This window comes from Neolamprologus brichardi, chromosome 19 (assembly GCF_056152115.1).
Source record: "Neolamprologus brichardi isolate AB-2024 chromosome 19, ASM5615211v1, whole genome shotgun sequence".
NCBI lineage: Eukaryota > Metazoa > Chordata > Actinopteri > Cichliformes > Cichlidae > Neolamprologus > Neolamprologus brichardi.
In genome coordinates, this window is record NC_142122.1 from 2,550,950 (window position 1) to 2,695,128 (window position 144,179).

The 144,179-nt window shown below is 42.2% G+C and overlaps 4 protein-coding genes and 1 long non-coding RNA gene across 21 annotated transcripts in view; 4 read left to right on the plus strand and 1 right to left on the minus strand.

Moving 5' to 3' along the window:
* The window catches only part of nkx2.2a (NK2 homeobox 2a), a 14,679-nt gene extending 6,521 nt beyond the window's left edge, over positions 1-8,158 (plus strand). For 3 of the 4 annotated variants that reach the window (XM_087833104.1, XM_035911958.2, XM_035911957.2), the window contains one exon: positions 1-3,729. This exon is cut by the window's left edge. In XM_087833104.1, the coding sequence (XP_087689230.1) occupies positions 1-150 (150 nt within the window). In that variant the 3' untranslated portion in view covers positions 151-3,729. Of the gene's footprint in view, positions 3,730-7,656 lie in introns of those variants that run through there. The other variant, XM_087833105.1, reaches the window with a different exon arrangement.
* An 11,340-nt stretch (positions 8,159-19,498) lies between these two features.
* On the plus strand, positions 19,499-21,901 carry nkx2.4a (NK2 homeobox 4a). Of its 2 annotated transcripts, none has more exons than XM_006800630.3 (2): positions 19,499-20,007; positions 20,515-21,901. In XM_006800630.3, exons 1-2 carry the CDS (start codon positions 19,638-19,640, stop codon positions 21,195-21,197), a joined length of 1,053 nt encoding a protein of 350 aa, XP_006800693.1. In that variant the 5' UTR covers positions 19,499-19,637; the 3' UTR covers positions 21,198-21,901. The 2 variants fall into 2 exon arrangements, with proteins under 2 accessions (XP_006800693.1, XP_006800694.1); XM_006800631.3 differs by having other exon boundaries at positions 20,542-21,901.
* A 14,736-nt stretch (positions 21,902-36,637) lies between these two features.
* LOC148097121 (uncharacterized) lies at positions 36,638-119,429 on the plus strand. 2 transcript variants are annotated; one of them, XR_015716975.1, is made up of 3 exons: positions 36,638-36,816; positions 37,506-37,710; positions 119,196-119,429. It is a non-coding gene; the product is annotated as an uncharacterized LOC148097121 (long non-coding RNA). The 2 variants fall into 2 exon arrangements; XR_015716974.1 differs by lacking the exon at positions 119,196-119,429 and adding an exon at positions 103,653-103,840.
* kiz (kizuna centrosomal protein) lies at positions 51,431-75,574 on the minus strand. Of its 3 annotated transcripts, XM_006800632.2 has the most exons (15): positions 75,402-75,574; positions 74,959-75,021; positions 74,392-74,554; positions 73,162-73,230; positions 71,328-71,943; positions 70,998-71,247; positions 68,143-68,262; positions 67,389-67,553; positions 66,128-66,278; positions 64,044-64,200; positions 63,572-63,634; positions 62,149-62,235; positions 61,684-61,753; positions 53,583-53,629; positions 51,431-51,738 (listed from the first exon to the last, which is right to left on the minus strand). In XM_006800632.2, the coding sequence occupies exons 1-15, from the start codon at positions 75,572-75,574 to the stop codon at positions 51,641-51,643; spliced, it is 2,292 nt and encodes a 763-aa protein (XP_006800695.2). In that variant the 3' UTR covers positions 51,431-51,640. The 3 variants fall into 3 exon arrangements, 2 of the variants coding, with proteins under 2 accessions (XP_006800695.2, XP_087688959.1); XM_087832833.1 differs by lacking the exons at positions 51,431-51,738; positions 53,583-53,629; positions 61,684-61,753 and adding an exon at positions 61,860-62,011 and having other exon boundaries at positions 62,046-62,235; XR_015716957.1 differs by lacking the exons at positions 51,431-51,738; positions 53,583-53,629; positions 61,684-61,753 and having other exon boundaries at positions 62,168-62,235; positions 64,027-64,200; positions 75,402-75,557.
* Positions 119,430-141,068: 21,639 nt separating the features above from the next.
* Positions 141,069-144,179, plus strand: part of ralgapa2 (Ral GTPase activating protein catalytic subunit alpha 2) — a 104,270-nt gene continuing 101,159 nt past the window's right edge. For all 10 annotated transcript variants that reach the window (XR_015716973.1, XM_087833123.1, XM_087833114.1 and 7 more), the window contains exon 1: positions 141,069-141,309. Coding sequence is in view for 9 of the 10 variants with exons in the window: in XM_087833123.1 (XP_087689249.1) it covers positions 141,204-141,309 (106 nt within the window). In the remaining variant the exon portion in view is untranslated. The remainder of the gene's footprint in view (positions 141,310-144,179) is intronic.

The following is a 144,179-nucleotide window of genomic DNA, read 5'->3' on the forward strand; positions in this document are numbered from 1 at the left end:
GCGGCCACTTTTCAGGCCGGGATCCCCTTTTCGGCATATAGTGCCCAGTCACTCCAACACATGCAGTATAACGCGCAGTACAGCGCCGCGGCCACGCCACAATTCCCCACAGCACATCACTTGGTGCAAACGCAACAGTGGACTTGGTGAGAGAAATTATAGAGACTTGGCTTGGAGGCGCGGTAGGGAGTTTCACCACAAAGCAAAGAAAAAATAAAACACACAAACAAAAGACTTTTCATTTTTGCAGCTTGACTCATATATATACTACCATTTTTATTCGGGGCTCAAGTGTGCGCCGTGTTTACATGTTTTCGTTAAGAGAACTGGGTCCAAACCTCTCCCATATAGATTTTATTAAGAATGTCAATGCTCTTCTTGTGATTTTTTATTTTTTATTTTATTTTTTTGTAAGTATGTTGTGTGTTGGTTGTAGAGATGTTTCCTCTTTTTTTTTTCTTTGTCCCTTCGTGTTATTATCAGCACGTACGAACCACTTTATAATTATAGAAATTTTAATTTCTTGCTTCTTTTATGGACCGAAAAAAATATTTATGGCCATGAATAAACACTGGCAAGTTTTCAGCTTTTTCCCTTTGGTTTTTATTTCTTGTAAATAATTTTGTGGCAGGTGTTTGCAACGCAGAGCAGTTGCGGGAGTGTGGCGATGAAGAGGGTTGTGTAGCCTACATTTCTGAATCTTTTAATTAAAAAAAATAAAATAAGGGGACTGCCGTGTAAATAAAAACTGTAGCCTCGCGGCGACGGTTAAATAACCGATTTTGTTTTTTTTAAATAAAAATAATAATTTAAATAAAATGCGTTGTTTCTGACACCAGGGTTTGGTTTATAGCCGCCACTGTGAAATTTCTATTTTATTTTAAAAGACTCCGGTAAACGTGGTGATAAAAGGCGATGATGAAAACACTTTATTGTGGCACAGAATGGAAGTGAGCACGGGAACGAAAAAAAAAAAATCTCCAGCGCACTTCAGTTCTTTCTCTTTCAGGCAAATTTAATCCCGAAAATATTTTTTCTCAATCCGAACACCTCGCTAATAAAGAGCCGAAAGTCACTTGTGAAATGGGACTAAAATCCACTCACTTACTATAAGTGGGCTTCTCAACATAAGAAGCTTTTGAGTGAAAAGCTCTCCTTTTTGTCAGCATCCCCAACCACCCCCGGCCTTGGTTGTAAAGTGGTAGACTGCGAGGAAAAACATCGTTTAATGCAATAAATGTTTTGTTATCTTGTTAAGCGCTAAACTGCAAACAGAGCAGGACGGATCAATGACTCACCAGCCTTCTTTGTTTAATCACGGCAGCGTTCAGCTAAAATTCACGTGGCTTACAGAGACTTGAAGGGACTAATAAAGACATTTTTTACACGATCATATAACATGTTGGCAATCATAGCCCGCATTACAATATACTTTACGCTATTAGGCACGGCGTTCTTTACCGTGGGACCAAAACGAGCACAAATGGCTCCCCAGTGATCCGCAGAGCGCATTGCGGATTATCAGACTCCAGTCAATATCTTGAGTAAATATGATAACCTAGGTGAAAAAAAATCTATGCATTTTGTTTGTCCCGGGCCAAAAAATCTCACAGCAGATGTTAGAGTCGCCCCTATCATCACCGAACAAACAGCTAAATTGGGCAGATTTGCTAATTATTTACAGAATTGAGTCTCAGGGGGCTACTGCTTTTGTGGATGACACAGACTCAATTTGTAGCTGACAGAAAGGTTTTGTGTTTCGAGCTTCCAGGTCAAATAAATCAAACTTTATTTTTTTATTTCTTTGTCTTAAAACCCCCAGAAACGTGTGTGTGCGTGTGTTAAATAAGCAGCCGCAGTTATTATAGAAACCCGCCACATGCGAAGAGAAAAATGACGTGAGTACCAGTGCGTGTTATGAGAATTATAAAGAGAACCGATAAGAGTCGATGATAAATGATTGCCTGTCTGTGATTGGATTTTAGTGAACTCTGACTGGTTTCTTTCAAATCAAACTCCAACTGAACAAGTCCCGGAACAATAACGCAATTTAAAAACTCATAAGTGAAAGAATGACGCTGACATTTGTGTCAGTTTTTGTCCAACAGAGAAGGCAGCTCTGCGACTCTATCACTGCGCAACGCGAGTGCACGAGGCAATAAAAAAAATTAAAATAAAAAACAAAAGCCCAGGCCTGGTTTCTGTGGATGTTAGAGGCGTGCATGCTAACGAGCAGCAGGAGTGGAGATGCAGACAGTGTAGATAGACAGAGTTTCTTGGTGCTGTTCAGAGTCAGGGAGATGTATCCTTGGGCTTTTTGTCCTGCCTGTCACTTGGTGCCATTGTGATCCTTGCTGCACACGTTGTGTCCCATATGGGCAGCTGGGCTCGGAAAAGGAGAAAAGGATCTCTTACAAGCCCCAAATTGTATCAAGCTTTCAAATAAAGCATTGTTGTCTCTCAAAGAAAAACGAATTAAAAATTCGTGCTATATCTATTCTGGTCAAAAAAAGAAGCCCCATTCACACATAACAGGGAGTCCTTCTTCCTTGATAGAGCTATGCCAACAACAGCCTTCTCATTTCTCTTTTCCCTCTATCCTCCCATTCTCCAACGTGAAAGGCCGATTATTGTCTGTCCAAAAAAGTGGCTCGTCAAGGCGCAAAAACTATTTTTAATTCTAGACAGTGTTCCTCCTTGTTTGCTGTGCGTGGGCCTGTTTCTAAAATGAACACATGGAAAAATATTTGACACTGTTTGGCCCCCCGTCCTTTTTTAAGGACTTCCGTATCGAGAGTAAACTTGAGCTACTATTAATTAACAATTTACGGTTAGATTTCACAGCAGCTCTCCTGACGTTAAAGCCAGTGCCGTGCTGCTGCGCAATATACGGATGCAGAACAAATAATACACCTGACTAATAAGTAAATGCTGAAGCTGCCATTTGCACTTTTATTTTGCTTTGAATGGAAAATGCAGATGTTTTTCCGTGAGGACAAAAACTGGGTTTGTTGGCAGGTGTGTTGTGGACTTTTACGCATGAAAGACCGGAACTGATCCCATTCAAGTGGTTTCTTTATTCATAAATTGCCTTTACATTTTCATATTTAACAATATGATATTTAACACTTTTTTCCGGATCCATACAAATCTGCTTTCAGAAATTATGCTCACTTGCAAATATAAAGTGATTTAAACCAGCTGGAAGCTCCCTGCGCGTTCAGTCAGGCTCTGTCGTGTTTTCCACAAAACTGAAGTAAAACCTCAATAGTGTCTTCGTGGAAGCCTTTACGATAAACTTTTATGACGAACAGCATTCTCTTTGCACCCCCGTATTGCCATTAACGCACCAGAAAATTACACTACACCTCTATCCGCTCAGCAACAGGGTCAGATTTATCGGAAATTGCTTTTGGCTGCTTGAAGGGATAAAGCAGTACGATATTAAAACAAGCATCTTGGCGTGCAGCATAGTTCAACCTGCGTGGATAACTCTATTATATACCTTGGAATACAATACTTGAGGAAATATGCACTTGGGACACCGTGAATCTTCGTCATCCTGCCCATTTGAACCTCGACATGAATCATTTTTCTATCACGCACATCGCCAAATAAACGAGGATTTCAAAGCTATAATAAGCGGTGCTTTTCATTTAAAGGAAGCGATCTGGGTTTTATTGCCTTAAAGGAGATCCAGATTAGATTCGCCACAGTGCCGATATTAAAGGGAGAGGGGAGTGTTGGAGGGAGAGGGGGGGGAGGCGGAGGAGGAGAAAAATCGTTGCGCCAGGTTGCCACAAGATGGAAGCAGAGGTCTTCAGTTGGCGCCATGCAGCTCTTACCTGCAAATGTCGCCTTACTGCATCTAATTCCATCACTACAAATGACTGCAGCTAAATCATATTCCAACTGCTGAAATAATGCGCCTTTTTTTCTCTTTAATGAACCAGCAAACTTGACTGTCTTTTAAGTGCATGATTGCGGTTTATGACATTGTTATGGATCTTGAGAGCATAATCATATCGCTCTTCAAAACAAACTAGGCTCGACGTAAACAGTCCACGGGCAATTAGCACAGTTTCCATTTCACAGTCAGAGAAGAGGGAGCTGGCGGAGAAATAGTCTGCGCATCTCCACGGTGTGGCGCAATTGGATAGGGGGACGAACGGGGCGCAGCAGCTCGCAGATTAATTCACTCCAGTGAAAGTGAACAATGGGGGTGAAGTAAGGTTTACCAAAGAAAGTCTGAATCAATCATCGCCTTTTACAACAAAGAAGGCTGTGAGTCATAGCTGGTCACGCGTGTGAAAATCTAAATCTACACCGCTGTTACGTTTTGTGCCAGAAACGCAAAGGAGAGGTGTGTGTTTTTGTTTTTTAAAAATAAAATCAAACAAAATAATAACTATCTACTTGGAGCATCAAATAAACTCAGAGAGGGCTGGATCTGTTTCCTTACAATCGAAGGAAAATAATGAAAATTAAGCACCATTTTCATTATTATCAAGAATCAAATCGTTAGCATTTGGGTTTTTTACATGTGCATCACGTCCTGCAGTCACATAGACTTACTTTCCAAGCTGCAAAATGCCTGAACACATCCCTCCATGCAGAGAACTATGCAAAGCACTGCAAAATGGGTCAAATGACGTCAAAGTAAAAGCTACCATCTTTATGCACCTGCTCAGTTCAGCGTCAGTGAGCTTGCAACTGTAGGGGGCCTCATTGGGTTAGAAACGTTTCGCAGCAGGGGGTGCGGAGATGCTGAACACGGTGAAGGAGGGTTGAGGGGAGAGGAGATAAATTCTTAATCTGCTTGCATTGTGACCAGTTTTGACTTTGGAATAAAAACAGCGGTTTGAAACAAACACAAACAGCGCTGAGAGCAGAAACATATCAAGACATCAACACTAGGGCTTCTTCTGTTTGCTGTTTTGGTGTCAGCCGGTGGGCATGTGAAAGTAACACGGTCATATTCGAATCCACGAGCTGCATTCAAATTGGTGCTGTGTGTATTAGTGTAGGCGGCAGGCTGCTGTGTGAAGCAGACAAAAGCCCACATGACACATATACAAGTTGACTCAGCGAGCGTCTGCAGAGTACTGTTCACATCAGCAGCCCATCTGCGTGAGAAGAGCCTGGAGAGGTGCGAGCTGCCTAACACAAACACCAGCATCTATGACTTACGCAAGGAAGAAACCGGAGAGCTGACGTTTTCTGTGGAGCTCAAAGGGGAATCCTTCCATCGTCTCCGAACAGCTCCAGCTTCTGTCACACTGTTTATCTATAAGATTAAATAAAACAGGATTGTCTTTGTCCACTTTAATTTGAACTGTACCCATTTAACAGTCAAGAGTAGTGCTTTTCTATGACGCACTAAAAGCAAGGATACGCCTGCAGCGCTCTGTAACAAATCTATTTGATTCACAGCCGATGATAAGCTAAATTCATAAAAGGCTTGTCATTGTTCTCACTGAATGAAGTCACTATTTGTAGATGACTTATCTAATGTGTCTAATTAAAGGAATAATTGTGAAAAAGCATTTTAAGTTGCGCACAGTTTATTTTCTGGTATGAAAGATTTCTTGGTGTTAAATTGGCACTCGTGTTTGAACTCCATTATTGGGGGGATATATGCTAAATATGAACACAGCTTGTGTTATTGCAATGACAAACTATATGCTTCTACCGTGAGCACATTAGGAGGGGTGTAACATATGCTTACCATTACTTGTTTAGCTCATTATCATGTTCACGTAAACATCATGGCATCCATTGGTTTAACAAGTGGACACCAGCTCTCCTGCAGCTTCTTCTGCAGCGCTTTGACTTGTTATTGCTTTTCCTTTCTTCCCCCCTGACTGCAGTTCTGTTGCACTATAAAATCTATTCGCTTGAGTTTTGTCATCCATGTAAGCCCACGGTCACGACCTTCACTTTACTTCTATAACAGTTTTTTTTTCTTTCATATTTGTCTGCATTAGAGGTATGAAATGCCAAGACAGGAAATGTAAACACAGTGACGTTTTTCGGAAATTTAATGATTTTAAGGAAAATTCAGTCATTGGATACGATCTCTAAATAAACACTGGAAGACATCCGCACGTATTCAGTTTTCATTCTTGCCTCCACACGCAAGAGAAAACACGCCACGGTGTTTTTGCCGTGGGAGACGCTGATCGTGCAGTTCTTTAAAAGTGGCAGGTCTGAGTTTAAAGTGCTGCAGATGACCAGCAGCCAGCTCAGAGTCGTCTCACGGAAAAGGGCCGAGCGTCAAGGTTCTTGACTTTGCTGAATGTTGAGTTTAAGAAAACAGCAAAGAGATGAGGAGAGTGACAGGGTGAGTAGAGTGCTCAGAGACTAAAGTTTGGATTTTTCTTCTCAGATAATTTACTCAATCTAATCTACTCCACGAACCGATGTAAAATCCTATAATGTGTATGATGAATTAAATAAAGGACTGCAAAAAAAAAAAATCACGTTGTTTTGTTAATTTTTGGTATTTTCTGACGAGTGTGCTTAGGATCATAATGAAATGATGATAAGTGGGATACAAATTTAATTTACCTACCACGACATGGGAATGAAACGCAGTATGTCATAATTTTTCTTAAAATGTTCCAAAGTATGGATCATTAAGTCACACTGTAGCAGCCAAAGCCTCTGCTTCCATGAGAGACAATTACAACAAAAAAAGGTTGTTGAGTGCCATTAACAACTAAATGTGTCTCAAGCAGCAATGTTTAATTCAGCCTCACTGATGGGCAAGCTCTGATACATTACTGAAAAAATAGATATAAAATCATTCATCCATCATTTTTAGCTGGTGTAAAGTGTAAGGGCAAAGGTCAGGGAATAGTTTTCTACAATGACCTGCGAGATCAACTGAGATTCTTGAGCCTGCCGTTTTAAATATGTAATCACACCATCTTATTCTAATGGAAAAGATGTTTAACAGTCGAGCGCTGGAGCAAATATTTCTTCATCTTTTATCAGCTTAACTTTTTAAATCGACCTAGTAGCTCTGATGCTGTGGTGTTAATGCACTGTACAAGTGAAGGGGCGTTAAGCCCTTTGCAGAAGAAGCAGGAAAAGTAGATGATTCAGGTTTCAGTGTTTATAGTATGACTGGACTGTTCATGCTCCCCTTTGGTTTGCCAACAGTGTCTTTTTTTCTTTTCTTTTCTTAAAAACAAACAAAAACAAGACTTAATTTCACACCAGGTGACTTTTTCTCCACATTATATCCAAATGATCCAGAGTCCTTAATTTGTAAATTAAGGCAACATCATTCACAGTCTGTGTACCTGTGCAATGCCTGTGGGACGATGCAAATATGACACGTTACCTTTTTGTTTCAGATATGCTGTAATTAATGATTAATTAGATGAGCTGATCCACATGCCCAAATAAATATGCAATAAAAATGTGATAAAGATAAACACTCTTATTTGGACTTGAAACCGTTTCATAGCATCTGCAGGTAAATTTCAAGCCACGGTGAATGATAATGTTCAGAGCCGACTAAGCTCAAAGTCGACTCTCTCTTGCATCTCTGAGTTCTATTAAAAGTTGTGCTGCTGTGTTATGATATGCAAATCACCATATGGTCTTATTTCCCTTTGTCTTCTCTTTCTCAATGTTCCACCTCAGGACTTGAATTGTCTTGTATAAAACCCACAGTCCGCTGCAGTCAGGTGGGCTGGATGGGGGACAGCGCCAACAATCAGGTTCCCAGAGTTGAGTGTTTATGCCTTTCACTTAATGGATTGTCTCACCTTCTTCAGAGGATGAACATGAGGTGCTTGAGATGCCAGCACTGCAAATGGATCCTGGGCCTTTGAGGCTGATAACGACCGGCCGTCATCTGTTTCAGACATGCTTCAATCAGCAGGCGTGATGATCAAAGAGCAGCAATGTAGCAGCAGTGTGTTTTACCAATTCAAATCGTCCAATTAACTTCCTGTTTAAAGAGGATGTAAAATATGTGTAGCAGGATGTGCCTATCATGTGTTTGTGCACTTGTGCTCTGTGGTGAATTTTTAATGTGTTTCATGGCTCTCTGCAATAGATGGAAAATAAAAGTTTCTCTATGATATTTCCTTTTGCATTGCCTGACTTCATTATATGACGTGTCACATCGCGTGCTCTTTGAAATGTATGAGAATGAAGCAATAACCTTCAACGTATTCATCTGTTGTAGTCACTAATGCATAGATCCTCCTGCCAAACAGCATGGGTGCCACAAACGTCACAAGCATGGCCACAAACTGCTGAGGAACTCTAACACTAGCATGGTGATGCAGAAAAATCCCTCTATACAAGCTCATCAAATATGTAATTATTTACACCTCGGGGGACAAATTCATTATTATGAATTTGCATTTTTTAAATTTATGCATAAAACTCTTTTTTTTTTTTTTTTACTCGTAATGTGGTCCAAATCCAACTGCAAAAGTTTAATTTGTTCGATTTTTTTGTTTTGTTTTCGGCTCCATTCACGCTCCGTTTCTAAACCACATCAGCACCCTCAGCCCTGCAGGTTCCTCAGATCCTCTGCAGTCCATTGTCCTTTTTCCTTTACTCAGAGGAAAAGAAAAGAGGCAGCTACATTTAACTTTCAGGTCAAGTGCTCCATTTCTTTTTGAAACCAACACTGTACATATGAAATGTTATTTATTATGTATTTGTATCTGTTCTTCCCATCAACGTTTGCTTTAAATGTGACCTGTACATACAATTACCCAAAATTTATTTAAATAAATGTTATTATTGCATTTGTTTTGATATTTGAATTTTATTGGTTTTACTAAATGACAAACTTGTGCCTCATTTGTTCATCATTCATATTGATTTAGAAGAAAAAAATTACCAAATATTTGATGTCATGCAGCACAACAGTAAATCACATACTACATATCTGTAAACAATATATTTATGTATCTATATATTTTACTAATTTTATGTTTGTATATGTTGCATTTCATTTCATGGGGAAATAGCATCCTGTTTTGCAGTGCACACAGAGAAAGAGAGAGACAGGCTATTGTGTAGACTCTTATATAACTGAAGCAGTGGATGTGTTCAGGGTGAAACTTTAAGGAAGGCTGTACGTTCAGTTTAACACACTTTTTAAATGCTTCAGTTACAAGAGTTAATAGTTTCACAGATATGTTTACTCTTAGTGTTCAAGTGTTTAGAAAAGTAAATAATAATAATCTATTTCTGGTGCTGATGCATTATTTTTGCCTTATATTGGCTAAAGTCTTATGTATAAAGTGTATAAAATCTCCACTAATAAATGAAAGGCACAGTCATAGTGCTGATTTTTGTGCCTTCTACAGAAGCAGAGTTCTGGTTCGTGATGACAACTCTCATGTTTATTAATCTTCTGTTATCTGAGATGCAAAACAGTTTAAAACAAACAGAGGTAGGTTTAATACTTTAGTGTAATTTGATTGGATGACGAATATGATGAATAGTGGTAAATGTGGCAGAAGGATGAACTGAAGGACACGTGAAGCGCACACATGGAAAAGGTGAAAACATCAAAGCACATTTATTTTATTGTAAGGTGCACACAATGAGTCAGGAACACTTAAGAAACAATGTAACCACGCCCTCAGCATTTTAGACTGAGGTACTCTTGAGCAAGACAAGCGCAGAACTCTGAGGCATGATCTGTTAGCTCTCGATTATCATCCAGGTAACTGCAGAAATGTTGCTGCGTGATTCTTTTTAAAGTTGTGTCGGAGTGAGTGCAGCGTTTTAATAACGTTTATTCACTTTCACTCAATTCACAAAAGCTTAGAAGAACTTTTGCATTTTTACAAAAAGGTACGTTTATTAAAAGTCCAAAATGAGACGACGTGCGTGTTGTCAAACACTTTCATCTATGAGTGTGTGTGATATTATTAACCCTGCTAACTTAAACAATACTTTCATAATACAATTTTTAAAAAGTGTATGAACTGAATCCAGCAGAGAGGTTCTGTTTGCAGTGGTCAGTCTTATTGATCAGTTAAAAATCTCTTCTTAGTTTCTGTAACTGGGAAAAATCCACCACCTGCAGAGTTTATATGATGTTTCATCTGTGAGCAGACGGATGCTAGAAATAGTTTCTTTAACATGGTTCACTTTGCATTTGATGGGTGCTCCTGTATTATTAAATTAGCTTCACATGCAGAGCACTGAACTGCATCCAGAGACACTTTTTTTAAAGAGAAAGCTTTCAAGGTCTGTCTTTGGAGCTCAGGAATGTTTGTTCATCAGTATCAGTGATGACTGGAGCAACAATTTATTGGATAACCAAAGAGACATTTTACAGTTACTTAAAAACGCAGAACAGTTTTTGGCAGTTCACTTTTTGACTTGCCATCACGACGCTCATCTGTTCCTGTTTAGATTCATAACGGTGGCCACAGAGCAGCAGCGTGGGAGTTTAAGAAAGGAGTATTTGAATGCAGTCAGTAACAGCATGTGTCCTTTCTTCATGTGAGTTACTGAACTTTTTTACAGCAAGAAGGCCTGATGCATTTTTATAGCAATAATGCCGATGCAGCGACTCCACATGCAGACTGAGGCTCTTGTTTACCTCAAAATATGAAACACTGAGAATCAATTTTACTTCCAATTTATTTGCAGATCAGAAAGCTGACATATCACAAGTCTTCACATTCCTTGGGATTATTTAAAAAGGCATATTAAACATATATAATCTCATTCCATCATTAAATATGTTGCTGACAGGATGTTAGCAACATAATAGTAATTTATTAAAAATTAGTTTTACTCCTAATGGCCGTGCGTGATATCTCAAGGCCTGCTTTTAAACAAGTGGTCACATCCATGTAATTTACATGCAGTGTTCTGCATCTCTGCAGTGTAGTGAACGTCAGTAAATCAAGTAAAAGCTGCGAGAGGTGAGCTGTGGCAGGCGGCTGAAGGGTGTTTTGTGTGTTTTCCTGTCGAGTGAGCAGCAGCAGTAGTCATCTGAGCTGAGGAATCTTTTTATGACTCCTGCACTCATGGCTGGAGGGAAGAGAGAGGACGAACCGTCTGCAGCGTTTTAGCACACAATTTCCTGATGGTTTCAGAGAAGAGGCCAGCCAAGCATTTCAAGTGGCGGAGCAGCGAGAGGGCAGTATTGTAGAGGAGAGCAGGTAGTGTAATGATCAGGTAGACAAGATGACATCGAGCGTCCTCAGAGACGGTCAGACACACTGAGTTCACATCCTTCCAGGCAAAAAGAACCACTGAAACAGGACGAGACAAAACCAACAAACAAGAGAGCCGTTAACCACGAGGAGACTTGTTATTACTGTACAGCAGCACAAAGTCAGCGCAGTCTCTGTGCAACACATACAGGAGCACAAACACCGAATACACATGAGCTGTTGGCAATAATAAACTGGTATTTGCAGCATGTGTGTAATAGCATGCATTTCTGAGTAGTCGCCAACAAAATGGACAAACAACTTCACAATAAAATAAACCATCTTTACAAAGTGCACGTGTGCACAACTCATAAAATAGTTATTGCAATCTCTGTCTGCATCTCCTGGGATGAGATCTGATAATAAATGCCAAAGCATAATAATATCTGCACATGTATGTGACTATAAGTTTCTGATTAATTATTTTAGAGTTGTTTTTTTTTAACTGCATCCCAATAAATCACAGTTTATGGTGCAAATTCTTGCAGGGTTCATATTGTGTGGCAAGCCTTGTTTCACAGTTTGTGATGATCTGCTGTTGATTGATAAAAATCTGTCAGACGTAACAGGTAACTTAACAACTTCTAAATGATTCTCATGCATTGACAACATGATTAAATCCAGTAAACAGTTTTGCCGTCACTAACTTCAGCTCTAAACAAACTGTCCAAACTTTAATGAATCGACTAAGGAAAAAGGGTCAAAGGTGCACTTTAACTCACAGGTATGCAAATTTTTAAAAGCTATATTCTTTTATATTACACTTCTCATTAAACACGTTTAATTTAAAAATAAATGTTATTCACAGAATAAGGCTGATTTTAAAAGTGTCAACACTCGAACACTCTTTGGTCATTTTCTGCGTTTTAATATCTTTTAAGCAACCAGCCGAGTTTGCTACAGATCACAGCCGGACACAGTGCTGAGATAATAAACCAGCATCTTAATCTGAATCTGAATTAGCTGAAGTGGCAGTTTGGTTAAATAAAAACTGTCCTTAACATGTGGACAATCTGACATTTTCTTTCTGCAGTTCCTCAGAAGAGCACTAAAGAATTATAGAGAGACTGAAAGAGATTTCACTGTTGGATGTTGTTGTTATAGACGGGTGTATTTTGGCCTGAATTTGATCATTTTGCACAGGTTTTACTCTCTTGCTATGATTCAAGCTGAAACCCATGTCACACTTTTTACATTTATCTCAGAGGTACTTTTTATAGTAACGTTCCTCTGGTTTCTTTAAAGTTTCTTTAAAGTTCACTTCCTCCTTCTAAAATAACTGCCTGGTGATTGGTAGAGCACTCCTCGATTCACTTGATTTGCTGCACAAAGTCAATATGGGAAAATATCAACCATTATAAAAGACGCACAACACACAAAATGTGTAATGATATAACAGATGTACTGTGTGAATAATGGTTTAAGACATTTAAAAAGGATAATCCATTTATAAATAACCCATATAAATGAAAAAATCACTTTGTTTTTTGTAAACGATGCAGGACAGAAAATGACTGGTTATTAATTCAAAAAGCTACTCACTATGAATAAATATTTTTAAGGGGAATGAGGATATTGTTTTTTCTTTTGGACAAATTCAAACCACACAAAGCAAAATTTAACTGAAATAAACCCGTAAAAATAGATTTTATTTCCAAAAACAAAAATTTATTCTTTGTAAAGAATAAATTTCTAAAAGTGTGCTGGATACAGATACAAACACTGCAGCTGTACATTTGTAGTAGTGTAAAAGTATATAGTAGTATATTCCTTATTTGTATATGTTATATATAATTTGTTATGCATTTTTCTATAAGATACAAATAGCTATATTTTTATTTATTTTTTACGATGCCATTTTTAAAAAAATAAAAATTCTGCATACAGTCTTCTACCTTTACAGGATTACAGCTACCTGGCATTCCCGTCCAGCATACAGTGTTTTATTCCGACAGTGCTCAGTAAAAAACGAATAGAAATTCGAGTTTTAATCCTTTGACACTTTGCAGGAAAACTGGACTTTGACTTCATATTTTAAATTGCAGCACATGGTGCATTCTTGTAACTGTCAGGATCAATACATTCACAATTTGAAGTAGTTTTGCGACGTGTTTATGTGGATTCATCTAAATAATGGTAGGCTGTCAGGTGGCCTACTGGATAAAAGCATCCCAGAGTGGGGACAAACAGACAGGTAAAAACGCCACATTGATATGCAGTTTCTGCTCACATTTCCATTGTTGAGTTGTGAGGCCATTTAAAAAGTTTCCGTCTCCACGTTCAGCTCTCAAAGTGTTTTCAAACTTTTGATTAGAAGATACATCTCTTGACTGTTAATGTGAAAATAAGCCGAATAAATGAATTCCTGGCATAAATGGACATCAGAAAACACTTGATGCAAATTGCAGCTATTTGCATGCATTTCAGGTGTAAAACCATGTTTGATCATTATTATTGTTATTATTATTTATTTTACGGCACTTTTTTTATCCACAGGTAAAATATATTTATATATCTAACTTTATACTGTTTCTACATTAACAAAGCTTTCTTTTGGGGGGGAAAAAGAAGTGCACTTAAATGTTTGAACAATGTTGTGAAGCTTCTTCCAAAATCCAAAAATTATCTAAATTATTTTATTATTTTAACTTTATTCAGCCTGTAATGACTAAAGCAGACAGGATTGTAAATCTGAACAGCGTCTTGATTTATTAAGAACAAAAAATGCAAATTTGGCTCAAGAAAATGAAAAAAGAAAAGTCAAAGCAGAACATTGCAAACACTTACATGTCACTGGAAAATGCCAAAAATCCAAAAATTATCTTCTACCTTATAATTCTAAGAATCCTCAGTGCTTGAACTATGTCTCCTTCAGTAAAATTACCTAAATATTGTTATGTAAAACACGTAAATCAGGGATCCACTTCAAATTAAACTACAAAATTACATTTCAGGACATCAAACAGATTTCATCTTATCACAATAATTGAATGCAGGGGCAACCAGATACAGGAGGACTGGCAGATCCATTTTGCCATATGAGTAACTGGGTGACAAAGCCAGAGTGAGCCATGGTTGAGTCACAACTATACTCTCTAACAGCTTTGTTTACCTGCCCTTACTGCTGCCACAATTAATGCAGCAGAGAAGTGGACGAACCAGGTACCCTTGGAACCAAGCACCCAGTCCAAGTACACTATCTGCTTTGTTCTGCCATGCATTTGGTAGTCTGCACTGATCTGCTGCTGTGGTTTTTAATTGTTGCTACAAAAGAGAGCAGCTATGCTAAAATATTGCCACTCAAAACAGTGCAGAGGACAGTGGCACTCACAGAACTCGGAGGGCCTAAAATTTCAGGGAGCTAAATCAGTTTCAAACATGGAAGGGCACAATTTGTTGTCTCTTTCTCCTTTGTTGTTCTTGTTATTGTTGTTTTATTTTTCAAATCTCAAATAAAGTGACTGGTCATAGTTACAGTTACAGGATTTATTCAGTCATGTGTGTATAAATTATATGCATAAAAATATGATCTATAAAGTTATAGATCTTTAAAACTCATCGTGACATAATTAATGGATCACTGACAGCCTGTCCACGCTTTGCAGCACCACTGTAGCTTAACGAACCTTCATTAAGGTTGTTATATGCCTTGTTACTCTTCAGCTTCAGTTTGAAAACTGAACAATCACTTGTTGTCATAAATGTGTACTACAAGGTACAATTTTTATACTATTTTTAATTTCCTATCTGATTAGTTTAGCATATGGTTCAATAATTTTAAAAAAAATGTGCCAACAACATCTCACTGATGTGAAGGGAAATTCTTTGCAATGAGTGTTCTTGAGTGAAATGGTGTGCTCAACACATCTTTGACTTAACTTTCCACTCACATTGATGATTTCATTACATTGATGTGATATTAGAAGAGTTTAACATTTTTGTAAAAAAAAACAGAAACTGTTTGGGTTTTTTTGTTTGGGGGGAGGGAGGGGGTCCTCTTTCAGGCAACATAGAAAAGAATTTAACACAATTCAGCATTTTAATTAATTTGCTTCCAAAAACAAGAAGGAAAATTCAATTTTCTACCACCAGCATAGCTACTTATCCCACATGCTGTCTCCCCTGCAGCACAGATTCCAGTCTGATTGGCCTTTACTGCAACTTTATCAACTTAACGAAAAGCTGTATTGTAATACTTTAAGAATAACTTCTAAACGTTAATCCTATTAAACTATGTTAAATTCTTCTTTCCTCCGTTTTCCACAGCTGTCAGATTATGGTCTGTGCCCATTAAAGCCCATATTCTGTTTTTGGCACCCTATTAGCATCATTTCGTCCATCAAGCGACATTAATTGTGAATGAATGCAAACTCCTGCAGAAGAATACGGTCTTCAAGAGGTCTGTCACATACTTTCTCCACTTGGGAGGACCTTTAACCTACTTAGCTGAGGAACCGCACCGTTTCAAGTAGTGCAGCTGAAAGATATGCACCTGCCCGCTTTTTACTCTCACACTGCTCTGCGATTTAAGAGGAGAGAAAGTATTTGATCTAAATGGTACTACACTGACTGCAGGTGTGGAATTTCCTCCACAAATCTCAGCAAAAATTCACCCTCTGGGCCGGGCAGTACAGAGATGCGCTTTACATGAAGAAAAACTGATTAGAGTTGTTGTAAGACTGGTGCGTTTAATACCAGTATTTGTGTTTATTTTGCGCCATGCTCTAATATACGAGCCTTTTTGATTCCATGCGCAAGAATATCCAAATAAAAATATCAGTAATCTGGAAGAAAAGCTGTGCATAACATCCCCCACCTCCCTCCAGTATCCTTCAATTTAGAGATGTAATAAATATCGTGGTGTTGTTTGACTGTTAAAGAATACTTGCTGCTTTCTTCTTTTTCTTTTCGTTGACAAACCCTGACATGAATTTATAAATCCCTGGCTTCTTTTCCGATAAAATCTAATCATGTTTGAACTTAAATTTAAAAATAAGGATCCCAGTCTACAAATTTCGGTGTGTATTTTCAGGTTTTCTTTCTTCTTCTTTTTCTTCTTTGTAAACTCGCCACACCAAAATGCGTCGTTTTACAAATCCACCTTTTTCTTAACATACCCAGGAAGCTCTGTTTTCTTTTAACTAGAGGCTGGTGTACTCACAACGAAATCTAAACGAAAACACTAGAAATCTAAGGAAGATGCCCCAGACAATCGAAAGAGAGATTCACGGTTCGCGCGTAAATTACGCACAGAAAAATTTACCCAGATAAATGATTCCCGTAGCTTAGATAACATTACGATAACGGCACACGTTTATTTCCACTTTTCAAAAATCACCCAAACAAAGAAGAAGATGAGAAGTAAGAGAAGCTGGAAACCACTTTTAGTGTGATTAATTTCACTCGTATTATTTTACAGATAGAAGTGGGAAATGTGAGGGGTTGTAGGAGCTGCAAGACGAAATCGTTTTCGTGTTTTCTGCACTTTGTGCTCGGCCGGTGCGTGGTTGAGGTGACAGGTCAGGACCCTGGCCCTCCTGCCATCTCTCCACATCTCTCAGGGTATTGAACTAGCATCGAAGAGATGGAGAAAAGCACTTCAGTAACCAGGCGCTTGAATCCATCTGCTGTGCTGAGCTGATGGAGGCGAAGGTATTGAGCAAAAGGCTATCTGTAGGATACAAACTACATAAATGGGTTGTTATTAGGTTCTCGTTAACAACACTTAAATGTTCCGATAAAAGCTTAGATATAGAGAGAAAATTGGTTAGAATGTTGTTATAGAAAGTCGCCGCTGTTTATCTGAACACCGCGGTTTGCGCCAGTAATCTCTATCATTAATGAACACAATTTAAGACATCTTTTAGTCCCTGGTGGCAAGCACGCTGATGTCTATAGAATATTATGTAACATACTTCTGTTTGTCTCCAGGAATAAAGTCACAGAAGCATGTGAACTGATTTGCTCTGTGACTTAGTGAGAAAGCTTAACGTCTTCTTTAAGGAAAAATGTATTCCATAGACACTAACTAGCTTCCCATTTGGAATTTTGGGAATAAAAAAACAGTAATCTTCGCCATAGTGCCACCAATTTATTGATTGTATTTCTTGTGATGGAAAGAATCAATGTGGGCTAATTTATATGAATAATTCCCCGATATTTTCCAGAACGCATCGTACCCGGTTGCTTGACTAAGCAGGCAAGCGAAACTAAGCACGAGACAAAAATTATTTCTAAACATAGTTTGAAAAGTGGAGAATATTTTAAATCGTTTTCTCTTTGTTCGTCTTAGATTTGTGAACCAACCTTGGGTGGGCCTTCTTCACGAGTCCTGGCGCGTTCCTTTATATGGCTCCGGTTGCATTTTCCGCATCATCTCCACAGGATGTAAAAGTTAACTAGGACTGAAAACTATATAAATATGAACTATAAGCGCCTATAAGAGTTGCATGCAGCCAACCAGCTCCACATTTTTATGGGATCCTAATGTGGAGGGTTTGTGGACCGGGGTCCTGCTCTCTGACTCAGTAATCCACAAGGTTGAGAGGTTTGCCTCATTTACATAATGTTAGAGGTCTGGGCCGAGGCCTACTTTTCTTTTCTACTTGAAAAGACACCATGCTGCCGTTCCCAAAAGCGTGGAAAAGGCTCACAGACGTCTGGACAAGCATAGGTGTATTTTCAGGTAGGAAATATTACTCTAAAAAAGGCTAATTTACCCTAATTTATGTTCTAATAGAAATAGCTTTTCGGGAGATTCTTTATTGTACACAGGTTACACCGCTTTCTTTTCAAACGCCTTTTTTTTTTCTTTTTGTCTTCAGTGTCTTTCTGACAACTCCAGCTGACTTTGGAAAAAGCACGCACTGTTTTGTTTTCCTGAAGAACAATAAAGCCAAGCCACTTCACATTAAATCCGCCGCGGAGTGCGGGCATCTGGGGGGAAAGAAAAATAAGAAATCCGGCTTCTGAAATATGCATAGGAAAAAATGAATGATTACAATCAGCCTATCAACTTAACCGGAGATTGCTGTTCTTGATATTTCTCTATAATTGATGGCTGACCATGTCACATCTTCATTTACTCAATTAGGGTAGGTAGCTACTTGCTGCCATGCCATGGCAAATTACATTAGTGGCTTCATGCAGACGAGTGGTTCCTTCCTACAATAATGAAGACAGCGACACATTTCACGTCTGGAAAATAACCTCCGAGCAGAGCACCTGTTCCCATTGTTGTCTGCAGTATTATGGTGATGATAAAGTTTAAAAAAAAATTCAGAGGAAACATTATCATTGTTATGAGAACATATTTTCCAAGAGGAATTGTAGCGGCAAGTCTTTATTACTGAGTAGTTATCAGATATAAGCGTCATGAATCAGTTTAGAAATAAATGACAAATTGAGAAGTTTTTATTAACCACTGTTCGCCGTTTCTAGCGGCTCTTTTCTCATTTGACCCTCTTGTTTTGTTCCTCTTCCTCTTATTCTTCCCCTGGCGCCAGTCAGTTTGCTCAGAGATTACAATGCCAGGTCAAGACTGCAAAGTGTCGTTAATGCATGTTGACCAGACTCGAGGGTTTGAGGCTTAAAATAGTGCACCAAGTCTAATATAATTGTAGATGCCTAAGAAGTATAGGTAATTTCCTGCCTTTTGATCCTAAATTAGGTTATATGGAGTCGGATGCTGTATGATTAGTTTCGGAAAAATATAATTTACAAATTCAGTACATTTATGTCTTTTGCAGTGTGAGTGTTGTGTAATGGCAAAGAGTTTTGGACCCATACTGTCGTTCCTTTTTCAACATATTTTTCTTTCTTTTCTTTTTTTCTTTTTGAGCTTATTTGGACTTGTTCCTCTCCGCTGGGGTAAAATGATGCTCAAGAAGCATAAACGAGCTGGTCATACAACTTCATTGTGACTCTTTGATGATACTCGGTGGCCCTTATGTCTGTTCAAAGTGCTCTCAAAGTTTCTAGAAAGAGTGGAATTCCCTACTGACGCAAAATAGTCATATGTGGTCAGATCAGCTGATGTGCGGAACATAATGGGATATTCTCACCTGTATGTAGCTGCTGCAAACACAGAATCGTGAGTATGTGTCGTAGTTTTATTCGCGTATACAAGTTAATACAAAGCAAAGTGTGTTTTCATGAATTATTTCCCTAAAATGTCAATGACTATTGTTTGCTGGTTTAGGAGTTTTGCTCCGCCCCCTGTGTTTGTCGTAAACCTGGCTCCTGGCTCCAATAAACCCGGGCTAAGAGCGCCCTGGGCTCGCCTCCTTCTCCAAGGCGATCAATAGGATCTCAGGCGCACTACAAGCACTCTCTTACGTAGACATCCACCAAGGAGAGAGCCGATACAACAACACGGTTGATCTGCTCAAACACAAAAATCTACCTGCTTTCTGAATCATGTCGTTGAGCCCAAAGCACACAACGCCTTTTTCAGTGACAGATATTTTGAGTCCAATCGAGGAGACCTACAAGAAGTTTAGTGGCATGGACGGCGCAGGGAACCTAACCTCTCCACTGGGAGCCTACCGACAGCCTCAGGTGTCTCAGACCGGCATGCAACAGCACTCCATGGGCCATAACGCCACGGTGGCCACCACTTACCACATGCCGCACAGCGTCTCCCAGTTCTCCCACAGCGCAATGGGAGGATACTGCAATGGAAGCATTGGTAACATGGGAGATCTTCCGTCGTACCAGGAAAGCATGCGGAATAGTGCAGCAGCAACAGGGTGGTACAGCGCCAACCCTGATCCAAGATACTCCACAAGTAAGTTCGATTCTCCTTTTATCAACACTTTTCACACTTTTTTTAATCTTCGTAAAACCACAAATGAATTTTGAGAGTGACCGTTAAAAACGCACACGACTAACCTGTAGTTTCTTTTTGTTTGTTTTTTATATGTTAATTTTAAAATGATATATATTGTCCGCTATTTTACAAAATATCTTATTTTAAATGACTGTTTATGCTGATGAAAACCGAAAAGGAGATCATTCTTTGGCTCAGTCTGACTCGACTTTTTTAAAATTTTGGAATAAGAAACAATTTTAAAGCAATAATTTGATAATTTATTATTATTATTATTATTATTATTATTATTATTATTATTATTATTATTATTATTATTATTATTATTATTATTATTATTATTATATGTTTTTGTTTGTTTATATTTTCCAACTTCAGCCAATAATCAATAAAGACTACTTCAGGCGAAATAGTGTTCTCCTCTTCTGTTTATTGAACGCATGTATATGTATGTATATTTTTAAGTTTCTAGATTCATGGGACCTTCCACAGGTATGAACATGACCGGCATGGGGAGTCTCACAGGAATGGCGGACGCCACCAAAGCCATGCCGGCTCTCCACGCTGCGCCCAGGAGGAAACGGCGCGTCCTGTTCTCACAGGCTCAGGTCTACGAGCTCGAGAGGAGGTTTAAGCAACAGAAATACCTGTCTGCGCCTGAAAGGGAGCACCTGGCCAGTATGATACACCTGACGCCGACTCAGGTGAAGATCTGGTTTCAGAACCACCGGTACAAGATGAAGCGCCAGGCCAAGGACAAGGCAGCGCAACAGATGCAGCAACAGGACGGTTCTCTGTGCCAACAGCAGGCGCAGTCCCCCAGGCGCGTAGCGGTGCCTGTTCTGGTGAAGGACGGTAAACCGTGCCAGAACGGCTCAAATACGCCAACGCCGAACCAGCAGCAGGTACAACAGAACCAACAGCAAAGCCAACAACAGAGCGGAGCTGGAGTCGTGCTCGCATCCTCCACCAACAGCCTCACCCAGCATCAAAGCCAGCAGCAGGTGAACACTTTGGAGCTGGAAGAGATGTCGCCCAGCCCTCCCTCACTGCACAGCCAGCTGAACATGGCACAGATAGACACATCTGCTGTAGATTACACCAGTAACATGGTCAGCTCAAACCTCCTGTACGGCAGAACGTGGTAGGACCTAATACAGTACTGTCACTTTCCACTTTTTCTATGTGAACCTGCGGATGAGCCCATGCAAAACAATACACTGCAATACATATATATATATATATACACATATATATATATGTATATATATATATATATATTCTCGCTGAGGGCTTAAAATGGGGCCCTTTGGCTTTGGAGAGTGTTGAAGTGGGCAAGGGGCGCACAGAGGCGCACCAGCTGATCAGGGCACATTTTCTTGACATCTCTGACAGGGGAGTCTATTTTTGAACTTTGCAGAAATGGCCGCCCTTCAAAGCAATTATGTCGTTTCTGGACCTTTTGTAATCCATGTTTTGGACCTTCCTCATGATGTTTTAAACGTAGTCTATGTTGGTGAAACAAAAAGGAATGCTGCTTCACTTGAGTTCGGACTGGGGGAGAGGTGGGATCAGGTTCGAAGTACACTAAGCCACCACTCCTTATTTGCGGTGATAACCTGGTATTTTATCATATTAATATTGTAAACTAATGTATTCATTTAGACTTATTGAATAAAGTAGGGACTTGTATATTTGGCTAACACACAAGAATGCGTTTAACTGTATAATAATCGTTATTGCGTCCACTTTTATGTTTTCTTTATTCTTTTGTAAGTTAAAAAGGAACAAATGCGTGATGGCTGCTGTATATGTTTCAAAACCAATTGAACGTTAACAATAAATAACTTGAAGTGTGAGAGCTATTCCTGAACAAGTAATTTTTTAAAAGGCATCTGTTTTGGAGTGCATTTTCATTATGTTGTGATTGAGACCAAATTGAGCTGGAAAGCAAGGTCGATGAGGGAGCCAGCATTGTTCAGGTGACATTTTGGAGGGCTGCCTTTCATGGGAAATGTCTGCAAGAGTCTAAGACCGGGAAATCACCCTTTTTTTTAAAAAAAGCAAAACAAAAAAAACACTATCACTTTTTAGCAGCCTCGATATTGGGATTAATTCATGCTTCACTACATTAATGGATATTTTTTTCTTTCCTTTAAATCAACTAAACAATTCAATCATATGGATCTTAATCTTTTTAATAGGCCCAGACGTTGGTTTTGCGCTGTGCAATTGGCCAATTTTACTGTGAATGCATGCGTCTGTGGAATGCACAATGATCACCAATTATTGGAAATGGGAATCTTATAAATAGTCGGTATAGTATGTAAAAGAACGAGATGCATGCTCCACATTATTATTATGGGACCTCAGAGTTAATGACACTAATCACAGAACAGCTATTATTATTATTATTATTATTATTATTATTATTATTATTATTATTATTATTATTATTATTATTATTATTATCACAATAAACATTTGTATCATCGTTGTAAAATCAAATAGGAACAATTATATTATTAATTTTGTCATATTTTATATTTTTTTAATGAATTAATGTTGTTTTTTAAATTATTCAAAACTGAAAAAAGAAGTTTAAATTATGTTTTATTAGTAAATGTAATTTAATTATAAATGGGGGGCTGTGTTGTAATCCGTAAAGTTTTAGGAATCATTTTGACGACTCACAGAAAGTATGACGAGGATGTTTCTCTATTAGCTAAATTATTGATCGTTATTATTTAGAGTTAAATGTCCTTTATTTGCAATTGATTTTCTTTTATAAATCCACCCTTTCTCTGTAAAGCACAGGACCAGAAAGGTAACGTGAATCTAAATATAGATACAGAGCTAATACAGACACTGGGTCTTGCTCTGTATTTACTTTTACTTGATTAATGAAATAACACTGATATCTCCACTTATTTATTTCCAAAGCGCTGAACGACACTGTAATCATATTCAGTACTTAGTGTTATTCACACACACACTCACGTTTGCACGGACTGGCCCTGTTCTGTTTAATCTCTGTCGAAGGTGAATAATTTGTGCAAACAAATTCCAAAGTTTTTAAGGTCATCACTTAGCGTCGTTGTCGGTTCCCCTTTGCTTCTGTCCTCCAAAAGCTTTTTCCACACCAGCGGCGGCTGATAATAGAAAGTAACATTTCATTTCCTGTGGTCATTTAAACACGTTCAGAAATTACTTCTCAATCCCCTTGCTGATGACACCCTGCGATGATGATGATGATGATGATGGCTATCAGTGTGTATCAGTGGAGACCTTGGAGAGCCTCCATTTTCAACCCCTTCACATACCTGGCAGCTGTATGTATATGTGCTATCATCCCTACACTTGAAGGAAGCGCCAGAGCCAATATGCACCTGACATTTGGAATTGAGCGTGGCAACTCCATCAGAAAGGAGTTTGATAAGAGCATTAAAAAGAGAAATGCATTCCACGATATACACTGTGATGCTGCAAGATGCTTCTGATAGATTTTGTCTCTAAATTGAGGGTATGAATGAGCTGTCAACAGAGCTTTTGATGGTGGACCACATGAAATGAAAGTGGAGGTGAAGCCATTCTTTTCTCCTTTCAATAGCCATAGTTATGGCGCACTAATAGGCTATGCTTGGTAATCACTGGCTATTGTGCCTGTTGCTTCTCTCAGTTTATTGGGGGGGTACCTCTCTTTGTAAGGATATATGAGACAGGCTGGGCACTGTAATTGGTGCTGGCATCATCATTTCTATGTGGAAACTTTCTGGAACGGCAGTTGCTGCAGTGCACTCTTACCTCTGTGTGCATAGTTGCAGAACCAGCTTTAAGTCAGACCGTGCTAACAACGTCCACACCCACACACATTTGCACGCGCACACAGTTCCCATTTACATACACAAACAAAGCAACTGAATAAGTTAGACATTGTGTAAATTTGCCTCTGTTGCAAAAAGCAGATATTTCCATCATGGCTGGAGGGGGTCCATCACTACTTCAATGTCATGTTAGCACAAAGCACGGAGCGGAGCATATTCCATTGCATGGATGCAAAGAAATTTTTATTTATTTTTTTTCAGGTAATTGCAGGTTGCACTGCATAATGTGAACGTAGAAGGAGTCTAAGCTTCTGTCTCTGTAACCCCCCCCCCCCCCCTCAACCTCCCCCTGCCCAACTCCCTTCCTCCCCATTATTCTACTTAATATGTCAGAAGGTCTGATCGCAGAGAAACCTTTTCAAGTCCTATTGATGTGTTCCTCAATTGACCATGGCGACCTAGCAACCTAGAGAGCGCTAATTGGCAAAGGCTTAACGTGATTGGCTGCATAGTTTACACAGAAACACAGGCCTAACATATAACCATCATCATGCACAAGAGAGTGCTTTTTGTCTTGTTTGTTTTGTTTAGAGTTTTTTCTTTCAAATATATATATATGATGGCAAATTGTTTCATTTTGTTAGTCTCAACTAAAAAGCAATATTTTGACCTGGATAACTTTAAAATTTTCCTGAAACGCACGCATGTTTTTGGGGAAGAATAAATGTAAACAAATGCTTCATAGAAATGTGTTATTCGTTATGATGATCATGATATTGATTCAGTAGGAATGTGGGCTTATGGTAGCAAGTTTAACCTCCGCTTCTATTCCTCTTTCCTAGAAATAGTCCTCAAATCTTGCCCCTTATGTGAAATGATTAGGAGAGGCGAGGTCCGCTTTTTCATTTCACTGAAAGAATGAATGCATTGAATTGGCAGGTTCTGAGACGCACAGAGCAAGATTTTAATTAGTGTATTGCCCTCTTATTCTGCCAAGGAGAGACAGTCTTTTTCTTCTCCACGACAAACCTGTGCCTGCGTGATTTGTTTGGTTTCGACAGAATGAGTCACTGAAGGCTGGATGTCTTTGCCCCAGAAAGCAAAAAGTTCTCTAATTCCAGCCTTTTTCAAATGGGAAAAAAAAAAAATCATCTTCCTACAGAGTGGGAAAAACAACATTTCAAGCAGGTCATAGGACTCTGAAAGCATTTCTCACTCTAATAGATTTTCATGAAATTAAATACATGAAACCATATTTTTAACATTGCTTTTGGTTTGACAATAACATCAAACTCCACATTCACACACGTGGTTATTTTTATTCCTGGGCTTCCACTGGCTAATTCCACTGGTTACTATGAATACCATTTTAGCAATATTAGGTACCTCAGGACCAAAGCAGAGGCTATTCACAACTGTCTCTAAGAGAGTGGGGGCAGAGGTTGAAGAACCTGGTTTGGAGTGTGTGTGCATGTGCGTGTGTTTATGTGTGTGTGCATGTGCACAAGGGGGGGGCATCCCTTATTAGAAAACCATGTCACATTCTCTCTCTGTGCTGACCAGACCCGCTACACTGCCAGTAATCCCCCCTCCAAGTCCCACTATGCATGTTATTCAATTCTCTCATAAGTATTTAGAGAAACTGTTTTCAGTTGCTACTAATAGCTACTGACCTCCAGTGACACAGACCAACAATAGGTTTGTCAGGCCTGAAACGCACAACTAAAGAAGCTGATTAGAAACTCAAGAGGTTTGAAGCAAGAATCAATGGCTGCTCTGTCCTACCACAGTGCTTCCAGCATGGCGCTGATGATTGTGGGACCTCCATTAGTTATGCCTCATTAAGTCCCACAAACTCTTCTTTAAGAAAATTGGTTTAGCCAGTTCTGAAATCTATTACGGTTGTGAATCTCACACTGATTCTGTTTAGACAGCAGTTTGAAGGAAGACCTTGTTTAGTCTGCAATAACTTTTTGAGAAACGTTTGAAAGCCTTTGACCTTCAGTCAGTTTTTGTGTCCTTTACCTCCTTTTAATAGACATAAATTTTAGGTCAAAATTAAACATTCCCTCATTTATATATATATATTTTTTAAATCCTCATCTAATTCTTTAATTTTATATTTAGGCGACATGCTTTAATTACAACCGGGCCTCTGTGTAGTTTCAGGGTATTATACACCATACCAGTGTAATTTAAATGTAGCAGAGCCTCTTTTAGCCACAGCTAAGAAATTTTACTTATCTTTATTAAGGTCATGTTGGGTTTCCAAACCTCAACATGACCTTGGTCTTTTATATAAAATATTTGTCGCCATAAAAGTGAAAGGAGAGAAAAAATGAATCTGTCAAAAGGCGTCTTCAATCCAAGAGTGCTGAAAGTTTAATTAACGCTTCTGTTTATTTAGGGTTTTTTTTCTCTGGTCGGGGGGCGCCCCACCCACCCACCAGCACCATTTCTTTCTCCTTTACCTTGTTACACCACTGCATCACTTTTTCTGTTAAAGGCTTTGTGTTTTCTTGTTGTCCGGTGCAATCTCGTGTGCTTCTGTTTTCTCGAGTTGTTTAAGGAGCCTCCAGCTTTCAATGAGCGGATGCGAGAGGACAATACAGACCATCTGAATTTTGTTCCATTTTTCGTCTTTTTTTAAACATGTAGCATCTGGGTTTTGTGTTTATCTGTATGCATGAGAAAAAATGGCTAAATAAAGTACTTTTGAAAACAGTAGGCGAGAGACTACAGCTTTAAAATCTGAGAGATTTGTAAGCCGGCCTTTATGCCTCCTTTGACTACACATAATATAATTTTACTCCATCCTTGGAATGGGTTTCAATCTATACAAAACAAGAAAAAAGGAAATTATACAAGCATGCCTAGAAGATATTTAATCATCTCCACATATGCAAAGAGATGTTTTTTTTATATTCAGAAATATGAAAAAGACACATTCACAGGACAAAAGAGTTCACCTCCGTCCTTCGCAACACTCCTCTTTACTTTTGAACCAGCAAGCACTTTTCTCCCAGCTCACCGTTGCCACGGCAATGGCCAGCTGCCAGTCGAAGGATTACTGGTTAATAGGGCCAGGGCTGAAGAGCAGTTCAATGAAGGTAAGCAATGGATAAGATCAGTGTGTGCTGGTTACGAGAAAGTCGTTTGTATGTCCGTAAGGTCGTTTTATTTGCTTCATTTCTTTTTATTGTTTCATTTCTTCTTATAGACACAGTTTATATTTATATTTTCAAAGCGTTTTTGGATATGAGGTCAGGAAATCGGCTGAGCGGGGGCAGCGGTTCAACAGTAAACCTGCACAGCAAACACGCAAATTAACACAAATGACAAAAGACAACAGAAACAGCTATCACTCGAGATATGTCTGTCAAATTAAGCCCTGAAGGATGTAATCATTTCTTCAAATATAACATTCGGTAATCTGCCCCCTCCAAAACACACAGGAGTCTCAATATAACTGTCCCAGAGGGCCACAGAGGCCAAGCAGGACCACCCACTTTCTTTTCAATTATCATCTTGCAGCAACCTGTCTCCTCTCCAGCATTCAGCAAGAGACACTGACTGCTCTCCAGAGGGAATTACAATTAAACCACCGGTTGTTCCTCGAATAAACTTCCAGACTGTAGCTGACAATCCCAACTCTGAGCATGTGACCCCAAGGACAAACAGGATTACGCCCCAAATCTCTTGTTGCTTTACTCTCTCCTCTTAAGTTGCTGTGGTCTGGAGGTCTCAGGGTGGAGACGGGGAAGGAGAATGTGTGGACGGAGATGAATTCCATTTGAATTCTGCTTTTTAGAGAAATTATTAGGCTTTTTTTTTTTATCCCAATGATCTTTTGTATGTTGAGGGTGGATAAAGGTTACACAGAAGAAGAAAAAACACATTGGTGTGGTTTGAATGAAGTTTAAGAAAAAATGCCCGCAAAAGGCCATGAGATAAATTTATGGTATGACCACAAGGACAAGGCAGAGTTACAAAACAGAATCAGAATACTTTATTAATCCCTAAGGAAATTATGTGTAATATATAACTCAAGTATAAAACTATAAAAATGTGTTAAAAAGTTATCATTTAAATATCAATTTTAGGGGACGTGAGCATGTTGGGAAGCCATTAAGCTTGAGGTCAACCTGAAAAGGTCTTTTTTACATTGCAGACTAATATGTGTCATTTCAAGTCACAGAAATGTCTGATGATGTCGTTACACTAGTTACAAAGGCATGACATTGAGCTCAATGCTATTTCATAGAGCAAATCTATAATTAAAAAATATATTTTTATTTTCTTATAATTTTTAGTTTGGGGATGATACACTGAGCGTTTGCAATATTCTAAACATCCCCTACTTGCAGAGTAGTCTATTATTTACTTGCAGCTTGCATCTTCTGTGTATTATCTGTCCATTAAAAGCTCATCAGTGCTAATAACCATCACACTGAGAATTTCTCTCAGGGATACCAATTAGGGAACAATCCACATGGGACAAACAGCCCTGTCTCAGATGGCAGTCACACTGGCCGGTGGGCCTGGAGTGTTTATTTGCCCTGCTGCAGCCAGCTGGTCATACGAAGGCACAGAAAGGGTACATTGACTCCACCCTGCAGGGGGTAGTGGCACAGCAAAAGGGAAATGGGACTCTTTTTCAACTACCCACTCCACAGTGCAGCACACCCAATCAAAGAGCCCCCAGACGCTTTTGTGGGGGTGGTGAGTGGACAGGCGAAGGAGGGAGGGACAGCGAGGGGGTGAGTTTTGGGCTGCCAACCCCTCCTCCCACCGCTGTCCTGTCTGTGCAGCCAGCCACACTTCACATCTAATTAGCGGTCAGATCCACTGGCCCCTAATCAGCAGGACATGTTAAAACTGCCCTAATCAGGCCTAATCCTGGCTTTGTGTCACACACACACACCCCTGTTCTGGCTACTTACTCTGTCTGCAGTATTGATTGATGCATCATTTGGGGATTTGGTGGTCAATACACTGCAATCTGCAATGAGCTATGGGTTTGAGCTTCGTATGATGTCATCTAATGACACTTTAAAAAAAGGCCTAACCAGTAAAAGTAAAGCTGGCATGCATGGTGTCAATCACCGTAGCGACGCTTTCTTTATATACAAGTAACAGATAAAAACAACTACATTAAACTGTGCTGTTATGTTAGTTAATGACTTTACTTTACAGCACAATGAAGAAAAGTCATATTTCTATTAATAACTATAATGTAAGGTTGCCGAGGTCTGGATGTGTCTTTTGACTCTGAGCTTTATAGGATGTCTACTTTATTCTGAAGCTCTTTGAGTTAACACAGATTACCCTCAGATGCCTTCATGTATTCTCTGCTCCAGTGACATAATTAAAAACTTCATCTTCAAAGGTTAAACTCCTTTAATAATCCCTCTGAATAAAAATGATTTATTAACTTTGTGTGGACTGAAGTTCCAACAAACACAGAGTTTACACTGTGCAAATCTGCACAGATAATAATAAAAAAAATGAGTGAGCAGAACAATCGATTTCACTTAACTACATTATTATTAATCAGCTTTCATGCCTTGTGCTAAAACATCTTCTACTGCCTTACTCGTCTGATTAAACTGAAGACAAATGTATCATCTTTTTTTTTTTTTTTTTGCACAAATTGCTTAAAAAACATGTTTCCAAATGCTACCACTTATTATTCAAATTGTTGAGCTGGTAATTTTGTTGCAAAGAATGCAGTAATTTATCACTTATTGCAGTCTTTTAGTCATTAACTGGACCATCGTGTTAATTAGACTCTAATGCAAAGACACTCAAAGATAGGTATGAATAATCATGTTTTGAAGTGAAGATATTTTTCTTTCTTATGCAGATTATTCGGTGATAAATTATGAGTACCGAGTAGCGGTTCCTAAAGGAGACAGGAGGTAAAGAAAAAAACATTTTAACAACTGTATCCTAGCGTTTCCTGTGTATTTGGTCTTTACTTTTGATTTTTTTTTCACGCTATCACACTGACATCAGTGTCGTTCATCTGCATCTAAATGGAGTCGGCCCTATTTGCTTGATTCAGTCAATTCAGAGACTACTTAAGAAACTTTAGGAGGAAAAATGAGGTCGTCAACAGTAACAGTATGGATCCAAGTGCTGAGCTGTGGAGAATGGATTAGGTAATTACCATACTTTCCAGTGATATAAGGCCATAAATTAAAATCTCCAACAACTTCTCAAGTGACAACTCATCTAATCAGGGGGACAATCAAAGAGAGGCCATGCTGTTTACTGATTGCTCTAATCAAAAATGGCTTCTTCAAACACAGCTAATTGGTCAGTTTACTCACGGAACGGGAAGGCAAATGCAGAGGGGCTACTGTCGTGATTTGAAGGACCCAAATATCTCCTATTTGCATTGAGTGCCACAGGAATACACTTGACTCCCACAAGTTATCAGCAAACCAGACAATTATTCATCAGGCACAAATTGGCACATCAAAGTCAAATCAGAGAATTACCGTCAGGAAGACCCCAAAGCAAGAGCTGAGAGAGGGAAGGTGGCCTTTGATTGACCGCGTTGCCCTTCGTCCAATCTGTCAGCCTAAACTGTCGAGCTCACTCGTTGACAGAAGGCTTCTCGTTGCTCTAAAATCACATAACAGTTAAAGTTGAAAATAAGCGCAGGAGAAAACAGGAAATCAAGGTATAGTCGTATAACATTAAAGTATTTGCTTCTTTTGTCAGCATGTATGTCAGAGTCAGAATTTAAACTTTTATTGCCCTCAGGGACAGAATTAAAACTTATCCCGATAATCAGAGGAGCAACGAGGTGCCAGTCCATCAGAAATTCCCTTACAGCCAATTTAAAATTATTAACCTGTGTCTTTGGACATTTGGGAGGAGCCAGAAGAAACCCACAGAGCTACAGGAAAGTCACACAGAAAGGAACAAGCCAGGAGGGAGGTCCAAACTGGAAAACTTGAAAGCTAAAAGCAGCATGATGCCTGCACCACATTTATCATTATGGATTTTATGTGAGAACACACTGAACTTGACTTTTACTTACACTGCTGAATTTCTAATTATATCATGTGCATGAATTCTGTCTTTAGATTTAACTTAATTATCCAGAAGATGCACTGAGGATAGAATCATTAATAGGCTAGGTACATGTTGAAGCCCACTCGTCTGCTCGTGGTTCCCAAGAGTTTCTCCTGAATTTGTTTAGCGGTTTTTATTTGTTAGCTAAATACTTAAGTTTGGGTTTCTGTTCCAAGTTCCAAGGATTTGTTATTATGGTCATATTGGTGAATCTTTAAGTCTCGTTTTACACTTTATGGTGATCATAAACAAATACCATTTGAGTGTCTGTGTTTTGGTTCCCATTTATTTAATCTGTAGTTCCCTGTTTCCTGCCCTCCTTGTTTTGTCTTGTCCTTTTGTGTTTCCCTTCATTCATGTTCAGGGTTTGCTTGTCGTGCTTTATGTCTCCTTGTTTCAGTTGTTTGCTCATTTCCTGTTTTACTTTGATAGTTGGTTTTCTCTTGTGTCTCGCTTCCTGACCGTGTTAAGTACCGTGTGTCTTATTCCCCACCTGTGATTTGTCAGCCGTTTGTGTATGTACAGTCGTGTGTTCCTCTTTGTTGCATTGCCTGGATTAGTTCCCTTATGTGTTGCTTTGATTCATTTCTTTACCTTTTTTGAAGGTCTGCAGATTTCAGTTTCATCCTTTGGACTTTACTGAAAGCTCACTTGTTGTTCAGTCTCCAGGATCATGCAGCATCCTTTGAGTCATGATGGGGTTAACAAACAGGGCACAGAAGCTAATCACTCATATCACTCACTCATAGCAATTTTCCAACCAGGCATTTTACCAAGCAGGCTCAGATCTTTAGGCTCCCTTTACTCTAGACTTAGACAGGACTTCACTAATCTATAATACTTTACTTGTTGCTGAACTCACAATAGACATTTTAGAAAACCTTGCACTACTTTTCCTGTTTTTCCTGCTGGCCATGCTAAGCAGGTGGGTCTCGTGTAAAGCTTGGCTCAATTTTGACAAATGGACTATTCACTAATAGCCAGCTCACTGTTGTCCGGGTTGGTGGATGGTTGGTGGTTCAACCCCTGGCAAGACACTGAACCCTGAGATGCTCCTGATGCATTCATCAGAGTGTGAATGTGTCTGAATGTTAGGTAGAAAGCATAGACGTAGAAAAGCATTATAAAAAACCAGTCTATTTACCATTTGTCAATCTGTGGTCAGTAATGCATTCTGGGAGTTTGTCTTTGCACTTGCCTATGATTGAGGGGCCAATTTGCCCCTCTCCATCGTTCTGAGCCAAACCATATGTGGATGATAGAGCCAAGATACATTAAATTACCAAAAATATTCTCTCACCAATCCAAAACATTAGATTCAGGTCTTCCAATCACTTCCATGTCCACAGGTGTATAAAATGAAGCACTTAGGCAAGCAACCTGTGTCTACAAACATTTGTGAAAGATGGAGCTCAGTGAAGTTCAGTGTAGTACTGTGACCGGTGTAACCAGTCCAGTTGTGAAATTTCCAAATATGGTAGCGAGGAAACCTTGTGGAAAGCCTTTCCCAGACAGATGAAGCTGTTATAGCAGCAAAAGGTGGGTCAATGTCATATTAAATGTATTGATTTAACACGAGATGTCACTCTAGTTCATATGGATGTAACAGCAGATGAACTAATACTTAGTATACTTTTGTTAGTGAAGTCTCATCATGAAGCTCCAAGCTGAGCATTTTGCAGATCTTAGTGTTTGGAAATTGCTCCTGAAGAGGAAGAGCTGGAAGGATACCCCACGCTCAGCCTGTGATTGACAAGTCCTTAACATATGACCACATTCTCTAAGGCCCTGCTTTCTGACTCTAATAAAGACAATCATTTAGAAAATGAACTTATTATTTTAGGCAATATGATATGAAACTAGCAGCTGAACGAATAAAGCAATTAGGAAAGTGTGTACTGAGGTAACAGAGCAGGAGCTGAGGGCTGTTTTCCCATAAACTTCTATAAAATCAGTCTTTTTGCAGCCAGAGGCATCAGCTGCTGACCATGACAGTGAAAGCAGGTTTAATGCACTAGTACCAGATACTAGAAGATGTACAAATAGTAGAATTCACTCACTAAAACCAGTGCACAGCCTCTTTGGAAAAGTACAATTAACAGCATAGCAGGAAATATTATTTGTTATATAAATGCCCAAAAAAAAGGCAAAAAGGTGAAAGTATACTGTAGAAAGTAAAACTTCTCTGTATCAAACTGTATATTTTAGTCATAAAGGTGGCCGTGGGAGTCCACAGGGATTGACTCAATTTTGGATTCAGCCTCAAGTGGCCACTTGAGGAAGTGAGGTTTTTGGCACTTTCTCACTGCATTCATATTTCAGCCCTGGAGGCTGCTGCTTGGGTTCACCGTTGCTCTCATTAAGGCTTACACTGAGTTGCAGATTATTCTCATAACAAAGAATCTAAACAGTTTAGACCCTGAGTTATTTTCATAAGTAATTTCCATGCAAAAAGTGCATATTCAGGCTACCCTCGTGTAAAACACTGACTTATCTAAATAGAAGTGTTAAGCACCTGCTGCTGCTCGCCCAACCTTCTCACAGAAATAAGAAGTCTGGCACTTTGACTGTGCTTTTTCTGTTTTGGGGGTACAGAATAATCCAGCTTTCTTTTTTTATTATGGGTTTTTTTCTGTCTTGCCTGCAATGATTGCAGTTTCCCTCTTTGTTTTGGAACATTTGATGCCAATGTAGCCAAAAAGTGGGCAGGGGTGTGTAGGTTTGAAGAAACAATGTTGTGACTAATGAGTCGCACAAATTAAAGATTTATCAACGGCCTCAGTAGACGTTAAAAGTGGGAAACAAGGACTGTGGAAAGTGTTGTTGTAAAGCTTTGGGATGTATACTGCCATAACTACCAGGTCATGGTTTTCTTGTTCTCACTGTGTAGTCTTCCTTTTACCACGGAATTATAAAATAGTTACATTTTTTATCATGTTTGGAATTTTTTTCACTGTCACTGTATTAACTTATTCATCCACTTATTACATACTTCTAAAAAGCATATTGCATTTCAGGTCCATTACCAACATTTTTAATAACTGCATGATGATTTAGCGTGTACAGTAGTATTTATATAACAGGGGGAAAGGTGCAGAATGCACAGGAAAACATGCCCAAAAACACATTAAAATAATACACTGTAGGCATTAATTGAAAGTACACTTCTTCCTTATTTCTATGCCAGATCTGTTGGCACATTATATTAAACTAGACTATCAACTGACTGCATATGGTGGCTCTGGTCATCATGTTCCTTACATTGCTGCTTTAGCTTTGTCATAACAGTTTGTATTTCAAATTGTAGGTTAGAAAAAAATACATCCACAGGTAGTAAAAAAAAAATCCAATATTCAAATTGGCCTAAAATAAAATATATTTTGCATATTGTCTGTACTGTCTCTACATAATAAGGCCACGACACTCTTTTTGCATTTGCATTTGTAATGAGATTTGTCTGTGTGGAAATAAATCAGAGTGCAATTTCATTTTGCATCATTTCAGCTGCAGCTATATCACTGCGCACCACAAGTGGTTTCATCCGGAGCCTCAAAGGACGACATCAAAAGGAGGCCAAAAACTGTCTTGGAAGACTGATTAGTTTTGTATTATTGTAAAATAATAGTTTTAGGTTTCCTGAACATAATTACATTACAATAACTGGCTATATATATATATATTGCATATTCAGTAGCGCAAATTATGTGTCAAACATCTTTAGGCATGCAATTCATATAAAGATTTTAAAATGGAAATTTCAAATGATCTTTTTGATTAGATTTCAAAAAGACTGATGTCACTGTACCAGTTATCTACAGCGGGAAACATCGACTTTGAAGAGTAATGTTCCTGACTTTTTTCATATTGATTTACTCTTCTGCTGCTCTGTGATCAATTTGCCACAAATGAGTAATAACGTAATTAATATTTAATACAGTTATTATTAACTTTAACTTGAACTTAACCCTTTAAATCAGTTCCCATTAAAATTATTTGTCAAATTATCAGTAAGTCTCATATAAATGACCAGGAACTGCTCATGAAGAGTTTTTCTATGAAAAACAATCTGTTTGGAACAAAGACAACGGAAATGAAATTCTCACTTCCTACTAAGGTTCAGATTTCTCAGTCCTGAGATGGGATCAGTGATAATTGCATTAGTACTATATTCTGGTATTTAATGGGTTAATGTCTTGAATAAATAATTCACATGATTCAGATTTACCCCTCTGTTTGAAGCAAAGTCAGTAATAGATCGTTTATTTTGTTTCTGATGTTCTTAGAATATCAATATTGTTCCCACTAAGTAATCGTGCCTGCTAACTACCCTGCAGAACCTCCACCCATCCACCTATTCAGTAGATGAATGGATGGGCAGGTGTGTGATGGATGGGTGGATTTTATTTTTCCTAAGTAGCGCAGGTCAAGCAAGGTAGGCCTGAGGACACGCCTCAAGTTCTGGTTCTAAGGTCTCCACTTGGCATGGAAAACCTCCAACGGAAGGATCCCAGGGGGCATAATTCATCTGTGAAGGAGCACAGGCTCTACACGAGTACATGTATATGTCCAAGTTTCTCATATGATCGCTAAGGCTGGGCTCAGCCAGCCCATGAAGGAAACTTATTTTAGCTGCATATTGATGATCTCATTCTTTTGGTCACTACCTGTAGCTCATTAAAACAGATAAGAGTTGGAACTTTGCCTTCTGGGTCAGTGTCTTCCTCACTGCAATGGTGTAGAACAATGCCTGCATCACTGCAGACACTTGTAGCCCAGTGGAGTTGAGCTTCCACGCTTATTCGTTTTCCTTTTCTGCCTAATCAATTTTTTTATGATTCACTACAGTTTGTTTGCTCCGTTTTGCCAAACATATTCTCTATTTGTCATGTCTCGTTTATAATATCCTGACAAAACCTTGAACCTGGTATTCAATACTTACTGAACAATCCACTTTGTATTGTCTCTGTCTTGTCTTTGTCTATCGTACAGTTAGTATTGTATAGTTATCATTATAGTATTGTATAGTTAGTAATTAGTACCCTTGTATCCCTTAATTTTTACCGAAATTTAGCACGTTATTTATTTGTAATTTCTAGTTTTACATCTCTTGGAGATATATCTTTTATATACTTATAAATGAACTTGGGGGCTTGGGGTGAAACACAATTCCGGTACACTGTATACTGTGTATATTGCTGTATTGACAATAAAGCTCTTGAATCTTGAATCTATTGGCTCAATTGTATGTCTATCAAGTTTATTTCACCTTATTGTCTTAAACCAGAGGTCTCCAACCTTTTTTGCGCCACGGACCGGTTTATGCCCGACAATATTTTCATGGACCGGCCTTTAAGGTGTCGTGGATAAATACAACAAAATAAAACTAGTACCGGTACCGAAAAAAAGAAAATTTATTCATAACACACGTGAAAAGACCCAGGAAAACTGAGTTAACGATAAAAACGATAACAAAATAACGCTGAAAACCGATAAAAACCCTGAAAACTATACATTTCACACCTGAGCCTCAACTCTCGCGGCCCGGTACCAAACGACTCACGGACCGGTACCGGTCCGAGGCCCGGGGGTTGGGGACCGCTGTCTTAAACCATACATGCTTGCATGTGATTGGTTAAGAGAAGTAGATCCCGCCTCCTCATGCTGACTGAGCTACAGTGCATAGGGTGAAATGCTAGAACAAGCAATCCCTGATTAGTGAGGAAAAATACTTTCTGCAGTGGAAAAAATAACAGCCTGTAATCGGGATTTGATTCAGGAGGAGCAGAACGGAATCACCAAGAAGACCGGAGGTTGTTTCTACGGGAATTGTAGTACTTCCGTTCCAACCGTCTTGGTGAGTGTTAGTTAGCATTGCTAGCATGGTACCCGCTTTCCAAGTTTATCGGTGTGTGGGTGTGTCGGGTACGCGCTGATGACGTTTTCACGACAGTGTTTGGAGGATTCAGTTGTTCCTACTGATATTGTAAGAATATGTTTTATGTACAAGTTAATCATGTGATAGTCTTGTCTGAGCCAGCTTTATTCCAGCTTTATTCCAGCTTTATTCCAGCTTTATTCCACTGTTATTCCTTTTTATTCCTTTTTATTCACCTGCGAAGGTTACTGCTGCTGCGGCAATGTGTAAAATGCGAAAAGTATCCCGTAGCTGGATTAAGAGTATTACACAAATCATTACAATTGTTCCAGAGGTTGATTTAAAAAGATGAAAATGTGGTTTTGTACATGAAAAAATTATTTTAATGATAAATGCTGACTAAAACTTATTGTGAAGTGAGTTCAAGTTGTTTCAGAAAAACTTTCTGGTTAAAGATGATCAGACTTTGTAAACAACGGTTAAAACTTAATCAATTCTTCTGTTATGTGTTTTTCAGTGCAGACGTGATCAGTTCAATAGTGTATTTGCATTTTGCATAAGGATTGAAATAATGCAATGTTCATATGTTAAACATACTTGAATACATAAGTGTTTGTGTGAGCTGAATTCCAAAGCTTTATGCATTACGGGTTTTTATTGTCATGCAGGCTGGGTTTTGGTTTCCTTCCGTCCCATTGGTGGTTACTCATGGACTTTTGATGTTGGAACTGTCCTCTGTGAGGAGATGGTGAGCAATCCCAGACCCTAGAATTCGTCTGCCACAAGGATCGTCCTTCGTCCTTTGAAGATTCACGGTTTGGTAGGACCCCCCCAGACCAAATAACAGCGCTGACAGTACAAAAAGAACTTAAGGTGCACCCACTAAGACTTCTTTTCTAATTTTTTCCTCTTGTCTTCTTCTCCAAGAAGAAGTGAGCTTGAGTTGACACTTGATACAGACTATATATGTGTGATTGTTTAGGTTGTAAGTCGTTTTGCTGGCTATAGTTGTGTCTATGTTGCAGTGTGATCATCTGTGTGATAATAGTGTTCTCCTCAACTCACCTGTCTCCTGCAAATCATTCTCCCTTTAACGCTACCTGACGAACCTAGAACTGCCCCACCGCAGGGTACTTAGAAGCTCTGATTGCACACTGCATCAATCTACCCGCCTCTCTCACGTTCTGCTTTACAGTGACTCATGGGCCAGATCCAGAGATACTTTGCTCAAGATACTTCTTTGCTTGGAGAAGCCGAGATATGAGATTTGATTTGAATCCCATATCCCGATATAAGACATTTATCGTCCCGACAACGATATAAATCACAAAAATGTTACATTTTCTGTAATTTCTCTAAATTTTGTGAATCTCGTGCAACTTGACTTGCGTGGACTGTTTTCAGCTGGGCGATGCATGAAACTACACATTCTTAGACAGAAGTTGCAACAGCTGCCATTTTCTTTGTGAGTATTTATTAGACGGCGTGCTGCTGGGAAAAGTCTGTTTTAACGTTTAAGTCTAAGGTTTATTTTGAGAACCTGACGGCTACTTTTTGCTTGTCATCCGTAAACTCTCTCCATACTCTTTTACGTGACTCTTGAGTAGGTGGTAGAAGAGGTTTGAGTCTGAGTTGGGGACTGGTCTCCTGCATAATTTTCATAGTACAGTTTTCTGGTCCGTGTCAGACTTTTCATAACCAAACCATGTCTATGCTACAGAGGTAGCCCCCTCGTTTAGAAATAAGGTTTGTTTTGACTGGTCCTTCTGTTTGTCATCATTTCAGTTTATTTTGAAAAATCTCAACAGGATCTTCAGCTTTATTGTGAAAGGTTTATGTGGAAAATAAATAAGCGAACAGAGGGGCCACACGCTGGGTTTACCGTCGTCGTTGCAAATGACGACGTGTAAAAACAGTCGCTTATCCGTCCGTAGTGTGGTTATTTTAAATATAAGAGAAAGAGAGAACTTTAATTAATAAAGCCACTACAGTGACCATCAAAACGATGAATAAATATTGCCGTAAACAGTTTATTTTGCGACACCACAAAACAAACGATAGCGTAAAATGAAACTATAGATGTTTTCATATTGTCATCCGATATATATCGTTATATCAGTCCTACCTGAGACCTGAAAATTCATCCCGGTAGCTTTACACTCAGCTGAAAACGGTCCCGGTGAACACTGAAAGTCATCTTCTAATGAAGCCAAAAGGATCATGTCATCTGCAAAAAAGATCCGAGGTTCCCAAACTGAACTCTCTCCACCGTCCCTCTTGTCCATTATTATCATGAACACAGTAAGAGACAAATAACCTACCCTCCAGTGCCTCTTTTTGAAAATGGGAAACCCACTCCAGTCTGCCACTTCACAGTCCTCCACCAGAGCCTCCAGCACCTCAGAGTGAAGCTCATCCATTCCCAGTGTCTTGCTGCCGGGGAGCTTCCTGACAGCACCTCTGAGCTACAGGTTGTTTTCATTCAGCAGCTTCTCCAGAATGACGTTTTTACTGGGATGGTGCCAAAGTAATTGACATTAAAAGAAATGTAGATCAATTACATTTTATTTACTCTGCAACTGCAACTGAACTGTCTTCATACCAAGGTATAAATCCTATCGTATTAGAGACAAGACTTCCTATGAGCGAGTACTGGGTAATAGCAGGGAGGAAGAGCCTCGTCTTCACTGAAGGAGACCTCTGACAGTACGAGGATTAGAGAGGATCGAGTTTATCTGAGTCAATCAGGTGGCGTTAGGGGAAAGAAAAGTCAGAAAAGACACGCACGGAGAGATGATGAACAGCAAAAGCAGCGATATAGAAATGAAAGGAGGGGAAAGTGTTCAGTGCATAATGGGAAGTCCTCATCCGCCTGGGCCCATGACAGGGAAGCGACAGTTCAATGTCATCTACTCAGAACGAGTCAGAGCATCAACATGTTGTCACTGAATGCTTTTCAGTGCTCACTTTACTGAATTAAGGGAAAACGCGTTTTTTATACATGTGTCAGTATCGACTACGTGCATGACTTTTTCATCTTTACATCGAGGTGCCCTGGGCAGAATTGTTAAATTGCATAGATTTCCAAGCTATCTGGCCTTACTCTGACCTTGTTCCGTGCTAATTCCACGGTGATGAAGAAAACTCTAACACCATACTGCCAAAGACAGAAAATCCGCATTGCTCTGATTAACATAAGGTATATGATTGCTGTGACTAACGAGAGGATTCGCTTTCTGATTGAAGGATGAATATTCTATTTATATGGCACCTTATTAGAGGTTATCTGATGTGAAGGTATTTAAAATAGATCTTTAGGAATACTATAATGCCGCACATTATCAACCAACCAGTTGAAATCTTCCGTTGCACTGGACAGAAGAGCTACAGGGCATTGTATCAGAAATACCCAAAGCAGTAAAATTGGGGGAAATTATATAAACCTCACATTTTGTGAAGCATTAGCAGCATCACAGGCTGTATTACATCTCTGCGGTGGCATGTCGCTTCTGAATCTTTAAACTTTGTTTCTTACATCCTTTCTAAAACAAGTCTGAATAGTCTTCTTGATCAGAGCGTCTGGACCACTTTTGGACTGAATGATAAACTAACAGACAAAAACACATTGGCCCATAGAAACTTATTTTTTGAAGGGCATTTTTCCCCATGCAATACTGAGCAAACACCTATCAAAGCGGGGCGACTAATGAATAGGTCTACGGCTTGGCCTTCCTTGGCAGAGTATGGAGTGTTTGAAAAGAGAACTAACTGAATGGCATGCGTTCACGTCAGTGTTTGCATACAAAGAGCTACACTTGTTTTCCTGTGGCTGACTGATGTGTGACAGACCCAGAAAATAAATAAATAAAAGCTAGATTCTTCATTTAGATGTTGGCACAAAAGATGTTTGAGAGTGAGTCCCTCAGCATGGGATCTAAACATCAGCTGAACAGATCTGTGAATCTGCTGCCATCCCGGTTTCATGAAAAAGGGACAAAACGTGTATGCATATCTACATTTCTGCTCAAATAGTTTTGTCAATAATGAATAATTATTGTCTTTAAATAATATTTATGGTTTTTTACACTGTTTAGTTTTTATTCATCGTTTCTGTGAATTTCCATATTATGTGAGTTTCTGTATTTCATACTAATTAAATCTACTTACAATAACATAACTGCTATTCTGTATTGTAGATTCCCATTGATACATTTTTTTTGTGATATTTGCTTTTGTTTCTGTAACCGAGTTCGCTGCTGGGTCAAGGCTGCTTAGTCTGCTCTTTGACTGCTATTCTGCTGTTGTTCAACTCAGCTACACTCAGCCTTTGTGCTTTTGTGTCTGCATGTTGGAAGTAAACATCATTTAGATATCTGGCTGAAACACTGAAGCATTATCTTTGATTTTGGACTGTCTACATTTGTAGCTGTTTATTATCGTTTTAATACATAAAGCTTGCGGAACAACTCGAGTTAGGCTCATATGTTTAGACTTGTGCATATCTTTCTGTCCATTTGCTCCCCTTCTTGATAAAGTTGGGATAATTATTGCAAATACCTGGCTCCCCTCCCACCTGTCGCACAGATGATGTGATTAGTAATAAATCCCTTCCAGCTGAATGATGACATGCTCCTGAAACATATCCATGTAATCGTAGCAAAAGATCTATTAGGATTCTGGTCTGATAGTAAAATATTGTCACTTACCAGAGAAAATAAGCTACCCTCAGAGTGGGACACGTGTGTATTGTGTAACAAATATTGATAGCACTCATGTTTTGATGCTGAGGGAACCAAATTCATAGGGCTAATTGTCAAAATACCTCTTCCCACTCAAGCACTGCAAGACTTGAGGGTACTTGTTTGCCTCTTCTGCTCTGATGATACAATAACTCCAAACAAGTTTGCAGCCTCAGGAGTGATGCCTCTCACGCAGTACGTGTGTGTTCCTGGTTGCTTCTTTTTCTCGCTGCGAGAGCAGAAAGCGCGTATAAAGCTCTTAGCAACGTTACCGCGATCTAATAGTGCATTTTCACCTTTATGCCTCACTCGCAGCTTGTTACATTTGTTGCTTTATGTTGAAATGTGTCACATGAAAGGGCAGGTGGTATGTTATGATTGAGCCACACATGTATTTCACAGAGTTTGCGCCTCGTAACAAAAGGCGACTCCTCCGTTGTGCTGTAGGTGACCTTGTGTACCCCAAAGCAACTACTGGTAAAGCAAAGCAGAGCTGCAGTTCACCTGTTTATGTCACAGGTAAATAATGCCTTTGAAACCCCAGCAGTAAATAAATGATGGCAGCCAGTCAGGGGTCTGTTGATTCAAGTTGAGCATTAGCATTTCTACTCTCTGTTAATGGCTGACCCGGTTTTCCCCTAGTGAGGACTAGCGAGCGTGCCGGCTCGTAGATAACAACCTGTGTTAATGACAGGGAGTCCAGCCAATCCCCCCACTGTGTCTTGGGCTAATCTGCTTTGATTACCTTTGCTACCATCTCTATTATCAACAGATTTCAGTCATCAACAAGGAATTACATTAATGCCACTTCCTGTGACCCAGCTGCACGGAGCATGAGCGTGTGTGTGCGGGTATGTTTGTTAACATGCGTATCCCCTCGGGTGAAAGGTTTGGAGCCAAAGGTTGTGAGAGTGAAGATGTTTAAATGAAGTAACACCCACCGGCCTGACATTAGGTATTTTCTTCTCTGCAGAGAATCGTACGCCGAGCGCAGGCGACTCGCTCAGCCGGAGATCAGCTGCTCCCAGAATACACGGGAATATAAGACACCGCTACAGCTCTCTCAGATCATTTAGTATTATTTGTGCATTTGAGGAAAGATGCAGAGCAGGAAATCTGTGGATGTGTGGCAGGCGGGCACAGACACGTCTCTAGTGGCTATGGGAGAGCGTACCATGAATAAATTTAGCTCTGTCCCCAGGAGATTGCCTTCAATCACGAAGCATAAGGTGTCAATGCGGCGCCCTGTGTGCATGCACCAAATTACCTTCCACCAGATTGCTGAGCTGGGTCTAATAGGAATAGGGGAACAGACTGAAGAGGATGGACTGCTAATTAATCTGGCCAAAGTCAGAGCCCATGTCCTGGGGCTGCTGTCAACTGGTCAAGTTGAGGCCAGGGATGGCTGCACATGCTGTCCAATAAGCAGAAGTATTTACTAGGAGGGCTTTCTAAAACAAACGCACACAAAATCTGCAATCTGTGTTCAAAAAGCAAAAAAAATGTAATGACGAGGTTGACGTAATCGAATGTTTATGGAGTGCCAAACCCCAGAAGCCCCGTAATGCAGACTATAATCACCAATGTGTTTGTGTAGCATAACAGCAATGAATGTTTCCAGTAAATTCTATGGTGTACGAACCATAACATTAAAGGCCATATCCAGTGTTCAGCACAAGCTGAAATATTAACATGTCAATTTACATACAAATTTTCAGGCATCTAAAAGCGAAAAAACTCTTTCCCAAGCCATTTTCCCATTTTGAATAATAGGTGGCTTTCTCAGATCCAGTTGATTGACTAAACAAAGACATGACTAGTGCATTAAAGCAATTGTTTATTGCCAGTGAATCATGGCATATGTATAATTTTGCTGTAAATGGTTATTAACCGATACAGAAACCATGGATTTGTGTAATAGCTGGTAATCATTCTACCTCAGGATGTGTTTTCTACCTCATACGCAGGGTTAAAGAATTAGAGTGTAGTCAATTACATTTAGCAGGTCACAGAAATTGATTTACTGCCTAAGGAATTTTTTTTTCCAGTTGGGCTCTGGCTCTGTGGTGGCATTCTGCTCACATAATCAAGGATGAGCGTTGCCTGTCTACCCAATCTACTACTTGGTCCCACAGGGAAAAATGACTTGCAGCAGGAAAACCTGCATGAATACTAATTCGCCTACTTGGCTTTAACAGCTTTTGCAAGCCAGTCTCATAGGAATTTGTAGAATATGATGCCTTTCCATCTTTCCATATTAATTACCCCAATTGAAAACACGGAGAGCAAAAGATGGGCATGGAGGACGAGAGTGACAGAGGAAGAGTTACATGGAAAGAGAGAGATGGAATCATGGGAATAGCTCTAAGCAGGGACTCTGCTCTTCATTCTAAATGCGGTTAATTATAATGTGATTTGAAGCATCTCGGGCAGAAATCTGGCAATCTAGATTTGGAGCTCTCTGACCAGAGCCCCGGTTTGGGTCTCTTCATTAAAGCTCAACATAGCGGCCCTTCTCGTGTTCCCAGCTTAAGGATCACAGAAATGGGATTGAGGCTGGAATAAAGCTAGATCACAGGAGTTTGTTCAAATGTGCGACACATGAACTCGTAGTCCTGTAGTGCCTTTTCAAATAACTTTAGCCAATAACGTCACTTGCCAAGGTGTGTTTAAAAGTCAAATCTTGCAGTTGAATTAAACAGAAAAACGTATTATTTTAATAAAAACTAAATATATATAAAAATAATTATAGGATTTGCTGTACAGCTGATAGATCTTCATGTTTGTGCAGAGGTCATTGGGATAGCCAGAAGCAGTCGGAGTCAAAACGTCTTTGTAATTCATTTAAATATGCTTTTCTTAGTGGCGCCTACACGAGTGGTAACAAGGTCAGTGCAGTTAAATATGTCTTAGTGGTACACGTTTTATATCAGTCCTTTCTTCTGTTTGAAAATGATTTGCTCTTTATGATTGTGAGAGTAAATTTTCCTTGATCAGATGCATACAGCGCATCCTTTTCATATAATGAAAAGTAATAGTTTTCCTATTCCACTGCTATAAACATCAGTGGGATTCATCAACATTTGCAGCGTTGTCACGGCAGATGGCCCCGCCCCTCCCTGAGCCTGTTCTGCCAGACGTTCCTTCCTGACAAAAGGGAGTTTTTCCTTCTCACTGTCACCAATTGCTCACAGGAGGTCATCAGAAGGTTTGGTGTTATTGAACTGTCTCTACCTTACAATAAAGTGCCTCGAGTTACTGCTAGGGCTGTGCGATATGACCAAAATCTCATATCCCGATATAACAATTCTATCGCCCGATAACGATATAAATCACAAAAATGTAACATTTTCTGTAAATTCAGTGAATCTCGGGCAGCTCGACTTGCAGGAAGTGTTTCCAGCTGCGCGTCATGTAGCTGGAGTCGAGTGTTTTAACCGATGCATGAAACGATGCAGTTTTAGACATAAGTTGTAACGGCCGCCGTTTTCTTTGTGAGTATTTATTACACGGGGTGCTGCGGGGAAAAGCCTGTCCTAACGTTTCAGTCTAAGGTCTATTTTTTAGCACCTGGCGGCTCTTTTTTACTTCTCATCCGTAAATAATCTGCTCTTTCACGTGATTCGGTTTATTTTGAAAAGTCTAAACAGGATCTTGAGCTTTATTGTGAAAGGTTTATGTGGAACATAAACAAGCGGACACGCGATTGTTTTACCATCATTGTTGCTAACGACAACGCATAAAAACAGGCGCTTGTCCGTCTGTAGTGTGGTTATATTAAATATAAGAGAAAGAGAGAACTTTAAGAAATTAATATAGCCACTGCAGTGACCATGAAAATAATGAAAAAATATTGCCATAAGTTTATTTTGCGACACCACGAAACAAACGACAGCGTAAAATGAAACGATAGACGTTTTTATATCGTCATCTGATATATATCGTTATATCGAAAAGCCCTAGTTACTGCTATATAAATAAAATTAAATCGAATTGAGAAAGAACTCGACATTACTCTCCTGCAGTAGTAATTTGCTAGTGTTCAGGCAGTGGTAGAAAAGCTATTGTACAATCAGCAGCATCTTTCCTGTTAAGACTCCTTAGATGTTCAGTGATGAACACATCGACTGCAGGATCATGTGGTTACACGAAACAGATGGAAACAGAATTGTTTGGATGTTTAGTGGATTTCTGCAGCAACACTGCAGTCAAATATTCTGAAACTGATGGTTATTGACTGAAGTAAAAGAGCAGTTACCTAAAACTTGCACATTATTGTACAAGCAGACACTTTGATTTTAGACTTAAACATTTAGACTTATTTGAAAATGCCACAAAGATAACATAAAAGGTTCCATATGTGAAATTGCAAATTATTTGTGGATTTTTGTCCTCAGTGATGATATCATAAAAACGTTCAGAGAACAGTCATGACCTTAATAGTGTGAGGTTGCATTTCATTAACTTTAATACAGTTTATTGGTAAAAGCACAGGGCACCACCACTACAGGACTTGGGCACCTTCCAGTCACTGAATCAACCACAAACTCCTGTGCATACTAAAGTATCCTAGAGTCAGATGTGAGAAAATCGGTCCGACAAGTAAAGCTTAGACCAAATTGTGAAATGCAGCAGGACAATGACCTCAAGCACGGCAGCAAATCTCCCCAGTCAGAGTCCAGACCTGACTGAGAAGCTGTGGTGGGGCTTTAAGAGAGCTGTGCATAAATGAATGCCTTAATGAACTGAAGCAACATTTTAAAGAGTGGTCAGAAGCTCCTTCACAACGATGTGAAACACTGATACTCATGCAAAAATAAATCCCTTCCCCCTGCTGCTAAAGATGCTACAGCAAGCTACAGAATCATGCAGTGCACTTACCTTTTACACACACGGCTTCTGCATTTTAAATTTTAGTTAAATAAATAATTGCATGATGTAAAAGGTCACGCGTTGCTGTTCATATGAAGTTCTAACCCCGATAGGTGTCAGATGGCTTTTATTACATCCTGTTACATGAAACCTTGGACGCATAAACAGTTTATCATATTTAACTCTAAACTCACAAATATAATGTCTTTGTTATTTCCAACAACAAATGATAATTTTTCGCATGAGGAAGCCAACATGTTGTGTTGTGTTAGTGCAAGGGACCTTTGTTTTTTTTGACACGCCCAGATATGCAGACTGTGATATGTATTCTATGATGCTGTAGTGAAAAAAAAAAAATTCTTGTAATGAAAGATCAAAGTCCCATGGACATGTAACATCCTTCCATAAAGACGGTATCCAGCTGTAGATGGGAGCAACTCAGCTTTTATATATGCCCACTGAAATCCTCCCTAAAGCATCATCATAATAAGGGTTTTAGGCGTCCAAGCTGAACAGATTTTCACTTGGCCCTTTGTGTCAGAGAATCTCACCTGGCCTTTGGAGTGGGGGCAGAGGGGAGCAAACCTTCCTGCCCTGACTATGGAGAGACAGCCTTCCTCTGTAACCCACTCTCATTCACAGACATCATTCATGTGCAAATCATTCTTGGACCTATTGTTCACCCACTGCGCTCTCAGATACTTGCTGAATCAAGTGATAAATGTAATGGCAGGGCTGGAGATATGTTTCATATTGTGAAAAGGTATAATAAGACTTATCGGAGGACTCGCATTTGTTGAAAGAGCGAGAACCAACTTCATGCAACTAGCTGGAACAATAACCAACTTCAATTTCTGAAGAATAATATCTTTTTTGTTGTTCTATTTGACACTACAATCGAACACATATATTTAGCCTTCAGTGAAGGCACTACAACTGTAGCGCTGTCGTTGCAGTTGTCCAAACTTTTGCCCTCAAAAGGCTACAAATGATCCATTTTAGTATGAAGGATGGCAGTAACATAAAGCTCCTAGATAAAAACTGTTTTTACAAACATCTATCAGTCACATTACAATTTAGGCGCTACATTTTGCTAATCAAGGACTGTTTAAAATACCACTTTATTCTACTTTAATATTAGCTGCACTGTTAGAAGAAATTTGGGGACGCCCTACAGACAACACTGAAGGTAATGTGACAAAATTCCCCATGATGAAATCAGACATTGAAAAAACATAAACAAACATGCCGAACAGAGGACATGTTGGTGTCACGGCAGTGATGAAATTGATTACATTAAACAACAGCAATCGGTTTTGGTGAGCTACCTCCGGGGTCCTGCTACACAAGCTAATGTGTAAATGAAATTGAGCATAAAATCAGTTTTTCCTTTTATGAGAAATCACAATGTCTGTTGTGAAAAATCTAACGTCTGTAACCCTCATAAGTTAAAGCAATAAATGATCATTTGCAGAAGGAATATTATGCTGCGAGTTTAGGAAAAAGAGTCCGTCAGTAGTTTGTCTTCCTCTCAGCCTGTGTCTATGTCCCACAAAGCCACCTGAGTAATTTCTCAAGGTGTTGATTCCACAGACTGCCATCCCTATACACGTACAGTGCTAACTGTGGTGTAGAAACGGGCAGTAAATAACAGCTTTTTCAAACTGCATCAACAAAGGCCGATTAGAAGTTGTACTTGCGTTATATTCCCCTGAACAGAAACAACCGATGTAGCTACAGATAAACTGCAGAATTCAAGGTGCAGGTAGCAGCAGGGCATTAATCGTGTAACAAAAGTCCCCGAGACGCAGGTCTATCAAGCCTTCCTAACAAAATGAACTGTTTTTGTTTCAGCGTTCAAGGGCAAAATCACTAATCCCAGCCAAAGTAAACAGTTTACCAAAAACTGTTGATCGGTGGAAGATTGTTTAACGCAACATAATGGCGCCGGATCTCTTTGAAAGAGCTGAAGCCTGTGTAATCAAAAGCAAAGCCTTTTGTCTCTTTAACACACATACCAAAGAAGCTGCCGAAGAGGCCACATCAGAATGAATGAATATTTAATTGAGGCCTATTGAGGCAGAAGATCAAAATGACCTTGCTTTAAATGATTATTCACTGATAAAAATAAACGTAGGGTAGGACAGAATGGAAGCTGTACACTCAAGAGCCTTTTTCCAACACTGTTCAACAATTGAACATGGAGATCTAGCGCACGAGACAATTTCTCTTATAATGGTGGACAATGACCATATGCAGCCATGAGGTACTGTAGGTTGTGTGTTGAAGTGCAATTACATGATGGTGTCTCCGTTTTTTCTCTTTGTGCACTAGGTTAGTTTGGTTTCTGATAAAGATGAATGTACTGGCACCGCTCTCGCTCCCCTTTTTACCAACCGCTGTTGTGTAGCTGGGCTACAGGGATGGAGCTATGGGGATGCGTAAAGCGTGAGTCACAGTACTCTATATAAAAATATAACGTGTCCACACGTTGCAAATAGATGTTGTTGTGCATGTTATTGTTGCGCTTGCTTATTTTGTTAATCCGCATTACAAACGGTAAGAAGTATTTCTTTGGAAATGAGCTACTACTGATCTTTTGCATTACTACAAATTACTGTTTCACTTTTCAAGCCATTATTGGGGGAAAAAAAGAGCTTTCGCCTTTAGCCTATGCAGCCGTGGAGCTTTTCCACAATGAAAAAAACTCAAGGAAAGAGAAAATTGAAGCGTCCTATAAGTCTGACATTGCTTCACACAGATGTTCTGTTTAGGGTTCCTTGCTTTGACAATTGTGCTTTTTTATTTCCATCTGAAAGGAAATGTGCTCGCAGTCAAGCAGTCTATCTGCCCTTTGGTTTCACATTGAACCAGTGGGAGTAGTTTGATTGCTTATACTTTAGCTGCCGTGCTATTACTGTGATCAAGGACAGCTGAGTCTACATTTGATAACTTCACATTTGATAAAGAGACAAAACCTTGAGTTCCTCATTTTATAGAAACACAGAAGGAAACTGAAGAGTCTAGTCCCACCCATATAGTTTTTCATCAATTCCAATGTCAGTCATGTCAACTCGCACAAGAATCCACGGCTCACAATCGTACTATGAAAACACAACCGAACGCAGCCACGAGAGAGCATGAACGCCTCTCAGGACTGTTTTAAAATGTCATATATACAAATAACCATCAATACTGCGCTTAACATGCAATTACAAAACATCGTTATTGTATTTGTAAGGATTTTAAGGATTGTATGGATTCAGGGACCTCAAAGGAAGATGTTTTTACATGAATGCTCTCAGTATCCATGTACCATTGCACTTTGAACCTTGTGCATTATGCGGGGCTCGAGTTTAGCAACTGAATCGCTCAAGGTGAAAAATGTGTATTTATGTATCTATTCATAGTTTTCATAACAGGAATTTTAGGAATGCTAAAAGTACGCCTTTCTCCCACTGTCCGCCGGCTATTTTTACTGGGTTTGTTTAGCCAAAATGGTGGATGGCTGTTAAAGTTGATGGGGCCAAATGGCGCAATCCCTCCTTCTCCATGACAACCCATGTTATCAATGGCGAGTCGTACTGAAAATAAGTGATGATTAGAAGATATGTTATTGTTTTAGCGTTGTCTCTACTGCCCCACAACACTGAATACAGCACAATTACCCTGAAACTATAATTACTGGAGCATTGGTACAGCACTTTGGAATTTCTTGCCCTTCAACTCCCAAATGATAGTATTATTGACCAATCGCATCTCAAATAAAAGCAAGCATCTGCATTTTTGTTCACATTCAGCCTGTAAAGAAAGGGATTCCCCCACAAAAGACTTTAAGTAACTAAGACAAACATTTTCCATCTTTATGCATCATTGAAATAATCTCCATCAGGACCAACACAACACATAAAACCACTGCAGCTCCATTTAATGCCTGAATGTGATCGGGTGTGAAAAAATCTTAAGTGCAAGATAAAAACATCACCCTTCCTCCCATAGCGGTGTGAGAACGCGGGCGCTTTAGAAAGAACGAGCTGAATATTATCACCATCGCCTCGGTGTCACGCACTCGCAGAAGTTCTTTATATATTTAAAAAAATAATGTTTCTGTGTTAGTACACATTAGTACAATATAACTCCACTTTCACCGTGAGCTATCCGTCGCACACAAGTATCTGTTGACATGCTCCTTAACATGGATATTATGTTGGGGAGCCTTTTTAGCCAACTCCAAATTATTCTGCCAGTCCCTTTCCTGTGGTGGGTCAGGGCTGTCTGAAGCCATTATTGGTAATGAATGTGGAGTCCTACTTTAAAAGGTTCAGGCATGTAAAGTCACCTAAAGCTGACTAATGGAATCCTGCTGACACTGAATGCCAGGGGCTTTTACCACCAACCCAGAATGGTGGTTTTGGAAATTTACACCACAGACATAATGAACTATAAATGTAAACCTTGGAATGTAGCCTCCCACGCAGTAGCTTTGAGATATTAATAGATACAGACATGCAATATGCTGGAAAATCATAAATTGTAGCTCCATTGTGTGCTTTCGGCATAAATTCTGCTACTTGTGGCTTATTTACAGAGAAATGTAAACACGTCTTTGCACTTCTGAGGCTTAAGGAAAATTATTAAAGAAGCGGCTGCGAAAATATGTGCAGAGCGTTTATTAGAGGCTGAAAATATTCCGAGTTTGTTAGTGCTGCAACACTTTGTGCCCTGGGAGATGGGCCTCTTCAGCGGGTTCACAGGTCGCGCAGAAGCGTGCAGAGTGGCCATTGTGCTTTGTCATTTCACAGGTGACTCACATCACTACACTCGAGCATGCTGGAGGTAGAGCACTCGGAGATGCTCGCGGCATTCAAAATGCATGATTTTCAGCCTAGTGCAAACAAATCGCTTTAAAAGATCAGTTTAATCTATTTCGAGCTGTTATTATGAGCTGGGAGAGTTGTTCAGATAAAGAGACTGAAGCAGGGTTAACATCAGCGTGTTGGACAACTCTTCACATACTTTACCCAGCGTGAGAGCTGTCAACTTTATTATTTGTTTTTATGATACAGTGCGCATACGATTTACAACGCAGACCACTAAAATAATGGTCAGCAGGTGAACTACCACGAGTCAATCCGCCGCAGATTTTGCAGTGATATAATATAGTGCATTAAAAAAATATCTCGGTGGAAATATCACTCGTAGAAGTCATAAATGCCATCGCTGTTGAAAGGTTGAGGACGCAAGGCTGCTTCAATCTCAGAGTTGCTGTCATCCGATTGACCCCAGAAATCTATACAGAGAGGCACAAAGAACAACACAGGATTACATTATTGTGGCAGAATGCTCACTCCAAGCTTCAAATGGACCGTTACTGTGGACATCTTGAGAATAAGTATTTAATTTCTATACTCTCTTTGCAAGCATTCCAGTAAGCTCACCTTGACAATCTTAACATTCTTGCTTTTACACAGTTTATATACCAATTAGCCCTAACGTTAAAACTGCTGCCAGGTGAGCGTGTCTTTACAACTTCTTCTAGAAAAGCTTCATTGCTGACATTCACGTCGATGTTTTTATACTTAAAACTTTACAGACTGAACGTGGCTCCGCGGCAAAGCGCTCCCCGACAGCAGCAGCCTCTCCCGATGCAATAACGCGCTCCGCCAAAACTGCTTTGAGGAAACCGCGCCGAGCACCGATGGGACAAAGGTGTTATGGTGACAGAAGGGGGTCTGAACGTAATTATAGTCAGGTGGTTTTAATGCTGCAGCTCATCGGTGTGTGTGTTTAATGTAGGATGATCTGATATCGTCGTGTTGGTGTTGTTCCCAGATCATCATGAAAATGTTGTTCCAGGTTCAACATTGCAAGTGACCAATCACATTATTGTGACGTTATTCTTTTGCGCACCAACCCATTCGTGCATTTATGAAATTCCAATGTTGCAAGGACAATATCAATTCTTCTTAGCGTTTATTAAAGGGTTAGGGTCAGGGTCAGGGTCCGTTGATCGGCGGACAAAGGCGGTTTCTCGCAGCTTAAGTACAGTTTTTTGTTTTACGCCGGTTTTTCCCGAAGTCGCAAAAGTATGACATCACAACATTCTGATTGGTCACTTGCAATGTTGATCCTGGAACAACCTTTAGTATGATGATCTGGGAACAACACCAACATGAGGATATCAGATCGTGCGTTTAATGTAGGTCTTTTGTGCTTGGAGAATTTTGGGTCTGATCACAGCTGTACATGTACAAACAAAATCAACCAATAACTAATTAATAAAAAAAATTCTGAGCTTAGCCAATAAGAATCCAAACTGTAGTTCAATTCAAATTAGGACAATTTCCCCTTCATGATCATCTCCTTATGCATCTTTGGACCTAGAGCTGTGCACTGTGAATTCCCTAGGATCAGTTTGTCAGTGTAGAGTCCCATCCTGAGACAACTCAGGAACATTTAACCGAAACCTGCACTGTGATACCTTTGTTTCCAAGCATCTAATGCACTGAAAATAGGGAGGTCTCCTTTGCTCCACTGACACAATTCTCTCAAGTCATTTGCAGATTTGCCTCCCTGCAATTTGTTTAATTCTCCAAATTTGAAAATCAAGTTAAAGCACTGCCGATTTAACACAGTGGAGAAGATTCAATTCAATGAAATCAAATGTAGCAGCACTGATTAAGGTGGCCTGGTGGTCCATGGGAACTCTCTGATTGCAGCTCATAACATTGTAGAGTCAGCAATGTTCTCTCTGCTTATTATTTAGAGCAGTACCTTAAACGCCTCAAAGTTCAGGGCTTTTGTTTAAGTTGACAAAGACACAGCATGTCCCCTAAAATAAAAGCATTTTAGCTTTTTTTTTATTAATCGAGTTGGTAGCGCTTGCTTCAAATTAATCTTTTAGGAACCTGACTTGGCTTCACGGTCACATTTTATACAGACATCCTCAAAAAGGTACAGCTGCATTTAGAGAGAGATTTAATCAAATAGATGGTATTTTTATGAAGCTTAAATTTCTGAATAATTTCACAGGTGTAAACACATGGATTCTCTATGGTGATCCGTTTGGTGTCATTAACCTCTTTTTGACACTGTGTGTTTTCACTCAAATAAAATAATTTAGTGTACACTCACCTTCTGACTGTAGCGTAGAATGAGCCTTTGAGCTCGCCTTCTCTCTCCTGGAAACACAAAGATAGTTAATAGCCTTGTGAAGTTGTCACCGCAGGCTCTCTTTGAGAGAGATTTACTTTTTCACTGCTGAAGAAAATGAAGAGAAAACTTTAACATGACTTTAAAACCAAATGCTGCAAGTGAAATACGTCAATTCAGATATCAGTCTTTGTAATCAGGTTACGGACTACACACAAACTAACCAAAGCAGTACATTTTGTGTATGAAGTCACAAAGGTAAAAGAAATCTTGTCTGAGTATAATAAAACACACAGACAAATAAATCAGTCCAACTGGCATACGTACAACAACCAAAACAGACTTGCGCGAAGACGCCTAATTAATTCCAAAAGATGATATTTAATGGCTAGAACCATCGTGGTGAAGGGAACTTCCTTGACTCCTGTGTAATTGTGCCAAAGGACTTCCACAAGGCCCTCTTTATTCAAAAATAGTCCAAAGACAGGGTTGCCAGGTTCCCATAGCTCTGGTGATATCGCTATGTAAATGTGTGACCTCCGAAAAGGCTTTGATCTGCCTCGATGCATATGCAATAAGGCCCCCTGTTCCACTTTTAAAGGCGTCCTCTTTAATTTACATCATCACAGAGCCTATTCAAAAGCCCACAATGTATCCTCCTCATCGCCCAGGTTAGCATACACATCCATACTGCTTATTTGTTGGCTCTCCTATATTTGATTCTTTCTTATAAAAAAAAACAAACGATGCAGAGTTTCAAACAGATGAAAAATCTCGTCCGCTTTTCCATCTGCATCAATTCAAACCCGTGACCTCTTTGATTGTCACCCTCTCAATCACCCTCATCTCCTCATCACTCCCTCTTGGCACATGTGACTGTACATTGAGTATAAGGACCAAATTACTCTGGCTGCGTTCCAGTTGCTATTTTCTAAACTTAGGACCGAATGAGAGAACAAAGACGCACCTCCCATTCCTAACTGTGAGCAGATTGCTCTGTGCTACAAGCTATATACCGCAGAGCCGGTCTAATTACTAGCATATAACCTTTACATTCATATGCTGATAGGACTTCCTACAGGACGTTTGGACGACTCGTGCATCTGTTCAGAGAGAAGACTGAACCTCTGGCACTTAAAACGCAATAAAATCAAAGCAGGGAAGCAGTAAGGAAAGCAGTGGGGGGAGAAAACAAAAGCTATGGCCCGAGAGCACATAATCAGCCTGCCTGCAAGCTGATGGTGAACTGTGGATTTCCAAAATGTGCTTATTCGTGTAGAAATATCTCGCTAAATACACACATTTATGTAAATAAAGATCAGTGCAGATTGTTTTAATTGTGGCTTAAATCTAAAGTGCTATTTTTGATTTTTAACATATCCTCAAACAGTATTTAACCAGTGATGATACTGTGTTATGTACTGGTTTGTCTGACCATGCTAATAGAGGAACTGCATCGATAAATTAATTTGTGTTAATGTGTGTTTAACACATTAACACCTTCTGTCTGTATGGTGCATGAAATGAATTACCTGCGTTATTTGGAGAGAACAGGATTTATTTTCCTTTGTTTGCACTACAGCGCAAAAATCACGATGGACACAATGAGGAAATCCAAGTGTTACCACGACTCAGCTTTCTAAACCGAATAAAGTAAAAACATTAAACTACGGCGAATAGTGTATCCATTTACAACGGTTAGGCAACAGATCCCAGCCAGACCCTGCGGCAGCAAAAATACAGCAATAATCTATACCATTACTTCCTCTCCTTTGCCACAATAATAGCTGTTACAGCGAGTAAATTGGGCTTTTCTTTTCTCGAACTTCCCCTCGGGATGGGAATGGCCTATCAGCTGTTCCACTTCAGTGAGGGACAGGACTGATTTCAAGACGGGTCTATTACCATAGAGAGCCCAGCCTGGATCTGACCTCACCAATCTAATATTCAGTTTCCATAAACATTTATGCCAGTTCATCTTCTGCTGAGTTTCCCTTAATTGAGGCAATGATCTGAATATGTAAGACTGAGCTGGCCAGTGTTTTACAAGCTCTGCCACACAGAGGTGAATGTAATGTGTAAAATGATGCAAATTACAGCTATTGTAATGTTCTTTTTCAACCCCGCACTCATTCGCTTTTCGTGGCCTTTGCAGTTGTTTCATATTGTTGTTTATGTCGTGTTTTAACAGTTTTTTTGTCTACTCTGCATTAGAGTTCAACATAAGCTTTAAAATGTATGAGCTTTATATATATTTGACACACATAAGTATTTCTCTCAATTTTTATTTAGTTTTTTTGTTAAGTAAAACACTTGTTTTTCAACGTATGATAAATTTACACGTGTGTGGGTGTATTTTTACATTATTATAGTTTGCGTTATGACAATACATTGTCTGTCATTACAATACAAAGGTAATGACAATGTGTGAAATATAAAATCTGATAAATATAAAATTTAATATCATGTTATGACACATTGTAAGAACAGAAGTTGGTATGATCAGCTAGAAACGACACACTTCTTTAAAATTAACACAATCTGTCCATGGCAGAGGCTTCAAAGACTATTCTTCACATTTTGCTCTTCGTGCCATTTTACTGCTTTACTGCTGTGTGCTGTATTAGCCTGTGGTAGTAGTTCAGCAAGTAAGTATCTAGTCTTCTAAAACACACATACAAAAAAGCTACTGCTTTAGCTCTTGGCACAAAAACCATGTTCATGCTTTAGAGCTAAAGGAGCGCAGAAATGAACAAAAGCTACAGTCGCACAATAACTCAAGTAGGTTGACTATAGTATGCACTTTATAATAACAAAACCTTTATTATAGTTAGATGGCAATACATCAGTTCCTCAAGTATAAGGATACAAACCATCCTCACATAGACTGTAGTAGTTTTTAAAGAAGTCTTTTTGAAGCTGTATTTCACTCAACAGTCACATTAGGGAACGTGAGGACTATTGGAAGAAATTATGCTTAGCAAGAATTTAATACTGCTGCTGATGGCTAGAAAATTGCCTTTATTTACCCCGTCTTTTTTAAGCTTGCCACCCACACACACACACACACACACATCGTAATAACACAATAGCACTTTTGTGCAAGGACAATCATGTTACCACATATTTTACATGCAGAAACTGGATTAGTCAAATTGAATAATGAAAAAAAAATTGGCACACTTCTTGTGGATTAACACAGTGATTCACTTATGTGAGAGTACCTGGGATTTCTGCAACTGTGTTTTAAATAATTCTCTGCTTTTTGTAAAAACCCTACGTTTGACTCTGTGAGCACCATCTCGCTCCAGTTTTATGGAATATTTCTCATTTTCTTTTGAAACAAATAAAAACTACTAATACAGTTTTTTAACACAGTTAAGTTGCAAGTTAAATATGACCTATTATAGTAAAACGTGTTCATGTGCAACAGTTAAATCTGGACTGAACAGAAAAAAAAAGCAAAATCTCACATTTTAACTTGACAGTGTGTCAAATTTACAATTTAAGCTCACGTTCATGCTCGAGTCATGACACTAAATCCATGTTCTTGGACATATTTAAGATTTTTTTCATGCATTGTCCTGCAGTTACATTAGGGGAAATGAATACTGTAAGAGGAAATAATGCTTACCAAGCATTTAGCACAGCCTTGCCAGCAGCTAGAAAACTGCTTTTATTTACCCTGCCTTTTTTTTTTTATAAGCTTCTGCCACCCACACACAAATGCTAATAGCACAATAGCACTTTTGCGCGGCTGTGCTTGTCTAAAGGTAAAGGGAGACCCATCACCTCATCATTCCCATCAACTCCTACTCCCATCCCAGCTATGACCCTGCAGAAACATTGTTTAGGCTCCGTTTAGATGTACTCTAACAGGCCTGAATGGTAGCAGGATATAGCCCTCAGTGGGGGCAAACAGTGAGAGGCAACTGTGAGTGCACTGTGAGTGGGCGCTCTCTAACATGTGAGTGCTCTCTGCTGGCAATGAGTAAGTACTGCAACTCAGAGAAAGAGGCACTGGGCCAATGATTTCAACACGGCGGGCTCTCGTCCTGACTGGTGGCAGTCTAGTGGAGACAGCCAGTGTGAGGGATGGATGAAGGACAGATCAGGTTACACTTTTTTAACGCCCCATCTAAGCGAGGGTGGACTGAAATTTGCAGGCTGTCCGACACAAAAATTACAATAATGTAGAGAAAACAGGAAAATAAAGCACCGGAAACATCTGAGTAAATGAATCTAAGCTGCTTTGAACAATAACAACACGGGTCACAGTGAGGAAAACACATGTGCTGTCTTTGGCTTTAAAGTTTTGCGTCAACCTAAACGAATCCCAAAGTTAAATAAAGTGATCGCAAATAAAATGTGAAAACACAGAAACAGAAAATGCCTGAAAGACGGCTTCTTTTATAAAAGAGCAATCAGGCATTCATCAGTTTCAGAGCGCCAGAGCAGCACAGTGACCTCCTCTGGCTGGAGTCTCTAAATGCTGCCTTTATCTATTCATGGTTGTTTGTGGTAGTGGAGTGGTGGGGGTGGGGTGGGTGCAGCTAACATACTGTCAAATGTTTACGCACAGAAAAACAACTTTGTTGCCTGACGTTATAACCATAAAAACATTTAGAAGAACAGATGCATTATGGGTAAAAGGCAGCTCGGTCTCACATGGCCAACTATTCTGCTGTCTTTGTGCTCCTTGTGTCGTTTCTGGATTCTGGATTTGCGATTTTCCACCTATTAATACTTCTTTGTCCGTTACCGTCTCTTTCTCCCCCTCCATGTCCTGCTTTCTCTTTTACGTGTCCTCCCCCCTTCTCAGCTCTGGTCCCTCTCACCCCTCCATCTCTCCTCCCAGTGAATTGTGACATGTTCACATAGCCTGCACATATGTGTGTGTGTGTGCAGGAAAGACACACACACGCACGCACGCAGCTTCTGATTTTGACACACTGAATGATCTGAGGTCGAATGCTTGAGCACATCCTGTTGTCCAAAGCAAAGCTGTAAACCACTAATTGTTGAGTCAAGGTTTTTGTCAAGCAGGCACTAGGCACAACAATCATCACCCCATCTGATGGCTGCAGATTTTGTTTTGTGCGTCTGTGCACATGTGCTCGAGCATTCCCCCCCCTCCCCACGTCTCTGGATCAAAAATGGGGATACGCGATGGAGCGGGGAGGGCATAAAAAAGGTATTAAAACCCCCAAAATAAAAACAAGAAAGGAGTGCCATCTGAAATGCCTACAGTAGAAAGGAGCACAATGTTTCTTTGCACGAGAGGAAGCAGTGGCATGCACTCGCATACAAAGGGGAACAAGTGGTCTTTACATGGAGTGCAGCTGCTTATTAAGACTCACTCCTTCGTGCATTATTCCTTTCATCCCCACTCAACCACAAAGTGATTTTACTTTGCTACTCACAAAGACAGCAAAAGATTTCTAATGGACAAATCCTTCATAAATGTTGCAGATCAGTCGCTTCCCCGCGAGTTATAATACAATAAACAGAACATTCCATAAAAGTGTCTAACTGAAAAACACTGTGTGGGAGAGAGCGAGGAAAAGAGAGACACTGGAAAGCAAAAGAATATGAAAGAGCCCAATTCTCTCCAACTTCATAATAGTGAAATGAGCACATATAAATGTGTTAAGAGTATCTCTTTGCATCTTGTATAGACTGCATGTATTTAATCTGTAAAGCTTATTAAGACCCCAGTCATTGCTATGCAAAGCAGCACCCAGTGCTTTTCTCTCGCTTTTCAGCTGAGTGCAGTGTTTGGCCAATAGCACTGGCCCCCCGCCTCTCATTCTGCATTCATAACATGCAACATTTGCACAATGTATCTCTCAAAGGCCCTGAATAGAAGGCCTTAATACTCATGTAAACAACTGCAAACCAATTACTTAATGAATCAGGCCCACACATAATGAGAAGCCTCACAAAGGGCTATAAATGCATTTTTTGCACCAAAGCCTCTGCTTTAAACTACAATCCCTCTGCTGTAGTCTAGGCTTAACTGGCAAATCATAATTATTGTCTAAGACAACAGAGAGGAAGCCATTTTTTTTATTTCGAGTCCAGCTCCATCCTCCTTTTGAAGTCAGTCATCAGCTCGCTGACAAAATAAAGCAAATAATTAACACAGACAGGGGAGAGGAAAACACAGGAAGACGGCGAGGAAGAGGGGCAAACAGATAGAAAAAGGGTAAGAGAGAGAGCGAGACGCAAAGAGAAAGAAGGAGGAAAATGGGGCGATGTTACGCCTCTGCTTAAGCACGGGGCTTCCAGACCACTTGTGGAAGCAATAAAGAGCAAGAAGTGACTGTTGTAAGTGGAATGCTTACATCTGAGCGTTGAGGGAGAAATGGAGCGATTGCTGTATCGGAGCGGCAGCAGGTAAAAACAAGTTACGATAAAGTCCTTCAAAATACTGCTTTAAATTACATTTAGGATGAAACCTGTTCTGGAAATGCACGACGAAAAGCAAAATCACAATCCTTCCAAACAAAGAGATTGGTGTTGGGTCAAAATGAACATTAAAATGAAACAAATTGTATTTGTGATCTAAAGGAAATCCAACTGTCCCAACAGCTGTCATTTACTTCATTAAGTTTATTTGTGACTAAACCCTCTCCATATCCAACCAGCCATCTCCTCCAGCATCCTCTGCATTGTATTGCCTCCCTCCCCCACTGTGTCTAAGCATCAGGGATTTATTTTTAAGAACTAGAGAAGACAATATAAACTTATCAGTCTACTAATACGAGACATATTGTTCAAAACTGCCTGAAAGGGTTATTAAAAATATATATATGTTGTAAGTGGACTGAGCAGGGCAAATGTTATGATGTAATATCATTTTACTTTACATTATTTACTTAATATGGACTAATTACAGCATCATCTGTGCACGAGCTGTTTTAACTCAGACTCTGATCTCTTACCTGGATCCTTACATAGAGGAGTCCAATATCACTTCTTTTATCAGTAAATGTCTGTAAATGTCTATTCAGGGCGCACGGCCACTCCGAGTATGACCAAAGACGTGCTCGGTGCTTCCTTCCGCACTCCAGTTGGAATAAAGTGTTGGCCATGCATAACTACCCGTTTTTCCAATTTCTCTTGTGTACACAACTTGTGTCTCGTAACTCCACGTGGCATTTTGTTTTGCAGTCTAATTTCTGTTCTGCAAATTTTGTTTAATCACAGATATTGCGGACTTCCCATGCACATTAATGACAGGGAGATGGGCACCATCTGAGAGGGTCTGGGCCCAAAATTGGCTCATGTTTATTAAAGAGGTTGGTCACCCGGGCTGGTAGTGGCAGACATCAGCAGCTATGAGGACCACAATAGAGCCAGGCCATTAGACCCTTCCCTGGGCTAATAGGCAGACTGGGAGCGCCTGCTTGCCAGGCCAGGGAGATGCAGACTTCGGCCCTTGTGTCAGCATGGTGCCCAGTAATCACATGAAATCAGAGAAGATTATTCCTCATAACGTTTACCCAGCCATTACTAGAGCCCAAATGGTTTGCAGTGAAGAGGTGCTCTGAGGACCTGACATGCAATTGCAGATTTGATGAAGTCGTGTTGATATTCAAATGTAACCGTGGCGGTGTTAGTTTCCACTGAGCTATTTATCATTAGATGTTCTTTTCTTAACCACTTAGAGCTCTGATTTGACCAGCCTAAAAATGTTTCAAGGGTGAAAAATGAAAGGACATTTGTCCTTGTCAACACTCGAGCCGGCTTCTTCCAAAAGCGTCGTCCCCGATTCTCTTCTTGACGTGATACGTTGGCGTTTTGACAACAACCCTGAAGACGGTTTAGGGCTCCGATTTATTTTTGTGGTAGCCGATCTGCTTTTGAATTCTAAAACCTGGTTGAACCCAGCAAACGGTGAGTAAGAGGGGGGCTTTAGGGACCTTTTGTCTTTGTAAGCGAGTTAATGGGTGGGACCCCCTTGATCTTATGGAAATGAACAGGGAATTATGAGAGCAGCCATGCAAATGTACATCAACCACTTTGGTGTCTGGTGGCCCATTTCGTGTGGCCCGTTGAATAATAACAATGTTCTTACCGAGGGTAAGGGTCTTGATGTGAGGAGCTTTTGGCCCTCCGCAGGTCCTCTTCATGGCCACAATTTATTCCTTAAAAGAGCAAACAGGGCTGGATGAAACCATTTGATTTCTTGATTGATCTCATCACAAGCTAATTTACCTTGTATTCTTATATAGAAACATGTAAGGCTAATAGCAGTGCTATGCTATGAGTAAGTGAATTCGTATTCAAAGTATGTTTTTTAATAATCCATTTGAAAGTTCTTGCATCCACCCTGAATATGGCGCCTATCACATATTATGTGATAACTAAAATCTATGATATGTTTTGTGGAGTTAAAATGGGATTTGTTGAAACTTCACTGAGCAGAAATGTGAGCGTAGAAGAGAACTGTTGCTTCTCGTGTCCACGTATTTCCATGGTAACCAATGATTAGGCTCCAGTTGTTCCCTACTTGACTGGAAGAGTGGACCACATCCCTTACCTGAGAGGCTATCCTCCTCCTCCTCTTCAGAACTCTGCCGCCTTTCCATCATGGCTGATTGTTTAAGTAACTGATATGCTTTTGTCTCTATTTAGGGACACACGTGGACGCACACAGGCACAAACACACACACACAAAGTCACGGTCAAATATTTGCTTGTAACCCAGGTTTCCAACTTTCACAGGACTCTGTGTTTGATGAGACAACACGCTTCAGTGGCTCCATTTTTTTTTTTTTTTTTGGTTTCATCACTTAACAGAGTGGGTGAGAAACACTCTGCTCATTCAGCTAAACTGTTGATTCAAGCCTACAGTATGCAGCGACAGTTTCCATGAGACGGCAATCAGCATCTCACATTATCTCAGCATCCCCTACCAGGAAGGGAATGATTGATTTTGCGTTTAAAAAAAAATAAAAGAAACACTTGTAATTACTTTCCGTGACACGAAAAGCGGTATCATATTTGAGTGGAGGAGAGACACGGAGCTGGCAAAAGTACATAATAAATGGGCTGTTATCTCATTGATGTTACAAAAAGTACACATTCAAAGAAAGAATATGAAAGGCAAAGCAAAATTGTGATCTTCTGTGTCCAAGTCCTAACAGTTTCAACCGGGATTCACAATAAAAACACAGGTTTTAATCATTGTTGAAAGCCACGCCATGTTTACAGTGCATTCCAATCTCCACTTCATACAGCCACTGCTTTTACACGTAGTCTCAAAAACCCCAGCAGGTCTACAGCCGTGCATGTTTTGGCAATTACTATCAGTTCCAAGGTCACCGTTTTTGATTGTGACATTGATGTCGCTCAGCACAGCAAAATCCTTTCCTTGCAAAATCTTTAGTCAAGTTTTTTTTTTAAGCTGGTTATGTCTCTTTTGATTAAGTGTAGCGATTGGAAACTGGACTCATTTTGCTGGCTGTGCACCTTAGGGATGCGGACACATGAAAAACCCAGTAGGAAATCTGATAGCCGAGGGTAATATAGGATTGCTTTACATTTCAGAGGTGCAGCTGAGGGACGGGCGCGCCGACTGCTTCCAGGATGCCGTCACATCTAGTATTTTAAGTCCAGCCTTGCCGGAGCATTGTTTAGAAGATAATGAGAACCGACGACAGATCTTTTGCGCTTCCCACCCTGGCGCCCTGACAATTAAAGCGGCCGCATTATGCCGGGGCAGTGAATTATCAATTTTGCTAGAATGCCTCAGACCGCGCTGAAAACACAGCTAGTGTTTTCTCGGAGATAATTAGAGAGAACTAGCGCAGCTCTTCAGGTGGGACTTTGACCCTGGATTCACCTTGATCATCCTGCCTCAGCCATTGTGTAAAAGAGCCCATTATTCACTGCAGTGGGAAGAAAACAAACCACAACATAAGGACAGTGTGAATGCTGGGGCACCGGCAATGCCTTTTTACCTCTAATAGGACCACTTTCCACAGGGCTTTCGTCCTGGCTGTCCTCTTCAGCACTTTGTAGTTCTGTAAGAAAGGGAAGCGCATAGTGAGAAGCAATGGCAGGGAAGAAGGGAGTCTAGGGATAGAAATGGGAATGGGGGGGTCTTTCTTTAGCTCTGAAAGGATGGCTGGATGAAAACTGCGCTGTGAGGGATTTATAAAAAAAAAAAAAAGCTCTATGGTGAAATTGATTTCTTTCATGAAAGGGAAGTTTTAGTCTCTGCAGAGTTGGTCTCCAGAAAAAAAAGTCCATATTTCCTCCAATTAATGGTCTTGTTACATATGACATATGACACAATGACTTATCACAGCGTGGAATCACAAGAATGAATGTTTTGTTAAAACCCAAACCCATATTAACGTTTCATTAGCATCCTTTTCATAATTAGAAATGATCACGCCTGGTGATATTATACCAATCATCGTCAGTGACCTTGGATCCGTTGCTTCCGTACGGGCCTGGCAGGCTTCGCATCCCCGTCAGCCAGCAGAGAAGGAGGACCACATAAAGAAGATAAGTCACTCTCGTCCTCTGCTGAGGGGCACTCCTCACTGGACCGGGACAGAAGTGTCCTCAGCAGCACTTTGGCCTGCGAGCAGCACAAATTAAAACCACACTCTTAATTGTTCTCATTTTGTGAAGGAAGTGTCAAATTGAACTCTCGCCGATTAGGCAAGTCATTTACTTTGGCCACGGCTGCTCGCACAGAGGTGCAGCTGTAATGTGTGTTCAAACGGCAAGAGAAAATAACTTGAAATTGTCTCACTCGTTTAACTCAAAAAAAAGATGATTTCGCACACTTTCGCTCCCGCTCTCCCTCTCAATCACACTTTTTTCCTCTCACTCTCTCTTTTCATCCATGAGATTAGAGAACTGCCTAAAGAATGCAATCGCCCCGGTGTTAATGTGCAACACGTCCCAGATATCTTCCCTCTTGGCTGAGAGGATTGAGACAAACTACTCTCTTCCTCCCACTCTGCTCATTTTTATCTCTGTGGAGAAGAGGATACACAATTAAGAGGAGCTGTTCCAGGAGATGGGGAGCAGCGAGATGCCACACGCCGATTTCCTTTCTCTCCTTCTTCCCTCCCCCGTATCAAATCCTGCCATCGCCGTTTCTCTTTTGTGATCAAAGACTGCCTCTCAGCCTCAGATGGCCATTTGCAACTTTTAATGAGCGCTAATATGGAGCGGATGATCAGGAGGATTTTGACGGTGACAAACTTTAAGTGCATTGTAAGTTGTTATTAGTAGGTCACAGTTACGACCGACGATGTTCACGCTTTCATTTGCAGAGAGCAGAAGAGACGCAAACACGGGAAAATCTGAGTTTGCCACTTGGTATTTGATGCTGCTGCACAATAAAAACTGTCTTGATCCTTGTCCCCGATATCCCTCTTTGTTCCTTTTTTTTAGATTTAGTCAAATGTACCGTGGGTTGAGGGCTCTCGCAGACCCACTGCATTTTAAATATCAATGAATGCAACTGTTAGCACTTGAATATTCAAAGGGCCTCTTTGAGTGTGTGCATGCGAGCTGCATGCTCCCATTTGTCAGAGTAGCCAGGCTGTGTGGCAAGACGTGAATGGAAATTTCTGTTTTCTCTTGTGTGTGTGGAGAGTAAGCTGTTGTGTGAGAGGACAGAGAGACGGAGAAATGGGAGGACGAGACGGAGAAATAGATGGAGATGGAGTGAGGACGCTGAAGAGAAAGAAAGATTTCCACTCAGGCTTTTCCTCGTGTGCTTGGATACAATGATTTGGATGGCAGCACCCCTCTTCCTTTTGTCAGTGCATACTTTTAAGAGGCTGCACAGTCTCCCTCTTTGCTTCTCTCACTGCGTCAGCAATACTACAGCCACAGGAACCCACATAACATGAATCCACAAAAATTAATAAGACAAAAACCTGCATGTGTAGATAATCACTCCGGCAGCCAGATAGTGGGTTTGCTGACATGTCTCTTGACATCATCGTTGAGCTCTGAGTGGGAATATTCTTTGTCATTTCTTTCTTTGTTTAATTGAGCATGATCCGCAAGGTCAATGAGTGGGAAATTTAAAATAATCCCATTGAGTAGAAGGTCCAAATGGCTCCCTCGTTCAATCAGACCCAACTGATGGCTATACTTTTGGCTAATACTAAATTAAAAGCAAGTGTTTCTCAGATGAATACACCACATGAGATGAAAGAAGCCAAGCTGAGGCTGTAATTTGCGATTACGACATGGGTCAGGGTTTCCCTTCTGTCTAGGTCAATGTGTGGAGCAATCTGATGAGCAGGAGGCCAGGGCTTAGTTTCCAGCACGAGACACAAAGAGGGCATTTAGCAGTAACTGCACTCCTCTTCAAAAACACGCGCAAAGGAACAAGCAGAGAAACAAAAACACTCGCTCGTTTGGAAAGAAGAGGGGAAAAAAGGGGGCCATATTTCCGTGCGGATATCGGTGCGCAAGTGTGTGACCTCCTGTTTGTGTTTGCGTGCGTGTCGCTGGAGTGGATGTGCCTTCGACGCTACCTGGTGGCTGTAGGTGGCATGACGGCTGAGCAGCAGCGGTGTGAACAGTTGGACCAAGCGCTCAGCGCTGAGGACGCGGCGCTCCTTGAGCACAAGGGCGTGCTTGAACCAGCGATCCCACAGCCGAGCAGCATTAGGAGGGAGGCTGGTGCTGCGGCGAGGACGGGGGTGGGATTAGACGGAGAGAAATAGCGGCTTTGTCATTGAGCACGCAGCAGGAAATATGAACATAAATCACAATTATACCCGCACAAAGTCAAAGATAATTAGATAATCAAGAAAAGCGAAGAAGCTGAAAAGTTTGGAACACCTCCAGTATAAAACATTTCTCAGAGCTCTTCTTTTAAGCAGCCTTTTTAGATCCTAAAACAACTCAGAGGTGATGGATTATTAATGAATTCCAGTTAACACTGAATAGACACAGACAGCAAAATTGATTCAGGTTGGAAAAACTGAATAAAAAGGTCGAGGTCAGCCAGCAGGGATCTCCAGAGGAAAGAGGGGGGACACTGCTAGATGTGCTCCTTTGAATTGACTATATAGCAGGAAAGGTCTCAGTGAAATCAATAGAGTAGTGAAGCAGAGCATGGATTTAGCTCAGAGTATAACTACTCATTATCCAAAGGACTGGAAGTCGCAGATAGGGCATTTTAATTTACTCATGACATTCACCCACGCAGTGTTACTGTGTGAGGTGACACCGAAGATGACCTTTTACATTTGTGGACAAGGGAGACTGTATCAAATAGTAGCATGAAATCTCTCTGACTGCTGTAAGTGCATGACCCTCCCCACAGTCTAGTGAAGGGAAAAAAATAATAATAATAGTAACATAAAATCAAATGCACACACAGCTATCCACGCGTACTGTAAGGTGGCTCACTTTCCTCAAGAAAAGAAGACAAATATCTATTGAACTCTGCAGCTTTTACAGCACTGATATTTGTGCTCTGAACGACTCCATTGTGAGGTGGTGCAAGTAGATAATCACGCCCAAAATATCACCTAATTTTATCATACATCTATATATAAACAGCAACAATGCATACACTTACATAACATGTACATAGGCATAATTTTTACATCATCACAATTCAAAAGTAAATGAAAATATAACGCTAAACAAAAACTGCAATTGCACACAAATAAGCCAGCCTGTGGTTTTGTTTTGTTTTTGCAACATGAATGCATAATATAAAAAACATGCACAGGCTGGTGTCAGTTTCTGGCGCAGGATTCGCAGACAAACCAGGAGCCTTACCTTATTTCATTAGGCTCAGTGCAGGCCTGATGAGCACACACCAGATCCTGTGGTAGCAGGCAGCCCTTTTCTGTGCTCCATGACAACCTCTGAAGCTCACGAAGGACGACTGCTCCACACGCTCCAAGGTCCTCGTCATTCAAGCCCGCTCCATCGTCACAAAGGCTTCCCAATATATAGAGAGCAGTCAGCTATTGCCATGGAGCTCTGGGCTCTGCCAGCAGGTCAGGAGTACACGGCGTACATCGAACAACTGCTAATACTTCACACACAATGTGAGTATAATCATACACATCGAGGCGCGTGCACTCCAGCTCACATAATATCACAGCATGGCTAAACGCTCTACCAAGGGTTGTGACACAGAATGGCCCAAGATGTTGTCGACATCATTCACAAATGTGACGTTTGTACAGACGGAGAGCTTCGCCTTTGTTAATCAGTATTTCACTACTGCTGTAAATGAATCGTGACCTATAAATCTTCTATCTTCTACAAAAACCAACCTTTATCTAATAGATCATGTGCACAATGCTCTCTCTGAGCGGTTACTATAACAATCCCACGTGTCTGAAAACCCCTCGGAAATAAAGATGCACGCATGGCGGTAATGACACTTCATCTACTGTGAGAGCCCTCGGCAGAAGGATAATATGTTTTCCTCATCTGCACAAACTGCCCCATTAAATAAATATGTGTAGCATTTCATTCAGACAAGTTTTAAAAAGTTTGAAGAAAGACACTAAGGGTGTACCTGATAATTCTACTGAGCTCGAGTCCGTCGACAGAAGAATCGCCGTACACACCGGCCTGTTCGCTGCGAAGTCGTCCTTCAATGCTGTCTAGCAGATTAAAGAGTCCTTCCTGGGAGAGACTTAAAATAAATTACCTATTAGTGTGGTGAATGAACAAAAAATGATCGATAGGTCTGCTATTTTTTAAATGAAAAAAAAACTATGATAACATTTTTTCCTTGAGGTACTCAAGGCCTGCTGGAGAATGTGATCATGCCACAATACAGCATTTCAACAGTTCACCGTGTTCCTTGATTTTGCCACGTGTAATAACAGGTTGCAAGCGAAGAGCTCGACAATACCAGCATTCAGATCCGGAGCTTGTTTGCTGCCGAATTAATGCGGTATCGAGCAGAGTTGGTTATATTGCGAAATAATATGACGTTACAGTTAAACTCCATCACCGGTTGTAGCTCGTGCATAAAAGTGTACGCAAAAAGAGGGGCCTCTGGATGATTTCTTTTGGTGAGAGATTTACACTTTAATCTGGTCCTGTGTGCGGCTACAAAATGAGAAATGGATGCCTAATGCATGTGGATATTGAGAATCCATCTCTTTCTTGAGCATTAAGCTCTGGGTGGCCCTCATTGAATTCTCCCAGAAACCCCAAGCCGAGAGATCCTGAGCCCCCTTACATAAAAAGAGGCCAAAAAGAATTTATGACAATCTGTAATGGGCTCTTGGGTTAGGGGTCAGCAAACAATTGCTCCCTCTTTTTTGCAGGTTGTTTCCTGGTAACATCCTGATTAAGCTGGCAGCTTGAATTATATCCATGACATTCTGTAGTGTGCAATACATCTGTGCCAAGTCCTCTTCAGTGTGGCTGAAGTAGAATAGGCAAAAGCTCTGTCTTTTTTTTCCCTTTCCCTTATTGCCAGCGTGGGCCTTGAAATAGTCATCTTTCTCTTTCCACTTTATTTATCAACGCTCTTCAAAATGAGACCTTTAGAGAGTGAGAAAGTGAATTAGTTGTGTTTTCCTGCAAACCCCTCTCTCTACTGTATTGTTGCCAGCTTTCATGTCAAGGTCTCTAACCTCACTTTAGATGCTACTATTGTCCGTGTGTCCACATCATCAGGAGTGTATTGTTAGCCAGGAAGAAGAGGTCAGCCTCTCTGCAGCAGCATTGCTCTACAGCGTCGAGTTGTGGCTCTGGGGTTATTTATCACATGGAATGGCCTCACCATTGAGTGACTGGTGTCAGGCGGATCTCACCATCCAGGCACAAATAGCAAGTGTAACACACAAGAGGACACGGAAAATATAACCACAAGTAATAACGGCACACACTAAGTGCAGTTACACCTGCCTAAATCGGGGATAGGCCCCAGCACGCTGTCAGAATTCAGAAAATACAGAGTGAAAATTTGCGAGACCTTTGCTAAACTAGAATTTAAGCCACAGGAAAAAAAAATACCTGAGCAATGCCCTAATGACACTGCAATTACAATTTTTTCAAAATCCTTTACGCTTTAAGCTCCATCTGTGGGATTAACTGGGATTTTTAAGAAGCCAGTGTTAACTGCATCACATGCTGTCACCAATCAATCAAACCCATGCAGCACTTCAGACAACACATTTGAGAGCAAAGCACGTTGAGGGCATTGTGATGGTGTTAAAAATTAAACTATACGATATTTGAGTCTGTAGGAGAAAAAGGTTGTTTTTCCCCGACTGTGGGGGCGATATAAACTTTAACCTTAAGAGAAATACACGCAGCATAGAGACTGGATGCTCTGCGAGCTTTACATCAAAGCCTCTGGTTTTCTCCTCGTACAAAGAAGCTCTCGGTGTTAACAATGAAAGCTGCAGCCAACTGCATTGTCTACCCAGCACAGCCTGACTGAGGCTCCTCTTGGGGTCATGCTATAAAAAGTATAGTCGACCACACATAAACACAGTCGGGCACAAACAAACATGCAGCACTCTCAGAGAGAAAACGTAATCCTCCACAATATTTTTGATGCTCACAGAGAGCACACCAATTAAAAAATAAAGCCTTTCATACCAATAATGCTCAGAAATTACTATTTATTTTTGTAATTACAGAAAAAGAAGTAATATTTAAGAATATAGTCCATAATGTGACCCGAGAACAGAGAGAAGGCAAACATTAAACAGTGTTTTCTTTTCCTTGAGAGTGCAGCGAAGAAAAAAGTGCACACAAAATGAAGGTTTTTTTAAGAGCATAAGAGGTGCTGTTCATAAAAGACCTCGTACTGTAGCGAAAATGCAAAGGCTCTCCGTGCAAACATTCACATAGGATTTTCTGTGGCTCTAACCCCATCCAAAATGATCCTTCAACTCAGAGGCCATCATCACGCTAAGGATTTGTGGCTGTAAGTGCTGTCCACATGCCCACCCCTCCACAGCACTCTATGGTGCCACAAATTTCCTCCTCCACTGGGGACTTCCTGAGGTCTCTCAAGCAGAAAATTGCTCTGTTACAGCATTATCTTGGATTATGGCAATATTGTTGGTGACAGGTCCCCAGCTCTCCCTATAAGATGCATCGCTGCCACCGCAGCTGCTGCTGAACTACAGAGAGGACGGTGGCATGAACCGTGACTCCCACAATCCTCTCTGTCAGCCTCAGATGTGAAGGTGGAAAGGAAGCGTGTTCACTCGCTATCATCAACAGCCCTCTGTGGTTCGGCATGGCCGTGCAGAACATTCTCCTCGCTTAGCCCGCTTAGCCTTAAATTTTGGGGAGGGAAACTGCTGACTGCACTGAGCACCGTTTGAGGAAGAATGTTGGTGTTTTTCTTCACTGACCCACTTTGACAACAAACTACATTAGTCACATATACTGTACCTTTTCAAGGCCCCCACTGCAGCTTTGCTGTTTAAGTGGAGTGTTTTCTTGGAGCCATTAGAGTGCAGAGACGATTCAGGACTGTGCTGGTTGTGATCACGCCTTCCGTGAGTATCATTACCCTCAGGTGCCCCACCCTCTGGTGCATCCTCCTCCAGCTCAGATTGTGTCAGAGAAATAGACAGGTCACTAGCAGTGCTCTCTGACAACTCCACATCTGAACTCAGTGTGCTGACACTCTCACTTTTACCTGGATGTAAATATACAGTGTAGTGTAAGGGAAAAAAAGTGCCTTAAAAGTCTAGCACAGACAGAAAGATCACTGCAAACCTGTTCTCTCTTCAGCTTCTTTTCCCAAAGTGGTTTTTAGCATCAAATGGCCGTGACCTCTCTCTTCATCTTCCATCGTGCGTGCCTCGTGAGCCACCTCTTTGGAGTCGGCGTGTTCTGCGATGGAATTCTGAGCCCTCGTCGGGCTTCTGCTGCCAGGCGACGGATTCTTCTCAGGCCCCGTCAAGGTCGCCAAAGGTGAAGGTTCCCGTTCATCATCGCTTCCAAAAGCCACGCCGCCAGCTGTGCCTGCTAAGGCACGAACAGATGGGAGCGGCCCCATCGTTCTTTCATGTTTGTCACTCAAATTACCGTCGTCAGGGGAATCGTTTGAGCCTGAAATGTCATCTGATAAATGTGCTCGGTTGCTGGCGGCATCCTCTCCGCCGACTGTGAAGTCCTTCAAAAGGCCACTTGGTAGACGCTCGCGGGAGTGCAGGCTGCGATTGGGTGAATGATGCAATGCTTGGTGTGAGTGTACACTTGTGCTGCCAGCTTCTGCATCAGGCCCTCTGGAGGTCTGGTGGCCCATAAAAATTTCCACTGGTGCTTGTTTAAAATCCTTAGCTGGGCGAGAGACGTATCTGTCCCGGTGCTGTGCACGAACAGCTTCAGCCTGCACTCATGAAGAAAACAAACACACAATATATTCATTGTATCAGCTAAACTTTTCATTACCTCATAAAATAATTTTTTGCAGGCATGAATATGGATCGCTTAAAATGTCAAAGTCCTCGTTTCAGTTAAATAAGTGCTATTTTGAAAGAATTTCAACTCAAGTATGTCAGCTATCCACTTTAGAAATTTGAATAAACGTAGCTTATTTGGGCCAAGGTCAGAATTCTTTTCACAACATTTTTCAAAAGAATGTCTCAGGATCAATGTTTTAACTTTTAATCTTATTAGAAATCCTTTAGACAAGTTTTGATTCATGTCTGCAATGTCACCAAGGGCGGGGAGAGAGAGAAGCAAAAAAGCCTCCCTCCAAACATAATAACAAAAAGCATGGCTTCTGTTTCTTTTCTGATAAGCGTCTTAAATACCAAACAGTTAGCTGCTTAATAACATTCACTGTAAACCATGCAGCCTGCCCAGCAGATCCACAAAGTAGGTAAAAAAAGAGGAAAAGTTAATTTCTTGGCTGAGTGATTCCATCGGTAGCTGCAGGGCAAAGTAGAAAGTGTTTCACTAAAGTAGCAATTGATTCTTCTATCAATCTGCGGCACGCGTGTGCTCTTCCAAGGAATGTATTAAATATGAAAATCATATCCCGTTATCATCTGTCTCCAGCTTTCAGCCCGGTAAGCTTCCCTTAATGAATGCTGCAGCCTGAGGGACATGCACACTGCCAGCCAATGGCTTGTATGCATAATGGAGTGACGGTACCATTTTGCTCATTACAATATCGACAGGCTGAGGGGGGTTTTGCACACAGTTACAAGTGACTGCTCTAGACAGCATGCTCCAAGTTATTATGAGATGTCTTAGACATTTCATCTAAAAGAGCTTTAACTGCTTTAAGTGAAGGGAGAAAGCAGCCATGGGCTTGAACTACATCGCTTGTACAGATTCAGCAGCTAGGATTAGACACCTGTGTTATTACAGATACACAGTTTAAATGTAGACTCTACAGATTTACCAGGCATAATGTCGACGTTCCTTTGTTATTCCAGACCTAAAAACGTAACTTGATAGAACTGAAATTAGCATAAACCTTTAAACATTGAAAAACAGAAATAAGTACCATTTATCATTCAAAAAATATAAACAAACAGAGTGCAGGTTACCTGATACATAAAGGATGCGATGTGTGTGATCACATGCTTTTGCATACCTTTGCTGGTTCCCGCTCCATTTTCTTCTTTGCTTCCATAAATTTGGAAATCTTTTTCAAACACTCAGCCTGTATGAAATAAGACTGAATTAATAATTAAAAGATAAATGACTTCTTTAATATTCAGCTGGCTTGTGTCATGCAAACTCGTCTAACCTGTCTGAATATTAGCTGGATGTGGCGTAAAAGTGGAAAAAATAAATAAGGAAAGTAGCTGAAAGCAGCCCCTATCAGTAACAGAGGGTTTTCCTAAGTGAGTGTCCTCTAAGCAGACGCTGACACCCCTTAGCATTTTTATTTGGCCGGGCGGACTCACTGCCTTACTGCCAACTCCAACAGAACCTTTGCCACACCTTTAAATAGACCTTTAAAAATATGTTTTTTAACATACAGCACAAATACCAAAAATACAATTACAATAAAATCTAGATAAATATACATGCTAATCGGAGAGGGAATATATATACTCACTGTCGGTTTGAGAAATGTGTTTTTCTTTGTACCAAAAGCATCACGGTTCAACCAGAAAAAAACCGTGGCTGATTTTACACAATGGAAACAAAGTGCAACAGGACGACCAAAATAACAGCAAACATGCAGGACTCATAAAGCATCAAGAGGAAATAAACCAACTGCTTGAGGGGAGAGAATGGCTAAATCTCTGGAGCACTTCAGAGTCTCTATATTGGGCAATTAACTCGGTGAGTCATAATTAGCCAATTTTGTTAATTTGATATTAAGCTGTCAAGCACTGTCGTTGAGTTTTAAGTGATAATCTGACTGGCTCATTGTTTTCTCCCCCATTCATTTGCTTGTCATGATAAATTGCACAGTTTGAGTGTTTACTATTGTCACATCGAGCCATTGCAAGCAAATGTCTGCTCTGTTAAAATTGCAGCAAGGCATTAAAGGCAAATGAGCATCAACAACACGCTCGTTTATAAAAACGCAGCATCCCTAATAAACATATATTTTTATATATAGAACTACGGTTTTCTTAAACGTACAGCTTGGACAGCAGTAATTACTGGTTATTACACGTGAATTGAAAAATTTCAGAAGAAAAGTACAACTGTCAAATCTGATTCCACCGCAGTGGGAGGAGTGTTTGTTCATACTAACAGCCTGCTTTCAGTACGACTCCATAATGACAAAAGCTACTCCACTGAACAAATGAACTTGAGCAAATGTGTGTGTGTGAGAAAGAGAGACAGAGCGTGTGTGTTCTACCTTTTGTTGTTGGAGGGGGGCATGGTCAGGACTATATTCCTTCATGCTAATTTCTATGCACTCCACATCTCTCAGAAGCTCAAGGTTTCTCATTTTCGCTCGTGCTTCCCTGTCACAGATTTCCTTGAGATAACTGCGCAGTTTGGAACACTTTATCTGTAAGCTGAAGGCAGTGGAGAACTATTATTCAAAAGAAATATTATCTAAGAGCATTGTCAGAAAATAAGAGCTCGACTTCTCAGGAGAAAAGGTTAAGCACAATATGTTTTAAATTTAAATCTCATTCTCAAGTCGCCCATCAACCTAAGCCCTGCTGGATGGACCTGGCATGTTGGTGTTTATGAGACGTGATTTAGATCCTTTTTTTAAAAAAGCAGTGTTATGCTTGTACACGTTGTATTAAATAAAAACTGACACAAATGCCTGGATTGTTTATTCCCAAATGAAAATAATAAAACAGCTGTGAATCTATATGAATACATGGGAATTTTTTCAAATCAATTTCATATACAATGATGAAAGTCCACTCACATATAACTGGATATTTAACTCAAACCAGTGACTTACGCTCTTTTATCGGATCTGGAGTAAGCAAACAGCTCCCTCTCCAGCTCCAGCCTCCGTTTCTCCCTGCACACAGAGCGCACATAGACGGTGTTACCCACAAACACCGCTCCAGCACCTCCGTGGTTTCCTGGGCTAATTATTGCCAAACCATCAGACTTATCAGCGAGCATCCATAACACACATGCTAATGCAGGGTAGCAACTTTCATGGGAACTTGACTAACTTTAATTAATACGCAAACGCTAATCAGTTACAGCTTTATACACATTCACGAATCCAAGTAAGCAGGCTAAAGAACTAGCATCTGCTCATCTCTGTGTACGCGGACTTCGCTAGGAAGCTAACGGGTAAGGTGAGGCTATCAGACGGCAACGGTGACAACTCGAGTCCGCGGTTCTACGGGGCCGTGCTCTTTTTAACACGAAAACACCGACTGTCCTCACCTTTCGTGTATGCTCTGCTGAGCTGACGTTATCCTTTCGTAGTAGTGGTCCTCGCTGCGAGCCGAGCTTGCCATTTTCTCCCGCTTTTGGCGCCGTTGCAAAGCCGAGAGGAAGAAGCGGCAGACGAGGAGGAGGGGGAGAGGGGGGCCACTGGTGTTTACGTTGGTTGCCATGCGCACCGCTTCCCAGAAAGCCTTGCGGATAAACACAGAGAACACGTGGTTGGAGCACGGAGACGTGCACGAATTAAATCCGAGAGTAATAATGAAAGAAAAAAATCGACTAAATGTTGGGTAAGAATTTGTTTTTCAGCGTATTTGGAGTATTTGCCCGAACATAAATCCCCCTTATTTAGAAAGACGCACAGATGTTCGTAAAGGTGTTTAAATGTCATTTCTGTTTATTTATCAGAGTTTCTAACCCGCCTGGGCTAGATACCAGCCATCAAACGTCTGTCTTTTATTTGATAAGCTTCCCCTGCTCTGTCACACACACACTGATGTCTGATTTTCTCTGATGGTTGCTGTGCATCATCCCCAGATGTTGTCTTGCATTATCAAGGTTCATCGCTGACATTTCTCAGAATGTCATGTTTTGACTGAGTCATTTTCTCAAAGCGACAGCACTACATGTCCTTGCTGGGATACTGAAATTGACTGCTCCTTCAAATGCACACCCTAATCAGCCAATTTCCCCAATTCCAGTCCCATCAAACTGCTCTTTATCTGTTGAACTGGGGAGTTTTGTTGTTCTTTTCTAATGCTAATCTACCCCATTCAGTATCTCTCTATGAGGCTATTTGTTGTGAAATAAATCCCCTTGTTTGCCTCCTGCATGTATAATTGATATTGTTGCCAGGCTTTTTGTTTGTGCCGTGGAGAGCTGGAAGGCAGTGCTTTGGAGGTGATGAAGAAAATGAGACTTGCAGCACTGCCGTTCCAGCTGAGCTCAGCCAAGGTTGATGCCTGTGATCTTTGTTGGATGTCTTACATGCATTTGTGATTATTTTCAGCAGATTGTGGCCTCCCAATGCAGACTACATTTGCGACCACTGTTTAACATCTTTGTAATATCCAGATATGCTAGGCCCCCGTGTTAGATCGCACACCAAATTGAGGTGAAAACTCTGAACTGAACTTTTTACTTAATTCATCCAGGTGAGTTATGAAATAACAGGTGCACTGAATGAATTCAGATTCCCCGTTTTCTCATCTATAATGCGTTCCTTTCCACATATCTCTTAAACAACATTAGCTTTACCGTGAATTATCCACAGTATACTTATTTCCTAGTTAGGAAAAAAGTATATAGTCCAAAATGCTGCAACAATAAAACCATTATTTTGATAAAGTAGTAATAGTTTTAACAAGTGCTTATCAATGTAAACAAAAAGGTGCCATTTTTCAAATCTCACTGCATGAAGGGTCCAAGAAAATATAGTTTACTTTTACTCTTTGTAGTTTTATACAGTTTCTCCACACCGTCTTTCTCTGTTGCTCCTGTGCAAACATACAATCTGTATGGCCATTGATATGCCCTAACAGAGGTCACAATTTGCATGAGAATTAACAGCAAGTAAATTAAATTGATATTCAGTGCACATCTCCGTCGAATCCTTCAGACCTTTGTTCCCCCTGCCTGGCAGAGCCCATGTTCAGCCCCCCAGCTAGTCAGAAACATCTGTGCAGTTAATAATTTGATAAACAGCTTACACAAATGCTAAATTATCTTCTCCGTTCCCTCCCCTTTTTCCTTTCCTTGTGCAAGACAGTTGGCTCACCTCTCTGTGGTGTTGGGTTTATCTGTCTTTTGTGGCTGTTCTTCCACAGCTCTGGTTTTAATGGCTCTCCCTTCACTCCTTTCACTATCACTTAGATACTGAAGCAGTGTTTGGGGTTAATGCAAATCCTCAACTCTCATCTGCGGCAAAAAAAAAAACCCACTGAAGTTTCCTATTGTGGCAAGTTTAAACTGAACTTTGTCGGAACATTTGTTATTCATTCACAGCTCTGTCCGGGTAGCATTTAAAAATATTCAGAAAGAACTGTGACATTGATCAGCAGTGCAGTGCCTCCGTTCTGTAAAAGCCCACGACTCAGCTGACTCCCTGTGAAATTACAAATTAAGGTCTGACATATTTTTTTCCAGAGAGCATTCTGCACCAGAGTGCAAAAGCTTTCAAGTTCCACGTGTTAATTCAATGGTCACTTGTTTCTATAATTGGCTGATACCAGCAGTGAAAGAGATTTGACCGGGTTTTTATAATCATTTCAAAAAGCAGGCTCTTGTGGTTGGCACAGGTATAGTTTTATTTTCACAAAGGTATATTAAAAAGATTAAACGTGTCCGGAGGATGATATTAGTAGCATCTGTTCAAAACCAGGCCTGATTAAATTTGAAAAGGATACAAAATATCACAGACAGATCTTTACGTGTCGTGTGTGCGCCCGCGTGCAGTTTATTTGTGTGTCGATATTTTGCAAGTACGTTTTTGTCTATGAGAGGACGGCAATTAGTTAAGTGCTATCAAGTGGATGAAAAGCTGCAACAAATCCCCTTTATAAATTCATGGAAAAGAAAGCTGACGAAATGGAATGGGATGGAGGGGAACTAGTTTCCAATGCTTGCCTTTTGGGTTGCGACTTGAGAAGAAATTGAACGCTAAGAGGGTGCGCTAAGCCGCGTTAATACATTGTGCAACTTTTTTCACACGCTGAGTTGTTCCTTTAAACTTTTTCTTTTTTCGGCTCTGTGGATATTATATGTTACTGAGTTTTAGCAAGGAGATCGGATTCACCACGTTGCTCCACTCGGTGGTTATCTGAATAAACATCAGGGCAGTCTCGAGTGCTGTCTGAGAGCACAATGCTTCATTGTGGTTTTGAACAAAGACTCCGAGCTCTAATGACAGTGGCTTGTTGTTGTTAGCACATGTAGGCCTTGTGATGTTGTATTTTGCAGAGTGGATTCATTCTCCGTGTTGTTTATACTTTTATTCTTTTTCTTGGGCGTCCTCTACCAGTGTTACCCAGACTCTTGTCTGTCATTTTCACGTGTTTGCAGTCAGTGGGCGACAGAGACAGGAAGGAGAGGATCATCTCACAGTTTGACAAGAGTCTTTGAGTCTAGAGCTTGACCGACAGCTGATAGGAGCAGCCGCGTGGCACACGGCGGCAAGCGGGGGCAGTGTGTGTGCGGTTATCAGATGAAGAGATTCATGTGGGCTGGGCTGTTTAGGTCAGATGGCTGACAGTCAGGACTTGATGTTTGCTATTATGTCGTTGTGCTGGTTGGTAATGCTGATGCCTTGCCTTGTTACGACAGTGCCCTCTCATGCGCCTCCATGTTTGCTAGCTTAGGTTTGGCGCTAGTGAACCAGCTGCTGAGTGGTGAATAAAACCAGTCTCACTGTTTGTGTCGTGCTTACTGAGGTTTTGAATTGATTACACTGATTATAGGTATTCCCCTGCAAGGTTCAGAAAAGGTTCTGAAACCTCTTCAAACACCTCGTTGGTACTACTTTGAAAGTTTGGCATAGTTTCTGTTATTCAGTGTATATTCCAAAACAGGGTTTATTATCTTCAAAGCATTTGGAAGATCATTTTTCATGTTATGCAGCTTAAGTGCAGAAACACTGATCTTTCTTTAAAATGCTCTGCTTGAAACGATGTTGCCACTGTTTCACAAGAAGCAGTTGTTTTTTAATACGATCGGTAACTTTTTCATTGAAGGAACAGTAGAGCCGAGAAGAGACAGTTGAGTAAATGAGCGCCTCTTCCCTATACCCGAAGAGCCAATCCAGTCCTGGATGGCCCATTTGACCCAATCCTCCTGGAGAGGCCCACCGGGCACACGTCACATCCACATTAAGGCATTAGAAAATGCTTTATTTGTTTGGTGAGGGACATCCTCTCCTGTCGGTTCTGTAGGTCACACTCAGTTGACACTGCAATTGGAAGTCATTGCGCTTGTGTGGGTTTAGTCTTCCAGGTCAAATTATCCTTCAATTCAACCTGAAATTGGGAATGGCAGCAGCAAGGATCAGCCCAGGGCCCAGGCCCTCTCCTCAGTATTAAGCCATCACAGTGTTGTAAGGTGAGCTCCTGTAATGAACCCTGTCACCGCTACCACTGCACCAATATCCCCACTACACAGCATGCATATTGATTGCAAATTGCGAGTGCGAGCACACGGCTGCGGCGGCGTGTGCATGTAATGTATGTGTGCACGCTCACGTAAGCGCACCTTGTTCTGGGAAGAAACAAGGGAATCGCCTTTCTCTGATTAGAAAGCTCATGCATAGGAAAGCACGACAGAGACACTGCTCCCCATCTGCCCGTGGTGCAGGTGAAAACAATTTACACATCGCCAGGCTAATGGATACATTCATAGGGAGCACAGACAGAGGGATGGAGGGGGAGAGCGAGAGAATAGCAGAGAGTGGAAAAAGAGAGGGGTTGTAATGGGCCCAGGCCAATGCAGGCCAGTGGCCCTGCTCATGCGGCCAAGCCAGACAGCAGCGTATCAGATAACACATAATCACCAGGGTCAGGGACTAATGAATGCGGTCGTGGCCCACCAGAGCAGGCTTTTGCCCGCACTAAAGACACTTGTAAACAATCGGCTGGGTGAAACATGGCAATAATATGTTGATTCAGCAGGTAATGAGGTTCTCCCTGAATCAATACCCCCAGCTAACCCCTCTCCCAGGTGGGCCAGTGAAGAGCAGTCAGCCAGGTTGGCGAGCGCAGACCTCTGCAATGACCTTTCCGTGGCAGTAAGGACACGAGGCAGTCTGAAGAGGACTATTCTCGTATTGCACAAGGCGCTGAGTGTCAGAACTTTCATTCGCAGCAAGCAAATGAACAGACAGGCGCTGCATGCTAATGAGCGGCAGGCTATTTTCCACCTTTTTTATCTGCACATTATGCTCTTGACTTTGGAGAAGGTGGGAATTAGGTTGGACCTCAGTGTCAGGCTGCCTGATGGCTCCGCTCAGGAAAAACTGGTAATTGAAGCCGATGGCTGCCGCGGAGGAGGTCTGAATTTGGAAATAAACAGTTTCAAGCACTGCACGTCATTTCTAGAGAGATGACAGGGGGAATGGAAATGAGCTGTCTGGATCTAATGTGCTTTCGCAGCAGGGAAAAAGGGGGCCATCTTTCAGATAACAATTCCACTCATTAGGACTTCAGTGCCACCGTAATGACAAGAGACCAAGTTGCTACATTCAGAGAGGACAATTAGGAAATGCTGGCGCCCTGACAAACCAAGTAAACAAGGACACATGGCTCTGAATTTTACATATACTCTGGCCTGATGCTGTGAAAAACATCTAATAGGTTTTTCGAGGAGATTTTAAAAAGGAAACGCCATAAATGGCCTCCCGCTAGGTTCTTCTTGTCATAGTAGCAACTTCTTTATTATTGCTTGTTCATTAGCATAATAGACAAATTAAAGCAAGTTGTTTACATCTGATTCTGTGCTCGTTAAAGGCAATTTAAAAGCCTGTTTTTCAGGCTTTGCAGTCTGGCTAGAGAACCTTATTTGTGACAAGCACGTGGGTGTAAACATTAGATATAATGTATAAGTGTATTCTGTTTACATAGCCTTCCTGTCTATTTTTCAAAATAAAGTCCCAAACAGCCGTGGAGTTATTGTAGCGACCGCCTTATTGTGAATTCGAATGCATGTGTGCATGTTGTCATATTTTTAGGTTCTGTTTGTGCCATCACATTAAACTGAAGTGGGGATTCAAGTATTGTCATAATTACATGCTAAACTAGTCTGCATGAGGCACTGCTAAGTTGAACAAGTTCCCTTTTTTTCCCCTCGCACCCTCCTCTGCAGTTTTGGCAGATGTGGCCTATTCACCTTCCTTTCGCTTGGCCCCAATTCAGCGTAGCCCCTATGGCTGCCTCCACCTCCTCGGGCTCCGTCGTGCTTTGGTACCGTACTGTATGTGTGTCCACTGTATCAGTCTCCCCTGGGAGCCACCGCCTCTCCCTGTTTCAATTTCCAAAGGATTACCAGCAACAATGCATTTCCTCAACAGTTGCGCAAAGTTCCTCCACTCCCCTCCTTCACTTCGTTTTCTCCTCGTTGCCCAAACAAAGCTGTGAAGCCCAAAATGTAACTTGGGGACATTTTGAGCAGGATTTCACGAGTTGAATGAAAGTTTGCTCATTAAAATCTTCCAGCGCGGCTTTATGCATTAGACTGAAGAGTGGAGCGCATGTTTATATACTTTCAAATGACAGCAGCAGTTAATCTCTAATGCTTTTTACTGTGGCGTCAGCGTGGCATGTTTAAAAAAAAATAAAATGCAACCTTCCACGGACGCGGCATGCAACCTTGATGTGGCGGGCAAAACCACAGGGGTTTCTTAGACTCCGATAGCCTTCATGCTCATGAATAAAACAGGGGGTTTAGGGGGCTTCCTGTGCAGCTAATTCACAGTGCCGAGCTTCCAATCTGTTTTTATGGTACTTGGGTGGAACAATTTCTCTTCCCCTGCTTCAGGGCTGCATACAGCACGGAGAGCAGATTCTCGGCAGCTCGTACAGGGATAGTAATTTGCCATAATCAGTTATTGTGCACTGGTGAGTTTAGCACAAGCTGAGACTCATGATACTTTGTTTTTTCTTCAATTTTATGCAAATAAACAAAGCAGCTCACTTTCTGAAATTGCCCTTGTTTTTAACATGAAAACGTCTGCCGGTGTGCAACACGAATTTCTAGCTGTTAGGTACGAGCGCTTTATGTGCTCTCGTAATTTTTCCCGATAAATTGCAGCACACGGCCGTAAACATCTCGTGCTAAACTACGTAACACGTCGCTTTCTCCCTGTGCAATTAGCAAAGAGGAACGTGCTTCTTTTCCTCGCGAGTCCTGTTTGCAGACTCATTACCAGGCCCTGCTGGTTTCTCCAGCACTGAGAGGAAGTTAAACAAAGCGCCACTCACACACAGCCTCTCTGTGGTGACAACAGGCTCCAGACCCATCACCAAATGCTGAGAAGTGAAGGGTCTGTGAAAACAAACCGCTATGACACCCTTCACTCTTTCTTCTGCTCGACTGCACCCTGTCAATGTCCAACCCGATCACTAGTACCGAGAGCTACGTTAATAACTGAGAAAACAAACCACCAGGCGATAAAGCCCCAAACCTCTCCACCCTAAATCTTCCATACAGTAATCACATCAGGCTCTGAAAGGATGCACCTCCTTTGTACTTTTACTACTTTTGTTGTGAAATTGCAATTGCACCTGTCTGCTCGGTGACAGCAAATAGTAAATTGATATTTTTTAATGCTACAAACAAGTGCAAATACACACAGATGCAGAGAAGTGGTCGAAAACACAAAGTCAGATGTACATATCGATGTACTTTGCGCACGTACACATGCAGTCCACGCACACACAAGAGGCAGAGGGGACCTAATTAAATGCAGACAGCGACTGTGTGGACTGGCTTACAGTGAAGCCGGGTCTCAAGCTGCCACAGCAACAGTTCATCTCGGCCAATTAGATGCCGCATCAAAGCCGGGGCGGCCACAGAGCAATGGGTTCACAGGCGATATTGTTGTGTGCGTGGTCAGCAATCAGCAACGTCCCCTGCTGGGATCTGCCGCCGCCGAAGCTGCAGAGAGAGTCACCTGACAACAGCCAGTACAGCAGAGGCCTGCCTGAACGCTGTGTGATCTTCCCCTAATGTGTATGCGATGGAACCGCAGGCCTCGGGGATGGAAGTAATGCGATGTTAAAAAATACATAAATCTCAGCCCCCAGAAAGTTTTCTGTTTATTGGTCCTTTTTCAATCAGAATATGTGCACGTTTGATCCTCACAGCACCTAAGTTTCATGTCACCAAAGTCTCGATAACAACTAACTACTTCTGCACAAATAATTAATAACGCCGAGAAGCTTTGCTTTAGCTTTTGTCTGCCCAGGTCGTGAGCAAAACATACGCTGATTGCCTTCCTGCTACGAAGTTTGACTTTACATTTTCTGATTCCACAGCCTCGGTTTGCATGGCTAATTCTGCCACAGATGAGAAATGCTGAGAGATAAAAAGGGCTAAATCTTTCTGCTGTTGTGCAGCTTTATATGCTGGGTGAAGATCGCATGTAACAAACCAAGGGGGTTTGTTTTAACTGTAAAATGAAATCCATTTATTCTTAGTGATCCCGTAAGAGCTGTGAGAGACGAGAATGATAGCTGTGTAGGACGGTCAAGAGTAAGGCCGATGCTTAAACTGCTAATGTGCACAGGTACATGGAATCTCCTGGTCCTCTCTGAGCAGCAACAGTCTTGTCAATTCGCTCCTCAAACCCTAAAGCTGCAAGCGAGGCAGCAGTCGGCCCAGGATGGGTTTCCCGGGATTAGAAGGGGGTCAGAGCTGGAGTGCTGCCACTCTCTCTCTCAGCAGCTGAGCCACAGCTCACTCATTATACCTGAGGAGTCAAAACATTACCCATGGTGCACCGGTGCCTCTGGGACAGGCCCACCCCTTGCACCATACAGGGTGAGGTGCTGCATCAGTGATATTCCTCACGCGTTCCTTATTAGTCCATATAGAGATCGCAGTTTGCATGCGGTTAATAAATCATCCCAGGAAGTATTGAGACTAGCCGAAAGCACTTGAGAGCACTCGCCGTCTTCTGACTCTCCCTCTCTAACATCCTCGTGAACGTGTCTATTTTAGGTCACAAAGTGTATTTCGCTTTATACATGGCAAACAGACCTAGACTTCACAACACGTAAAGGCATCCATTAACCAATCACATCAACAGGCTTCTGCTAATTCACAAACCCTTATTTATATATTTCTCCCTTCAGTGAAACATAATTACAGATTATGTAATGTTTAGGCCGGGCACACTGATTGCTGTCCAGCGTTTGAAAGGCTACAGTTCTTAGTGAATTAGAGAATGATTAGTGCATGGCAAATCTACTTCATTCTAAATATGTTAATTAACAGTCAGTGCAGTGGGCGCAGTAGTTAAAAGCACTAGTAACCTCACACAAGCTTCAAATGTTACCACACTCTAAATTGCTTGCCGTGGGTTTCTTTGAAAGGCTATATTTAATTAAATGCCATACAGTAGCCAGTGGAAGCTAATGGAACTTATATTATATGTAAGAGATCTGGTGAGGAGTCACTTAACCATCCATTACGGCGGCAGCTTTCTAGACACGTGTAAAAGATGGAGATTTGTATTTATCTGAGATTTTCAACTTGCACGCTTCCCGTCTCACGTTATTATTTACTGAAATGAATAAATGTACTGTACTCTACAGCACATAAGCACTGTGTATTTTTTGTTCCAGTTCATTTCAAATTTATGTGAGGACACAAGCTTTTGTAAAAATAAGCAGCATGCAAACACAGAAGCAATCCAGTATAACCGAGAGGCTCTTCAGGACCACGAGCAGTGCACAGAGCCACCTAGTGTCGTCACTCGGCACACCACCACGGAGAAAACACACTGAAAATGTGTTTTGGTGCATATTAGCATGCTGTTATGAAAACTTAGAGAAGAAACGGGAATCTGAATTGATGGCACGTTGAGTTTTTTTGGACAGCGTTTCCTCTTGAGTTAAACATGTGTAGGTGCTCATTGTGGCGTCCCATATGTTGTTGTGAATAGTTTTAAGTACGGCCACAAACATCCCCGGTCCTCTGCACATGCTTGTTTTACTGTGGCAATCTGCCCCCTCTAATGTAGCATGATTTCTCATAACTTGGTTAAGGGTGCCCCCATCTGGCCGACAGCTCGCCAAAGTGCTGGCGGTTTCTTTGCTTCCTCCCTCCCTCTGCTTGCTCACTGCACTGATTTCTATTGTGAGAGCTAATTGTTAGATAATACGGGTTGTTTATGTGAGCTATCCATGCAAATTCTGATGCGATTTCAATCATTTTAGACGTGTGATTTTTCTGTTTTTAACGTGGAATAGGAGCGAAAAGGAAGCGCTCGGTGCTTGCAGATTGCGTTTTCTCTCACTCTTTCTCAACCAAACACACTTCCGGGCTGCAACAGTTGTTTTGGGGCAGCATCGGGTGAAATGAGGGCGGCGGCGTGCAGGCGGTGTAATTTGCAGCCTTGCCGGAGGAGCCCATTTTCTTGTGTGCGGCCACTGGGCGCTGGCTGCTGTTCATCAGTATGGAAGTCTATGAGGTGAGGAGAAATTGTAATGATGGACACTGAGCGGCGAGAATCAGCGGCTCAATAAGCCCCCCTAATTGCTTAGCAACAGTGTTCCAGGGTCTCTCATTTGAGATCAAGAGTTTAGTGGACTGAAGACTCCGCTTTGGAGAAATAGAGCTTGTGCCATTCGATAAGACGACGGAGAAATGGGCTCTATCTTCTACTTCCTCTGCGCCCTCCCTCCCATTCCTCCACCCCCTCGCTCTCCTTCTCTTTCTCTCTCTGTCTCTCTGGCGCCGACACCCCCACCCACCCTCCAACCCTTTCCTACCGGGATGATTATGTTACCTTTCAACTGCATGATGTATTCAGTTCACTAGATTATTTTCTGTCATCTCAGTTAATTGAATTCTGTCCATCACATATAGATGTTTTCACATTTGCATAAAGGTTAGAGTGGTGAAGAGTGTCAAACTTCAATTTAGACAATGTCACTCAAATAAATATACTGGCCTCTTCCTCCCCTCTCTCCGCCTCTCCCGGCTCTCCGGAGGTGGGTATTTACGGATTCCGAATTTAAATAGATCTGTATTCCTGGGATGTGCCGACTCTCATATACATGTAAATATGAATATGAAAATGACCGGATGGCTCTCTGATATGGGATGCGTGGCCACGTGTAGTCGGGTGTGCGTGAATCTTTCCAGTAATCGTTGCACGTTTCGATGAACGCGCGCCCGTGTCCGCGCGGTCGCCTTCGCGGCCGGTTTGTGACACCGCCAGCATGTAGGCATCGCTGTCCTCTACAAAGGATCTCAGTAAGCACTTCCTCCTACTCCTCTACTCGTTGTCAAGTGGCTCTAACATCCAGCCTACAACTGTCATGTGAAAATGTAGGGTGTCGTCGGGAGGGGTAACAAAAGGACCTACCGGAACATAAGAACGCGTGAATGTGGTTGTGCACGCAAATATGCTCAGGCATCGTATGCACTCATTGGTTTAACACTCGTCCGTTGAGATTTTAAAGGCTTTTCCCCCCGTGGCAGGCAACTGACCGAGGGAGACGGAGCATAATAACATGTCACAAAAGGAAACACAGCAAAGAGGGGGGAGAGACTTCTCTGACAGACGAGAAGACCCGGACCAATTCACATTTAATAAGTGCCTCAGAATATCCAATTATGTTTGGTTTTGAAAATTGATTCATGTGTCTTTAGAAGCAATTTTCATATTAGCCTTTTTCAAATAAACATCTATTAGGTTTATGTATCACACTGGCATGTGGCGACGGCGTGCAGGCAGTGCTAAAATAAGTCTGTGTCAGTTAGTCGATAGATGGGAGCGCGAAGACGGCGGACAGATTAGAGTGCTTATCTCTTTTCATCAACTCTGAATACCGGCTGAATTGAAGGTCAATATCTGAGGATTCTCCAAGCCGAGCAGGTGTCTGGAGAGTATGGATTGGCTAGTGCTCGCAGCGCCTCTTTCCGGCTTTGTGGGCAGGCCAGGGCCAATTTCAAATGTGTCACAGCTGCATTTAAGCCAACGGTTACCTGGACAAAACCACTATACATTATACTGCATTTCTCTTTCACACGCCTCCTTTTTTTCTCTCTCCGTTGGTCTACATATGTCACACGGTGGGGCTTTGTCACGCCTTGTGACACATGGCGCGAGTTATCTGTGGGGAAAACGTCTGCTGAGAGACGAGCGGAGGTGGCTTATTATTTATGATAACGTGAAAGACAATTGTGCGCTGGTATTGACTGGAAGATTTGCAATCTCTTTTCAGGAACAAATGCGGGCGAAAGCTCGGCGATGGAGAAAACTTCTTCCTTTTTTTGATTGTAAATTAGAAAACACAAATATAGGAGGGAAGAAGGTGAAAACATGCTTCTTTTCAATAGGCCATCTGTTTACAGCCATTTTCAAGGCTGTCCATTATTGATTACATCTCTATTTCCTCCATGGACACAGCCAAAAAACCCCACTGTAGATAAAGAACTATTTAAAACTTACTCGGCAGTATACAAGTCTATCTCGCTTCTTTTCTCTTCCCTGGTTTGCAGTGAATGCAGAGGTTTTCTTCTTGGAAATGGACGTTGAAAGCTTGATAGGCCGCGAACGGGGCAGGTGGCGGTGTGTTTGTGTTTTAGTTTGGCACTCCCTTAAACCTAAAATCGCACAAACGAAACAGCAGATAAACACGTGCGTGCGCGTGCTGACTTTGTGCTGCGTGCGCGAGCTCGCAGTCAAGATTGGTTACGAGGCTGTGGAGGTGGCGCTTGTGTATTGAGGGGTCTCGTCCGGTGTCAGAGGGCCCTTTCGGCTACTCTCTTCCCAGACAAAGCTGTGGTGAAGGGGCTCACTCCAGCAGGACATGGCTGCTGGGGGGAGAGAGCAGCAGCAGCACTCCAGACCTACTCGCCTGCAGGAGGAGGCTATCTCAGCCACCTAGTCCACTCCTCAGGCTGGCGGATACTCTCCACCACCACCCACAGGGAAGGCCATTTCTGACCTTATCACAGCATTTGCACAGCTGTCTATCAACACACACACACACAAAACAAACAACCTTTCATGGAGAGTTGAAAAAAAAAGAAACATCTCGAAATTGGCGGCACAGCCTTGTCAGTCTTGAAACTGGATATTACAGGGTGAGAAAAAAGCATTAACACACCAAATTTGAGAGAGAAAATGAATTTATACTTTTATTATGAATTGAACTGCAAGAAATCGGTATACTTCTGCAGCTCTGAATAAAAGAGAAAATGCCTGCCGAGTATTACAAGGAAATGAATGGCTGGCTTTATTTGTGTATGCATCTGTAATGTTATTGTGGCCATTTTTATTCATGCGGGCAAAGTTGTGAGCTCACCCTTGGCTTTTATTTACGCGGTAGTCTTTCGTCTGCTCAACGGGAGAGCCTAGAAGGCTGCAGATAGGTCCTTTCAGATACTTACAAAGGCCGCTTCAGCGGCTTTTTGTTGCCGTAACTACCTCTTTCTTCCTCACATTCCAAATATCTTTGGTTCAGACCTGGTGGCCTTGATGAACAAGGTTCTATGGAATCAATCAACTGCTTCTCTCAGAAGATCTTAACATGGTTTAATGTTGGCCTTGCCACATTGTCCTTTTGAGATATAAACCTCATCCAACTTACGCCTGAGATCCAAGTTTCTTTTCTGAGGGGTCTTTTTGTGTAGAGTGGATTTGAGAGAGGCCTGAGCGTGGGGAAGAAACACAACCAGAGAGAGACAAGCAAGGCTGAGGCGCGTTGTTCTCGCTAATAATGACTGACAGCATACCTCCAGTATTTTTTGTGACTCGTTCGTTCAGCGTAGTCAAAAACATCTTTAAATCGGTCATTTTTTAAAACGTATGTTCATCTTTTCTCCAAAATGAGTCCTGTATGAGTTCATAGCTGTTATATAAAATTTCTCTAGATGTTTAGATATGTCAGCTTTTCCCTGGCGTGAACTTTGCACTTTATATTGCACATATATTCCCTCTGGTTGCACATTTTTGCTAAAACAAACAAAAACAAGAGATAAAATATTAAACGAGGGGCTGCAAAAGATAAGATTTTTACTGAATGCTATATTTTCACTGTGTTTGAGCAGATAAAAAATACACCTGGAATTGTTTTCTTTCTTTTTTGTGTCGCGAGCAGCCAGAAACACTGGTCGGGAAGCAGACAGCTATTCATGGTGGACATATGTGCGAAGCACCATCCGCGTCTACAACCTCTCCCAGCTTCAGTAAAACAGCAACATCTGCCTTCGGTTTTTATAGCCCACAACATATGTCCCTTCGTTGGTGACAAAGCTGGCTAAGGCTCTCATGCTGTTCCTGTCCCCTAGTCCAAACATACATCTTTAGATACCTGTCAGCCTTTATTATTCCATCCTCTGTCGCTGCAGATAAGAGAAGTTAAAGTTTAATGAAATGCAGGCCGGCTACAGAGGCCCGGCTTTTATAATTTGTCACAGGCTGTGTGCTGGGAGCCCACTCCTATGTAAACACGGAGGCAGTGGTCACGGCCATTACTTCTAAATGACGGAACATGGACGGAGTGGCAGAGATGTCACTCGGCAGCAGCCGTTTTCCCGGTTACCCATAAACCGAGCTGGAAACATCCGAATTTGAGAAACGCAAACTCTAATAAAGCCTGTTGTAATGTTTTTCGCAGCAAATTACCTACAGGAGCCGTATCCAAATGCAGTCATTTCCCGTCTGTATTTCCACATAAAATTGATAGTCAGCCTCGGATATAAGAACAAATATGGTAGTCGGAGGTGTGCCGCGGGGCACCCATCGCACCAGGAGTGTCGTTATAGTCGGCGTGCTGTGTTTAGGGCCTGGGGTGTAAGAGACGACCCGTTTCCTGTCTCGCACACAGGGGCCATAGCGCTACTTGCACTTGTGCTTGTATAACCTTAATGGCAAACAAAGATAGGCACAGGACGCCTGAAGCTACACTGGTCAAGGATCTCCGATGCTCTTTATATCAGAGGCTGAAGAGTCTCAGCCGACTGTTTTCAGGTATTTGGTTAAATGTTTTTGGGTAGGTTTGATAAAGAGAAGTGATCGCCTATCGATTGGTGAAACGATCTGTTCTCTCCTCGCTGCGCGGCGTGACACGTAGAGGAAGACCATCCCTCCTTCCTGGTTTGTTCTGCACTAGATGAAACTCTAGGAAACGGCTTATTCTGCCACTTCAATTTTGAGCTCCATTTTAGCCCGGACCGCAGTCTGACTGAGAGCAGAGGTCCACGCTCCGGAGCAGACTCGCACACACACATACGCCACACACTTCAGCAGCAGTTGATGTCTTAATACAGGCAGGATCTAATTTAGCTGATCCTCTGACATTTATCCTTTAGGTAAACTCTCGCCCTCCCCTCTCGGTCCCAGTGGCACCCGTGCCAACAAAGCAGCGCAGGCATATTTTAGAGCACCTCCGCTTCGCACCTCAAAGTGCCCTCAGGGACACTCTGCGTCTCCTCTCTGGTTTCTAGCGAAATACTCCACATTTGATGTTATTTCTCGGGCTCTTTGTGATCAGGCACAGGAAGTTAACCGAGAGTACACCCTTGATGAAAAGAGGGGGGCTTTTATTTATTCTCGGCTGCAGCCATTTGCAGGTGGTGGAGAAACTGACAGGCAGCAGTACACAATAACATATGCGCTCACTTATGGCGAGGCACACCAACAAAGCTGTTGAACAGACATGCGCAAATATACGCAGAGGTGGGCTGTGTGTGTGTGTGTGTGTGCGTGTGTGTTTGGGGACTAGTTGGGGCTATAATCAGTAGCTCTGTGACAAGGAAGGGAGGTGGCGGCTGGCGGGAGGGACAGAGGGACAGGCGTGATAACAGATTGAGCGACTCCGATAAACTCTCCTCTAATGGTTCTGCCTGTCCTTCTCCCCCTTTTTCGACGGCACCTATTTAGTGGACTCTTTCACTGGCGGCGGATTAGAAACCTGGATAAGGAGAAGCAAACACTGGCAGCTTCTCTGAGTAAGCAACAGAGAGAGGGAAGGAGAGGAAGATAGAGAGAATGGGGGAGAGATGGGAGGAGGAGAGACATGAGGAGAATGAAGGACAGAAGGAGAGGGGCAGAGTGGGAAGGGAGCCGGAGAGGATATTCAAGGAGTGGCACTTACCCATAGCCATCCATCGTTTCTCCTTCCACCCCCCCCACACGCCCTCACCCCAATCCCCTTATAGCCTCCTGCTTTATTTTTGCTTTCTGGGTCCTTGACAATGCAGTAACTGCTTACAGAGCACCGGAACTGCTCTTTGAGCCTGAAGTCGATGATGGGTTCAAGTGGCGGGTTGCAGGAGGTGTCAAACACGGCCTAATTCTGTGTGGTTAACGGCTAGGCGTGACACATGCAGGACAGTGTAAACATGGATTAGGTTGATGTCTCAATCACAGTGTGGCAGATTGACAGGCTGCTGACAGCAGCAACACCTGCTTCAGATCCGTACGGGGCGGGTAGTCTGTGCGGGATTCGCTGTTTCTGATCAGAAATCATTTTTTCTGCTCTGTTTGTAAGATTCAAACTTTATTTAAATTTCTTATTACTCTAGTTTTGATTTGTAAGTCATTAAAAAACTTTTAGCTCTTCAGATATAGTTGTATGTAAACACACGGCAATAAAAAGAGAATCTTTACAAGTCAAATAAATCTGCTGTTACATTGTAACCTATTTGGTTTGCCCTTCGAAGCCACCATGATTTTTGCTTTAGATTTTATTTTCTGCACAAAAAAGCAAAAGCGCTGATTTAGAATAAACACAATTCAAAAAGAGAGAACTTCCTCCCCATCTGATAGACATGCATAAAAATCTATATTGATATATGTGTTGGAAAGAAGGCAATAATGAATGCACACGTGTATTTGCACCTGGCTCAGAAATAAATACAGTAAAAAAAATCTTTAATTTACTGTGATTTTTAGATTTTCAGTGGTGACCAAATTGTGACCCAACTGAGGATGAGCAAAGAACTGGATTTTTATCGAGTGAGATACGACGTTTTATTTAATACGAGTGACTAGGAGTTAAGACCGGCAGCCGACTACTACTATTAACTGACAGCAGGCTCAAAATAAAGTGGAATAATGTAACCATGCAAAATGAAAAGCAAATAATTATATCCAGCTTTAAAGCCTCTATTAGTGCAATTCTGTGGAGACAAATGGAAAATTGCACACTTAGTAATTTGTCCATTTGATTATGACTGCTGAGTATGTGATTAAAATAGTGTAATTATATCTACTGTATTGCCTTTATGCTCGCAACGAGACACAGAAATATCTGGCAACCGTGCGACTGTAGTGACAGTCTGATTGACTGGACACAATGCATGTGCTGCAGTAAATTAATAGAATGGACCATTTTCTAAATTGATCCATGAAAAGGATTTACCCAGTGGAGCTGAAAGTTCAGGCTACACGTAGCTTTCACCGTGCTACGGGGGTTAAATTGTTAAAAACGGTGGACTTGCGCCGCTGTTTCTTTTCAGAATGTGTAGATTTAAAGCATTAAAGCATTAAAGCGCCACTCCAGGCTGCAGTAAAAAACACGTGCGCACACAGTGTCAAAGAAGAAATAACACAAATCGTCATGCGCTGGCGGTAATTATGTTGAGTAGCATCTTCGACGGCGGGGTCGTCTTCCTCCACACGGAAGACGACGTCACGCTTCTGAGCGCCAGTGAGCGGCTTCTCTCAGCCTACGCTCCAGTGTCAAGTGCTGCAAACAATATGCACTCACAGCAAGCACTGCTCGACTCAGGAGACGACACGCTCCAATGATTGTGCCTTTGCCACAACTATTCGTGATTGACAAAGGCCCGTGTAACTCACCGCTGACTTTACCTCACAATCTGGTATCGCCGTATATCTCGGCGCGAGAGCAAACAAACGAGCGGTAAATAACTGGCTGCCTCAGTCCCCGCGGGCCGTCAATCAGACGGACAAGTGTACACTACGCTGTGTTAGAGAGCTCAGAGCTGAACTAATCCAGTAAATACAAGAAAAGCTCCGACTGGAGAAAAATCCTGTCTGAAGATCCAGTCTCAAACCACAGGAGGAAACCTGGGAACACAGGAATCTAATGACTCCAAAGCAGGCATGAAGTGTGAAATCCGACTCTTTCCCAGGAACAGCTGAGCCTGCATGTAAGGCAGCGCAAGAAACATTTGGTGCGGCGACAGATAATTATATTTATTGATTCACTGAGTAGAGTTATTAGCTAGTTAACACGTCTCTTACAGTAATATTAGCCATTATTGTGGAAAGCCACGTTGAAAAGAATGTCACTTAAAACTGATATTAGCCAAATGAATGCGACTGTTGTCGGGCATTGAAGTCTTTCAGTGGCTGTCTCAGCATCATCGCTCTCATCACACACCAGTACATTACACGAAACAAAAGAGCTAAAGACTAATTATTGAAAGATCCACACAAACTAGTGAGCTAGCTAAATATTGTCAACTCTAGCCAAATTCCCAATCTGCCTCTATTAATTAAGCCATTTAATCATCCACCACACTAATTGCATAATTAAATCACTGCCTCCTGGGTGCTACTGATGTGCAGTGGGGTAATCTGGCGCAAAAACACCACTCATCAACAATGTGGGCTAGTTGATAATGCTAATGGATGGCTAGGACCACAGCAAGTCGCACAAAAGGTTATGGTCAGTTTTCCATAATGTGCACCGGCTAACGGCTAATCAGTGTCGCCGATATATACAAGTATTGAGCGTAGTCGCTGTCTCAGCTGATTGGATTAGTAATTTCTCTTCATGTTCTGTTGTTGTTGTTGTTTTTTAAAGTTCAAATAGTGTAATCGCTTTGTTAAAAGCACTAAGATTAAATGAAGTGACACCTGTGAAAATCTCTAAAGCACAGATCTCATTTTCGTTACCTGACGTGTGTGTGAGATTTTATTTTTGTGCATAAACACAGATTCAGAATTGCAAAAGTAAAAAGCAATCAAAGGCATTTGCACAGAGATGCAGTCCCTTATCTGAATACGACCACAAGCTGTAGCCCTCCAGTTTAGCACAATCGTGGTCAGTCGGCACGAGCGCGACCGGCACAAACACCTTGTGTGCTGGCATTGTTGGGCCGGCTCGTCTCAGCGCAAGACTCAGCAGCTCCGGCCAAGTGTTTAAATTCCTGAAGAGCCTCCAGAAGAAATTAGTATGTAATGGCCACACTCTGCAAGAAGAAAGACCCATTATGGCTTTCCACTGACTGTACTTGGCTTTCATTTGTGAGCTAAATGGATGCGCGTGAAGGTGAGAGTTCACTAGCCATTCAAGTATTTGGCTTTAACTGGCTCCAGCACTCTTGCTTTAATTCAAGCAGAAGGACAAGTATGAATAATCGCGCTGGATAAGACTCATCACAACCAGCAGCGCGAGCCTCCCCCCCCCCCTCGCCTCGCCCGCCACCGTCGACGATTTTCCCGCCCTCAAAATGGCTGCTGCAGCTTAATGACAAAATACCATTTACATCATGCCTTTTAATTTGCAATTTGCCAGCTTTTGTTGCTGCTATCTGATTTTGGATTGTTAGCTGCACACTGTATTATTTTGATGCAAATTTCCTCCCAGCTCATCTCAACTGGTTCTAATTTCACATTTGTTTATCAGAGCCGGAGAAAATGGCTAGGGAGAAATGGGTAACTCTAATCAATGTAAAATAGGACACAAAATATCCAATGATTACGGATCCATGAAGGCTGGGAGGCTGTGCGGAGAATGCAACAGCCCGTGTTGTATTATGGAGACAAAGAGACCACACCCAGCTGACACCGTGGGGATGAGTTGTAAAAAAAATGAGGTTTTGAGGAGAAATGTCTGTTATTGGGCCCGTAACAGAGAAGTGACTGCTTTATTCAAACACACAGAAGTGTACAGCCAAAACGGCTAATAGGAGGCCCCGAGGGTGCCCGTCGCATGTAATATATGCACAGGATAATTTATTACAGCAGGACTAATTTCCATCGCTTGTGCTTGGAGTTGCCTTGCTAATTATGGAATTTTTTTTTTTCTTTTAGCCGTTTTTTCCTGCCCGATTCATAATTGCACATCGACATTCAGGGGCAGCGTCTTTGCAAATGAGATGAGGCCTTGCCATTTGGCACTCGTGGCCCCCCACACCCAGGTGAGCACGCAGCCCACACGGGGAAGCAAGCGAGGCTCCGTTTCCTTCCAAAAAAACACACCCACCCTCCCAATCATCAACGCTTGGATCTTTGATGGGCTCTACCCCCAGAACCGCTATGACCATCTCAGAAATATCAGATAGGCTAGTGTGTAATTAGACTTGGGACTTTAATTAGGAAAAGTTAACTGTTAGATGAAAGCTGTCACATCTGTGATACGTACTGCTGGTTCAGTGGATGGATCCCAGGGGGGTCTGCATCAAAAGGCCCTTCCCTGCTGAGCAGGCCCACTCTAGCATGTTCTCATGCGCCAAATCAGGCCCTCTGAGTGGCAGCGGATGTGAGGGGATGGAAAAACAGAGACGCAGACACAAGTTAACTGCAAAGGAGAGACGAAGAGGGGGAAGAAGAAGGAAAGAGAGAAGAGGGAGAGAGAAGAAAGGCTGCTTTTCCGCGGGTCTCGTTAAACCGAGAACACGGCACAGACACAAAGGGATCTGAGGGAAAACAATGTCGCTTAACAAGACATCACTGGCTCATCATTAGCAATTTGTTGTGGGCATAATTTTCCCCTGCCCCTTGCATAATAGGTGCCCTGGGATATTGCCGATGCTTTTGTGCGGCCTCATTTGGCTATTTATTTACTTGGCTCGTGTCACAAAAGAGATCTGGCCACCTCAAGCGAGAGCCAAGATAACGCTGTTATGGCTCCACATCACAGCCCTATTAAGATGGAGCTCCTTTAATTGACTCCCCTAGCTCATTGCCTGACCTGGAGTCTCGCTGATCCCACCCAACCAATAAGAGTCTTCATCTCGCAGGGCAAAGCTCGGAGAAACGCGACGCGTGTCGTATCGCTTGTTTTGGCTCGTGTCAAACGGTCTCATTATTGGGTGCCAGAATAGGCAGGAGCGATTAATCTGTGTTTCGACTGAGCTGGTCTCTTGCTACTTTCTACTTTCGCGTTGTCTGCGCTGGGAGAAAATACAGCTGCAGACTGCTGTGGCCGTGTTAAATATGGTGAAACGGCTTGACAGATATCACTGCCATTAATCACAAAAGCGTGGAGAGAGAGGGAGAGGGAGGGAAAGCCTTATAATTTCATTGTGTGCACTTCCTGTTTACCCAAGCCCACAGATGGTACTGCCAGTTCTGCACAGTGGAGCTCTTACACTGTTGTTCCGTCGCCTCGGCTTTCTGTGGCCCTTTGTGACAGCGTAGACATTGAGCTGTCATTTACATTCAGCAGACACGTACGCGGGGAAACGGATGGATAGTCGAAAGGATGGATGACCCGAGTCATGGCAACAACGTAGCTATTCGGAAAAACAAAAAGCAGTTTTTCTGGAAATGGAAAGGAAATTGATGATGCTAGCCTGGCTCAGCTCTGACTGATTGTGAGGAGCATAATGATGTGCATACACTATGTAAGCACCCCCGACTTCCTGCGATTTGCCCCCTTTTCCACCCATCTTCCTTTATGAATGACAGCATTCACATTTGTGTCACTGTATTGCGATTGTATCTGCTGTTGAGGAAATGAAAATCAAGTATTTGACCTTTGTATCCTATAAGTGGCTCAGTGTTTTGCTGTGGCGGCCTTCAAGCTGACGGTGCAGTTGCATGCTTTCATGCCACCACGCTCTATTATTATTTTTTTTGTCGCAATTGTCAAGCCTTTATGTCAAATCTAAACAGCCTTAATGCGTTTTTGTTCGCAGCTCGGCGCCGGGAGTTTATCGCGCTTAAAGCCAGCCTGCCCTTTCCTCAGTGCTTCATTGCATGCACACATGCGCGCATGGCAGCGCCGCACTTGCTGCTTTGACATAAAATTGCGCTTTGGCAAGGCCAAATGAGAAGATAGCGAAATCGATTTTCACATTGTGTTTCACACCCTTTCATCAGGCCCGGCCCTCGTGGCTGGAACGCTTGTGATTTCAAAAGCACTTAACATACGCCAGCCCCTTTGTTCAAGAAGCAAACTACTTCTGAGGAGACATCAATGCAAATAAAACCAACTAGCAGAGCGAAGGGAAACTCGAGCTGAAGAACAACCAAATTACCCGTAGTTAATACGTCTTCATTACAATTTCTCCCTCTCTCTCCCTCCCTCCCTCTCTCTCTCCAGCATACCAAAGATTCTCAGCGCTAATGATTTTCTGGGTATTAAAGAGGCACCCACTGCTGTCACTCTGGATATGAAACAAGAAAACAGATTATTGTCGAGATCACCCACTGTGAACACCCAAATGATACTTAAAATATAATGATGTTCTTAACCATACTCATTAACAGCACAGTGCAGGAAAGAACAATACTCCTCCACAAAAGCCAAACAGATTTAAAATTAGAGCATAAAGCGAGGAGGCAAACGGTTTGGAAAAACACCGAGAATGGAAACAAAGCTGACGGCGCATTGATATTCTCTTCCCACGCGCACGGATTTGTGTACGCTCGCCGGTTTAAAGTTAGTGAACATTTGGCCGCGATTACTGCTGCAAACTCTGCATCTTTTGTATTTCTCCATCACAGTTAACATATGAAAAACATAATCCTGCGCCCTAACATGCCGGAACAAATGTTGTTGATGCCAGCCAATGATAATTATCGTCGCCCCACTGTTCTTCAAACATCTTCTGTATATATGCTTTATATTAACATACGTCTGCTGTGTTTTTCCTGCTGATACTTGGCAGCATAGGATTAAAAAAAGGTATCGGTTGTTGCTATTTTGTGTAGCATATGTTTTTTCTTTTTGCCTAATTTCAAACATCAACTGTCAGCTTGACAGGAAGTACATTTCAACAAGTTGCCAGTGAATAACCAAGGGTTTATTTCCACTACATAGGAGAGTGATTCAAATCTTGGCCTATAAACAGGCAGTAAAGGAAGTCCAATGTTCCATAACTCAAGCCTTGTCGTGGCGTACTTTAGTGAATAGGACAACTAGGGACACAGTGGGATTGTTCGGTTCTCGCCAAGCCAAAACGATTCTTTGTCAGCCAGGCATAAATAACATAGTGTTGATTGTTCTGTCAAAGTTAATCTGACAGCTCGGGGAAGCAGTCATTTATCTAATGACAGAGTTTCTATGACGACAATCGATCCTCCTGCAGCTTGAGATGTGTGTGCGCGTGTGATTCTTGGTGGTGGTGGGGAAGGTGGGGGTGGCAAACATTTGCCTGCATTAGCTGAACACAGTGAAGCACATTCAGGATCAGGGCACAGAGATCCTTTGTGGCCATGTGCAACTTTGCTTTTAGAGGTGTTACTTTAATGCATTCCTAAGATGCCGCATGCTTTAGTGTTCGCTGTTGATTCAGCAGAATGAGCAACGTAGTCGTTCTTTTAAAGGTAAACAAAAGCCATTAGCTTTGTCGCTGCGCTACAAATACACCGCATACTTGTGCAATTATCTCATAACAGCACAAATCTGTGGCATGTCTTTACGTCACATGAGGCAGGTGGTGCTTTCATACCAGACACGTGGTGTTGTTCTTCAGCTGCTTCAGAGTCTCACCACTCGTTCGAGTCAACAAAAAGACTGAAATCTAACGGCTTCGACACAATAACAACACCTCAGATTGTTGCAATCGCTCCATGAAACAGGCTACGTGTCTTTTTGAAGAGGGAATTTTACCTGTAATGTTACTACACAAATTTCTTCCTACTTTGGTTCAAGAGTTTAATTTTTAGCTCGGTTGTAAAGCGGCTGGATCTTTTAAAGCATTTCTGCAAAAATGTAGTCAACCTTTGGCCTTAATGGAGAATAATATTACCTGATGAAACAAATCTCACATTCTGCTTCTGAGAGTTTTACACAGATGATTGAGAATGGATATTTAAAAATTTAAGAAATAATTAAAGTTTCATTTGACCTTTATGATGACACCACCGCTGTGATTCTCCTTCTCTTTAGCTGAAAGTAGATCATCTCCTATTGGTGAGCGAAAGCGATTTTTCAGGTGTTGCAGGAATAGTTAAGCAGCTCACATTATATGTTAGCACTCGTCTGTAAATGGAGTCAGTAATATCTCCACTCTTGGACTCTCCAAAACACTTAGCTAAATTCTCGCTTTTAGGTTCTTTTCGCACCAAGCAGGTCATTGTCATGTGACCCCGCTGTGTCACAACAATGCTTTTGTGGTTTTGGGCGGTGAACAACAGGCAGAGAATAAATTGCAGTCTTCTTAGAAGCTGCCTGTTTGTCCAAAGAGGACATCAATAATAACTAGAAGACGCATAAACTGTTGTGGCGAATCCACTTAGCAAAAAAATGGATCGGACATCAGTTGTAGAAACGATAGTCTTTATATAAGGCTTCAAAAAGGGAAATGTACAACAAAAACTTCTCGGCATTCGGAGCAACATATAATGGCTTCCCGAAACTTTCTTTGCTAGCTAAAAAACCCAGAGTAACTTTCGTCTACCGCAAAGGATTCTGGGAAACGCAGTTTTCTAATGAAAATACCTGTTAAATGCTCCCCTTTAGCAGAAATTTAAATCTATAATTAACAGCTCTCACTAAACATGTGACTAACACTTAAATCACTTACAAAATAACCAAAATGCTGTTATCAAACAATAAACTGCAATAAAGTTACAACATAAACGCCGTCATATTGATACGCATCCCTCGTGTTTTTTTAAAAAGCGTCGCTATTGTGAGAATGCTGAACATCGTCCTTCGGATTACGATGATTTGAAGGACACCGTTGAGCACTGAATGACCCGGTAGTGATGTGGAAGACGCTAACAAGGAAGAAAATAAAATATTTTCTCGACAGAAGTGTGGGTACATCTGCTTAGCTTTAACATCCTATTACTCTGAGAAACCTTTTACGTGTAATCTATTTAAATTCAAAAAAGGCGCCCCTATCGCAGCTTGTTTTTTTTCCCTTATGAAATGAGAAAATTAAGAAAGTCTATCTGTGTTTAGCTAATGTCCAAGTGTCCTGATACCTTGACAGAATGTCTCAATAGCCTACGTGCTAGAAAACGAGGAGGGTTGGGGAAAGAAAAAAGGCACTAAGACAGAACCCTGACAAATATCATCCATAACATTAAAATGCCCCCTATTGTCATTACGGACAGAAAGATTAAATTCATCTCATCAGACGTAAGTATGACAGGTGCCTCAATAGGCTGATGCCAAGCGGCAAGCCAAGAAGATTAGCAGGGCACTGATATCATTATTTCCGCCTATCAGGGATTCAGCAGGGAGGCAATTGTAATTTCTAGGCTTATTAGTCCACACTCGGAGGAGAGAAAGCCCAGCGATAAAGCCGACTGTGACAGTCGGGCATTCCAGCAGCAAGTGCTGTCACAGTGACACTGACCAAATGCCAGTGTGTGCCTCTGTCCCTGTAATCCTGCCTAATGGAGGTTAACACACAATACAAAGAGGTCCTCATCAATGATCACAACAATCCACACATTAGCATTTTTAAGTTATAAGAGCGGTCACAGAGAAAATAAAAATTAGAGAGGCGGTAACTTGCGAAATGAAGAGGAGCGGGAAGGAGGGAGGGAATTTATCGGGTGCAGGCGGACATGCAAACGCACACACACACACGTGCATGTGTATTTTAAAGTTGCGTGGAGAAGTGGAGCAGCAATCTTGAGGGTGGCAGGCAGGCAGATCCTCTTGGCAATTGGCGACATCTGCCTCTCCTGCCCGGGCAGCCTGTGCCAGCGGAAGCCCCTGGAGAGAGCCCCGTTCCCAGCACACTAAAGCCCAGAAGTGTTTGTCGAGCCTAATAAATATTGCACAGCGCTTCCTCTTAATCTCATTAATGTTTGTGCATGTCTGTTGGTGCCTGTAGATATAAACAAGGGATGAGCATTAAGCCCTTAAAAAAAAAGAAGGCCGTCATCGACTCCGCCGGGCTCCTCCCTGGATATACAACTTTGGATCGGCTTCCTTTAAGCCACAGAGACACAGAACGGCTGAAAGACTTAACGCGTGCAGGCATCGCTATCTGCTCCCTGCCACGGGACTTCTTCCCCAGCTCCGTTCGTCTCTGTAAATCCAGGCATAGGGTCCTGTCATATTTGGGCCAGATGAAGATATCTGCATCGCTGTTTGGCAACATGTCTCCTTAATTATGCCTAATTTGTAGACCAAATAGCCGCTTATCACTCCCACTGTCTGTGACAGTTTAATAATCTCTAACCTCGGTGTGGGTGTGTGAAAAGAGAGAGCCGGGGAGCGTGACCGGGATCTTAATATGATTTGTGTGTTTTGGTGTCATGGTTTAACAGTTTTATAAGCCAGCGCGGCGATAAGTATCGTGTTATTAGGGAGTTACATATTTGACTTTATTTTTCTCAAAGGAAGCCACGTTGTGACCGATTGTATAACAATAATGACATTAATCAGGGTCTCTTGGGAGGAGGGGAGAGGTGATTTGCACTGCAGCAGCTGACGGCTCTCTAATAATATCAGCGTATGCGTAGTAGGCTGTCGCTAGGAAAGATTATCAGTAGAAAAACAGAAGCGAGCTAAAGGGTTTTGAGCACCTCCCTCAAACTGTAAATGGCCAGTCTTTAATGATAACAATGGGACTGATTGCTTTAAACAAAAGTCATCAACATGTGCTTTCTCTCCCTTGATGAATTCCTTCGTCCTGCAACGTTTCCCGTGCGAATTTGCGCGTGCGTGTCGGTTTGTGCGCGTGGAACATAAGGAGAGGGTATGGGAATGGAAGCAGAGGTGGGCGAGAGGGCTCTGATGGCCCTGCAATGAAATCTGCCTGAGCTTGCCTCTACCAGCTGCAATTATCATTAAGCCTCCAATGGAACCGGTCCACTCCAGAGACACCTAAAAGCCGCCGTAGACCCACACATAATATTGTATTAAATGGGACCAAAAAAATCAATACACAATGCAAATGAAAAGCAGGGGAGTAGGATCCACTCAGTATGCATATTTCCTGTCAAGTACACTTTCTGACCCGCTGAGCGACGTTCGCGGCGGAACTCAGTACTTTTGAAAATTACTGATGATCACTTGTTATGAGCCCCTATCTGCCTGCCTGGCACTATTTGCGATATGCTTGTCTAGCTGCGTGTGCTGAAAACTCGCTCGCTTCCTCGCTGAATTAAAAGAGTTTGTCCATGAACTGAGGAGAATGTGCTGCTTATGTCCTTTTAGTACACAGTAAATGGAAATGTTGATAAATACCTCCTCCCGTGAAGCACTTGTTTTGTGGCGGCTGTGTGCGGCACACAACGGCACAAGAGAGCTAATTATGAGAAGGATGAACCCGGGTGAGGAGCAGGGTGGGCGTCTACTTATTTCGCTGCTTTTCTTTCCATTGTATGGAGATATTATTTCTGCGACGTAAACATTTGCACCGCGTTTGTGCGCGTGTGCATTGGTGGGAAGCGAAGGAAGCCTCTGAATGCACGTGCTTGGTTAGTGCAAATAGATAAGTGCTTATCATATACCTGTAGCCAGGAGGCCATATCCAATACAGCCATGCAATTCCTCCAAGCCCGCTTTGCCTGGTTGAATTTGCAGTCTGAACTGGCAGGTTGGTTCCTTCTATTGTGAACAGGGCGCGCAAGGATGTCAAGGTATTCACTCTGTGCCACAGCAGGTATTTATTCGCCACCTCGCAAACAGGCGCGAACGCACACATTAGATTTCAACCACATTTTTGCTTCCTGAGATTATCATACGTGCAACAATGCGGACGTGTTAAAAGTCTCCAACTTTGATTGGTAAATATTTTTGAACGTATGTAGTGATTTGTGGAGTTTTATTCGGAGCTGAAGAGAAAGCTATTTCAGCGTTTCAAGATCAAATGTTTTATCCCAGTCAGCATCTCAATTATTGAATCCTAGTTTTCAAAATGTGTTATTTATTTCGGCATGTGAATTATTTGACTGTTTGTTTTTATTTCTGATGCACAGTCAAATCTAAAGTGCTAGCTTTTCAGGGTTGTCTAAACTCTTGTTTAGTCTAATTCAACTCCGACAGAGATGCTCGTCAAAAAAAAGAGTTCGTGTAGAGAAATGTCAAATTCTGCAAACTGCTTTGCAGGGTTGATTTTGCAAGAGCAGAGCTCAACCAGTGTTGAAGATGTTTTTCTGTACAGTGGTGTGCAAAAGTCTTCAGAAAGTATGGTTCCAGCCATTTATTGAAACACGTGCTGACATATATGAAAAGACAGTGGGCTAACAGACAATTTGTACAATTCTAACAACCTTGAAAGACAACATTTGATATCACCGCCTTTATTCTTCATCACAGAATGAAATCTCCAGGCTTCTTCAATTATATTCAAAACTCTTCTTTGTATCTTGGTTCCTTTAGATGATCCCACACTGCTTCGTTAATGTTAAGGTCCAGACTCTGCAGAACAATCCATGACTGCTTCATTGTGTGTTTTTCTATCCAGGTATGCTTTTACTGCATTGGCAGTGCTGACAAACGAAGCCGCTGCCAATCAGATGCTTTCCTGATGGAACTGCACGGTGAACCGAACCCTCTCAGAACTTTGCATATTAATTTCGACAAGACCTCCAATGGGGTGTTGAAATAGGGCTGCATTTCAGCCAGCGATGTTGAAATGCAACTATGAAAACTACCCAGAACCTCCACTGTGTTTTACAGGTGGCTGAATACACTCACTGTTGTACCTGCCACCTGTCCTCCTGACATGAGCATGCCTGTGGCCACTGTTCTTGTGTACTTTGGCGTACCGCAGAATTTTCTGCCTGTTTTCTTTCCTTAAGAACAGCTTCTTGACAGCCGTCCTTCCACTGCGACATCTCTGATGAAGCTTCAGTGAACAGTAGATGAATCAGCTGAAGGGCCTGTTCATCTGCTGTAACAGTTTTTTTCTTTGTTGTTGGTGTGAATTATAATTGTAATATAAATAAAACTGAATGTAGCTTATTTGTCCAGTTTTTCAGATTTTTTTTAAGTAGCTGTTACACATCAGGCTGAGGTGTTGATGTAAAAATACTATGTTATGTATGTATGTAACTGTGTTATCTCATTTTCATAGACTCAGCTAAAGAATGTTTTTGTGACAGAACCTAAAGACTAGGGGTGCAACGATACTCGTATCGATATTGAACCGTTCATACAGTGCTTTCGGTTCGGTACGCATATGTATCGAGCAATACAAAATTTTTAATTTATTTTATCAACTTTCCTTCTGATGATGCTGTCTGTGTTGAGCGCTCAGTGGATCTGCGCTCGACAGTGCAGCCTAGGCGGAGTAGTCGAACGCAGATTCACTGAGCGCAGGGCAAGCTAGCGAGACAGAAGCTAAGCTCTCGTTGCAACATGGCAAATTGAACCTCCCCCACCCTCATTCAGATCTGGCGTTTGGAACTATTTTGGTCTTCATGTGACGTATGACCCTGAAGGTAAGCGCGTCATGGACAAAAAAAACAGTATGTCGGATGTGCCAGCAATGCTCAATTACATTGGTGGGAACTAGTGCGTTAGCGCAGTTAGCTCGTTAACGTGTTGGCCGTCCAGCCCCACGCACGGGGCGATCCGCGGTACCTCGTTAACGGAGATTTGCCCTGTTGTGGCGTTAACGTCATTTCAACTAGATTAACGCTGACAGCAGGAGAACACAACGAATATGACTGCACATTTACTCCGACATCATCCTAGTGCAAAGACAAGTGGAAGCAGACAAAAACAACAAGCACGCATGCTACAAACTTTACCCGAGTCATATAGACAGCTGTTAGCACATGATTCTCCTTATGGGGACCTGATATGTTTAATATGCTGCTGAGAATATAGCCCAGAAGAAGCGTATAGTATAGCTTTTATTTTGGAAAGAGCCATTTCTCTGTAATAAACTCTCTTTTCCAAAGATGAGTGATTCCTCAATCAGATATATTTATTATTTTATTACTTTGTTGTTTCAGCAACATTAAATTTAAAAACTGTACTTTTGAGTTCAAATATATATTTATAATTTTAATAAATGACAAATTAATAAAAAGGCATGAACATTTTTTTGTATCGAAAAAATATCGAACCGTGACACCAAAGTATCGAACCGAACCGTGAATTTTGTGTATCGTTGCACCCCTACTAATGACACCATTTAAAATGGGTTCTTTGCTAAGTTGGTTCACTGGTTCATCGCTGAGGAGCCTTTTTTACGCTTAAGTGTAGTTTTAACACTAAGGTGGCCAATAAAATCACTTCAAGTTAAATGTAACTCAGTGTCAAACTGACTATGCTGATCGCTGCGTGTTCAGTGTGTTGCATGTTCAATCTCTGCGTTGTCATAGCTACCTGCCAAATGTCGAAAAGTTCAATGCATTCGTCGGACAACCACAGATTTTTCCAAGTTGCAGAGAGGCTGCTGTCCTATTTTTACTTTGAGGATCTTTATAAAAACTATTTTCAATATCAAAGATCGCTGGTAAGCTGTTATTCTCTCTCTCACCCCAACCGGTCGCAGCAGATGGCCCCGCCCCTCCCTGAGCCTGGTTCTGCCGGAGGTTTCTTCCTGTTAAAAGGGAGTTTTTCCTTCCCACTGTCGCCAAAGTGCTGCTCATAGGGGGTCATATGATTGTTGGGTTTTTCTCTGTATCTATGAAGCGCCTTGAGGCGACTTTTGTTGTGATTTGGCGCTACATAAATAAAGTTGAATTGAATTATTCAATTAGCTGCCAGCTAACACGTTGTAAAACGGTACTTTACGCGTGAGCAGCATTAGTCACCCTCTGATGTGGTTTCTCACTGTGCGATTCTCTCGCCCCTCATTTCGTTTCCACGCTTCCTTTTTTCAGTTGTGGTTCATTTTGCTGAGAACATTTTGTTGAATTGATTTTAGGTCAGTGGTTATGATGCGAACTCGTTATAGGAAAGGTCAGACCCATACATAAATGTATACAAGCACGGCCCTTCTCAGAGGAGGATCTTAGAATACTTTAAAGGACTTTGCCCTGGGAAGTGTGAAGGGCAGACCTCACAAGAGGTTCACAGGAGCTCACTGTCTGTCTCAACCAGGCAGCCAATCCCATGTCTCACTTCACTCATTATGCACACTTCCCAGGACACACTGGAGATACTCCGCTGGGAAAGGGTTTTCTGTGTTGATGTGTCTAAATAATGATGTTGGAGCCATGAACACGGGTGCCCGCTGTTCCCCTAGAGTTTTGGTTCATGGCCTGTCGCATCTCTGCTTAAGGCTTCTGTCTGTAATGACCCATGTCAAAGACTACCCCGCGCAGCTGTAATGGCATATCGCACCTCGTCACTTAGGCCCCACAGTGACAATTATAATCATATATATAGTGTTTACTGCTGGATGAAGCCACTATTAATACAAATTGATATGGTTATGAGCGACGCAGAGGCAGGAGAAGGAGCTGTGGATTGGGAGAGAGAAGGGCAAGAGGCGAGGGAATACAGTATGTCCACAAAGCACAGTGCTGACGACACCTAGAGAGTAATGGCAGTGTCAGTGTCGCTCGCACTGGGTTTCATTCTCCATGGAAGTTATTGTTCATTCACCCTGTTGCCCCTTAAAGAGTCATATCCTGCCCTGTTTGGCTAAAAAGAACACTTTCTGTCTGTATGGCTCCTGTCACTCCCCTCTTGTTTCTTACAATGGGGAGTTTTAAGCTGCCACACTAGTTGTGTAAAACCCTGTCCCTGTCTGTTGGTGCTAGGGCAAGGACCACCAGCATACTTGGCCTCTTTGCCCCACTATGCACCCAAAACAAAAGTGCATTGAGAGCTCCCTGGTCTTTGTTTCTCGACCTCGAGGTACCAGCAGCCACAAGACGCCGGCCTCAACTTCCTGCGTGGCGCTTTGCTGTACATTTATTATCCCGCTCTGTCAGAAACACGTCCTTCAAGCTTCAAGATGGATGTTTGCTGAATGCGTTAACCTTGTGTACATTTGCCAGCGGTTATTGGTGGCCCACCTCTTTGAGGCCGATTTGGCACAAAGGGTCTTTTTGTTCACAAGGTTCTGTGTCATTTCCTTATGTTCTTCTCCTTGTTCTTTGTTCCCTATTTTCACATCTCTTTTCCTATGAAATAAAAGAAGCACCCTTAAGGGCAAGCTTTTCAGTTCAGCATCTTTTTATTCCCTTTACTGCACAATTTTTATACTCCCACAATATCTCCCTCAGCCCCCATTTTCAATCCACAGCCCAGCCTCCATGCCCCAGCCTTGCCTGTCCTGCAGCAGATTTAGCTTTTGTTGGCTAGTGTTAATAGGATTAAAATGGGTTACTAGCTCAGTCACAGAGAGCTTCAAACCATCCCTAAATGTAAGTATCTCATGGGGGTCGGGGGGCATTGTGGTTCTGTCTTTCCCCCCTCTGGCAGCCCTCCTGATCGGAGGAGAAACCCCAGGCCCGATGGGGGTGGCAAAGGTTTGGCCTCCAGGAAAATCCGCAGGATTATGTCAGCACTCATTACAATGTACACAAAGACCACAGGATCAGTAGGAGCACAAACGGAGCAGTTAAGTCAAATAGGGTGGGCCAAGGGATTCTCCGCTTCCACCCTGACATTGATTAGCCTTTGTGCTCCACGACTCCCCACATTCAGGCTGCAGCCGCCGGGTTACCGATGGGCAGTGTGCAGAGTTAGCTCCGCACCACCGTTTCTCCTGACTAGACTCTTTGTTTTTACATTGTACCTGTTACAATGAGCTACAGTATTTAGGCTGATTTTACATCTAAAGGGAAAAAATGCACTAAGCGTACAAAAACAGATAAAATCTATTCAGCCTTGGCAAGATGGATATTGTGAGTACAGTGGACTGCGCCCAGCACCCATACATAATTAGACAGTGGATGAGAACAGTACGGGATCTATTGTGATAATGTGAGGTCACATCACTCTTGAGCATCCGTGATAATGACCATATCCAATGAAGTTGTATCCATTAGCCAAGCTGAAGTGTCCAGTACTGCATTCACACAGCCCTGAGACTCACACGCACACACACATGCATACGCCTCAATTTGCATAGCGCTTAAGCAAAAGTGAAAACAGGTAATTAAAAAAAATAAAAAACCCGGTAAACAGGCAGACAGGATTAATAATCTGCTTGTCATTAAAACGCCACAGATGCATCGTGGGTGGAGCATATGCGTGGCGGTGTCACCCAGCAAGGTTGGAAACACGAGGGGCTGGCCAGCGATTGATGTTTGTGTTCGTTTGAATTGGCACTCAGGGGCAGAGTTCCACCCCACGCCCAGCGCGCATTTTCACAGGTGATGATAACATTTATCCATCCGCAGACACACTCGAAGACTGAGGTGTTGCGCTCGCGCATACAGACGCATTCAACATATTCTCCTGCACAAAAATGGCTTTTCTCGATCGGTGTGCGCAGTTGTGTTACGCTATGCAAAACGTTAATTCACTAGTGCTTGTGCATGTTGAAAAGAGCTGATGTGCCAGCAGTCGTTCTGCTTGGAGGTCCACTGTTTTGTATCATCGCAGCAGTCACTAAAGCTGAATCTACAAAAACACTGAATTGTTTTACTAACCAACAAATATATAATGCATTTTCCATGGATTGCGCAGATGTTGCATTGCCAGTGTGTCTTGGGCTAAACAACAGGAGGCGATTGAAGGGATTTTGTTTCCATTTCTGCTGCATCAGGTTAGAAGACAATGCACTTGGTCTACACGTAGAGTACACAGTGATTCCTGCTAAAGTAGCTTCTCAGTAGAGATTGCGAAGGTCCTTTAAGAATATTACAGCCATATGGGTTTTTGCTCCACATATATCTGTTTATTTATTTACCAAGATTAGATCATAAAATCATGAAATTACCCTAAAATTGCTTTTTCGAGAATGTGCACAGCATATATATATTTATATATATATATATATATTTTTTTTTATGTCCCTATCCTCTCCTGTCAGCGTATTCATAAATGTTGCTGGAAAATTTCTTATTTTAGCAATCCTCCAGATAGCCAGAGCCCATTTCCATAGCTTTAAATAATGTCAATCTGGGCAAACCCTGGATTGAAGCCCCTGAGCCGGAAGGCACAATTTCTCCTTTGCCTACAGTCTGATAATTTTCGGAGCTATTGGCAACTTGGGAATTTTGCAGCCTTATCGCTTGGGCTCAGCGAAGTTCACTGCCACTAATCATCGCAGGGATCACTCATTCAAGGATTGCACGATCATGTTTTTTTTTCCAGGGTAGTGACAGCTGTCTGCACCGGGGCATTAGCAATGCAGATGAACCAGCCTAATAGGTTAATGCGTAACACACGAAAATTAGGTTTAATCCCCAAGCGAAATAATCTAACATTTTCAAATTCCTTGATGTGGGAATAGAGACGTTGCCTGCGACTCAATTAGGTGCAATGCGGATCAAAGCAAATTTACCTAGAGCATGTGCCCTAGATCCCCAGCACGCAGGCATCTGCGTGTGTGGAAGTGTGTGTGCATGTGACAGTGAGGGATATGGCAGCGTGCCTGTCCTCATAATGCCGCAGGCAAACCCAGGGCGGCAATAACATCATCATGACAGGACCTCTGCCTGCTTATTTATTCCCTTTACTTACCTCACTGCTCAAATAATGTCAATGCACACAAGCACACGGACATACACTCCCTGACACCCTCACACATACACACACACACGCATTTGAAAATGAATAGCCTTAGCTGCTGAACCTGCAGAGAAGTGATAACTGAGACGGTGTGAGCAGCCTCCGTCACAGCAGCAGTGTTTTCAGCCTAATTGGAACTAAGTACCAGACACATGTGGGAGCAAATATATGTGGCGATTCATATGCATGTGGTCAGGTTGGGATACATTTCTTATTCAAATCTAAATTGAATGGGGCTGGGCTGAATCCATTCCAAATGTGGCACTAATATTGTATTCTATCCTGCATCATGCCTCGTGATTACTATTAATAAACTCCTGCCATGTGTACATTGGGAGACGGTATGCAGCAGCCTGTAATGGAAACAGAGCTCCGGTGCTTGTGTGTGTGTGCGTGTGCACACGTGCACGCGTACGTATCATTAGCAGGGTGCAGCTGGCCATTAGGGTCCTAGGGTGGGTGTTATTTTGCTCTTCTGCTAACCGCAGTCCTGTCGGTTATTCTCTAATGTGTTACTCTGACCACCGGCACTTTGTTAGAGGACAAAAACATTTCCTCATTGCCTCTTACACAAGTGTGTGCGAGTGAGGTTGACACTGATTTCTCAAAGCAGGTAGCGAGTAATGAAAGACTCACTCTAAGCCTTCATGAATTGGCGATCGAGAGAGGAGAGAAGACTTCAGAAATAAGCGCCGTTTGGGGATGGGAGGCATCAAAATACACCAATTACTATCCACAGACAGTTACCCCTCCAAAAAAAAAGCCCACTGAAATCAGTGAGGACACAAACTGAACAATCAGCTGCAACTAGCTATCAACAATGGAGTGGAATATGCAAAAATGCCAATTAAATGTGTTAGCATACGCACATTTTTTTTTTTTTTGTATGATATCCCAACATCTGTGGCATTAGCCATGGCTCTCTTTATGTAAAATAGAGACAGGGAAATGAATACGCAATCTACCACTGTGTTTTCATCATTAGTGCGCTCCAACTCGCGGCTCTGCTGCCTTCCAAGCCGTCTGAGTGGGGAGCGAGAGGAACATTTGTGTGCCCTCGCTTGCCAAATTAATTCTTGTCTTGACATCTTAATTCTCAGTTCTTGTGTGTGGTCAAATCAGCCTACTATAGAAAAGCAATCAAGCAATTATTCCCAAATTATATTTGCCCAACACACACTGATTGGTTATTCTTTTCTTATTGAGTAAGCTCATTAATTCTGAGCAGCTTGCTTGTTATGCCTCTGCCATTACTCCTTTCCCCTCTCATCCCCTCTCTCTCTCGCAGTCTCTCCCACCCCCTGCTCCTCATCATGCACACTCACTCCCAGCTCTCGCTCCCACCCCGCACCCCCCTGCACGCACTCCTCTTTCCTTCTCTCTCCAGCAGATGCACCCTATCTTCCAGCCCCAGCCTGCTGATGTTTTGGAGATGACATACACTACAAAAGCCCCATGATCTGTGGCATTGTCTAGTCGGCCAATTACTATTCCCATCTCTGATTAACTTTGATGTGGAACCTAATGAGATAAGGCAGCTTATCAAGGCGGCAGCTGATAGTGGTCTCATTTATTCCTGTGCCTGGCACACAAGCGAGTGACAAAAACTAATGAGGAGGAGTTTGTATGTAAGCTCAGGTCTAAGGGAAGTGTGAAATTGTTCATCTGCAGTTCATCAGCTCCCGCCCGAAAAGGCCTCGGCGTCGACGCCGCGTGGCACCGCCACACTTCACGTAACAGCGCCGCGGCTCACTGTAGAACAAGAATAGCCAAGTTTCTCTCTCTCCTCCTCCTCCTCTTTCCTGCATGTCTCTCTTAACAGCTCCTTTCCCCTTCTCCAGGCTCTAATGGTGCAGCTAATTGCTGAGGTTGTTTAGGTGTGAGGAATGCAGGAGTGGCTGTACAAAGCTATTCTCTTTGCCTGATCTCCAAGAGGCGAAGCCTTGATTTTCCACTTTTGCCACCTGTGTCTGTTTTTATTTACTTGTGTGGGTTTTTTTTACTGTATAGTCATTCAGGAATAATTTAGTCTAAAATTAATATTTTTGGATTGTTTTAGGAATTTATTCAGATTTGAAAGGAAATGCACATTTTTGCATCTGTTGCAGTAAACAGATGTCGGCAGGTACGGCTTCTTTTTTGTTCCATTTTTTTTTCTTGTTAAAATTGAAATGCGGAAGCTTCTCCATTTTCTTTGCCAAGCACCGCGAGGCAGTGTAATAATTATTGTCTTTTAAAAGCGCTGTTCTTATCAACAATGCCATTACACTGTAATGAAACAGTCCTTTTAAATAATACTTTTGTTGTGAAGCAGCGGCACATTCTAGCAGCGCGGCTCACCAAGAAGGGGGAAAATACCCTGAAGTGAATTGAACTGTGAATTCTCCTGCACGGACTGTGTGTAGAGAGGCAGGAAGTGTGCGCCTTTTGATTTGGAGTATAAAAGTAAATAATATTTGTACATCTAACACATACTCGAAGTGAATGAGCAGCCCCTGAATGTGTTTCTATGAGCAAGTGGAGAGCTCTACAGACTTTAAAGCCAGAGCCCAATTAAGCCTCGCCTCATCGGGAGAGGGAGAGGAGCTGAAAGCTGAATACATAAGATAATGCAGCCGCACTAAAGCAGCCAGCTCGCTCAGTGTAAAATTAGAGAGGGAAGAAAAAATCTTGATAAAGGGAGAAGAAAAAGCAGGGACAGACAGTAGGGGGAAGAAGAGGAAAAGAAGTTCCTTTGGGCCAATTTCCTTTGAAACTGTTTAACCAAATGCAGCTATTCATATTCAACACAATTAATAGTGTCTCTTTCTTGTTCAGACGGCACATCATAACGGGCAGAGGGGAAGAGAGAGAAGAGGATTTCTTTCTCCCTCCAAATTGTAGCCAATTTAAGGACAAAGCGGTACCCTCTAGTTCCCCAGAATAGGAGTCGCACTCATAAAGGAAGACTGACAGTCGACATCCAAATCTCATTCAAGGACGCAATTTCCAAATGCTAATCATAATCTGCAGATGTTGGCCACTGATACATCCACTTATTTATTTATTTTGGAAACACGCCTGTGCCCATTTGGACAGCCTGTGAAATTTGAAACAAAGAGGGAAAATCCCTTCTTTTTGAGGCATGTTGAACAGTGCGAGAGCAGAGCCACGGCGTGGACATCTGCACCATCTTCAGATGGCGCGTGGCGCGCGCATGCACGCACTCGCGCCCGGCCGGGCACGTGCGCCGACTGAAACCTGCAGACGAGCTCGAATACACACCCGAGGGGTTTTCTTCAACTTCTCTTGCTCTCCCTTTCTCTCCGGGTCGTTTTAGAGTACCTCAGATGTGTCATCAGACATTGGTTTCCATCTGAACCTGAGGGAAAAAAGAAATACTTGACAGAAAGGTGTATAAAAAGAGGACACTCTGAATTTTTGACATTCTTTGCACAGCTGCTTCAAAATGAGTAGGATGGAGAGGCAAGGAAAAGCAACTCCAAGATGCGTTTTTGTTTACTTGCTGCCTTTTCTCCCTTTCCTCTTTCAGGGAGATGGAGGCTAGCGCGAGGCCACAACTCACTCATCCTTGTATAGAGGGACTCAGCGCAGGGCCGTGAAAGAGAAATAGGCATGACTAAATGAATTCCAGGATCTGTTCTATTCAGCTGAACTCAAAAAGGATAACCTCTTTTTTCCATTTAGACACCAAAACTCAGCTCAACTTTTCAGTGAGGTGACATTAAATATGCTGCTTCGTTTTAATAGGCTGAGTAAATAGACGCAGTTGTAACTGCAGCCGCAAACGAATAATTCGATTTATTCAAATCGCAGCACGTGTCGGTGAGTCCGTTTGGGCTCAGTGTGCCTTTGATTTTAAACTACCCCGTCGTCGTCATCGCTCGGAACATTTTGGGATATATTGATAAATGTCCTCAACAGATGAACCATAAAAATCAACATGGACAGCAAACTGGAAATCTCCAACATGGTGGCTGCTTATGTAATAATTAATATTTATACTCTGTGCTTCGTTGGCCGCTGATGTCATGTGGCTCCTTCCTGCTTAGCGGGGGTTAATACTTGACTGGAAAGGTGGCACTAGAGAGATGAGTATTCTGTCGCCATTTGTAATATTTCACGGCGGCTTGGAGCTGCTGTATAGATGCTCGTTTCCTTTGAAGACTGTCCCTGGATGTTCTCAGAGCCACTGTTGGCTCCTGGCTCTCTTTGTTGATTTTGTGTCGCCTTTCCCCCCCCCAATAAACAATCCTCCCAACTGAGAGCATGCCAGGTTCTCTGTGAAACAATCAGTACTCGTGCCCTTGTCGAGCATGCCAGGCCAATCAGAAGGCGAGGGAAGATGAACAGAGCTGTGCAGCTGTCCCGCGAACAAAATGAAGCACTTCCGGGGCCGGTGAGAAGGACCAGGGTGCACCCTAAATCAGCCATTGTCCTCTGCAAGAAAAATCTTAAGGGCCACAGAGCACCCAGTTGTGGGCTATCCACACCAACAAATCACACACGTATGCCGATCGGTGAGCTGGGGGGGAAAGAAAAAGAATCAGCCTCGGTATTCCCACCCACCTTTTCTCCAGTCAGCAGCAGACTCTGAGCAAAGCAAGGCAGACTGCATGTCTAGCCGCCAAAGCACTCAACATGCCGCAGCAGTCTGACTGGGTGCTGAAAGCGGGTCTGCGTTTTAATATTCAGCGCGCCAATTCATTAACATTCTATTTGAGCCCACAATAGAGACTGGAGAGGCTGTGACCCTGCAGTTCCCCCGATCAAGGTCAGTAACTAAGAAAATAAAATGTGAATTGCATCCTGGCACACAATTGGATTCCCCAGCCCTGCCATATCCCCGCTTAAGAAAATAAAATTACCCCGCATTCACCGTTTCCTCAATAGAGGCACTTTGGTATGAAAAGACAGTGCTTCAAAAGTAAAAATTGTTATTTTGATCCTACAATACGAAAGGCAAATTCATCTTCACGACAAGCATTTTGCAAAGTACTTTTGTCATGGCGTCGACCCTTCTAAACCGTGGATTTGTTAAAGTTTGAAGTTTTTATTTAAGCTCCGCCGTGCCTGCGCGCACGCATGCAGGGAGCTCACAAAAGCTCCATGGGTTTTGTAGTTCGCCCCAGCAGCTTTACAGCCCATGCCAACTATGCCGTGCACTGTCTGCAAAAGGTCACGTACTATTTACCTCCCTGCACATATGGACGCGCACACGGTGTCAAGAGAATAAATCTAGCCAGCCAGTCGATTATATGATTGGGTGTCGTGACAAAGGGTGAGCATGTTGCTAACACGTTCCCTGTCAGTAGAGGGGCTATATGTGGGCAGACACAAAGCCTCATTAAAATACATACAGAGCTGGTGCTGCTCTGGTGGGTGGGAAAGATGCTCCATCAAGATGTCGTTACAACAAGGCTATCTCCACCCACTGGCATGTATCTCCCTCACACTGTCCTCCCCCATGCCTGGACAGCACAATGGCAGCCTCCTTTATAACCAGTGTGGGCCATTCCCTCCATTCCCTGTGAGGTCAGGGCCTAATCCTCGGGGAGTTCTCGCATTGTGTTTTAGCGAACTGGGGTCAAACTGTTTCAAACGAGGGGGTTTAGTTAAACATCTATTAAGCGGAGCAGGTTGTTGGGGTGGCCTAGATTTATGTCCAAAGCTGCTGTGCTCAGCTGTCCCCGACGCTCAGCAGCACGTTGGGCTCCATGTTCCACAAGTCCTGTGCGTGTCACCGCGAACAAAAAGTTAAATAATGCACGCTGACCCGACGCTCACCTTAACACATGTTCACGTACGCGTGGGGATGAAGCGAAAGTGCGTCAGAGCGTTTCACGCGTCTGTCATCTCCTTTGCCACTGAGAGGCGCTGTGCCAGGCACAGCAACAACAAAAAAGAGAAAATGGGGGAAAAAATTAAAGAATAAAAGTTGAAAGTGTAGCTATGTTGTCAGCAGTGCCATGTAGGCCAACTGCCCTGTTAGTGAGGCTGACATTCAAAGAGAGTTGGAATGCCGACAACAATCCCACAACCTCCTGCTGCGAGAAGACATTTCGCATGGTGACCAAGTGCTTTGATACTGCTCTTGTGATCCTCGCTGCCATAGCTTTGAGAGAGCACACACACACACTGCACAGAGCTCAGGCCATCACCATTACATACAGTGCTGAATTTTCCATTATTATTGTCATGAAATCCCCCTTTTTTCCTCTGGGCGCCACCACGTTTGCATAACGTGGCTTATTTGACACTTTTGTGTGTTGATGGTTTAAAAAAAAATGTTTGGTTTGGTTTCATTGCACATGTGTTCATTTTTGAAAAAGTAACATTTTAAAAAAGCCAAAAAAATGTTGTTTTTTTATTGAAAGCGCCCTCTTGCCATGACCAAAGAGAGAATAATTAAATGTGGCACTGTCCTCATGCTACCCATTAATAGCGTGCCTGTCTCTATAATCGCAAAATATGACTGCGAGCAATAAGCAGTAATGCAGGTTACTGGAAATACAACCCACTTTCAAGACTAAAGGCAAAACAAGCTCCACTAATTACTGAGGCACTATGCAGCCATTTTTCTGAGCAAGGGTTACTGAATGGTTGCCTATTACTTCACTCTCCCTGAACCAAATGCTTAAGATAATGACCAGTTACTAATTGGTGCTTATACCTTATATCAGTTTGTGCAGAATATAATTGCAGCTATTATGGTACTAAATAATCATTGGAATTAGCATCTTTCAGCAAAAAAAAAAAAAAAAGCGCTAAATAACAGTATGGAGCATTTTCCAGGAAGAGGTCTTAATGTCGATGCACCACCAGTTGATTCATCATTAGCTAGAGGGTTCGGGGCAAAGAGAATGCCTTTCTTATCATGTGATGTCAGCGCATCTTCTGCACCAGCTAATGGAGGCGCTGATGTATCGCAGTCACGTCTGTGCGCAGTTCTGTGCGTGTGTGTGTGTCGTCTTCACAAGCAGATCAGACATGTTTATGTGCGTAATGTGGTTGCATGTAGTGTGTGTGCACTTGCTTGGCACAAAGTCCACGGGTGAAGGGAGGGAGGTCTATATTCTATGCCGATCACGCTCCCCATGCTTCAGCAGCTCCTCCTTTGTGTGGCCCTTCCGTCAGCTGTTGACTTCCTAAGTGTCTCAGACAGCCGTGTTTCTGTCTGCGCCTCTGTCCACTGCCTTGTCCTGCTCACATTTCTGAAGTCCGCTGACTGCTAATGGCTGTGTCCGGACAAAGAGCCCACTCTGTGTCCACTCTTCGTGGCCAGGCCGGGGGCCAGGGATGACTGGGGGCATCGGGGGCGGGCTGGCTTTGGGAAAAGGGAGGGCTGAAGCCGAGAAGAGCACCCAGCACTGCCTGCCTCTCTACACTCTTGTCACGCTTGTGTGACAACCACTCCTCTGTGCTTGTTTGAACTGTCCTTCCCAATTAGCACTAATAAGTCACTCTGTAAGGATGAGCAAGCATAGTGTGCCCAATCACCTCTAGTTCACATATGCGTAAACAGATTTGTGCACAAAACACAAACACACACACATTCTCTCTTTCCCTCCCGCCCCGAGCTTAGCAGCCCATGAAAATCCCAGGAGCGCAACCCCGCTAATAGACGGAGAAAGCCCAAAACGCATCTCGTTCCCAGCAAACAAGTGCCAGTAAAGAGGCAAATTAATGACAAGTCGTTTGAAGGGTTTGCCTAAGAATAATTTTACTCTGGCGTCTCGCTACCACTGAAGAATTGATTAGATCCCCGCTCAATCAAAGTGCCTGAATCAATAAAGAGCCAAGCAGGCATGCTCCAGTCCAATTTATTCCCAGCGTCACTCTAACATGAGAGTCGGAGCGAAGCGGAGAGAGGGCGCTTCTCTGACAGGTGGAGGCCCAGCTCGAACTGAAAGCCAGTGTCAGTAGCAGACAGGCAGGTATGCTCCAGTTCATGTCAATGCACTGCTGATACTTCATTACACTGGCTTTCCAACTTTAAGTCAGTGGCGATTGTTTCACTAATAAATAGTGTCGAATATGAAACGGCGAGGGAATAATTACGGTTTTTAATGTTCAGCTTTAAGAAAAGACATACTGCACGGGGAAGAAAGAAGTCGGGAATAATGACTTCACTTGTGTTTTCTCAAAGTAGAGACCGGAGGACTTAGTCAAGCTCGGCTGTGCTCGGCTGTTTATTGTCGCCTGCTTGTTTATTGTCATGCAGAAGGCAGAGGAGGTATTAAAGGCAGATTTCGCCCTTATTTTAAAATGTGGTGCTGAAGATTAGAGCTCTTGCCAAACACTGTGGAAACACTTAATTGATTTCCTTTGGACTGTTTACCTCTACTGTAGCCCTCCTAGAGCCCAGCACTCGCTCACACGCATGCACACACAAACACACACTCACACAGAGTACAACCCTGGCCCCATTTACGCCAACACAGGCCTGCCAAGAGCCTCATTAGTATTCACAGCAGTGGCATTTGCCAGCCTGAGCGTTGCCGTGGTGATGCTGCCCACACAAGTGATGATAAATGGTGCTTTCAGCTTCTCTGCCTTCCATAGAGCAGAGCAGGGAGCTGAGGAGTTGCTGGCTAGGACCCAGCTACAGCCACGGCTAGCGAGGCCTCATCCCCAGTGCCGGGCAACTGACGCATGACTACACAAGCCCAGGGCTGCTTGAAGGCTTTGGGTGCAGGGGAGTGGTGGGTAAGAGGGGTTCGGTGATGTGTGTGTGGGGGGGGGGTATGGAAAAAAGAGATTTAGGTTTTGCTGTGTGTGTGTGTGTGTTGGGAGAGGGCGGGGAGGGGGCATGTTGGGAAGAAGTGTGTGCTTGAACTTGTTATTGTTGGCTGAAAAAGTGATGTCAGCTTCAGTGTTTCTCGAGTGCGTTTTGTTCTCGGTATTTTTCAGTTATGTGATAATCTGACCACAAGTTAGTGATATGAAAGATCCGAATCACTAAAATGTGTCAGGGTGTTGCTGTTTCATTCAATGTGAGTGTGGCATGTTTAAATTTTATTATATTTTAATAATAAAGATTTTTTCCTTAAAATAAAATCTGGGAAATGTTACAAATCTGTTTTCAAATAACTGCAAATTCACTAAAGGCTCCTTCATATTTTTTTCTTTTTTAAAATGAAAGTGTCAGTTATGGAAACATTTAAATAAAAAAATAAAAATAAAAGTACATTCATATTCTGGGTAAAAGCGACGCCGGTGGGTACACAGTCCTAATACACTTGCACAATGCACTATAAACCAAAACTAACTGATTATACTGTGAAAAATTCTTTTATCTTCTCATTGTAACAAATAGAGTGTGAAATTAAACCCTCTCGGGTATCTGTCCCCGCAGGTGTCACAGTGAGAGCCGTTTGAGCCTTAAATCATCACAGACAAACAGAGGGTTAAGGTAACCAGCTACACTTTCCTCCCCGGAGTCCACACGTACACGTGTATAAGCAACGCGGGCAAGGAGGCTGGATCGAAATCCTCCTGATCCTGATTAAACAAGAAAGACGGCGCTATTCCTGCATTACGGCGCACCAGCACCAGGGCCTCGACTGATTTGAAATCTTATTTAAAATAGCGTGACGACACATGTGGATGCTGTCTTTATTTCATAGACAGGAGATTTCTGCCTGTTAGGTTAATCTGAGGCTAATGGGTGCAAGTTTTCTTTTGGTTCGATTGCTTTTTATTTTTTAAAACAAAATAAAATAAAGGGAAAAAATACAAAATTGTGTCATAAAATAAATCTGTCCTTCTTCGAGTCATGGGTTTTAGGATTCGGTGCATTATAAACGGTTACGTCAGTGTCTGCTCTCCTGCAGCGACTTTAAAGAAAAAAAAGCCAAACACTTTATATTTACCTTACAGTTAGCGAGTGCTCGAGTGCCTTCTTACACAATCCTTGTAAAATATTCGTGTCACAACCACCTTGTTCTCCATCTGTTTTTCTTTCTGTCTAATTCCACACTGGGCCGTGTATGCGTGTAATAAAATTACAGTAATTCTCACACAGAGCATGAGCGCGGCCCTCCTCGGTTGAACTTGAAGATGACCGCCCCTTCAAAAGATGGCCTGACCCTTCCAAAATCAAGCCTGATTACCCATCTCTAGGACACTAAGAAGTGCCCAACTTCAAAAGGAGCAGAGACAATCATGGGTGGGGTGCTGTGGCATGGGAGGGGGGGAGCCCTGTGCTGTGGCGGTTTGGGCCAGACTGAACGGTCTCAGCCAGGGGGCCGGGGCTATTAAAAGATAAATGTATTTCTCTGATGCATTATTCATGATGTGAGGAGGTGGGGAGGGAGCAGCGAGCCAGAGGCTTAGCGCAGCAGTGGCTCCCTTCTCGGCCTCATCAGGGCCAAGGCCCCCACTGCACCCACACCCTGATGCAAGCGAGGGCGAGCGGGGTGGGGGTTATTCGGGCGACAGCTGTGAGGACAGAGAGGGAGATAGAGAGATAATGCAACAGTATGTATTCCCACACACATATATTAAATGTCATTACTGCACGTGAATGAACCTCAAAGTGCAATAAGAGCAGATCAAATATTTTTCCCTCCACATAATCGCAACCTGATTATTTCATTTTTGTAAGATCGTTTCTGCCGTGAGCTTTCAGTAGAAGTGTTTTTTTCCTCTTTCTTACATGAATCTTATGAACACGCACACATGAGAGGAGTGGAGGATGGAGCATCAGACTGGGGTGCTGAATAACCTCTCATCAGCTGATTAAGTAAAGGGTTTGGGCAAATATTTTGGAGACATATTGGACTTCTATACTAGAATGAATGGCGACGTGAGCTTTTGTCCAACTCATCTCTGATCTGCTAGAAAAGCAGATTAGGATGACCCCGGTGTCACTCGTTTGGAGATGAGATGCTGTCGAGAAAAACCAAACAAACTGGAGAGAATGTCAAACAGCAGAAACGGCTAAGCCTCCTTTGTGTGGCGCTTTTATTATTTTTTATTACATGCAAATGTTCATATTTGTTCCTTTCGTAACATTAGACCAACATGCTAAAACTGTTTTCTCCTGGTTTTCCATGGGAATCGTTCTCCAAGTGTATTTTTAAGAGATTAAGGAATAAAAACAGTCGCTACGTCGTGTTCGGCACAAACGTTTATCTCGCGTGTCTCGTGATGGGAGAAACTACCTGTTCATGTTTTAATCAAATGCTTTCCAAATCGTTTCATAATTGCCTATAATTGAACACACACTGTGCAATTTTGCAGTTTCGTGCCAGTGTCTGTCTTCTGCAATAAAATCACACTGACATGTTTGTATCAACAGAGCTATCTCTGCTGTTCATTTCAGACATACGTCCACACGTGTTTTGGAATAACACAATATTTCTTTGAATTGTATTTAAAATGTCTTTGGAAATGTGACTAACTGAGAATTCCCTGATTAAATTTTATTTGTCACTAACTGCACATCCACTCAGCTGAGAAACAAATGTAGTTCCCAGCTCCATTAAAAAGTGCTTTTTGCCTCTGCACAGTGGGCCCCTTTGCTTATATTTACAAATCTGAGGTACATTACATCGGCATAAACTGCACACTAATACTAAGGGGGGGAAAAGAGAAGCTCTGTGGCAGAGTGGAGGGTGGTCTCTACACATCAGTACTCACGATTCCATGCTGGGATCATTTGTTTGCAGACAAGAGGGCACAAGGGTGGGAAAAAAGGAATATAAGACATCCAGGAGATGTGGGAAGTTGGTGCAAGGCGGGAGCCGGTGATGAAATGTGTGTTTGTGTGCGTTTGAACAGACGAGTGTGTTTTATCTGCGTCTGTGTACTTGTTTATGTGGATCGCCATTGTTGCATCGCCACTTTACACATCCTGGCTTGAATTACACACAAGAGACAAAAGGCTTCATATTTGCGCTTGCATGTCAAGGATTACTTGTTCTATTGAATGTACCCCCCCATTATCTGCTTATCACTCTCTGTGCTCTTTAATCTCTTTCTTGTCTCTGCTCAATGGCTTCCTCTCACTGTCTTCCCATCACAAACGTAGCCTTTCTCCCCTTCTATTTTTTAACACTTACAAAACTGAAAAGGCCAGGCCCGCTCCGGGCCACCTGGAAGCACCAGTGAAGCTTTCTCCCAGGCCTGGCTCCCTGCCACTAGCCAGCTGTAGCATTGTGAGTGGCCCATCTCAGTTAATTCCATGCATTGCAATTGTTGCCGGGCACTGTTTACAGCCACCTCCTACTCCGCCTGGGTAGCCTCTCCGATTGTCCCGGGGCCTCCCTTGTTTAATACTGTTTTGCAAGTTATTAAGCCCTGGAAGTCCATTAATCACAGTTCACGGGCTGTGTAAGCCCACACAAGGCAGGCAGGGGTGGGGGATGGGGGAGCACACTCGCTATCCTCAATGGGCTTAGACGGTGGTCCATTCAGATCCCTAACGAGATCATTACCACTAACTAAATACAAACCTGACCCCACGACCTGCTGGGAAATTACGTAGGAGCTCCCTGGTGCAAGACATTAATATACACCCCCCCTCCTCCCCCTCCCATCTCCACCCCTCCCATTTTCCTGCAACAGTGCGTAAACTCCCACCCCAAAGTCTCCCTATGCAACCCAACCCTGCTTCCCGGCTCCCCCGCTCCCCACCCTCCTCTTGTCCATTCTCACTTTCTTGCCAATGGACAGAAAACTAAACCTGTCATCAAAAGGGCCCTAATCACTGCTGTGATTGTGGTAAACCAAGCCTGACAGACATTTCACTGAGGCCTCAATGGCTACATCAGTGCCACCTCCCTAGCCAGCCCCCCTTCTTTCTGTCGCTTTCTCTCAGTCCCCCGCGCTCTCTTTTTACCAGGCCTCTGGCCAATGAGCAACAAACACCGGGGGCTTTTCAGATTACTTGACACACTGTGTCCACTTTTGGGAGGGAGACCACCTGGTAAGCTCATTTTAATACAAAACCAGTTCAGTCTCCTCTCTCTTTTTCCCCTACTCCTCTAATTCCTCTTCTCAAGCCAAGCTACCACCATGAATTCTGTCTAATCCAGTGACCCCCACAGAACATTCCTGGTTTTACACTCCTCGGAAGAGGCTGGATTTGGGCGGATTACATGCTTCCAGTTCTGTTTGGAGGCACCTGTGACTGGAGGTGGAATCAGGAACCAACAGTGAAGCACAGAAAGAGGCGAGAGGAAAAGTTCCCTCGTTTTCTGTCCAGTCTATTTCTTTCTTAACGCTAATGTTGACTTTTTGAATCACACGTGGTCTTTTTTGTCGTTTTCCAGCTGCAGCTATCGCACTGCACAAGGCAGGCTGGATGTCCGAGCAGCCACAGTATGGGCACTGTGTGGCCCAGGCGCGGGGCGGTGGAGGAGGGGTTAAGAGGAACGACAGAGCAGGAGTGAAAGTGGTTGGTGGGAAGAGAGGTTCGTCGGGGGTTTGCACTGACTTTCACTTTAGCCCCTCAGCTTATGTTAAGATGTTGTCACTTTCACCATCTCAAGTGTTGCCACTTCAGATGCCGGAGCTTAGTGTTCGCAGTGGGCTCTAAGGGGGGTGGAGGAGGGAACCAGGGCAAGAGGGAGGAAGTCTGGGAAGATTTCCATTTTAAACAAGCAGAACTTTGTCACACTGTCACCTGACTACCATGGCAGCCCCTTTTCAGTGTTTCCCAACTTCCTGTCTCCTCTTTGCTCCTTTCGTGTGTCCCTCTATTTAGCCGCCTCTCTTCATCTTTCTCAAGAACTCTTTAAGGCAGCATTTCCGCCCCGAATTCTTCCGCCAGTTTGATGAATTGTATCTCAAAGCCTTTTAAGTTTTGTAGGTGAGGCGCTTTCAGAATTGTTTCGCTCTTCTCCTTTTCCCCCCCCACACATTATCATAGCAGATGCTTAAGCAGCGCGAGCAGTCGTAGATGTGCATATTTTAAATTAGGTGTAATATCCCCCACTTTAATCCTTGATAAGATCTCAATTGTTCCATGATGTGAAATGGAGATGCAGCGACAACCAGGGCTGAATTAAATCGAAATCTTAATTTACCTGGATATTATCCTTCAGTGAAATATAATCACTGACTGAATAACTGGGCACAGCAGCAAATTCTTAATTGGCTCTTAATGAGTGTCATGGAACATATGCTTCAGTGTAGATGCTAAGATTAGGAAAAGCCAGTTCGGTGAGCGCAGCGGAAAAATGAAATAAATAACAAAAAATCTGCACGAGCATGACCGCAAACAAACGCACGCACATAAACACACTCAAATTTTCAAATTATCCACTCTGCAAGACCAAACTATAGATGGAAAATTAAACAGAAAATCCGACGGCATAGGCTGCTGGTTGAGTGTCTGCTTGGCGCTGCATCGATTGTTCCTCAACGCTGACCAATTGTAAGCTCATAATGATGATCTCTGGCATGACAAGTGATTTTAACCTGCCTGTGGGCCGCCCCCGCACCAAGTCACAGATCAGCTGCCCCATGTAAACAAAAACATTAGGAGAGCGTTCCACATTTAAGAGCATGCTAATTACAGTCATTCCTATCTGAAGTACTTTCTGCTGCAATTTGCTCAGATCACCAAACCTCCAATCCCTCTCATGTAAACAAATAAACTCTCACGCAACAAAGAGATAAAGCAAATAATAAAATAGACACGGGCACTATCGGAACTCGCTGGGGGCACTGTGTTTGAAGTAGGCTTCAAATAGTATCATACTACTCCACAGTGTTGAGTCCTAGTGTTGTGAACATCCCCAGCGAGGAATAATTACAAGGGTTGTTGTTGATGTGCTCGGGAAAACAAATCATTTACTTTGTAATAGCAGAAAGGAGATAAATGCAACCCCGGTGAAGGAAATAAGGATTTGGGGTTTTTTTTGTAAACATTTTAAAGAAAAAAGAAAAAAATATTTAGGTTTTATTCATGTTGATCAAATGCATTTTCATATTTATAGATCAAAGTCACATTCCTTTCTTGATTCAATGATATGAACGTTCGTGCAAACCCAACAGGTGTGACGGAAGTATTATTTCATTGCCAGTTCCTGCTCAGCATCCCTCCGTTCATTCTTGGTCTCAACCTCTCACCCCGGCCCATAGGCGTCAGGGCTGATCCACAGCAACAGATACGGGGGTGAATGTCACCCTCTCCAACCCTCCAGGTGAGTGTGTTTCTCCAACGGTGGAGGAAATGAAGCAAAAATGATGGAGTGTTTGTTTTGTGACATTCTGTCTCTCCGCGGCCTCATCAGGGCTGAGCCTCGCAGACGTCAAGTGTTAATTTAGGGCTCCTGCCGAGCGTGAGCCTGTCAGCGGCGAGGCTCAGAGGAGGGAGGTGAGCTCTTGCAGAAAATGACCCTTCTGGTCTGATTGTCTTCTGGCCCACAGACTGGCACTGAGAGGAAAAACAAAGACACGGGAAGAGAGCGAGAAACGGAGAGGGAGGGAGAGAGAGCTAAAGAGTGGTGGCTAAGTGCTAATGCACCTAGCAGCAATTAGAGAGGCTTACCTGACTGTGTGAGCACAGCACGCAAACACACACACACACAAGGTACACACAGTAAGTAACCCTCTCCTTAGAAACACCAGCTGATGGTCACACATACACCAACAAAACGAAAGCCCGACTTCTCCTGGAAGAACTTATTTGCTCAAGCAGACACTCATGGGGACACACGTCCACCATGAGCCTGTTCTTGGTGGATGCTTCCTGCCACCTTTTAGCCAAGTGATTAATTGGGCTGAGCTCCCGATAGTTCAACCCTTTATTCTATGAAACTTAAACAAAAACGGACAGGCCCCTCTAAAGACTACAGCAGCACATTAACCACAGAGTGAACCGTGAAATTGCTTTTTCCCCTCCTGTAGTGTTGTGACTGGTCACTGCCAGTCACGGCGGAAGGTGCACGGACATTAGTGTTACATCAGCGATGGGAAGCAAGACATGACATGTGGGCGGGGCTTGGTCAGGGAATTCAGATCAGCAGACCACACTGGGCCAATGGTGGTGTAAACACAGGTGCATAGGTAACATTGTTTTATTCATCAGCAGATCCTAGAGTCCGGCACGCCAAATTCATTGCAATAAAGAGGGTCCAGAGGGCGTCACACGGGAAGGAAAGGTTAATTCTGTAATTATTTCAGTGTGAAAAATAAATAATGTACCCTTTGCCATTTCCATCCTTTCCTAATTCGCTTGGAAATTCATTTTCTTTTCTTCTTTCACTCCACCTAGCCCAATTCAATCACTTGAGTTCATCTGTCTGTGTTATGCAAATCTGAGCGGCTGAGACTGAACCCATCAGCCCCTCTGCTCACGAGTCGAGCGGAGGGGCTGATAGAAAAGATGAATTCTTCCGTTTGAATGTGCCTCCCTTTTTCACCCAGTTGCACGGTATCAAGGCTACCTTTTTACGCGGTGCTCTCGTTTATTTTAGCCCATTGCACAGCGCTTCTCCGGTAGTCAAATGTATGAATAAGGATAGGGAGTCACACACACACACCATTTCTCTGCATCTACCATCATGGATACTCGCATTGGCAAAGATGATTCTGTGAGGAGGGGGTTCATTTTTGAGCTGAAGACTGTCCAAATATCCTCCCCGTCTGTCAGCAATAATTCTTTATTTAAAAAGGAAGGAGGACAGATACTCTGGTTGTCCTGGTCAGGCTTCTGATTGACAGCCAGCCCTGAGTATGAGCAGGGCTGAGGCTAGCGTCTTGGATGCATGCAGACATAACACTATTATTCCAACTTATCCCTAGGAATAAGTCCAGGCAGCCAGAGGCACAGCGGGGGGCTAATAGACTAGCCCAGAGGAGCCCCCCTGAAGCTCGATGCATTGTGTCGAGGCCTTGTCTACTTCACGCACATTAAGGATCACATGCCACAATTTCACAGTACAGCAGGGGGACCGGCCCCCATCCCAGGCCCAGATTGGCTAGTGATGGATGGTGTTGACAGTTACAAGCCGAGTAGCAAGTGGAGCAACACAAAGGTCAAGGTTGAAGCTGCCAGTGTGGTCTAGTTAACAATGAAAGGTCTCCATGGTGGGAAGATGCTGTTTATACTCAACACTGTGCACTACGCAAAGTGTTTTTTGGCTTTAGTCATTTGAAGCCAAAGCGTTTGTTAAGAGTGGTTAACCACATACCGGTAGGCTGACTAAAATAATAATAAAGGCTGTTTTTAAAGAGTAATCTTCCCAGAAACAGGCGTTTGCATGAGGAAACTACCTTGTGCCTATCCCAGGTATCGGCAGCCATTGCATCCTGTGCTACATCACCGAGAATAAAACAGTTGTTCCCGCTGCAGTGTCCTGCAGGAGTGATTTTTTTCAGCGTAGCACTTCAGGTTGAAGACATTTCTCCTGTCATTTTCCTCCAGTACTTCAGTGTAATTCTTTTTTTCTCTCCCCTCCATTTTTTCCCCGGCAACTGCAGTATGTGGCAGTCTGAATTGTGTGTTATTACCCAGCAGGAGACAATATCATTACCACATATTTGCTGTCAAGGGTCTGCAAAGAATGGTGCTGTCTTGGGCCTCAGTGATCTAACAACCTCACACAGGGCTCCAGAATTACCCACTCCTGGCTGGGGGAAGTCAAACACTACCAGTTAGAGAGGGGAGTGAACAAAAGAGAGGTACCCACTCTCTCTCTCTCTCTCTCCCCTCTTCCTCGCTCCCTCTCTCGCGGCGATAGAAGGGGACACACCTCCTCTGCGCCAAACGGAGGATGCTATTCTCCCCACGCCTCGGTAGAAATATATGTTTGGCTCAAGTGCAGGATGATATGAGACCGCATTGGTGGATGTGGACGGGTAGTGTGTATGACAGTCTGTCATTTCAGATAAAGAGACAAATTGTAATCTCTGTGGTGTGCTATTAGTGTTGGATGAGTAGCTCATAATTACCAGCACTTGTATCAAGTTTTTGTTTTTGGTTTGATTTTGCTCGATGCGACCTCTGAATTTAACCCAGCATGTGTCAGGTGATGATGTGTTTCCACAGTGTTGGGGGATAACTAGTTACATAGGTACCAAAATGAAGTTACAGTTACATCAGGGTATATTTTCTCTTGTCATGGCGTCAATAACTGTGTATAAATTAAGTTTTCAGCGTCTTTTCCATTGGTTGTCTGATTTGCTCGCCTCTTGTCTGGCAGGAAATCAACAGCACTGCTCTAAGCACCTGTGTCCAGTCATCCAGACACCGAGGCGGGCGGTGGCGTTGTCTAACAAGAACCCCTTTTACTGCCGGATATTCAACACCAGCTTCCACATTCAGAAAAGGGCACTAACGTTGCTGCAGTGCAAATTCTGTCAGCCTCAAAGGAAACGTTTATAGGCAGGAGAGAACTGTTGTTGCCCGGTGTAGAAATCTCAAATGCAAACATTAGATGTTACATTTTTAACAGCTCATCTAGTAATCTGTAACTCATTACAGTACCAGTTACTTTTCCGTTTCCCCCTCTTAACATATCACTTTGTGACAGGGCGCTCGGCATTTAAAAGGGTTCGTGCAGATATGTCTGAAGAAAATAACTTCAGAATGGACAAACAATCCCTTTCATGAAAACTGCTATTCAGACTTTGTAACAATGTCTCTCTCATAAGACAAATAGAACTGCTATCATTTCTGTTGACAGCGAACAGACCAGCAGTTTATGCATACTGAGTGACAAAGCCATCTATTTTCTTTCCGGAAAAACAGGCAATACACACTCTGGCAATTGAACCACAAATGAGGAGTGAAAAATTCAAACTTCCTCTGCCATCCACCATCATTTATACAAGTCATAGAAATATTTGATTGCTCTTGCATATCTCCTCGCGCTTAAGGAGGCAGCCAACCAATACGCGGCCACGTAAACAAAGTCTGGGGCTTCTATATGAGCCTATCATTTAGGAATCCAAGCAAATCAAGCTTGCAAACAATCAGCAGAGAGGGGGAAAAGAAACTGTGTGAGGGCTTCTTGTTCCTGTGCTTTGAAGGTGTAAACAGAGACCCTTATTTAAGGTAAGATTAGCTGTGCATCCTTGATACACCTCTGCACTGAAACAAGGCAAGAGTCCTTGATTTTTCACAACAATGGGGGCCAGCTCTTGAGAAAGACACATTCATATTCATGAATTAAGCATCTATAGTGATAAATTATGAGCATGCCGCTACCGGTGGAATGATAGAAACCATTTGAATACTATAATCATGTGGAGTATTCATGCTAGTTACCAAAGTATATGTATTCCACTTTTTTGAAGTGTGCACCATGGACAGGGTGGGATTTCTCAATAATTAAGTTTGATTAAGAGTAGTGCTCTTAATGTAGGATGGAGAGACGCGAACGCCAACAAAGATGGAAAAAAAACCCCTCCTTGTTGTTGTGCAGTCGTATCAGTTGAAGACTTTTCCTTCCCTGTGTGGCTACAGTCACCTTATTCAATGGTGAACTGCACAGGAAGCTTAGTACGGCTAAGAATTTAATTAATGCCGTCTTCCCGCTTTCACCATTCTGCAAGCGATATCCAAGATCATGCATCAGTCAGATGTGGTATCTGACATGATATTAAATTTGAACATTTACACCTTACAAACAGAGAGCACTCAAAGACATTAGCTGATAGGACGGCGTGATAACGTTTTGAAATCATTGCCACTAAATTAACCTGATTCTAATAGGATCTGAGGTAGATAACATGGAAAATTACTGTTTTCTTTTCAAGGCGATATACAAAATGGAAGCGCTACAAATTGATTTCTATTTCCTTCCTCGATGCCCTCCCCCATCCACACGTTTTCATAATTTGAGATGAGGCGATATGGCATTAATATTCCCTATCTTATCTTGTCACATCCTGAAATTGTTGGAGAGGATATGATTAGCTGAACAATAGCATGAGAAATGCACTTTATGAAGGCTATCCAGGTTTTTATGACAGAGGGTGGAGAGGTGGAGAACGGGCCAGGAAGCAGACACGATGGCAGTCAAATGCCCTCGTTCCTGGATCTTGATTTGTCGCAGCAGGCATTCAGAAGAGCCCAGGAATCGACGGTACATGCATGCCCACCGGTGTTGGCCATTCAGACACGATTAGCATTTTATTATTGTTTATGGGCCATTTAGGAAGCAGGAAGACAGCCCCGAGCCAACGTTGCAAGGAGGGCTCCAAAGCACAGTGTTTTGGACTGGTTAAATGCACCATTAAGCCTTTTAAAATGAGCTCCACCCGTCAGAGACTAAAAACAAACGTGGCTTTCTGGCTATCAATGGGCACCACTTAGAGGAAACAATGCCCTGTTGAGGCCCACCAGTTTCCTCATCAATGAACATCAAAGATGAATGAGCCCTGGCTGACAGCTTTGTTTTGACTCTGATAGCCACAAAGCCCTGCTCAATATCATCCTGGTCCTGCTCCTCTGGGCTGCCCTAACAGGTGCGACCCATCCTCTCAATGCACCATTTGACAAGGCTGCGGATGGGCAGGGGGTGGCGGGGGGCTTTGGTCCACATCCTCCTTAATCCATGCTACTATAAAAACACTTTGAAAAACAAACGTTTGTTTGGCCAAAGTCAAAGCCCTGGAGCCTGGGGCTCATCCGTCTGTCTGCCCAGGCTTTCTCCCCTTTATTCCTGCCAGTTTTTGTCAGAGCTTCAACTCTTCCCCGCTCATTTGGACAGGACATTAAACAAGACCCAAGAGGATCTGATTCCCAGCCATTTCCCACAAGAGGAATACATACAGTTACAACAGCCAATTGTTTGGATTATGATAACAGTAGCTCGAGATAAAGAAAGAGCAGAAAAGGCGGGTTGGTTGGGGGGCGGGGGGGATCTCACAGATGAAAACATGGTGTTAAGAAAAAAACAACTGCCCGTATCGAAAGATGCCGAATGAACAAACCCGATAATCGTTCACGTTATTCTTTAGATGCAAAGCGTTTCGAGACAGCTAATTTCCATGCTCGCCCTTTTCTGCTTTTCACAGTAAGAAATGTGTTTTTCCGCCAGTGATAGGCTCCCACTACTTGGTGGGGAGATTAGAGCTCCTCCACTCAGGGACACAGAAAGGCCTTCAGCCTGGCAGAGAGTGAGGGGGAGAGCCAATGTTGAGCATTTTAATCTAGAGTCACAAAGATAAGATGCAATGGCAGATCAATATGTGCTCTATGGTGGCAGCTCCCTGAGAACTTGTCTCTCTTCCTGTGTGCTAAGAAGACTTTACCCCGTGTGCCCCCATGGCTTCATTTCTCCACAGACCAGCTATCTGCAGTAACTGTCTCTCAGTGACATCTCACACCGGGGCATGTTTAACCCGTGACACCACGCAAAACAGACGGTGAATATCTAAATAGGATCGCCTGTGAAATTTGCCACGATAAATCTCTCCAGGAATCATCCAGTTTGAATATTTGATATGGCATCTATCCTTGGCTAGCTCAGGGGGCGAGGCAGGAACGATAAGGGATATTCAGAGGAGCGATTAGATAAAAGAAAGCGAAATTCTTTTTCGATTGTGGGAGATGCATAGCTATGGTATTTGCACTCTGCCGTGTCTGTGTGACTGAAGTAAAGTGTATAGGCAGCATTCAGGATGTCATTTTTACTTAATTTGCTCTCCTTTGCATCATTGTGGCATTCCATCATTCCAGCACCATCAGATGAGCTGTGAGTAGTGAGGCATCATAGAAAAGATAAAAATGAAAATTCTTCTGTGCTATTGAGAATCTCTGCAATAAAAACTGAAACACCTTGAACTCCTTTAATTTTCAGCTAGATAAACAGCTCCCACAGCATGCCATTATGCTTTAAAGAGACACAAAACTCTCATTCGCGTGCACTCGTACTGACATCATTAGCACACACAAGTGGGTTACGATTCGTCTCTTTCATGTCGGTTTCCAGCAGCCCACATCCTTCGGCGTCGACCCCCGTCCTTCACGTTTTCAGCACCGTGACATCCGACACGACTGCGTCCTAAACAGAATTGGATCATTAAAGGAGAAAACGCGAGGCATTGTCATGTTTGTTTGTTTTCATCCCGGGCAGCAGTTCAGATACAGCAAAGGCTCGGAGCCAGACTTGGCCCTCGCTGCAAAAAAGAAACACGATGAACCAAATCTGCATTTGCGAGCGCAAAACATGTACTGTAAATGACAACCGCTGCGCTTCGGGCAAAGGGTGGATGCTGCAAGTCGGCGGTGTGTGTGTGTGTGTGCTCGCGAAGATGTGTGAGCGTTTGAATGTGACAGCAGACCTCGCTAAGGACTAGCAATCACTCCATTCAGCATCTGCTGCCACACAGCTCATATTGTCATTCCCCAGTTTAAAGGAACCTTGAGCGGCTTCAAAGATCTTTTCAAAGCCTTAATCCTAATAGGTCGCGGTTTGTTCTGTCACATCAAAAGGGGGAGAGAGGAGGTAGGGGGAATAATGCATCGGGGCTGGCAGAGATTCTTAAGGGTGGAAGATTGGCAGAGGATTTGCAGTGCGGGGAGGACTGAAATCTGAAATATCGGACACAGAATGCCTGCTGTAATAGATATGAAATAGGTCTTCTCAACAGCATGAAAGGCTGACATTTCCAGAAAGTTTGTCATGAGAAGGCCCTTTTATTCCCCTCCGTCTATCTGCGTTTGTACTGCCACCATGTCCATAATGGAAATTCGCAAGTGTCACTCTAACAGGTTATAGAATAAGATTGGACATTTAAGATTTTTTTTTCCCACCTCTTCCCTTTTTTATTCAGTGTTTAGAATTTTCTGTGAGAGACCAATTGAGTCCAAGCCGTTTTAGAAAAATGACTTCTGCATGGCACTCCAGTCAGAAATCCACCTCCGGCACTTGTTTTCTGACCCGGTTTTACAGCGAGCTGGAAAAAATACGCCCTCGAAATAGTCTTTAAACCGTTTTCTTGGATTATAATATCTCCATGTTATGCAATGTGATATATATATATATATATATATATATATATATATATATATATATATATATATATATATATATATATACCTGGCGAATTTCATTGGAGAAATCTGTGGAATGACTAAGCCTATTTGATGAGCAGATAAAATGCTTCTGTGACGATAAAGTTCAGATCAAGTCTGCCAAAGCATATAGTGGGTGTGAGACGTGCTAGACCATAAGTGTCACTTATGTGTTTACTCCTCACCTCTCTGACACTTTATCAGCTCTGATGGTGTCTCTCATGCATTTCACCTGATCGACTAAGCAGACAAAGAGATGTGGTCCGGTGTTTCAACAGTGCACAAGTGTCCAGCTAATTAGGTGCTCATGGGAACCCGGGCATTGATTTCCTGTCAGCATGTCTGCCCCCGAAAAAGAAACAGGGGCTGTTTGTCTTTTCAAACGATGCACCGTGCGCAATTGATAACAGCGATAAAACGGGTCAGGGGTGTAGCATAAGCAAACCTGGACACACTATACCCGTGGGAACCCAAATAGATATATATATTTATATATAATGATGCGGTTTAATTGTACGGCTTTGTATGGGAAATGGGTAGGCTGCGAGTAGCTGGAAGTAAACAAAGTTTGTCGGGGATGGAAATGGACTGAGTTGTCTGACAAAAACATATCTTTTCAGCTCTGCAAAGGCGTGAAATCCCTCTTGTGCTTGTTATTTCACACTCCTGTGGCTTCAACTTGGGCCAGCAGTGACACGGTAAACAAACAAACACGTGCCTTTCTTGCAAACACACACACACACACAGTATTCTAAAGAGAAGGGATTTCGGCAGAGAACTTACTAATGACCTCACATTTTCAGGCTTCTCACTCATGGAGAATATCCTGGAATACCTACTGACAATTTTTACATTATTCCAATACAGTACAGCTCTAGCATTAAAAAAGAGCTATTTTTCTAGAATAGCAAAATAACCGAGGATGCTGCCTATCCCTCACATTCTCTCTGAGATTGGAAACACGGCTCAGCTGAGCACACAGAGCACTGCCATGTATACTGTAAATAATGGTTTCAGTATCACACTGGACAGTGTGCCAGCCACCTGCTGATCCAACCACACACAGGTAGAGCCAGCCCGGGTGCTGCGGGGCTGTAGACATGGGCATTCAATCTGCCAGCAAACTAATCAGTGAAAAGGATGACCTCCAAGCTTATCAGAAGGGGTCATGGATGTAGGTGGAGGAGGCAGCAGTAGGAGAGAAGGGATGTTTTGCACAGCCACAGCAGGGTGACACCGGCCGCAGAATGGGAAAATTCTCAAATCTCAGTGTAGGAGGTTAGAAGAGCGCAACCCTCGAGGAGGTGAGGGAAGCTTGGCTGCCTACCACCCACACATTACCTGAACATGTCAGAGTCCTGTGCCAACACCTTCAGCCCAACGATGATATCATGAATGCCAGGTTCACTTGCTTCGCAATGGATATCTGGCAGCCACTATATTATTGGCACTGGGCATTTGTGGGTGTAAACTCTGTAAAGAGCAGCGTATACCATGAGTGTGAGAGTTTGATAAATAAATCTCGCCAGAATTAATGGGCACTGCCGTGCGTCGCACGTCTTGTACCGCAGATGCTCGAGTGCTGCATTGTCTCTGAAGCACTAAACTGTTAAAAAAAAACAATTCAATTCACTAGATAAACGCCCATCTTTGAAATGCAAGGACGCAGATTGAACTGTTTGCCTTTAAATTCAAGAATGTTCTTTTGCCTCGGCACAGAGATGCACGCCGCTGAATCGAAGCATTATTTCAGCTCCTTAACTGATCACCGCTGGAAACAATTCTGTATCAGCATTTAAAGGTACAAGGCTGTAATTCAGAAGGTAATTTCACATCTTAACAGAATCCAATTAAAAGCATGGACATTTCAATTAAACCTCCCCCCGGCTTGTCGCTACAGTGTCACAGCATAAGTGAAATTGGAATCAGATTACGGAAAGAATCTGAAGAAGTGTTTTTCAGCGCAATAAGGATCCCGCATTGCTGATAGAGACCCCTGTCATGCATACTGCAGGAAAAAAAATAGCCCTTCTTTGCTAACATTAGTCATTTAATTCTCCCTCGTTATTAATTTCACAGCAGATTACCTGAGAAGATACAAAATGCTGTCAGCAAAGAGTTTTAATTAAGTATGGGGTATGTTGCTAAGAGTACCTTATGTGAAACTGCTGCCTTATAATGCTCTTGTTTTAATTACTTCAGAGTGCCCCCTCATTAACCTCTGTGGAGATGTGCTCCAAACTGCTGGCTGAATTACACACACTGCACTCCGAAATTGCTTATATCCACATACAGATACTTGTATTAATATTTATATTACCAGAAATGATACGACTGTTTCCAGTTCTTAAAAAAAAAATTTTTTGATTTCAAAGTAAAAGAAAAAAACAGAAGCATTAGGAAATCTGTGCTTTGAACTTGCCAGCTGTGAGATAACCTTGGTGGCTAAGGGCACCGTGACGACCCCTGGTGGGAGGTGTAATTTCAGATTAAAAGCCTGCATTTTTGCCTTATTAAAAAGAGAGAAAAAAAGTCAACATATAGTATGTGAGCTTTCTATACAGCACGTCTAACAGTGAGTCTGAAAATGTATTTAATTGAAATAAATATTTCAGAATTATCTCTGCTCTTCTGCATGTAATAATTACAACAAAGCGTTAAAAAAAGAAAAAGGAAGGTAAAATATGGATAGTCCCTCTCTGAGGTGCTGCATTGAACCAAACAAAGATTGCTTTTGTTTTATCGTTTTATTGCTCCGTGGCGCGGCTCTGTCAGGCAGCTGTGGGTGGTCGCTCAGCCTGAAAATGTGGGTCGCTGTGGACGTTTCCCTTTTGATCCTTTTCATCCTGAAGTTTCTGAATGGTCTGATATAGATTTCAAACATTACTCCAAAAGTGGGCTCCTGTTCAAAATATGCGGATGCACCACTGTCCACCCTCACACCTTAATGTGGTTTAACAGGATACATTAGCTTTTAATGGCACTTAATTGTACAAAAAGGAAATCCATAACCACATAAGGAGAAAAGTCAAGTATTTCCAAGCTCTTTATAAGAACAATTTAGAGCAGACAAGTGCTTTTCAAACCTTGGATTGGAATCAGTCCGACAGTCTGGCCGTGAGAGCGGTGGTGCGCATTTGTAAGCCTACAGTGCCACCATTTGGTCGTGTTGGGGAGCGTCACTTGCCAATCTTGAAATAACAAATTATGTTTGGTTATGCATCAAAAGTCCTGTTTTAAAAAAGAAGAAATAATCTTACAGTTGCCACAGTAAGAGTTTTAACTCTGCACTGATCCAGTTTTCAGGAAACAGCGGCTCTGCGGCGGCTTCAAACTCTGCCTCAGCGTCCGGTATATGATTTCAAACACGAGCTGGACCCGAACTCCTTCCAGGTGCCAAATTAGAGAGGAAAAGATCCAGTCCCATTGTTAGTGTTGATAGATTATCGTAGGTCCGTGGCATCTTAGATAACGAGCAATAACCTGCTCTTCAAGAACAGGGGAGGTTTGCCAAGAAGGAATGGTGATTACAGTCAATTAAGACTGATGACAAAGCACCAATAATAACCCAGTGTGTGTGTGAGCATGTGTGAGCTTGTTTTATTCACTCATTCTTCCAAACTACCCTGTTTTGTGTAATCAACATCTGTTGTGACAGGCACCCTCCTCCTTTCTCAGAATGGCCCACTTCAGATAATGAGTGTCATACCAAACTGCAGGGCGAAGGCTGATTTTACTCCTCTTTTTACTCCTCCTCTTTGGCCTCTGCTCTCACTACCCTCTGTTTTCCTCTCTATCATTCAAGACAACCATTGTTGGGAACCTTGAAAACGAGAGACAAACGCTTTCACAGCATCGTCAGTGCTGGATATGTGGGGGTGACAGAAGAACAGAACGCAGTCTTGTTTTCTTTAATGAAAGCGATGCTTCACCGTCGACTAAATTTCTTGTTAATGTCTTTATTTTACATTCACAATTTAGTTTTTTGGTATTCAGACAAAACATGAGAACTTATGAGATTTTTCCTACAGATTATTCTGTTATTGCCATTTAAATGGATTCTGTCAGTCTTATCTGCACCGATGCATCTGCAGACTTATGGCTATGAAGCATATTTACTCCTTGGGAAAAGAAAGAAATCCAGATCTGCAGCCTGTGCAGCTCAGCAGGTTTGTTTGCTTCAGTGGTTTAGGCGCCATCTTCTGGTAATTCAGGTCAACTTGAAGAACCCAGGATGGGTGTTTGTGAGGACAATAATTAGAAAACAAAAAAATAGTATTACATAACGTCATAAAGGATCTTTGCATATTTAAAAAAGTCTCCACCTGACCCCTCAGAATCACATAAAATTAAGCCATTTGAATTTTAAACTCATACTATGAGCATTTCCTGAGTTCCTGAGATCTTTATGAAAGTCCGCAAGTTGGTAAATATTCATAGCACAAATTTTACATTGCTTCATTAAATACACTACACATTGTTCTAGAATATTTGCAGATCCTAAGGTGGGAGGTGCCCCATGATTTTTCATATGTAGCGGTGGCACGGTAGTTGTATAAACCTGTATTTTTTCACCCATCCATCCATTCGCTTCCGCTTATCCTTTTCAGGGTCGCGGGGGGCGCTGGAGCCTATCCCAGCTGTCATAGGGCGAGAGGCGGGGTACACCCTGGACAGGTTGCCAGTCTGTCGCAGGGCCAACACACAGGGACAGACAACCCTTCGCGCTCACTTTCACTCGCACATTCACACCTAGTGACAATTTGGATTATCCAGTTAACCTATCCCCACAAGCTGCATGTCTTTGGATGGTGGGAGGAAGCCGGAGTACCCGGAGGGAACCCACGCAAACACAGGGAGAACATGCAAACTCCACACAGAAAGACCCCGGCCTGATGGTAGGATTGAACTCAGGACCTTCTTGCTGTGCGGCAACAGTGCTAACCACCGTATTTTTGTATTTTTTCACATAAGGCTAAAAAGATTTTAAGCCTGCAGTCGGATCTGTTTTTAATCTGTTACTAAGAAGCGTAAGTAAAATCATTTTAGGTCAGAATTGCTTACAAAATGAGACCGATTGGTTCAGACAAGTAAAAGTGTGACACTGCACTGAATGTCACTTTAGTGGGTTGATTAATAAATCTATCCATGTTCTTCAAACTTAATATTTATCTCAGAACGATGTTCTGAAAAACATAAAACCCAGTAGTGTCATGAGTACAGTGAACTCTTTTTAAGGTGTCATAACCGTGAGAGTACTTAAAACTACAGAAAAGCTTGTATTCTTATATTCATTCATCAAAACCTCCAGTTTAAAGTGTCAAGTGGCAGCAGCTGGAATGAGCAGTGAAGCTGTTACACTTTCATTCTCTTTTTAAGTGTCACCATAGCAGGGTGTGAATATCAAAAAATGCAAGTCCTTTTAATCTGAAAGTTGGGTTCCACGGTTCAGTTTTAACTTCACTCTAAAAATTAGTGCGTTCAGCTCTGAGAGTTTGCAGGAAGACTTGAAATATTTTGAATACACCCTCTGACGTGTTCCCAGGCTTCCAACTACAGATAAAGTGCAGGCTTGTTTCTGCTTTTATACATATACAGCAGAGGAAATAATTAATATTAATGATCATTTACCAAGAGGCAGCCAAGAAACCTAAATGACTTAAAGTTCCTCCTGAGATGCATGCAAACCTGGTGAGCAGCAAAGGTCTCACCAAGGGTTTCTCCAACACGCACTAAATGATGACTTCCTTGAGAATCAAATATTTATTTCACTCGGTTTAATGTGTTAAACCGAATTTAATTTAATGGACTTTTGGTTGATATTCTGTCTCCTTCCAAAAAGTGAAACTACCAGAAAAAATGAGAAGCTGTAAAAAATGAACGACTGAGTGAACTGGGATCTACGTGCAGAGAAGCCAAAGAAAAAGCAAGATTAAGACCTAAAAAGAAGAAACCAATATATAGTGGGCCAAGGAGCAGCATGGATGAAAGTGATGTTCAGTGCCGAATCACAAATCTGCAGTGTGAAACATTTAAACACGACTACCTGAACAAATTTCCTGGCTAATGGGGTTGCATATCAGGTAAAGCACCGGGCGGCATGACCATCATTAACTCAGCACTATTCACAGGAGCACACTTGCATGTTGGACATTTTTCTCATCTGACAGAAAGTAGGTTTGGTGATAATGAAGCCATTTTTCAGGATCATAATGCATCTTGCTGCAGAGCAAAGAGTATTCAAAAAGGCAGCTAATATCAACTTCGTGTCATGGGCAGCAAACAGTCTGGATCTAAGTCTGACTGAAAATTTATGGTGGAAATTGAAAAAGTAAATTTCCATAGTGAGTATCCATGCTGGAAAGCTGATCTGCCAGCCGCTATTTGGGAAGGCTGGTTGAGAGAGCAGGTTGATACAGAATATTGCTTTTCATTAGTGAAATCCATCCATGCCTCAGAAAAATCAGGCCGTTATGAAAGCCACAGGAGATGCAATAAATTATTAATTTTGGTGTTTTTGTAGATTACGCCATCATTTCCCCTCAACATCGAGTGTTTCCATTTCTACTTGATCTGGAAAAAATATAGTGTTAATTAAAATAATTCCATTTAATTTATTTGAGGCATGTTTGGCTTTTAGACAAAGAAGAAAAGCAATAAGAGTGAAGGGAAAGGTTGAAATGATGCTACTGAGACCTGCTAAGATGTTTGATTTGAAGATGGTGGAGCTGACAAAAAGACGGGTGTTAAGGTTTTTATTGAGTGTGACCAGGATGGAGAAGATTAGAAATGGCTACGTCAGAGGAGCGGTTCAGGTTGAGCACTTTGGGAACAAAGTTGGAGAGGCGAGGTGAGATGATTAGGACGTGTGCAGAGGTGGGATAGAGCATATACTGGACACAGTGGACAAAGGATGCTGAAGATGGAGCTGGTCGGCGGGAGGAAAAGAGGAAGACCTCAGAGAAGATTTATGGGCGTATGAAGGAGGAGATGCAGAGGGCTGGTGTGACAGAGAAGGATGGAGCCAGGTGATTCCCTGTGATAAAGGGAGCAGTTGTGTCATAATTGTGATTTGTTTATGTCCTTCAAAAAGTGGTGATTTCATTTGTTAGTTACCCTTAGTTTTGATATTACTTTCATTTATTTAATTTAATATGTGTGAACATACGCACCGTGTCCCTCTCTAGCTTTAGTGTTAGAGACTAAAAGGGAAAGCATTCTGTACATTCTTTCAAATCTTATTTTAGTTAGTGTTTCAAGAGCATATTATTTTAGTTTGTTTTTGTTTGTTTGGGTTTGTTTTTCAACCCAATTATACTTTTATACTTCAATTCACTAATTATACTTAACTCACCTGATGACCTTGTGTTGGACAAAATGGGCAATCACTACTTTATCTTTAATTTCCATGAAACCAATTCTAATTAGCAAGCACATTTCTGTTTGTTGTTGTTGTTGTTGTTGTTGTTGTTGTTATGCCAACAGGTGATTTATGAAACAGGATTTATGACTGGGGTCATATATATAAAAAATAAAGAACTTACCTCTTTTACAAGTATCTTTACGAGTCTGAGTTATTGTACCTACAAAAAAAATCAGAACTGTGATATTATCCTTGTTACAATTTCCTCTTGGATCTCTTGTAAAACACATTTTTAATGTCAATGACATTAAAATAAAGAATAAACTTTCTTTCTGTTCTTTCTGCTTAAAAAGTCTTAATATCATTCATGAAAGACATGTTGAACATAGGCCAACGAGTCATTTACAACAGTTTAAATACAGACAATCATTTTGGGGAAAATACTGGAAATCACTTTTTATCAGTGTATAGTATCATGAATATCCATCCACTGCTCCTCTACTGCAGTGTTCCACCTCAGACACCAGAGGGCGCTTGGGAGCTATGTCAACCCCCTTTTATCAAAATAAAGAGGTATACAGTCTCACAGTCCCATTTTTAAACTAAAGCTTGCTGCCATTACTCAAACTTTTAGACAGGACAGTGCACTCAAGCCCACTACTATCAGTCTCTGAAATTAAAGTAGACAAACTCCTCCGTGGAGCTTTGAAAAGTCTGTTCTTAACCTAGAAAACAGAAATGAGTAACCTTACTTATAGCAGGGACGGAGAGTAAAGCTGGAGGTGCAAGGTGTAAAAGACATAAACACGGAGGCGTATTCATGAGGTCTAACCACGCCTCCGTTAGACTGCGCTTCCGTGTTTACACACCCACAAAAACAGGAGACTCCAGCGGCCGTCGGGCGGCTGTTTACCGAGCAAGCACAGAGTAGCAGTGAGGAAAGTGACAGCCACACGGGAGGCTCGGTGTATGGTGAAACACAGGTGATTTCAGCTTCCACGGTCGCATTTTAAAGCGTAATGTTCACTCGAAGGGGGCATGGAGACGTCAAGAAATCTACACAGAAAGTTCTGGACCCAAAGAAGGATGTCTTTACCCGGTTCAAACACCTCCGGACTCTGTTAGGTGAGTGAAATGTCACCGGGGAGCTGGATGCTGCATCGTCGAGGCTTAGCTAAGTGGAGCTAGCTAGCTGGCACCAGCCGACTGCTAACGTCAAACCAGGTGTCAGGTCAGCTGGCTGCTTAGTGCGAGTCCAGCCGGCTGACCTGTAACATGCATCTGCATTATGCCGGTACCCTCTGCTGTTTGAAGTCTTTGTTCATTTAAAATATGAGACAAATCGCACTGTGATTAGGCATGGATGCTAGCTAATACAAGCTAGCTCCCCTGCGGCTACCTAGCCAGCCAATAATGCTAACTGATGCAGGGGAAACAGATGCCGAGAACAGGCTTTGCTGCTCTTCGGTCCTGTGCCATCATTATAGTGTTAAACGTAACTGAAGCTTCGTCATTCAGCATCGAGTCGCACAGGTTGAAGTCTCTGGACTTTTGGAGAGAGGACAGGGCTTTCTTACTGCAGGTTACCTTCCCGAGTTTCAGTCAACTTGCCTCTACCTTTTTTTGAGAAATTTGACATGATAATGACATAAACGTGTTACACAAGAGCAGTCATTTATTTTAATCCACTGGACAAGGAAGTGCAGAATTTATGAGGCTCATAAAACTGTTGTCTTCCTGCGCTGCGTTAATAAAAAAGAGACACGACTATGTTCTGCAGTCACCTGACATGTGTTGTCCATACGAGCTGTTAAACGGTCTGAGTTTGCACGGCTTGTTCCACTGATAAACTGTAATAATGACAAGTGAATGCTGAATCTACACTGATTTAAGCAGAACCGATGACGTGCAAGTCGTACATTTTATCATGCCGAATCATATTGGGATTTGAAGGCACCTTCATCCTTTTTATAAATGAAGAGCGCATCCATTGGCTGAAAAATATATGTGATAGGCTAATATCTGGTGATATGTCACTGGTGTATTATTGGTTTCTCGTATTTGGAACTCAAACGTTGTATTAGAGGTAAGGAGGTCAAATGTTGCAGTCGCCTCCCATCAGAACTCTGTTGACAACATCATGAATGCTGTAGTACTATATCTACTGCTCTTCTGTTATTCTCTGTGCTTTGTCAGTAATCGAGGTCAGTGTGGAGAGGAACAAAGAGATCTGGAGAAAAACTGCAATCTGCTCACTCTGAGTGCAATAAATCATGTCTTTCAGAAATATCATTCAAAGTAGGTCATGTATGTGTATTTCTTGACGTGGACCACACAGAGGTGAACATCTAGGCAGTTAATTTTCTCTTGTTTTTATTTGATGATTAATGGTTATATCACCAGAGTAGCTGGAAACAGATGCAGTAAACACAGTTTCTTCTCTTGTTTTCATTTAGATTTTATTTTATTTATTTTTTTACATAAAGCTTTGAAAAATATTGGAAATCTTTTTACATATTGTCCCAAAATACACACGATGAGTGATTTAGTTAAGTTTTAGTTACAGTAAACACTAACTGCTTTTAGTTAATGCACTTTTAGAGCTTCTAAAATTTGGTATGTCTGTGGTGGCAGTGGAAATCAGAGCAAAGTCCGAGCACGTTTGCCATGTTTAGAGTTTAAACCATCGGTTCATTGACACGTGCCTGCTTGTAACCTTTTCATATAGTGACTTGTTATCCAATTTATTGATCCTCAGTACTGCAGCAGGATTGTAATAGCCACTGTCAGCCTAACAGTTGTAGCTTGAGCAAAGCTGTGGGAAGTTGATATGGTTGAAGTTTTTTTGCTATCATAGCAAACTTTCAATGTCAAGACTAGTACAGCCAAGGTGGAGGTCAGCGCAGTGCTCTGCCTGTCATCTGTGTTTTTCTTTCCCTCATGTGCAGCTAAAGATAAGGCTGGTCTGTTTGTCCAGCAGCTGATAGTTGGGCCGACGTTGCAATGTCCCCCAAATTCCCAGATTACACCGAGCTTGCAGTTCGGGAAGGATTTCCTCCTGGTTCTGCTGGTTCCTGTGTGGCAGGAAGCTTGATGAGAGATGGGGTGAGGTGGAGGACAGGGCAGGACAGGGACTTGGATAGAGCTGACCTCCTTTCACCAATCACGCTGTTTTATCTTTTTGAAATATTTAAATGTTATTATTCACAACACTAGCAAGAGAAGACATTTCCAGAGGCGGCAGGCTGGAACAGCTTCTGGTGGGAGGAAATGTAATATGTAGCTTCTTGTTAAACTTTACAACCTGTATGTCAAGCATCCACAGCTGGGGTTTACCACACTCATTTACTATGTCCCAAGGAGAAGATACTATTAAGGCACCGTTTGTTTTTTTAATGACTCTTATGTTTTCAGTCATCCTTTAATTTCTGCACCGAAGTTTTCAACCCGCTCGTCTTCTCTCAAGGTCATTGTCTATTAAGTTATCCAAAATTTGACCTCTTTATGTCATTGCAACACCAACACCAGAAATTTGGTAAACAGGCTTGTTAAATCAGTGGTACTATCAGCAGTATTGTACTTGAAAGGACAATCTGTGGTCTGGGCTATTTTCAGAGTGGCCCTCTATTGGTTTTCTGCTCACTGAGCCGATCTGTGGGATAGAGTGTGAAAGCTGCTGCATGTTAATTTGCTGGTCATGCCTGGCTGCATTTGGCTGAGGTTGTTAATTACAGGAGCCCAGCAAAACCACCTGATCACTCACTGCTTCACACACTTGTGGCACCGACCGCTTTTCCTTTGACTTCTCTCTGTGCAAAGTCTTTCTCATCCTCGGCCCCCACCTGCCGAGCTCGCTGTGCATCCCAGTGCTCCAGGTTGTTCATAGTGACCTGGAGTATGATGATGAAAGTGTAGGAAATCCTTCATTGACATGAATGTAAACAACAGTGTTTGTCTGGAGGAATACCCATTGTATCCCCGGGGCAGTATTTCTT

Bases quoted from the DNA above. Each gene is read 5' to 3' on its own strand.
- nkx2.4a (XM_006800630.3), top strand. From the start codon at position 19,638: ATGTCGTTGAGCCCAAAGCACACAACGCCTTTTTCAGTGACAGATATT. The intron at 20,008-20,514 runs GTAAGTTCGATT...TATATTTTTAAG, and splicing joins TGATCCAAGATACTCCACAA to TTTCTAGATTCATGGGACCT.
- kiz (XM_006800632.2), bottom strand. From the start codon at position 75,574: ATGGCAACCAACGTAAACACCAGTGGCCCCCCTCTCCCCCTCCTCCTC. The intron at 74,555-74,958 runs GTAAGTCACTGG...CACTGCCTTCAG, and splicing joins TCCAGATCCGATAAAAGAGC to CTTACAGATAAAGTGTTCCA. The intron at 66,279-67,388 runs GTAAGGCTCCTG...TCCTCGCCGCAG, and splicing joins ACTGAGCCTAATGAAATAAG to CACCAGCCTCCCTCCTAATG.